Genomic DNA, 110,558 nt, shown 5'->3' with positions numbered 1-110,558 from the left:
TGGGCAGTAAACAAATGTGTTGAGCGCTGTAAGGAGAAATAAAAGAGAATGAGTTTGTGCTATTCTGAATGGATGGTGCTAGAATCTCTCTCTGAAGCGGTGCTAATTGAGTGAGTGATCATGCAAGTGGACAATGTCCTATGTAAATACCAGAAAGGTACAGTGTGGACCTAGGGGCCCACTCAGGTTTGGCATTTAAGAGGAGAACCATGGCTGGGAGGGGTGGGGGACAGGAGACAGTATAGTGCGTGAACAGAACTGATTCTCAAAATGGGATCCCCTGGCTCATCGACATCATATAGGAACTAGTTAAAATTAGTTATAAAGGCACAAACACGAAACAGATGAATCATAAAATTCTGCAGGCCATGGCAACAATCTCGCCCTCCAGATGTGATGTTCAACTTTGAGAACACCTAATATAGAGCCTTGTAGGTCATTGCAAAAACTTTGGATTTTATTATAGGGAGCTACTGGGGAATTTTTGAGCAGAGAAATGACAGTCTGATTTAGTATTAAAGGGTCACTCTGCACTAGATGCATTGTTGAAGATGGATTTTACAAAGTCAAGGGCAGCTACTGCAGGGCTCCAGTTGAGAAGTCACTGGCTTTATCCGGGTGATAAGGGTAAAGTCGATGCACAGTGGTTCCATTCTGAATATATGTTAAAGACAGCACAGGATTTGCTGACTAGCTCTGGAAGGTGAGTAAGAGGAGTAAAGGAAAACTGCAACGTTTTTGACCTGAGCAACTGTAAAAATGACGTACCTCAGGGAAGGTACAGATTTTTTTTTTTTTAAATAAGGGTGACTGAGCAGCACTCAGCTTGGTACCAGCCTGCTGCTGTCCAGCGCTGGGCACCCCTACCACTGGGGGACCATGGTCTCTACTGAGAAAGCTCTGTGGAGGTATGCTACTGCCAAGTCGTGCAGTGTACTACTTCATCCTGTACTACACCATTGGACGAGACCATACCATCCTTCCAGAAACTATGGGTCCCTGCTGGGCTGCACCTTTTCCCAAACCTTGGAAAAACCCAAAGGAACCAATCTGTGGGATCAGCCCCCAGACAGCTAAGCACTGTCCTCTCCCAAAGGCTCCCAAACTGCTTCCTCCCACCTTAAAAGGTACAGATTTGAAGAGTGGTTCTGGATATATTGAATGTGAGTGGCTATACTAGCCTGCTTGAGTGCCATAACGAAACACCACAGACTATATGACTCCAACAGTGAAACTTATTTTGTCACAATTCTGGAGGCTGGAAGTCCAAGGTTAGGATCCTGCTCTCTTCCTGGCTTGAAGATGGCCACCTTCTTGCTATGTCCTCACACAGGGACTGAGGGAAGGGAAAACTCTGGTGTCTTTTCTTCACATAAGGGCACCAGTTTTCTCAGATTAGGTCCTTAACCATATGACCTCATTTAACTTTTATCACCTCCTCACAGGCTCTGTCTTCAAATACAGTCACGTTGGGAGTTAAATCTTCAGTGTACAAATTCAGGGGACGATGCAATTCCTACAAGCAGCCTATTACATAAATAAACGAAATGTCAAGTTGACAGTTGGGTGGAAATCTGAAGTTCAGGGACCTAAAATATGTTTGAGAACTGCCATCACATATCTATGATATTGAAGCTATAGGACTGATTAAAGTTACCCAGGGAACAAATGTAGGTAAAGAAAACGTCTGGGAACATTTTACAGTGAAGAGGCTGGAAAATGGTGAATTCTTCAAAACTAGATGAATGAAGAACAGCCAGTGAGATAGGAAAATCAGGAATCCTGGAAATCCTTTTATTCATCTCATTTCAGGGTCAAGGAAGTGATCTGCTGTGTTAGATGCTGCTGATCAGCTGAGCAAATTGAAGACAGACTCAGCCACAAAATCTGCAATGTAGAAGATCAGTTCTCAGATAAATGACCTTCAGTAAATTGAAGCTTTGTTGTTCCCTGCTCTAAATGAATTTCACTTTTTAAGAAATGGAGGAAACACCACTAAAACTTTCTTTGGCAGGTTTACATTTTCCCTCTGATTAATCATTTCCATGTGAAAACAGGGAAAAGTATAGTGAAGGCTATTTAAATCATACCTAACACAACCCTAGCCATCTATATTTTGGCTTTTTTTCCCCAGGCTTTTTTTCCTGTGAGTAGGTGTTTTTTTAACATCAAGATGTTGCTTGGACATAGAATTTTTTTTATCTTTAAAAAAAAAAAATCTTAACATAAGCTTTCAGTTCAGTCACTCAGTCGTGTTTGACTCTTTGTGACCCCATGGACTGCAGCATACCAGGCCTCCCTGTCCATCACCAACTCCCAGAGTTTACTCAAACTCATGTCCATTGAGTCAGTGATGCCATCCAACCATCTCATCCTCTGTCGTCCCCTTCTCCTCCTGCCCTCAATCTTTCCCAGCATCAGGGTCTTTTCCAATGAGTCAGCTCTTCGCATGAGGTGGCCAAAGTACTGGGAGTTTAAGCTTCAACATCAGTCCTTCCGATGAACACCCAGGACTGATCTCCTTTAGGATTGACTAGTTTGATCTTGGAGAAGGAAATGGCAACCCATTCCAGTACTCTTGCCTGGAAAATCCCATGGATGGAGGAGCCTGGTAGGCTACAGTCCATGGGGTCGTGAAGAGTCGGACACGATTGAGCAACTTCACTTTCACTTTTCACTTTTATGCACTGGAGAAGGAAATGGCAACCCACTCCAGTATTCTTACCTAGAGAATCCCAGGGACAGAGGAGCCTGGTGGGCTGTGGTCTATGGGGTCACACAGAGTTGGACACGACTAAAGTGACTTAGCAGCAGCAGCAGCAGTTTGATCTACCTATAGTCCAAGGGACTCTCAGGAGTCTTCTCCAACACCACAGTTCAAAAGCATCAATTCTTCAGCGCTCAGCCTTCTTTATGGTCCAACTCTCACAACCATACATGACTACTAGAAAAACATTCAAAAATGAATGTTTAATGACTATTTAATGAAGTTTAAATAGTTAGGCCACCTGATGAGAAGAGCTGACTCATTGGAAAAGACCCTGATGCTGGGAAAGATTGAAGGCAGGAGCAGAAGGGAATGAAAGAGGATGAGATGGTTGGAAGGCATCACCGACTGGATGGACCTGAGTTTGAGCAAACTCTGGGAGATAGTGAAGGACAAGAAAGCCCAGCCTGCTGCAGTTCATCAGGTCACAAAGAGTTGGACATGACTTGGCAACTGAAAAACAACAGTCATAATTTATTTAGTCAAACCCTAATTTGGGGGTATTGGAATAGTTAGTTCCAGGTTCAGTTCAGTTCAGTTGCTCAGTCATGTCTGACTCTTTGTGACCCCAGGCCTCACTGTCCATCACCAACTCGCGGAGTTCACTCAAACTCATGTCCATCAAGTCGGTGATGCCATCCAGCCATCTCATCCTCTGTCATCCCCTTCTCCTCTTGCCCCTAATCCCTCCCAGAATCAGGGTCTTTTCCAATGAGTCAACTCTTCCCATCAGGTGGCCAAAGTATTGGAGTTTCAGCTTCAGCATCATTCCTTCCAAAGAACACCCAGGACTGATCTCCTTTAGAATATACTGGTTGGATCTCCTTGCAGTCCAAGGGACTCTCTTCTCCAACACCACAGTTCAAAAGCATCGATTCTTCGGCACTCAGCTTTCATCACAGTCCAACTCTCACATCCATATGTGACCATTGGAAAAACCATAGCCTTGACTAGAAGGACCTTTGTTAGCAAAGTAATTTATCTCTGCTTTTCAATATGCTATCTAGGTTGGTCATAACCTTCCTTCCAAGGAGTAAGCGTCTTTTAATTTCATGGCTGCAATCACCATCTGCAGTGATTTTGGAGCCCCAAAAAATCAAGTTTGACACTGTTTCCACTGTTTCCCCATCTATTTGCCATGAAGTGACGGGACCAGATGCCATGATCTTAGTTTTCTGAATGTTGAGCTTTAAGCCAACTTTTTCACTCTCCTCTTTCACTTTCAGCAAGAGGCTTTTTAGTTCTTCTTCACTTTCTGCCATAAGGGTGGTGTCATCTGCATATCTGAGGTTATTGATATTTGTTCTGGCAATCTTGTTTCCAGCTTGTGCTTCTTCCAGCCCAGCGTTTCTCATGATGTACTCTGCATATAAGTTAAATAAGCAGGGTGACAATATACAGCCTTGACATACTCCTTTTCCTATTTGGAAACAGTCTGTTGTTCCATGACCAGTTCTAACTTACCCTATTGTAAATCGCTCTATAGAGTATTGTCAGATATTAATCTTTAACTGCATCTTGAACTTAAGACAAATTTTGGTAAACAGAAATAATGGCTTGGGAGTTCCCTGGTGGTCCAGTGGTTACGACTCTGCACTTCCACTGTGGAGGGCCTGGGTTTGATCCTTGGTTGGGGAACCAAGATCCCCCAAGCCATGTGGAGCAGCCAAAGAAAAACAAAAAATGACCTTGAATATACAGCATTTATGCTCTAACTGCCAAACCCGGTTAATTTTCCTGAGGATGAGTTGGATGGCATCACCAACTGGATGGACATGAATGTGAGCAAGCTCTGGGAGCTGCTGATGGACAGGGAAGCCTGGTGTTTTGCAGTCTGTAGGGGCTGCAGAGTCAGACATGACTGAGCGACTGAACTGAATGAACGCAAGTTTAGTAACATGTACGGACTTAGAGTTGATGTTAGAATAAGACTTTGGGGGAAGTTGGGATGGGGTGAAAGTTGGGATGAGGTCAAAGTATTTGGTACCCGGGAAAAATATGAATTTTCAGGAGCCATAGGGCAGACTGCAGTATGTTTGTGTTTCCCACAAAAAGATATTTTGAAATCCTAACCTCCAGTACCTCAGAATGTGACCTTATTTGGAAATACAGTCTTTAGAGGTAATCAAGTTAAAACGAGGTCATTACAGTGGGCCCTGATACTGCATGACTGGTGTCCTTATTTAAAAAAAAGAAACAAGAGGGAGACCACCACATAGCCACATGCCAAGAATGCCTGGGGCCACCAGAAGCTCCAAACAGGCAAGGAAGGACTCCCCTGCAGGTTTAAGGGGGAGCACGGGCCTGATGATGCCTTGTGCGTGTTGCTGTGTGTGCTTATGCTCAGTCATGTCCCCACAGACTGTAGACTCCCCCATGGCCCCAGGCTCCTCTGTCCATGGGATTTTCCTGGCAAGAATAACGGAGTGGGTTGCCATTTCCTCCTTCAGGGGATCTTCTGGACCCAGGAATCAAACTCATGTCTTCTGCACTGAAGGTAGATTCTTTACACTGAGCCACCTGAGAAGCCCACCTTAACTTTGGCCTTATTGCCTCTACAGCAAAACAAGCCAGCCAGTTTGCAGTGCTTTGTTACAACAGCCCCCAGTACTGAACATGGAGAACTCAATTTGGGGCTTTTATAGATATATTCTAGCACATCTGCAATCATATTCCTACACACAAAACTGATGGGTCAGAGGATATACAAGACTCTAAGGCTTTTGACTTGGTGTTGCTAGGCTGCCCTGTATATGACAGTGGTAACTTAAATGATCTCCAGTACTGTGGGAGTGTCCACTCTCTACCCTCTGACAGTAGTCTTTTTGTTTTTAGTCACCGTTAATTTCTGATTTGGGTAATCAAAGTATCTAGAGAAATATGCCAGAGCACGTTGAGGAGAACATTACAGACTTGTATCTTGGGAAGATTTAGTTGCAATGTTTCTAGGCTGTCTCCTAGAGAGTGATCAAAGCAGGCAGAGGAGAGACAACAGTGTGTCCAAGAAGAGCTGTGGACAAAGCAATCACAGTGGAAATAAATATCAGCTTTATTAACACTCAAAGTGCCATTCATTTATATTCATTCCATAGTCCAGAAGGTTACTTAGAGTAAGCCTTTGCACCACAATCTTTCAAAAAATGAACATGTAAGAAAAAGCAATTTTCATTGTGCTAATTATTGCAGGCCTTCATGCACGATAAATCTAAACAAAGATGTGTGCCAACCATATACAAATTTCCATATAAACAAAGTCATTGATCACTAACAAAATATAAACATGGTTTCTTTCACATTAGATTAAAAAAAAAAGCTATTTACCAGCAAGAAAAAACAAGTACATAAAAACTGTAAAACTCAAAAATTTTATACATTTTTACAAGCACAATTTTGAATGAACACAAAGTCAAATGTGCATGAAATGTGGCACATACCACACTGTATCTGGCTTCTGATAGGTTTTTCTAATCATATCGGCTCCTTATAACATAAGCTTAGTGACATTCAACTTCAACAGTGGACTCTATTCCTAACATAAGTAATTTCACATGATACCGCATATTAAAAAACAAGGTTCTCCTTAAGTACAACAACATTGTCAGATTGGAAATTTAATTCCCAATTCGTTTTCTGCCAGTTACTTAAAATGCAAAATACGGTGTAAAGACACAATAATGTATGTTTGGACATTTCTAAACCAATTTATAGTTAATCACAGAGAATCACAATTTTTCAATATATTGTTTTATGAGTGAGGTCTGACCTTGCCCAGTAAGAAGAAAACTGAAAGTTGAAATCTTTGGGGTAGAATAAAGGAAATATTCAAAAACAGTAGGACAGGCGAACAGCAACTGGAGATATAAAAGCCTTGACATCTCTTCAAGATAATTTAGTTTCTCACATTTTTTCATAGCTCTGAGAATTCAAAGGTTGTTTTAGTGGACAGTGTTTTTGCTACTGCTTAAAACCTATTTTTTCCCCTTAATTTGCATTTCATAGAATTCTCAATGAGAATTCAATGTTCTCTGCAAGAGTATTTTAATTGATAGATATCTAAGTAAATCTGCAATCAACTGTGGAAATACAAATACATTTTGAATGGTAAAAACAAAATTAAGAAAATAGTTTTGATCAGCCAGCTGAAAATATATTCATATAGTAAATAATCTCTCAGAAAGCTTTATATATATTTAATTATTCTAACTAAACAGTACCCTTATAAAACAAGTTCATAAAAATGTAGAAATGAAAATAAGAAATTACTGGGATATATACACATACCTACAGACAGAAAAAGACATCTCCACACACACATCCCCCAATACACAGAGTTACAAGCATACTTTCAACTTAGTCATGGATTTTAGAATACATATAAAATCAGAAAGTGATGTTGAACTCCTGAGTTCTCAACAAAGATAGAACCATAGATAAGTATACTTTGTAAAAGCATGAAAGTCCATCTAAATCAGTAATAGCAATGCAGTTACTGATGGCTACATCTTGAAAGAAGTTTAAACACAGAGACACAGACAGTAGTTCAATGCACGCATTCACGATGCTCACACACCCATCAACAATTATTGGTCAGAGTAGTAAATCAGTGTACAAATAAACATTTCCAAAAATGTGCAAAAAAGTCAACCTTGATAGGAAAAGAACACCTCTGTACATAAACTGCCCAGGATTTAACTGAGATTAAAAACATTTACAGAGAGAAACTAACAGATTAAATATAGAGAATTTAATGGCTACATTTAAAAATGTACATTAGGTCAAAGGGTAAATTTACAAATTGATAATCAGAATTTGCAACAATTAAAAGTTTATTCTCATATTTATCCAAGTTTACTTTTATTTACAATGATATCTGAATAAAAAGAACCATGTGAAATGTAAGAGATGTCAGACATTAAAAGTATTTTTGGTATTAACTCTTTTATAATATTTCAGAATGCAGGGTAGCAAATTTTAAAACCAACAGCAATAGAAAAAATGTAAACCTTTTACTTACTAAGACTGTATTAAAAACAAGTGCTTGTTTTTAAAGAAGTATTCTTATCCTTAGACACTGCACTTTCACTTGAATGGGGTATATTCCAAGGGTTTGGCCTACTTTCTTTTGCCTGTAAACCTTTCCAGCGCAAATGTTTCCACTAGTTCTTTCTTATTCCAGGTGGAAAAAAAGTCTTTGGAAAAATGAGAACATGACAAATCTATTTTGAAGCCTGTGTCTAACAGAGTTAGATGTAATTTTGTTACTTATCTCTCCCCTCCAAGCAATGCTAATGCTAAATCACCAACAGTTAATTACACAAATAAGTGAAGACAAAAGTGCTTTTCAGTACAGTCACAAACTTTACTGTCCTCAACTGGCATTAAGGGACTCAGAAATCCTACTTGGGGACAAATTCTGCATGTATGCTGGAGAGCAGACTTGTCCTTGTCTTCCAAAATGTCTATGGCACAAAAAGTCCATAACCTACTTTTCTGCAAAACTTTCCTGGAATGCCCCTCAAGTCAAACACAAGTTCATAAATGTCAAGACATTAAGAAGAAAGTACGCCCCCAACCTGAGGCATGTGTGTCGATGTGTATGTATATGCATCTGTGGTCAAGTGACATTAATAAGATTGGCACGTGTACAAGCTCAAGTCTGTAATGTCTATATAGTTCCCTAATAGTTGAAGTAAATTCTGCATGTCTAAATGCAAACACCGAGCACCTGTCCTTTAACTTGAAGGATAGACTGAGATACAAATTCTACTAGTACCTGTTTTATCATTTTTACACTATTAGCTTACAATTGGGCAGAAGTAACAGTGCTAATCATTTTGGCTATGTGTGCAGAGAATATAAAAGCTTTGGTTTAAAGTGATTCTGATAATACAGATTGTAAATACAAACAAGAAGTCATTAGGCATAGGGAATAATAGTAATCACTGATTTAACGCCTTTTCTGTTAACAAAAATAGCATTACTGTCAATTAAAATGCACAATTTTGAAAAATATGAAGAATTACATGAGACTGTAATACAAAGCAAAGATAAAGTTTATTCTTTACTATAGCTATGACTCCTCCCTCAACTTTCTGAAACTAAACCATGTCCACTCTCACTACCATCGAGAGAAGGTTCTCTAAACTGCCCTAAGAGCGCACTACCCGCTACAGCTCTGAAAGGTGAACACAGAGTCAGTAGGCACGAAAGCTCCCACACCTATTATGGCATCCTGTCCAGGTCGCGGCAGAAGTCAAAGCAAAGCTAAAGGTGACTATCAAGTACGAACAGTAGCTTCACAGCACGCCTTCCCTAGCCAACCAAAAAGAGGTATAAAACAATTTCCTTTTGAACACTTGGTAAGCTAAGGATGCTTGTTTTGATAATGTCTGGCAGAATTTCTATTCCAAAGAGCTCATGAAGAACTATGCAAAACCAATTACTTTCTATTTAGGAATTATATATAAGCTATTATACACACATACAAATTCAATTTTAATCTACTTTTAGCAACCAAGAGCTTGGCAATTTACAATAAATACCTTTATTAAACAACTGTTTGTACTAGCTACTTTTGGAGAATGTGCTGGCATTCCAACATCAGTAGGTTATACATATTTAAATTGTTCTTCCAAGAACAGAGACTAATCTAATTGGACATTCACACCTTTCCTTCCTTCCCACCCCTGCCCCAACTCCACACACACACACACACACACACACACACTCTTCACAGAAAAGCTAGAGTTTTAGTCAAAATGCTAGCTTAAAAGTAAGGATTAGAATTTGCTATCCCTGGATTTCTTGCTCATTGCCCTAAGTCTCATTGCCTTAACATTTGTAAACCATTCAAATGATCTCTTTAGGACAAAAACCACCATTCCAGTTCTTCTTTGAAAATCGTTAACTGAAACATGATATGCAAAGAATTTGAACAGTGCCAATGTGATTGAAAAATCAACTAATCAACTTGGAAAATAATTTACTATGTCTCTTTAGAATTAAAATATCTTTCTATCCTTATCTTAGAAATTTGTGTCTAGTAAAACTGCAATGTGTCTATCACAAAACAATGTTAATGTTTCTCTTCTAACATATTTTAAAAAAAAGAGGTAGAAAAGGGTAGGAGGAAGCAGGCATTAAGAAAAGTTTAATGGCCAGTACACAGTCTAAGGCCAAAGGAACTCCTGAAGCCTACTGATTTTGGAGAAACTTTCATTGCGGTGGGTAATGTGAATTATTATTGATATAAAACAAAATTAAGGCATACAGAGAAAAAGGCACTACGAAAAATTAACAATTAAACTGCTTTTCATTAACATTTTAACCAATCTTAAGATTCAAATAAATATGAACATTACATGTGTAACAAAGGCCAAACTTCATGTAAAACAGTAAGATCTCAAGATTTTCCTGATCTTAGTATAAAAAACACTGTTGGCAGAATTCAGTTTCTATCAAATGTTTTGGGTATTTTAATAATTCAGACCAAAAGAAAATATTTTCTTTAAAAGAAAAAAGCAGGGGAAAAAAAAGTGCCATGTGATGGAATAAATGCCCCATCACTGGGACTGTCTGAACAGAGGCTGGGTTTTCAGAGTCCTGAGCGAGAGGGGGCCTGACCTGTGGCAGATCTCTCCAGCTGGGGCGCTTCTGCTGTCTGCTGTTCAGTTTATCACAGCCAATGGCCACCCAAAATCGCTTTCCCCTCACCTTATAAGTAATAACAGTTTAAAACATCATTGACGAACTTTTCAGAGTTAAGATATGTCAAAAAAAACAATTGTTTGCCCATTTTTTCCTCCTAGACTGTGACCTCCTTAAGGACAAGTTAACTTAATACCTGACATAGTAAGTCACAATATTGAATAAGTAAATGAAAAAGACTCACCATGTTAAAAAAAAATAGATAGATCCCTATACTTGGCTGACACTAGGTGATTTTATATTGAACTATTGGTCCCAAATGAAATCAATGACAAAGAACTCTGCTGTGGGCCAAGGAGTTTGCATCTGGCAAATGTATTTGCTTTTGCTCCCAAGCTTGGTTGTCCCTATAAACTGTTCAAATTGTATTTTCTCAGTAATTTCATGTACCTTATTATACTTCCATCTCAGAAATATTACACACCAGACCTGACATATACAAGAACTGAAGTAGCAGAGAAAGCTACTCTAAAGAAATAATTTCACCTTTTAAATGTAGCTTCTATTGGAAATAAGATAAAGACTCCTTCAAAGCCAATTCAATTTACTATGAAATAAGTTTTAATTTTTCTTTTCTAGTTCAGCCTATGCATTAACATTTCAATCCATATAAATTATGTAAGGTTGTCATGCCTTTGAAAATTTTCTAAGGCAGTAGTCTTCAACTGTTTCTCAGGTTAGAAACATGTTTTGTAAATGAGGAAAATTAAAGATCATCATATTGAAACTTTCAAAGTCTGTATATTTTAAAATACATTTTAAAGAATTATCATCAAAATTTCTATTAGTCATTATGATATTTTTCAACCCTTTTATTCAATATAATTTGAGTGCAATGTAAAAGATCTTGTATTTGGTCCAAGCCTAAGTCATGCCATCTTGAATCTCTCAAGGCCTAAGTAGAAAGGTATATCCTGAAAAGCACATAAAAGACTGCTAGTGAATCTTCTCCAGCACCAAAAAGTCTGCCACTATCAAAGCAGAACGCATTTTAAAGGCACAAAGTTAGCAGTCTGGTCATTTTCCAGCCTCAGCAAAGAAACATTACAGTATAGAAGAATCAGGCTGTGCATTTAAAAAACAAAACACATTTATAGTCATCCTAAAAAGTTCAAATTTCATTTGTTGATCCATATCATTATTAGAAAGAAAAAAAATGGAGTGTTACAGCCCCTGATAGATGTGTTTCCTTTCAAATTTTTCTTTTTTAAATTTAATTTTGATCTTCCATACCTCACCCCACTTTAAGCTTTTTTGTTCTAGTAGTTTTTATATATATTAACTTTTTTGTGGTTTTTGGTACCTTTAACAACTTGTATGAAATAAATTCACATCACATTTTTATATAGCTCTGTAAACTATTATCTATTCTTAAGTCTTTACATAGAGAACAATACTTTTCCATAGCTAATATTTTTCTTATAAAACAAAGGTCTTACGCAGCAGTGTTAACATAGTAGTTTCTTTTCAGGTGATTTTATTTTCTATAGCATTTTGGAAAGAGAGAGAGACTGAAAAAAGCAAACATTTTGCTTTGGGTTTCACAGTCTCCCAAGGTTTCTCTTTAAAGAGCACTTGTCTCATATTCTGCACTGCTGATTACCCTGACAGACCAAAATTGAGCCAAAAGAAAATCACAAGCACACAGCACAAGGGAAGGAAAAGCCCACTGGTCCAGATACCATGGTCTTGCTCAAGTAGAAGAGATGCCTTCACTCATAAAAGATGAAGAAATTATAATAGATCCACATCCTTGGGGACTATGTTTATAGCACAAGATTTGGCAGTTGATTTTCTGGGGGGTGGGAGGTAGGCTACTAATTCATATTCTTCCTTGCAAGCTGCTTCCTTTCATTATACGGGAATAGGAGAAGCTCTAACAGCTGTATTTGTGCTTTGACTTCTTCTCAGACTAGCTAGTGGAATTTCAAATATTCCTACAGGGAATGCCAGATAGGACCTTGATACAGTAAACCAACATCTACTTAACTTCAGAAACAAAGTATTTTAAAACGATTCCTAAACAAGCATACCTTTCAGCAGAAAATAAAATACCCAAGTCCCTTATGAATCCCATGAAAGGCATCACACTGAGGGCCTCCAGGAAGAATACTATTTTCTAGACCCTTAAAGTACTCAGCCCTTGCTCTAATATGCTGAAAACATTGCAAGTGGCCAAATCACTGTATCATTCACGTTTTTCAGTAGCACAGGTCCATCAGAGATAGTGGGAGTTTCCCAGCAGTCTCTTTCTGCTTAATGTCCTTGGCTCTTATACTAGAAATATCTGGCAGTTTTTAACCTTCGTTTAAAGTAGTTAATACTTTGTTTTAATATGCCTTTCTTTTCCCACAATTATGAATGAACTGACTTCCGAGGAAAGAATACATACATACAGATGGCTGAGTTCAACAGGCTCCATGTTTAAGTTAATTTTATTTCCAAAATGAAAGTTACTGATTTGGGTGCAATATGCAGCTGGTAAGAAAAGGATTGCTCCTTGCTGTTTGTACAGATCATTCACCCTTGACTTGAAGTAGTGATCTCTGCTCTTGTAAAACCCTCATTATGCACTATATCACTCTCTGAAATTTACTTTTTGCAAGGAACCTGCTTTGTACATAGCCATTTTTGGTTTATAACCAGGGCTAGTATTGATCTCAGGGATTCTCAACTTCAGCACTTTTAATATTTGAGGAGGATAACGCTTTGATGGGGAAGGGAGGTGCTGTTCTTGTGTATTCTAGTTTGTTTAGCAGCATCCATGACCTCTAACCACTAGATGCCTCTAGCATCCTCTTTTTTATGACAACCAAAAATGTCTCCAGGCATTGCCAAATGCCAGGTAAAACTATCCCCACCCCAGCCATGAAAACCACTGTTTTACATGGTAACTGTTTTCTGAGGTACTTTAGTCCTCTGTGATCCAAAGAACAAGGGTTTTCTCTCACAACATTAGCTTTTAAGACATGGATACTGCAGGTTAAACTCTCAGTTCCTCAAGATGTTTACCTGCGGGGAATCAGGAGCTGGAACTGGAAAGATACAGTATGCATGATTTCACTTCTCCTTCCCCTTGATTTTGGGGCTTCCCCCTCAGGTAAAGAACGCAGTTTAACATGCACTAAACCACACTAGGTTCTTTTCATTTCTGCTGACTGGCAAATGTGGCCTCTTCTACTCTCAGACATTTAATTAGAGCAGTCTTCTATCTTTTAATTTGAATTTGCTTATTGACTTCACATATCTGCTTTAAAATAAAACAGTATCTTTTTTTTTTTTTTAAAGCAGAAAGCTATCCCTCAAGGTTGATAGATTCCAGTAATATGGATCTATTATAGTGTATTTGCTTATTATACTGGTTAGGATTAACAAATAAACATTCCTCTAGAGATTCATATTTTCTATCAAGATTCCTACTGAGCAAAAAGCTTGGTAGACAGAGGTTAGGATCTAAAGAATACAGATACAAGAAGAAACCTATATTCTTTCAGTTGAGTACCTATCCTAAACTCAAGTTTAGGGCTCAACCCCACAAACGAGAATCTATTTTAAATACTATCACTAAAAACTACAAATTATACATCATTTTTTTCTTCTCGTTTTCCTTGTCTCCCCATCACTGCCAATCCGTCAGTGACACAGGGAAAGACTCTACAATCTTTAGGTATTCCAATGATTTTTTTGTACTAAAAAGAGTGACTATGTACTAAAGTGCTGTATGTCTCTGAACCACATCAGTACATTATAAAAATTAAAAAAAAAAAAAAAAGCTTCAAGTTCTTATAAGGGAAAAAAAAGATTAAATATAAAAAATTTAGGTTACTATTATTATTAGTAATCAAATTTAACCAAGAATCAAGAGAAACACTTTTCCCTCTTGTCTTTTTCCCTCCGCATCTCTCTGTTATAAACAAGGAAAAGTGCAGTCAGAGAGAGGGTGCGTGGACAGCAGGGAGCTGGGCAGGCACACAGAGGCCCCGGCCGCTAGTGGCAGTGCACAAACGTGTGCCTCAGCAGGTCGTCGGCGGGCGGCCTCAGTTTGGCCTCTACAAAAATCCGTTTGAGGAAGTCTCGAGTATAGTCGGAGACATGAGGTGGCAGCTTTGGGTTCGTTGGCTGAGTGGCGATTTTAAAGATGGCAGCCATCGCTTCAAACTCGGCCCAAGGAGGCTTTTCAGTTAGCATTTCTACCACAGTACAGCCCACGCTCCTAAGAGGGGAAAAAAAACACCTTACACAAACAACATCATCATGAAAGTCAGTTAACTAACTACCTACGAAATGAGAAATGTGTGAAGTTCATATACATTTAAACATGACTTGGTTTCAAGTGTAAAACTTCATTACAAGGCTGTCACCATCGACAGCTGGAACTGGGGTCACGGCCCTCGGCGCCCTCATGGAGCCGCTGGGCTCTGAGGCTGACATTCTACGTGCCTCTGAAGGGCTCCTGCTCTGGACTGTCCGTTTCCCCAGCAGCCCTGAGGGGTCTTGGAGCCCCTGTGAAGCGCCAAAAAGACGCAGGGGTGACTGAGGCCTCAGTTGGCCTGGCCAACCGCGTGATGGCCGGGACACCTGCTCCCAGCCACCAGGCCCCCTCCCAGCCCTGGAGGAGAATCCACGGAAGGTCAAATGAAGACAACCTGAGAGAAGAGCACTTCAGGGCAAGAATGATGTGGTTTAGATCGACTGACATGGAGACCTGACAGAAGGAGCTGAAGAAAACAGGGCTTTTAAATTTGAGGAGACATTTTTAAGTGAATTTATGTAATCTTAAAGAAACATCTTTTTCCAAACTTGGTATCAATCCCAAACCCAAACAATGAGAAAAAAATTGCTTTAAAGATAAATATGCCTGTAGTCACTACTGAACTCCCCCGTAGGGATCTGTCAGGGATATAGTGTAGTTATAGGAAAAGTATTTTATGTATGCAGTCTCGAAGAAAAATTTATGTTTTAAGTCTGCATTTCAATGAATTCTAACAGCTGTAGAAATAAATGGGAAACAAATATTCTTCTTGTTGCACCAAAAAGTTAAATTTGTGGTACATGAATTGTTTTATAATAACTATTACTAATAAAATGCCTTTTAGTGCATTATATCAACTCTTAGTTGAACCAACAGCCAACTTAAACATCTATGCAAATTTTAAAAAGTGATTTTCTTTCTGAAAGCTGGTACTGTCTTAGAAGAGCTTTCCAAATGTAAAGTAGTGAAAACTGTAGCATATAATACATTTGTATAACTTTCAATATTTGATGTTTGTTAAACTCCACTCTGGGCAATCAAACACGGATAAAAAATAATGAGAAATGAATTGGTGCTTTCCTCCTCCTTTTGCTAGGGTAAGAGAAAAGAAATTTACCATATTTCTTTTTTTAACTTTGTGTTTTTGAATTGCTTTTAAGGCATAATTTTTATTGCTTATTACTTTAGACTTGTACTTCTCAAACCTGACAACACTTCAGAAATCTTTGCCTGGGCCCCACTCTTGAGATACTCACATATAATAGTTCTGAGATGAGCTCTGGGTATAGTTAACTTTATTCCTCCTTCTTCCCTCCATTTCTCAAATGTGTGGATATGTTTGAGAACCACTAGACTAACAGGTTAAATTTTTCCTATTTAAAGGAGATCATCAATTTAAAGCAATACATTTAGTTTTGTTTCTATATGGCTCTGTTGATGGCTTTGTTACAACTAAATTACTGTGTTATTATCTTGTTAAAAAAATAAGCAGCTTATGTTTGACCTAAAAACAAAAACCCAAACCTGTACTTTAAACATAAACATCAATGAAAACAAACTACAATTTAAGCTCTCAAATTTGTTAGGCACAGAATATTATTCATAAGTTTTGCTCCATATAATTCTCTAGCCTGCCACTGAATATAAGTGTTTTTTTTGTCTTTATCTCACAAAGAATAGAAACATTAGAAATTCTTTGTCTTTAGGTGCCTAAAACGAATACCTATTAACAACTTTACTCAAAAGAGCTCATATAAGTAGCTGGGGCTGAGAAGCAGGCAGGAGAGACTCCCAAGCTGCACAATAGAAAGGGTTTAGAGAACTGCTGACCTCTCAGGGTGCCCAATCTCAGGCTCAGGAGCTGGCAGGCAGTGAGAACTTGGTTAAGGAGGAACCAGAGTGACCTTTATTGAACGGCAAGAGGAGGAACAGAGACTCCCCTCCCTCACTTCCTAGCTCTGCACTGGTCACAGAGAGAAACCTTCTCTTTGCCACTTCAACAAATACCAATAAACACCGAAGGGAAAAAACCACTTTTCTCAGTGGGAAGTAGGAAATGGCCGTTTTATGTTCTAACTTAAAATTATTAAGCAATTAAAGGTTAAATGACTTGTAAGACTAGCAATAAACATTAATTACTTTAGAAGTTCATCCGGGAAATAAAATGAAGACAGCTTTCTAATGCTGAAATTTTCTTAAGATGAAATTCTTCTCAAAGAATGAAAAAATGGTTCGAAAGCTTTATTTATTTGGTCAGTTATTAAGCCTCAAAGGGCATAATTAAAATGATATCAATCCTTGTAATCCTGACATTTTATTTCAAAAATACAAAAAAGAATTTAAGTTCATTTCAATAATTTCCATCCTGAGTGGAAATATGTTAATAAGGTATGTGTTTTCAGGCAAATCCCGCGTCAAAACCTACCAGATATCTGCTTTTCTGCCATAGCCTTCTCCACTAATCACTTCAGGGCTCATCCAATACGGTGTGCCTGTCACAGACTTCATTCCCGTCCCTGAAAGACAGATGGTTTGAAGCCGTTTGCTGGCCCCAAAATCTCCTAGTTTGACGTTGCCTGTTGAATCTCGCAGAATATTTGCGCCTAAAACAAGAAATATCCTCATTTCATTATTTTTATTGGTAATCTGGAATATAACGTAAAAGAAAATGGCAAAAAATTACTTAGACTCTTCAATCTGTCTCCAAAATCAGGCTGCTTTGCACCTCTGAATAGTACCTAGCATAATGCTAGGTGTAAGGTCAGTGTGTATTAAAGATTTCTTACATGGAACAATGAAAATTTAGTGTCACTGTGTGTGCTTCAAGACCTAAGAAAAGGTTCCCCCACTGAAAAGGGCTGGTGCAAGTGGGAGGTGAGGATGAAAAAGAAGTGAAAGGGGAAAAGGACTAAGAATGGGAAGTTCAAAAAAAAGGAACGGGAAGTTCAGGGAAGGATGATGAAAGCAATAGCAGGCTCTTGGCCCCAGCCTCTCTGTTATAAAGCAAGAAGCCCATGTCTACAAGATTACTTCCCTGTGAACCTAGCCTCTCCTCAGGAACCTCCAGAATCAAAATTTCTCCTCAACTTCTATATAGTACATTTTAAATCGAACCTAAGCAAGCTTCAAGGTTTCTGTTTTAAAATTTCATTTGCTTCTATAACAAACTTCTAACTCTATTTATTATAAACTGACCACGACTGCTTAGCTGAGAAAGTGTTTACAGAGTCCTCCAGTGTAAAGTTACTCTTTCCCCCTTTCCATACTCAGCTCTCTGGAAGAAGTTCACTACGTATAAGTGAGTGAGAAATTATGCTCTAGGCTTAGTAGTTACATATATTATTTGGAATTATTCTGCATGGGAGATTTGTCTCTTCTTTCCTATTTATTTGACCATCCATTTCTACCAATCTGAATATGTGGATATTTATTTTGTACTTTGGGTTATAAACAATGACTTTATTATTATTTTTGTTTTGTTTTTGCTCATGTTGTTTACAGCTTTGTCCATTGGGAGTCCTCTCTGTTGACGCCTGTGTCCCACTGCCATAATTCAGTCATCGTGTTCTCACTTGTTTGGATTTCTGGACTGTTTGTGTCAGCACTGCCTTACATTCTGGAACCAGAAGATGCCCCATGCTCACTCTGCACCTCCTGCACCGGCTCTACAGTCAGCCATGTCTCCAAGGGACACTAGTTCCTTCTAGTGGAGAATGGTATCAGAAACCAGCAATCTAGGAGCTAGGTTCATTTATTTTTATTCTCTATTTTCCCCTTTACCATTCTTTAAACTCAACCTTTTTTCTAGGATTATAAATCTAGTTTCTTCATATATAAATTATTTCTAAAAAACTACCATTTTTTAAGTAGTTACATATATTATTTGGAATTATTCTGCATAGGAGATTTGTCTCTTTTTTCCTACTTATTCAACCATCCATTTCTACCAGTATGAATACACGGATATTTATTTTGCACTTTGATTATAAACCGATGACTTTATTATTTTTTTTGCTCATGTTGTTCCAGCTAAGTTGCTGTTTTTAAACAAGTATTTTATCGACTTATCTAATTTTAGTTTCTAAACTTTACCTAAAATCTTCCTAACCTTCAGCATATTTTAGATTAAAAAAAAGATTCCTACCTTCTTTTTCTTTTTTAAAAACAGCCTCTTAGAAGGAATGTGAATAGTGGAGAAAAACGTATATTATAGACTGGAGAGAATGCAAATTGTCCATCCCTACCATGAACTTCTGGCCCTGTCTTCTGTTCTCCAGCAAATTTCCCAGTCTAGTCAATTAAGGCCTGTCTTGAGGGGAGAGTCAAGGATTCATTCTCTGCATGCATTAAGCCAAAGTATGCCTTGGTACCAATGATTCTCTAAAACAGCACTGCCTTTTTGACACCTCTTGCTGTCCAATACTTAAAGAAGGACTCTGTCAAAAAAACCCACACCACTGTGTCTAAAACATTTAAGCTGGGGAAGGACAACCAACAAGCCAGTTTTTAATGGTTACCACCTGGGCAGAAACAGTCCCAGGCAGGTAGACAAGGAGAGCTATCACTGGGGAGTCATCACCAATGCTGAATCAATGCTCATCCATACAAAGGGCTGAGGAGAAAATGTACATACCAGGTTCCCAATATAGTTACCTAACTTTTTAAAACCTTACTTTGGATACGTTAAAAGTAAACTGTTAAGGAGACTTTTCAAAGACACACAAAAGCAGACAGAACACTGCACGGCCCTCTCACCCAATCCCAGCAATCATCTGGGCAACCTCTTCGAACCACACTACTAGCCACTCCTTCCCCTCATATTATCTGAATTGAATTAAAGACATCATGATCAATAAACAGTTTAGTACACATCTTTAAAAGACAAGGACTCTTATCACACATAAGACCACAGATAATAATTCCTTGACATTATTAAATATATAGTCAGTGGGGTTTTAAGTTTTTTTTTTTTTTTTCAAAAAAAATCCAAATCCAAACAAGGACCTTATGTTGAGAATCACTGATACATCTTTTAGGTCTTTCCTAAAGTTCCTTCCAATCTTTTTTTTTCTTTGCAGTTTATGAAGAATCTAAGTTGTCTGCCTACAGCTTTCTTATGGTCTAGGTTCTGCCGAGCCCATCCTAAGGAGTCATTTAACATGCTGATCTGTTCTCTATAAATGTTCCATAATTTTCCAATTTGGTAGCTGAATCTAGAGGCTTGATCAGACTCAGGTTCAAAAAGAATTTGGGGGGTGGGTGGGTAGGAAACTGCTTTGTAGATATAGTCTACAAATAGGAAGTATGCAATGACAGACTGTCTCTGTGAGGTGATGTTAGCAACCATTAATGTTTAGTGCATATATCTATTAATCCCATTAGTAGTTGTAAAATGGTACTATTCTATCATTCCCTCTTTGTTAGCCAAAATATTTTTATAAAGGTCATCCTCTATTTAGTCCTCAGTAGAGAAGGCAATGGCACCCCACTCCAGTACTCTTCCCTGGAAAATCCCATGGACAGAGGAGCCTGGTAGGCTGCAGTCCATGGGGTCGCTAAGAGTTGTCAGGACTGAGTGACTTCACTTTCACTTTTAACCCACTCCAGTGTTCTTGCCTGGAGAACCCCAGGGACAGAGGAGCCTGGTGGGCTGCCGTCTACAGGGTCGCACAGAGTCAGACACAACTGAAACGTCTCAGCAGCAGCAGCAGCAGCATAGTTCATAAAAGAAAGGTCAAATAAAGAAACCCTATTACGAAATAATGAGCTGGTTCCCTACTTTTCATTATGAACTCATGAGTATAAACTTAAAAGTAAGCAACTAGCTTTCTTTTTCCCTTGCCATTTAAACACTGCTCCTTCTGGGACTTCCCTGGGGGTGCAGTGAGTAACAATTTTCCCGCCAATGTAGGGGACACGGGTTCGATCCCTGGCCTGGGAAGATTTCATATGTAGCAGAGCAACCAAGCCCCGTGCACAACTACTGAGCCCGCGTGCTGCAACTCCTGAAGCCTGAGTGCCTGGAGCTCGTTCCCCGCAACAGGAGAAGCCACAGCAGTGAGAAACCCTCAACACCACAGCAAAGAGTGGCCTCTACTCACTGCCAACTAGAGAAGGCCCACACAAAGCAACGGAGACCAAGAGCAGCCAAAAATAAATAAATAAATAAATAATAAAAGGTTTCTCTTTAATTAAAAAAAAAAGTTCATTATAAAAGTTTAGAAAATACATAAAAAGTAAAAAAATATGAAGGAAATAAACAATTACTACTCATCCTGCTACTTGAAAATAACCACCATTAATCATGTGAAAATTGTTCTACATCATACTTTAATTTTATAAACGAGATCATACTGCATATTCAATTTTATATCTTACATTTTTCTTATCAATATATTCACCCTATAATGTTTTTCTGTCTTTGTGTTTTTCTCTTTAAGTTTTTTTTTAAGTGGTCTCAAATTCTGTGACATTTTTGGTCAAGTTGTTTTCATTAAAAAGTACTGATTTTTAAAACTAATAAACTGCCACACACAAAACATATGATCCACAAAAACATTCTCCTTTCCTTCGGCAGGTTTTACAATGCACTGTTATCATTAACCAGTCTTTGACTATTACTTAAATGGCCAACTGAGACAAACAATTCTGAGACCTTTCTTCCACCACTGATTAAAACTGGGGTGGAAGGTACTGGGGATAATATTCATTTAGCCTTCTGAGCTTTCTGGGCAGACCTGGCAACCTTGCCAGCTCCAGCTGCCTTCTTGTCCACTGCTTTGATGACACCCACAGCGACCGTCTGTCTCATGTCATGCACAGCAGAACAGCCCCTTATAATGTTTTTAAATCAGCTTTCTTCCAACTTCCTCATGTTACTGGCAAGGTCAGAAGAGGATCCACTTGAGCAGGTAGCTCCCCTCGGTTCCTTTGCCTTATCTTATTATGAAGGTTAAAGAGAAACTGGCTTGAATAGAGATTATTACTAACAGAATAACTCACAAATCATTTCCCTACAAAGTTTAGGGCATATACTTAACTGAAGTATACTTGACCTACAACACTATGTTAGTTCCACAGCATACAACACTGTGATTCAATACTTCTATACATTATAAAATGGTCACCACCTTATGCAGTTCTTGGCTTTCAGGTTTTGAACTTGATATTTGAGGTCTGCCTAAGCAGGGAAAATTTTGAGGTGAACAACAGGCTCCTAATTCTTTCAGATCATGAGTCACATTGCCATCCTCTAAGAGTCACTAGGCAGGTCCATTCTGTACATGTGACCGAGCTCCAGCATGCTACAGCAGACTCTACTCCATGACCAACACTGGTTAGGAATATTCTCCTTAGTCTGACTATGGCCATATTTGGGGTGTGACACACCACAGGAAAGAAGTAACTTCCTGGTAGCTCGTAAGAGCCCCCAGAAAGACTGATGAAAAACTTTAACAACTTGCTTATCAAAGCTCAGTCTTAGGCTCTCTTATTCTCTTCAGTAATGAGGTCCATTTCCCACAGCTTTAAATACAATCTCAACATACATCATCATTGTAACTAACTTTGAGTGCTTTCTAGATACCAGGCATGATTTTAAGGATGCTATACACATTAACTCATTTAATCCTTATAAGAACTCTGTGATCTGTACACTATTATCACCCTCCTTAAAAATAAGGAGCTGAGGATTTCCCTGGTGGTACACTGGATAAAAATTCACCTGCCAACTGAGGGGACACGGGTTTAATCCCCAATCAGGGAAGATTCCACACGCCTCAGCAACTAAGCCCATGTGCCACAACTGCTGAGCCTGTGTACCTAGAACCCGTGCTCCAAAACAAGAGAAGCCACCACAATGAGAAGCCCATGCACCTCAACTAAGAGCAGCCCCTGCTTGCCACAACTAGAGAAAGTTCAAGTGCAGCAACGAAGATCCAGATCAGCCAAATTAACGTTTAAAAACTGAGGAGCCAAGGCATAGAAAGACTAAGTGTCTTGTCCAAGATTACACATGTGATGATGGATAAAGCCTGAATGCGAACTGGGTCAAATTTGAGCCCCCCTTTTTTTTCTTATTTTTAATTGGAGGATGTTTTATAATCTGTGTTGTCTCTGCCATACAACGTAAGTCAGCCATAACTATACATATACCCCTTCCCCGTTGAACGTGTCTCCCATACCCCTCTATGTCGTCACAGAGCTCCAGGCTGTGACCACTGTGTTACACTGCAGCTCCCCACCGGCTGTCTGTTTGACACCTGGTAATGTGTATGTTTCAATGCTCCTTTCTCAATTTGTCCCACTCTCTCCTTACCCCAAGACCCCCTATTCCTAACCACTATGTTCTAAGCCTGTGTGCTGTGTATGAAAATATGTCTCATTCTTATGTTCAATTGAACTTTACTGATTCTGTGAACCTCCACAGGACAGCTTCCCTTTTGGAAACCTGAACAACAGGACTAGCTGGAATTGTTTTCCTATGGCATTGTAGAGGCAGATGAATTAATTTAAATGTTAAATTTCTTAACCATAGCACATTTTCATTAAAAAAAATCAAAACAAAACAACTGAGTACTTAAAAAACACCTCACTACTTACCTTTTATATCTCTATGAACAATCATATTACTGTGCAAATAATGAACTCCCTCAAGAATCTGACGGGTGTATTTCCGGGTCACATTCTCAGTAAGAGCTCCATATGCTTTTAATTGGTCCTTAATGGAGCCCTAGGAAAAGAGAAAACAAAAGAAAACTAGAGTATGGTTGGAAAGGAAAAGCACTGGTAAATATTTTTAAGATCTGTGTACCTATATTTATCTATTATTCTTATTGACTGAATGAAGTGCTCTTTATTTTATTTACTTGAAGCTTAGTTGACATACAATGTCATGTTAGTTTCAGGTATGTAACATAATGACTCAACATTTAAATACATTACAAAATGATCACCACTGTGATCATTCCTGGTAACCATCTACCTCGGTACAAAGTCATTACAGTATTATTTGACTATATTCCTTATGCTGTATATTACATCCCATGACTTACTTATTTAAAACTAGATGTTTTAATTTAGAGAATTCTAATCAATGACTAGAAGGCTCTAATTGGAGAACACAGGAATTCTTAGAAAGGACATTATATGCCATTAATTTAATACAAAACTCTACTGTATTTCTGGACTAGAACTGTGAAAGAGTATATGGCATAGCTGAAGAAAGCCTTTAAATTATTTTTGACTGATATCCTTGTTTCTGTGACTGCACTGGTTCTATCTCCTGTTCTCTTGCTAATTACAATTTTTAAAATTCTCCAGTACCTTTGTCTTGCTTGTTTTTGCCCTGAATACATTTTTTTTATTTTCCTACTTGCTCTTCTATGTATGTCCTACTTTAAATTTATTTATTTTGTTCTTACTTTGTTTTTAAAACACTGTTTTATTGATATCTGAAAAATTACTTCTCAGGAGAAAGAATGGGTATGATTAGAAGATCAGAACACATATAAGATTTTAAAGTTTTTCTTTTATATACTCACCATTTTAGCTCAAAACATGAGAAAAGTATATTAAAAAGGGATTTCTAATTTTTTGAAGTCTTTTTAGGCAGGTGCTATTTCTGAGAACAGAGAATCAATCTGAGGTAAGACATGGGCATCTGAATTTTGAAAAAGCTTCTCTGATAATTCCAACGTGCAAATTTGACAATCACCACTTTAAAAGATAGAAATAAAATGCTTCCTGAGGGACAAAATCTTTTCCTTTAAAGAAAAAATATATCCAAATGTTCCTGTCTTTCTTTCAATTCTTGTAAACTGTATACTCTGTCATATAAAAATAGATCCTTGGATTTTGCAGACTTAGCCATATGCTGTTTCCACTATTCTGAGCAATCCCTGAAGGGACAGCAAGATGCAGTCCTGCTAACCCTGACTTGCAGACATGTATTGAAAGCCTTAGACAGTGACTCAAGCTAGGCAACCAGGCATACCTATAACTCAATGTGGCTTTTTGTTCAGTCAACTTACTATGTCTCTCTTGTAGTAATGCACAAAATAACAGAGCTAGAACTGAGCTTTCCAAATCATAAGCCCCCAGATACCTGTAGGCTGCAAATGACTGCCAGACTTTTGCATCCTCTGGGTCCTCAGGCAGCTAGGCCAGTGGCCCATGGTGCTAACAGCTCTCTCAATGTAGTGTGTATACTGCTATGTAACATGAAAATGTTACCTTCTTTGGTGTGAACAACTGGAGTGGGCTGGAAAGCACTGTGCCAGATAAACTGTGTGTGTAAGTAAGAGTAACAGAAGTCAACTGCTAATCCAGGCACTGGAGATAAAAGAAACTTACAGTTCTAATATGAAAATAGTTCTAGATTAACTAAAAAATGAAATGCTATTTTTGGGAAAATTGAAGAATGATGTTTCTGGCAAAGCTTGAATCTAGGGCATAAAGGGGCCCATTATACCAAATCTACTGATGGAAATTATACAGAATTCACAGACCTGGAGATTCAGCAAAGTCTAGGAACACTTATGTCCAGTCCATATATGCCATGGGTTTATCATACGAGAACTGTAATTAATCTAGTAACATGCTTTTCAAATTCAAGGACTGATAACCTATACTTTGAAAAGATAGCTATCTTTACAAAATCTAATCAGAAATATGATCTAATACCTTTTCCTGAATAGTCCTAGTTTAGTCTTAAGATTGCTAAATATATAAAGATGACTTACATCTCTATTTGTGACATAAATTGGTTCTAGCCAACAAACCAATTTAATTAACTTTATATTCAATAATCTCCATCTCTAGTCACATTTATTCATAGGTATTTAATTTACATCTTTACTGCACAAACAGTAATGGAAATCTGAATAAAAGAAAAATCAATCACAACACCAACATATTACATTTTCATTTTTTAGTTTCTTCTGTTATTTTTCAAATACAGATACTTTTAAAATACCATTACCAATATTAAAAAGCATTTTATATTCTTTTTCGTTCTCAAAGTACTTCCTACTTCCTCCAACTTTGTTACTTGGTTTTCACAATTTTAAATATATATTCTCTTGGACAATGTCATCATAATTTACTCCCACTGAGTGAACTGATATTTCCACTTTTGCCATTACAGACAGTACTAAAACAAAGGTACACAACTTTCGTCTTCTTTTGAATTATTTCTGTAGACCGAATTTTAAAGAACAATTTTTACACTGCCAAGATAAATCTTTGAAAATAAAACAGCAGCAATGATGAATAACAATGATGTCACTATAAACAATTATTCATGAAGATAAAAATCAAAGTTTACTGTTGCTCTTGTAAGACTGAGGATGGTTAAAACCATTACAATCAGTTCTCTATATTCTTGGACTCCACATCTCCAGATTCAACCAACTACTCATTGAAAATATTTGGAAAAAAAATTTCCAGAAAGTTCCATAAAGCAAAACTTGAATTTGCTGCACTGGCAACTATTTATGTAGCATTTTACAGTGTACTAGGTAGTATAAGTAATTTAGAGATGACAATGTATATGGAAGGATGTATGCAGGTTATACGCAAATACTATACCCTTAGATAAGGGACGTGAGCATATTTGGATTCTGATATCTGTGGGAGGGCCTGACTATCCCCCGGGGATACCAAGGGACAACTGTACTATCAGATACTGGTCCACGGTTTTGTTGATCCATAAGATTAAGCTGCAATATGTATATTTTATTTTACATACAATTCTAATAAGCTCTTTCCTTAAAGATCCACAAATCTTTTTCTAACACATATCACCTATTATGAGAATGAATGTATTTTTAAGTGAGTAAATATACCACCATGTTGAAAATCATTAGTATTAGAATGTACTCTACATATACTAAAAATAATGTAGAAGGAATGAAAGAGTTTTTTGCAAATCACATTTTCACCTCCTAATGAAATGAATGACTCAGGCAATTCTTATTAATCTGTGTTAAAAACATTTAGGTAGATGATTGAAAAGGAACTGGATATTCCCATGTGCCACTGCTACCGCTCAGATTACTTTCTGGTCTTCAGAAAAAAAAAACTTTACAATGGAGAAAACAGGATGTCAATCACCCTAATTAAGCCGTCAATCTTAACATCACTATCAGAACCACCAGAAACTGTGTGTCTTCTAATGGGATGCACAGCATCATCTGGGATGCATGCTGGTAAAAGCTGAATTTGAATATAATTTAGATTTTAGATCTAAGTTGGAGTTTATAGGAAATATGCAGACAAAGGAACAAACTAAATACTACCATGAGGATGTGATCAGAGAAGTCTATGAGATGAGACTGTCAACAGAACAACTAGCTTGGTCTCTTTGTCAAATCTATGTCACCTAAAAATTGTTTTATGTTAAAAGAGGGGTAAGAGACATAGTAGCAAAATGTAAGGTGTGGTCCTGGGCTGAATCCTGGTTTGGATAAACCACTTGTGTGTTATTTTTAGTGCACTTAGGGAAATCTGAGTATAGACTGCTCTGATGTTTATAACCTATTTTAGCATACTTTAGTATTTAAAAAAAAATACAAAGATAAGTGAAGAAGACAGAAAAATAAAATTATATTAAATTTAAACTCTTCCAAAATGTCCATAACATTTTATAATCAAAGTTGTTGTTTTTCTTTATCCTCAACTAAGACTTTAAATAGAGTATCTCTAATTTCAAAGGATGTACTAACTTACCCCTGGCATATATTCCATAAATATGGAAAGTGTTTTTTCTTGGGGATCCCTCAAACAGCCATAATACTGAACAATTCGCTCATGCAGCAAGTTTTTCAACAACTGAATTTCACACTCAAGTGCATTTACTTCCTGAAAGACAGAACTCATTGTTAAGTCTTTATAGCATTGCTAGTAAAAGCAAAAAAAATGCAAACATCATAGACCATCAAGGTGATTTCATTCTGAAATTTCCACTTCCCAAAGAATAAACATTTTAAAGTCTCTAGGCAATAATTCTGTAACAGTCCTTGATGGTATGCTAAACCAACACTAAATCAGATTAAGAATACAACTGAGTACTAAAACAGAAAATCCAGAGTACACAGCAAGTAAACATATCCATTATCTATTTTTTTCAAATAATTTGCATTGAGGAAAAACAAAAAATTCTATGGTGTGTTATCTTTATTTTAGTAAAAATGGTTCTTATAATGTGACAAAGTTGCTTGTTCAATGATTCTTACCTTGCTGGTCTCAGGACTATCTGGGTCAAACTGAACTTGTTTAACAGCCAATTCTCTTCCTGTATCAACATCGTAACAGAGGTAGACCCTGCCAAAGGCTCCCTGGCCAAGTAATTTGCCCAATCTCCAGTTGGTTGGAGCACGAGGTGCTAAAAAAGAACATTTTCTTAAAATGGGAGTAGCCCAATGGCACACAATGGTTAAGGACTATTGCATTGGTGATATCTTTAATTGAATATGCTTGGATATTAAGAGAAAATCATGTTCATCCAAATTCATAATGATCATCATCTTTGAAAACTGTAAGAATTCTAAATCCAAACATGGTTCAGATTCCTAGGACTAATTTTTTCCAATGAGGCTTTTTTTTACCTGATTATAAATATAATAGCATCTTTCACACAATTTAAAATGCCACTGATTATGTAAGATGTGCTATTTCTAATCTTTATTGCAGTAATATTTGTAATAAGTTTTTCCATCTGCCTACAGTGCAGAAAGCTGGAAGACCATCACTCTCATTCTAATAAGAGGAAATCTTTAAAGCAGCCAGTGGGAGAAAAAAAGCACATTACATACAAGGGAACAAAGGTAAGAAATACAGCAGACTTCTCAGCAAGGATATAAGCCAGAAGACAATGGAGAAACAGTTTTAAAGTGCTGAAAGAAAAAAATTAAAATGTCCAGAATTCTATACCCTGAAAAATATATGTATCTTTCAAAAATAAAGAAATAAAAGTTTTTCAAACAAAAGCTGAAAGAATTTGTTACCAGTAGACTCATATTAGAATAAAGGTTAAAAACAATTCTTCAGGCAAAAGGGATATGATACCTAACAGAATCCTGGATCAACATAAATAAAGATCTATAGAAATAAGCTGGAGGTATATATAAAAGACATTCATCTCTTATTTTAATTACTTTAAAATATAGTTGCCTAAGCCAAAAATAGCAGCAATGTAATGGAAGTTGCAGGTGTAAAAGTAAAATACGACAACACGAGCACAAAAGCAAGGAATTCAGAGTATACAAATATTGTTGCAAAAAATACCCTTGAGCATGAATCTTTTATATATTGCTTACAAGATAAAGGTCACATACTCCACAATCTGGCCTTAGTTACCATTCTAGTTCTATTTCTGCTGCTTCAAGTAAGATATCCTCCACCTCAGCCAAAAAAGAACTATTTCTCATTTTCAGAATATGTCATGTGTGCACAGTCACTCAGTCATGTCCAGCTCTTTGAGACCCCATGGACCGTAGCCCGCCGGGCTCCTCTGTCCATGGGGATTCTCCAGGCAAGAATACTCCAGTGGGTTGCCCTCCTCCAGGGGATCTTCCCAACCCAGGGATCGAACCCAGGTCTCCCACATTGCAGGTGGATTCTTTACCATCTGAGCCACCATGGAAGCCCAAGAATACTGAAGAAGGTAGCCTATCCCTTCTCCAGGGGATCTCCCTAACCCAGGAATTGAACCAGGGTCTCCTGCATTGCAGGAGGATTCTTTACCAGCTGAGCTACCAGGGAAGCCCAAAATATGTCATGGCCTCCTGTATATGTCACCTATTTAACTAGTGAATTCCTCCTCACATTAAAGGTCTTGATTAGACACTATACTATAATTATTTCTCCACACATCATTCTCCCCATTAGATTACATCTTGGAGGTCATATTTGAAATTTCTCAGAACTAAGCATTCAATAAGAATATGTGGAATGAACGAATGAGTAACTGGTAACAATTTTCCCAAAAAAAGCAAAAGATAGTAAATCATTTAAAGTAATTAGCAGTAATACCATGCTTTTACCCAACATTATAAACACATTAGAAATATCATTTTTACCTCTTTTGAAAACCTGCTTACACCCTGAGGACTGGCTTCGTTATATTTGCTCCTATTAATACTATAAAATTCTGCACAGGTTCTGCCACACATTTCACTATGCCAATTTCTATTACTCACAGCGGCTGGGTGGGCTAATGTCCATTACAGTCAAAGTAGGATTGTCTATGTCACTTCCCCTTCTTCTTATTCGACTCTCATCGTACTCCGGGGTAAAGATACTGCTTCCACTACTGGTGCTTAAGGAGTGGTCAGTAGGACTGAAACTCACAGGAGATCGGAAGCTGGTCCCCTGGGTCCTTCTAGCTCTTGGAAAAGTTTTACGACCTACAAAATGAAAACAGAATTACCTTGCAACTTGTAATAATATATCGTAATTCAAGTATTTAAAATTTGTAGCATAAGGAACAGAATTTGTTCTGTGACTAGGATAAGAAGCTAAAACAGCAATGATTATTTGATTTTACGTTTTAAACTTAAGAACAGTATTTTTAAGAGTTCAAGGAACTACCCCAGCTAACACTGAATCACGAAAAAAAAAAAAAAAGGTATAAGTAGAAATGAAAAATGGGGAAAAAAGAAACAGAGTCTGAATATAAGTTCAAATAACTTGTGTGCTCACACATTCATAAAAGCACAGACAGAACTCTCTCACTTTGTAGAAAAAGGAGAAAAATATTTTATTTTCATTTTCAGTAATGATTTAAAATATAAACAAAAAGTGTAAAGTTAATAGGAAGTACTTTTTCTCCTTAAAAGGACAATACCAAAAAAAAAAAAGAATACAGTATGCATTTCATCACTAAAGGAGTAATTTTAATTAGTACCATTTTTAACTACTTCTTTTTTTTCTAAGGAAAGACATGTCTCAGAGGTAAGCTGGCATAAAGCTAAAATGCTATTGTAGTTATGATCCAAAGTCTTTTTAAAAAGTTTTAAGTAGAAAACTAAGTCATACAGGAACAAACTTATTTTTGTCTGCGAGATTTTTAACAACTGTTGTTGACCTAATAAACTTACCATCATTATAGTCTTGATGGTGATAAGAAATATGATACCTTCTTGGATAAGTTCCTCCTTTTCCAAATTTTTCAAAGATAGGGTTATCATAGTCTATTAAGATACATAAGAAAGTTATATATTTAAAAAATCAAATATTTCTAATCATGAAAAACACATTTACACATTTTTGGATTTTTAAAAAAATTTCTCTCTCCCACCCAGCCAAAATATTATTCAATGACATAAATATTTAAACATTTAGAATGTGAACAGTCTAACCTGAAAATTCCTGATGATTATCTGGGTAGCTCTGTGCCCTAGGCATTCGTGATTTTGGATAGCTCTCTCTAAAAAGTAGAAAAAGTGTCATTATTTTAAGAGAAAGTATTTAAGATATTTTTAAAAAATCTTTATGCAATATCAGTATCTATATGTATGTGCAGATATATAGGTATTTGAAATATATACACACAAATATACATATTTTATATATATATAATACATACAAACACAGATACAGCACTCTCTCTGAAACATTAACTGAAAAAAGGAAACTTTTTTCAAACACTTATTTGATACATGCACACAAAAAGCCTGGTTTTTAAAACTGACCTACAGAGTACAGTGGTTAAGAAAGATACATTTTGGCATTATAGATACATGGAAAAACCTGTGTTTCAATCCTAGCTCTGCCACTTAAACTAGTTATTGCAACCCTGGCAAATCATCTTTCTGAAATGATTTCCACATTTATAACAAGGAGATAATACTAACTCAGCAATTTTATACTTGTCTATCTCAGGACACTGTCTTTCAAATACTAAGTACTCAATATGTAGCTTTCACATCACTATTCATTCCCCTGAATTCCTTAAATGTTTTAAGTATCTATCTTGAGACAGACATGGGCACAGACAATGGTTTCATATACATGAATAATAGAAAATTAAATGTATATTTCCATACAATAGTAGTTGCATTTTCAGAAGTTACTTTCAAAAGCAGTCTCAGAGGAGAGTAAATAGGTACTGACTTTGCACGCTACAAGTGAAAACAGTCCTGCTGAGACCAGGAGAGAGGGAGCACTTGTAACAAAAATTCACAGATGCAACTTGACCATGCTTATATTCCTGAACAAAAGTATATTCCTCACAAAAAGTACTTAAATTTTAACTGACAACCAAAACTGGGACATAATTACCAAGAATGTACAGTACTTATAATTTGGTACCAGAATAAAAATAATTCTGAACAACAGAAATTAAAGAATCTCCAAAATTAAACCTATTATGAAACATTTGACAGCAGTTTCACCAACACAGGTTTAAAAGTAAATTTACCAAGAAGGAAACAAAATATTATCATCAGAAATCATTTTAAGTAAAAAAGATACTGAGCCTGATGACTGGAAAAATCAATTTGCCATTAAGTATACATGAGTATGAACTACATTCCTCTGAATGTAGCACAGAAGAGTTGATGTGCTACTTCAGCGTGCTATTAATACATATGCATATTTACCCATGTATATTAAAAAACAAAAACTACAATCAACATTACCCATCCAGAGGGCTATCAAGTGATGGACAACTTCCTGAGCCAGAATTTTCAGGGCTGCTTAAAGATAATGGGTCCAGCATCTAGAAAAATAAAAAGTCCACCTTGATTCTACATGAATATAACCGAAGTTACTGTTTTTTAAAAATAACTTTGTTGGGCTATAATTCATGTATCATAAAATTCACCCATTTTAAAGCATATAGTGCAATTCAGTGCTTAATAGCAGAATGTATAACTTTCACCAAAATCGCAGAACACTTTCAGTACCCAAAAAATAAACTCCATATCCAATAGCAGCCACCCTATTTAAATGTTCTAAAAGTAGCTGTCCCCTGTAGGTGGACTAAAACTGCAAAATTTACTAATAGAAAAATAGGAATTTTCTATTATCTTCCGCTCTGGATTATCATCTAAATAATTAAAAGCTAAACACTTCACATAATTTTGTCTACTGAAAACTGAACAACAGCACCACCCAAACTGAAATAAATGACACCATGACTGCTACATTATTAGAAAATGTGAACTCCTGTAATAATACAAGCAGCCAATGTAATGATAAGAGAACAACAGCAACTCCATAAAAATACTTCACTACTACAAAACTTTAAAAAAACATTTTAAGGCCTTCCATGTGGTCCAGTGGTTAAGAATCCACCTGCTAATGCAGAAGACAGGAGTTCGATTCCTGGTCCAGGAAGATCCCATAGACCGCAGGGCAACTCAGCCCATGCGCTATAATTACTAAACCCGAAAGCTACTGAGCCTGCGAACCACAACTACTGAAGCAGGCGTGCTCTAGAGCCTGTGCTCTGCAACGGGAAGCCCACGCATCACAACAAAGCACAGCCACTGCTAGCAGCAACTAGAGAAAGTCTGTGGCAACTCAGACCCAGTGCAGCCAAAAACAAAGATACAAATTAAAAAGTAAATCTTTTTTAAAAAGATTAAAAAATTTTTTTTCAATGTTTTAGGAAGTAGACAAACCTCAACTTCACAAAGTTAAACATTTATTAAATTGAATGTTAATATCAGGATTATAAACAAATGCATTCATTCATTTATGAACATAAGAAAATCAGCCTTATACCACCTTTCTTTATATATGAATACAGACACATGTAAATTAGTGGGTATTTTCCTGTATTTCCCCTGTTTTGCTCACTTGAAAAGGAAGATATGGGACTGGACAAGAGGTAAAACAAATACCTTCCATCATATACCTGCCAAACCACACTATCCCCTGACAATATCCCTTTAAATGAAATGAAAAACAACATTCAAATTTTGCTTACTTGGTCCATGCTCTCTGGGATGAACTCTCCTTCACTGTTGATACTGGTAAATGACCCATTCCGGGCAACCTGGTGTAACTCATCTGGAATGTATCCAGGGGGAGGGGAGCTTCTATCTCTACTAGTGGGACCTCAAGAGAGAAAAATTATAGATTTTATAAATTCTATCAGGGGACCAATTCTTATTTTAATTAAATATACACTCAGAACTTAATGATTGATTTTAGCAACTGATCTCCAATTTTGATTAAAAGTTATCAGAGCACTCATGTCTGTAAAACTTCAAATGTTTTTTACTCTTTTCTAAACTCCCACCTTAATGTAATAGTCATTTATACTTGTTAGGTAGTATGTTCTTCTGCCTGCTGACAACTGCATTATGAGGTTGATAACACAATGAAAAACAAAAAGAAAAGAAAGTTGCTCAGTCGTATCTGAATCTTTGCAAGCCCATTATATAGTCTGCCAGGCTCCTCTGTATAAGGAATTCTCCAGGGAATGACATTGGAGTGAGCAGCCATTCCAGGGGATCTTATATTTTTAGATAAATGCCACTGCTTCTTCATTTCCAAAGGTCACTGGTACCCTGATATATGTTACCTTTTAATGTAATTTATGAAAGGCATCATGATCTATGTGATCATGTGAAAGTATGTGAACTTCACAGTCCAACCTCGGTTTAAATTCCAGTTCCAGTTATTTACCAGCTCTGTCTTTGGAAAAGCTATCTAATCTCCTTGAACCTGTTTCCTCATCTGTAAACATGGGACTAAAGCTTTCCTTTGCAAAGGTGCTGTGATGGCAAAACTATTCCTAATGAACATACGCCGTGCACATTTGTCTACAGGATGTTCTTTGCACTGCCTCTCTTTAATCTTTAGAAATCTAAAGTGAGATTTACTTCTTAGTCATTTAGCCAATATTAGAATGTTTCCAATTTGGAATGCTGGATTTTATCCTTGGATACTTAAAATTAGGCTTCTGGTGGCAAGCCACATTCCTGGAATTTAAATTTCTTCATAGTTTAGAGAATTAGAGACACTAAAATAGCTCATCTCATTGTGCTATGTTTATTAACACAGTTTCTGTGCTTTCTTCCTAATTTTTTGAAATTAAAAAAGAGATTTGAGGAAGTTATGTGAGCATTTGCATTCTGGTCAAATTTCAAGCAAAAAAGCCTCTTGCCTCATGTAAAGGGGTCACTAAACACATGTTGGCATTTGTTAGTGGAGAGAGAGGGAGAAAGAGAACAAAATGATTACCAAGAGATACACATAAAAAAAGATAATTTTCTACACTTGATTCTAAAATTATTAGGAAACCTCTGAGCCAGGAATTGATTTGGACTTTGCAACAACTATGATCACAATGTCCCTAATGTTTTTTTTCCTTCCATAAGCTCTTATTTACAAAAGAAGATAAATACACTCATTACTCAAAGCACAACAGGGAAGAAAAAAGGCTTTGAAAATTTCTTTATCTCCTTACTTGATAACCTATATTTTTGAAACTTTCTTAGTACTGGATATTTCAAAGGTCAAGACCTTCACACCAGCATATACTCCTGTCCCAAAGAAGTTCTTCTTCTATCTTTTGTGAAAATAATTAAAGGAAATAATTTTTAATAAACAAAGGGAAAAGATAATGGTCATATCTATCAAGCCCACTTCAAGCTTAAAGAGGTGCCAAGAAAAGACTAGTAATATTATACTTTACAATTTCCGTTTCTTTTTATATGGCACTGAAGTCAAATAAGAATATTTATTAGCAGAGTAAAAGTGAGGCATTCAGCACAGTTTTAAATGAAAATGAATTAAAACTGCCAATTTAACTAATGTATTTAGCTTGTTCTATCTAATACAACTAAGGTGAACCGGCATTTTTTTGCTTTAAAATGATAGGTACTATAATGATAAGAAAAGGGAATACAGAAAGAAATCGATGATTAATAACCGTCATGCTTTCTAGTTTGAAAAGCTAAATGTACTTTAAAGTGTTCTCTCAACTGTCTGCTGCAATAATCCCATGATTTAAAGATGAGGACAATGTTACTGGCTGCTGGTTAATTAGAGAGCTAGAATTTGAACTCAGATACTTGTAATATTCTTTTATCAAAAATTATATAAAAATAAATACAAATGAAGATAAGCAACTATTATTATTTTACTTGTATATTATCTCTGCTGCTCATATTTCTAACACTTTGGAAACCCAAAGTGAGATTTAACATAAAACAGACACTTGGAAGGATGCAGTCGTAAAATGGGCTTCTCTGATGGCTCAGATGGTAAGGAACCCGTCTGCAATGTAGGAGACTCAGGTGTGATCCCTGGGCCAGGAAGATTCCCTGGAGAAGGGAATGACTACCCATCCTAATACTCTTGCCTAGAGAATTCCGTGGACAGAGGAGCCTGGCAGGGTACAGTGCATGGGGCCATGAAGAGTCAAGACATGACTGAGCACGCATGCACGCACGCAGCAGCAAGTCATAAATAGTTTGGGGGGACAAGACAGAAGATGAGTAACAAATTCATAAATGTTTTGGTTTGTTCACACGCCAATTTAACCTTTTCTTTCATTACTAACAATCCTCTTCAATCACCAGTCTTAGATTCCCTTTCGCTTTCTCCCTGTTCATCTGTTTTTATCTCCTTCTACCTTCCTTCTTTAAATCCATCTCTCATGTTTTCATGCTACCTTTAATGCCCATATTCACTGCCCTATCTGTTAAAAACATTTAGACCAATGTTTTTTGAGCAATATAATGTTTTTATCATATAAAAATGTAGAATATCAATGTTTTATACAAACTCAAGAAGATTCACAGAACTGGCGAGTTCAGAGCACCTCTACCCAGCCTATGTTTCTCTAATAAGCCTCCTTTAAAAAAAAAATTGCACATAGGATCCATTTTTCTATCATAAGCTTAATTATAAGTGTATTTTTAATGACTACTAAAGTAATTATAAAGCATAATCTGCAAATTCTTAGCAATCTTTATTTTGACAGCATTCCTGGCAATAATTAAAACTTAGAGAAAGGCCTATGAACTTATTAGTCCATCCATTAACTTTAATATATTGGAATTACTTTTAATTTTTTCCCTTTATTTTTACAATTAAAACATTTTTTAGGTTTTAATTTTTTAAAAATCAAAATACCCCATGTATATAAAGAAAGGAAATATTTAAACTGGTGACTGCTAATCCTGTTAATACTTGAAGTAACTTTTCAAGGGACATCAGATACTAGCATGTAGTTAACTGCAATAAACTGCAAGGAGTAAAAAGATAAACTATTTATCAGGATTATGTACAGGTGTTGCCCTACATTAAAGAATGGAGATGAAGCTGAGAAATAACCCATTTCATGATTTAGACTCTAGCTTTCTTACCTACTACAGAAAGTCCTTTTTTCCTCTCTGCTCCAAATACTGTATTATCCAAATCTTCTAGTGATGGCAATGGCTCTAAATTAGTAGCCTAAAGAGAAAAAAGGAAGATGAATGTTATTCTTCTCCTTTAGGGTTTTAATCAGACTCCTTCCCCTATCAAATACAACCCAAGTATTCTCTGTCTGGGTCTTAGCAAATTTACTCTTTGAAATTTTAAATCTAATGTAATTCTTCCCAGGTTCTCAGCTGCTATTAACATCATATGTACAGTATATTATACTTATTTGTAATTTTGGCTATATAGTTTTGAGGAGCAAGGATACTGAACTATAGCAATTACAATGTTTAAGTTAAAATTTAATCATACTGAAAATATATCAATGATTATAGAATATAACTATGTTTCATACATTGTCTTCTTACAGGCATATATCCTATAATCCTCACTGAAAAAAATTCCCAGTTCATACCTGTGCACTTCCATTTATTACAAGTAATATTTTGAGGCTCTTCATATGAATACTACGATCCAGCAGTTCCACAGCCTTGTCCAAGTCATCTTGGGTGGTTAATGGAATTACCAACTAAACAAAAAGGAACATAAGGAATTGTGTAGCCATCTCATCAAGTCCTTCCAGGAGTATCTCCATTATTATGGAATTATCAACCTCAAAATACTTTGCTCCTTGTCAGTATAATGAAATTCTGAATGAATACATGTATCTAGGTTTTTTTCTTCTCATCCTACCATCACTGAAATCATAAAATGAATATGAATAAATTTTTTGCTTTCTTATACATTAAATTTTTCTAGAAAACATATTTAAAGATTAAAGATCAATTTTCTAGGATATTTCCACAATATCGTTAAACTTAAGTTATAGTCTCTTCACCTCAAAACAGCATTAAGGAACATAAACAAAAACTATATAAAAGTATTATCTTTCACCTGCACTGATGAAATTTTTATTTTTTAAAAATAATAACCAGAGAAATGCATTCTCACCAGTGTACTTACCAACATATAACACGCAACTAAGCACTGGTGGCAGATGCCGTGGCGGGGTGCCACCAGTACTGTGCCTGCAGTCTATAGCCCACCTTGCACTGCTGTCCCTGACCATGGCAACGTGGCCACCGCCATCTAAAGCAGTAAGCTGAACAGGTGAGCCACCCTCAGTAAGCCCTGGATGCTGCACTCTGCTTTCATCAGTCCTCTTACGGATCAGACGTTAAAAGCGACAGAAGCACCTGAACAGTCTGTGAGGGAAAAGCAAGCTTCACACTACTTAACAAAATACTTGTTTTAAATGTAAATCTACTGTCTCGCATACAGGGCTGTCGTTACCATCTTTCTAAATTCCATATATATGCGTTAGTATACTGTTTTGGTGTTTTTCTTTCTGGCTTACTTCACTCTGTATAATAGGCTCAGACAGCAAAACAGACACAGATGTATAGAACAGTCTTTTGGGGGAGGGGGGGATGATTTGGGAGAATAGCATTAAAACATGTATAATATCATGTAAGAAACGAATCACCAGCCCAGGTTCAATGCAAGATACAGGAAGCTTGGGGCTGGTGCACTGGGATGACCCAGAGGAATGGTATGGGGAGGGAGGTGGGAGGGGCCTCAGGATAGGGAACACGTGCACACCCGTGACGGATGCATGTTGATGTATGGCAAAACCAACACAAATAAAGATAAAAAAGTAACAAAAAAAATGTAAATTTACTAGCTAAAGACAACTCTGTCAATAATCTTCAAAGTACATTCCATTTCATTAAAAGGACAGAATGAAAACAAGCAAACGTACTCCACACTTGTGAGCCTGCACTAACACAAGCAGTATACAGGCCATGCGAACGTAAAGGGCCAGTGAACTAGGTAAGGGTGTTGTGCAGTATGAACACCCAGCAGACAAGGGTTTCCCCTAAACTAGCAGTGAAGGCAGAGCACAGCAGAAAGCAACTTCTTGGTAAATACTGTCTGTCTAATAAATATCATAGGGTAAAGCTTCATCTGTACTCAAACCCACTAGCCGATATGGTGTGAACTCGTTCTCTGTAGATTTCTTTTATGAAAACTACCCCTTGTTTAAGAAAGGCTGCCAGACACAAATACAAGGCAGACTAATGTGAATTACATCATACAATCTGCCTACCCTCTCTCAGTACTTGAAATTATATTCCCAATTTCTGTTCATAGCAAATTTTATACTGTTACAACTTATCTACTATTAGGCCCTTTTTTTTCCTGAGAATTTTTTCTTAAAACAAACAAACAAACAGAATAGTAACTGATATCAAAAAAACAAGTCTGATCTACTTAATTAAATTCCTTCCACTTTTCTATCAATCATGAACCCTTTGTTCCCATCTTTAATAGCTTTTAAACTAAATTTTAAATACTAGAAAACATTTTAAAGCAATGATAAGGATTGTTCTGCCAATTTTCACTTAAGGAGAAAACCTGAATATTTACTTTAACTACACATTATTTATAATTGTATTGTTTACTTCTTCAAGGAAAAGATACTAGTTTAAATCACAGTAACAGAATATTAACATAAATGATTCTACAGCTTGCTAGAGTGAAATCTGGACATTCTGGAGGAGCCTGGAGTGGCACCTTGGTCTATAGCTCTGATGTAATCTCTCATATGTGCTAAGGGCACCTGTTACAAATTTTAAAACAAGAACTAAAAGTCGAGAACAAGTTTCACCTTTTCTAAATTATACTAAATAAATTACCCAATATTTTCTTGTTTGGTGAATTCACTTCAGTCTCATTCATAAAATCTATTTCCCTCAAGCTTATTACAGGTACATCAGTTGTATGTTAATAAAAATAATTTCTGGAAAGGAAACAAAAAATTGAGTCCAAAAATCTCATTAAATAGAACCTAAATTTGAAATAAATGAATTATCTTTTAACTTTACATAGTGAAACATGAAAACAGTTCATAAAAAGGTTCACCGTCTACCTATCTAAAATGGAGAAAGTCTTAGAAAATCCACTTGGCCTGCACATCCCCGTCTATGCCCTGTGACAATACATACCTGCCTGACACTGTATAAGATAAAGATCCAATCCCAGCTTAAATTGTTTCAATTCTGGTAAACCAAAAAATTCTTTTAGAACAGAGGATTTTGTACTACACAGAAAAAAAAAAATATTTATAGAACCGGAATAAAAACAGTATCAGTGAGTTTTCTGCATGTCTACAGGTCCATAAAACTAACACCTCTTTTAAGTCTCTCCCTAGTACCCCCACTGTCCAAGAACACACACCAGGCTTGTCATTTTGTGAATCAGAACATAGCTAACTCAAAAATCACAGACTCTCACAGGAACTCAGAGCGGCAGGAAAACGTTAAGCAATGTAATGTTGTACCCTAATGCCTACCATACTTTTGCCAAGAGGACACCCAGATATAAACAGCAAAACCACTCTAAGAATCCTTCAGAAAGCATGAGAAAAAGAAGCTGATACGGAGAAATTTCCCAATTTTTGGAAAATGGGAGCAAGTTGCTAAAACCTAGTCAATCAGCTCTACGTCAATCCTCAAGAAAACCCTAGAAAATATTATATGCAGGCACCCCTGCTTTAGAGCACATCACCTATGCTCTTCACAGATTCTGTTTTTTCACAAAGTGAAGGTTTGTGGCAACCCTGCCTCAAGTCTATTGGCACCATTTTCCAACAGCATTTACTCCCCTGTGTCTCTATGTTACTTTCTGGTAATTCTTCCAAATATTTCAACTGTTTTCATTATTATTGTAACTGTTATGGTGATCTATGATCAGTGATCTTTGATGTTACTATTGCAAAAGGATTATAATTTGCTGAAGCTTACAATGATGGCTAGCATTTTTAACTATAAAGTATTTTTTAATATCACACACTTGAGAGACTATAACACATGCATAACTGTACTGGGAAAACAATTCATGTGACTGGTTCTATTACAACAGTCACTTTATTGTAGAGGTCTAGACTGAACCTGCAGTATCTACAAGGTATGTCTGTAAACAAACTGGGAGAACTCAGAAAAGGAAATGGCAATTTTAAGAGCTCAGACAGGAACAATATCAACAAATCATGCAAAACTAACCTAATTTTCTTGACAGACATACTAGGCTCACAGGTCAAGGAAATATTGTAGTCAATGTACCTTGGCATTTGAAAGTTTTCCATGACACAATTTTAGACCAAACAAAACCAAAACAAAGATATATCTGGGTTCCCCAGAATCGTACCATGAGATAAAGATTCAGGTATGTTTATAAAAGATACTAGGAAACACTGGCAGGGTAATCGGGAAGACAAGGAAGAGAGGAGGTCCATAAAGGGTGTACCACCCAGCAAGTTGGCACGGTGGGCAAGTGGGGCCCATCCATCCCCATCTCCCACCACATCTTTGAGCCTCGTATCACCAATCCCCATTCCCTCCCTTATGTACTCAGGTTACACCCTACAGTCGTATCTCTGAGAAGTCCTCAGAATCTCAGGGGCAGGCAGTTGGAAATCAGGCTAGCACAGACACAAATAAGTGTCAAGACAGGGCCAGGCAAGAAGAGGTGTTCATAGCTAACCAAAAACCCAAAAAGTATTTGAAAAATGATATTTTAAGGTATTACTATAGTATGGTACTCATCACTTTGTTCAGAAACACTGTTTGTTTGGATACGGATTTTTACTTATTCAAAATACTTTCCACTTTATGAGTGATATCTTTAGACAAGCCATATTTGCATGTTCTCTTGCTTTAAAATGACAATAATTCATTAGAAAATCTAATATTTCAAATATTTTTATTAGCACAATGCTTTAACATTTGCAAAGTACTTGCACGTTTTCTAATTTTTACTAAACTTCCCACTGTCACTCCATTACCACTGACATTTTTTTCTATTCCTGACACACAAGTCTTTTCCTTCCCAGGATCTCTGTATGCTCTGCTCTCAAGCTGCTCTCTACCATGAATGTTATTCCCCTCAAATTCTTTGTAGGGTTGGCTTTTCATACTTCAAATCTCAACAATCAAGTATTACGACCTCATTTAGCTCTTCCTTAGTATTAACTAAATAAGACATATACTGCCCTTGCCTTTATCCTTTATCATAATATTTTATGCATTTCCTTCAAAGAATTTACATATTTAAACAATTCAATTATTAACTGTCTACTTCTACTACAAGTCTATAAAATTCACTAGGGGCTGCAATTCATAAATCATAACCATCATGCCTTGCAAATTCAACAGATATTTCTGAGAGGGAAAAGAAAATAAATTAACCAATTAACTAAACTGTCCCTAGAAATTTTTAAATCTCAAGATCTTGATCTGAGATCATAGGATCTGAAAAAAATCTCAGAGATGTGCAATCCAAATTTTACAGAAGGCTCAAAAGGGATTCCCCAGAACACAGAGCTCCTTAGTGTCATAGTGAGCCCCTGAGATTACATACTGACTCCCAAACATAATCTAATCACATCCTTACCAGTATGAAAGCAATCCTTTAAGCTTTAACTAAACTGTCCAACTACCAAAGCCCTGTTGTCTCTGTAGAAAAGTATACAGTATGAAAAGGACAGAGTTCATCAATAAAGAACAAAGAACAAAAATAAAACATAAACAAGCAGCAAACTTCTAGGCGATACATGCATTTCCTCCTTTAACAGATTCTCAACTGTTGCACAGCAGCACCTTTCAGTACCTTCCACGATGAAAAAATGCATTTTAATGAGTTAAAATTTACTACTGATATCTTATTCCTCTAAAACAGCACATCTGTATCGATGCCCAAATAAAAGCACAATCATCCTAAAACAATCTCTTAAATAAACACACTATTTTTCCAAAAAAAGAACTTGAAAGTTAATGTGCACATGTTTACCTCATTATTGGTATAATGCAGATCCATAGACTGTCCAAAGGCAATTTTAGCTTTAGACCTCAGGTCTTCCAGTTTAACTGGTCTGGGGAACTGAAGGATTCTATGTAAACAGAATTTTAATATATTTTATTTTCTTATGCACAGTTAAATAACTTAATCGTAACAGTTATCTCCTGAATACAGAAATACAAAATCAAGTTAAAATACAAATATTCACTTTACTTACACATTACAATGGCTCATTTCTGATCAGGTGCACTAACATTTTAACACAAAGTTCAAGAACTCTGAAGTCTGTTCTAGCCTAATAAAAATTATAAAAAGGAAATACTCAAAATACTCTGCAGTTTATAATTTGCACTGTTATTTATAAGAATATTAAATAACAATGTAAAATGTTCATTTTGGAAAGTGATTAATAACTACATCATGGCCATACGATGAAACTGTTAAAAGAATAAAGTTGTTCTCTGGGAATCCAAGTTCTGATTTCTGAACTCTTATCAACTCAGTATTTCTGAGTGCATGTGCACGCACACACACACAAACACACACATACACACATATATATCACGTAAGCATACACATCCCAAATAAATATTTTTAAAGAATTAAAAATTTTTAATCCTAGAATTTTCTTCTTATTTCACAAAGGATTGACTTGTGTTGCCCCTAGGGACCATGCCTCTAAGCTTGGAGACTATCTACTAGACTTGTAAGTTTTGTAACAGGAGGGATCATGCATATTTCACTTTATTCCCTTTATAGCCCAGCATATAGAAAGTACTCAATAAACAGTGCTCAATGAACTATAACAAAATTGAGAATATATCCATAAAAGTTGTAAACAGGAAAAAGTAGACAGGACAATACTTGTATGATGTATCTGCATCCCCTACTCCCTTCTTTTCTTTAAGTTTACTTATTTGTTAAAGTCCTTATTGAATTTGTTACAATATTGCTTCTGTTTATGTTTTGGTTTTTTGGCCCTAAGGCATGTAGGATCTTAGCTCCCTGACCAGGATCAAATACACAGTCCCCGCATTCGAAGTGCAGTCTTAACCACTGGACTGCCAGGGAAGACTCTCCACCTCTTTTTTTTTTTTTAATCTCTGTGTAAAACATTTTTACATCTTCAGGTTATATGATCTGTGAGCTTTTTAAAATCCTTAAGACAGATAGATCTTTCATTAAATTAATGAGACACTAATAATAGAAATAAAATTCTATCTTCTTTAACATCTACGAGGTCTTGTCAGCAATTCTGTCGTCAACCACCCACCACTGCGACCATTTCCACCATTCCACTGAGATACAAACGTCCAGGTGAAGGGTAGTCGTCCACCTTTGCTAAATAATTTACAGTCACCAGTCCAACACTTTTCTCAATGTTACTAATACAGGTCAAATGATTCAAGTTTTTTCAGAATACTCAAAATTGTGAATTTAAGTCCATACACCTAAAATCTGTATAGTATCTGAAGAGATGATAGAATTATAAGGAGAAAAATATTTAATTTCCACTGAGTAAAAATGTTTTTAAATGGTAATATTTAAAGCTGCATTACACAATGACCTGACTTATTTCCTAATACTGCAAAGTAAAAACATGATTCACTTCTGATGCTTAGCCTGAAATTTGATAGACTCTATCTTAAGTACAAGTACACATTACAGTTACCAACAAGGACTATTCCATTCTCAATTTGTAAGCCATGAGAACCTACATTAAAATCTACAAAGAACCTCTACTATCTTAAGTAGGCCATGCATTTGATTAAATCAATGAACTGACATATAATGCTTCCTTCCTTACCTTTTTTCTCCTCTGTGTTCAAATTTGACTCGAACATCATTCTGTAATGAAATGATAAGTCATGTCAGAGATGAGATAAAATTCCCAGAATTTCTAAATCACTTTTCTTTTTAGTCACTCATTTAAGATAGAGCAGAGGGGGAAGGAGATTTCAATCAGTGTCAACTCCAATCACCTGACAGTTTCTACCAAAGAGCTGAGTTGAGAATTAGGTTGCTTAATCTGGGCTCAACAGGAAAGAGCACCAAGATCTATTAGTGATGGCATCCCCAGTATGAGACATTTACTAATTCTGTTAGAGAGCAATACAGAATACTACACTTCCACTATCTATGTTAGATGTTCCAAATAAATTTCATGTATGAGAACCAAAATTATCTTCATCTGTAAATACAGAGAATAGTCAGTTATTTAAGTAAAAGCCATTTGTGTGTGTTACATGCCTTAGGAATTGGATGAGATATCTACTCTAGAGAGAAGTTACCACAAATGAAACTATCATTAAAAAAAAAAACTGACACCCTTAGAGAAAAATGTATGACAAACAACAAAATACTTGATTCAAAAGTATAAAAGCTAATCACTTCAAACAAGTACTCTATACAATTAGGATATTCAAAGAAGATAATTCACAGAACAAATACATATTTACTAAAATATTACTGAGACAAATACCTGCTTTTTTGGTGATGAGGACTTTGTTTTTCTGGTTTCCTGTAAGGATAATGCTGGTCGACTGGCCTTATGAAGAACAGCCAAATCTTGCATGATTGAGTTCAAAGCTTGCTGATCATCTAGGTATTTTAAAAATAAAACACACACAGAACTGTGATTTCAATATGTATTTATCATAGACATCAATACAAAATTTATAATACAACTCAATGCATCTAGAACACTTTTAAGGCCTGCATTGGTTTTTTTGGTAAAAGAAAAGCTTAGTTATTTAAAAACTGAACATAAATAACATTAAAACTGTACTATATCAAGCGCCTGCCTCACACTAGGTGTTCACACAAGACATTTATAAGGCAAGTACAGTCCTGACTCTTCTCCTGATGTAACATCCTCGGATATGGGTCAAAACAACCCTGTTATAACAAATTCTTTTCTATGACTCCTAAACAAAACATCAACAAGACATCTAAAATCTTAATTAAAACAAGTGGGGAAAAAATAAATACCTTTCTCTAAATACTATCATTATTTAGCATGTATGTTTAAAATACAGAATTCCTTTCAGAGTTTTTCTCTTTCATCAGTACTTCAAGTCAGAAACAAAGAAAAGCTGTATCTGTAGATAAAGGGCTACTGATATTTGGATGTGGTTTTTTTTTTTTTTTAATATCTTTACCATAAGGTTCAACAAGACTACATTAACAGACTAATGACCTCAACCACTAACAACTTAACAGGTATCAATGCAAGAAAAATTCACTTCTTAGAAAAAAGTACTGAATCCATAAAACTGAAACAATCATGAACCATGAACTTTTAATCTTTTCCAAACATACCAAAGATTTCTTTCTAAGACTATATAAGCATGAGCATCCTAGTAATGATAACTGTATGATCTCTGGACAATTTAATTGATTTTTCACTAGTAAATCAATTCTACTAATGATAATCAACAATTGGTCAATAAAGGAACTGAGGGACTTTACAGCTTACATTTTACAATGTAACCATTTTTGGTAATAATAATTTATGTTCCACAGCAGTAGTAATTAAAACATGCTTTATCCTGTAAAGGGAGATCATTAAAAAGAATTTGGCAAGTTAATGGCTTTATCAGTCTTTTGAACACACAAATTGCTTATTTCTCTAACATTTAATTTTTTTACAACACTCAATATATTCTGTTCTATAGTGAAACTACTTACATACTAAAATTAAAATTATGGCTCCAAAGGTTTTGTTAACAAATTCCAGGTCCAGAGAAAATTTTAATCCTTCAAGAAGTATTGTTTGTGAAATAAAATTTCTACATAATATTAGCTTAGCCAAACAGTAACTGAGCCAAATGGGTCTATAACGTAATTACAACATGTGTGCTGTATATGGGTCCAAGCCAGACTATGTCATTTATTGATAAAATATAAATCCTTCCTTAGAAAATACTATGAACTGGAATGAAATTATCTCATATAACTTTCTTATGAAAAGTAAGACCCGTAATTCTACACTGGGGAGAGGAAAACTTTTAATACCTAAACGTATCTATGTCCTAATTATTTTCTTCTTTAAGCATGTGAATTTAGGCATTTTCAAAATATTTCATGTTCAACATTACATGTTTAATATTATAACACCAAAATAAATTCTTGGGAAGGCTTTGGCTTAAATCTCTTATCACGTTTACATATATTAACTCAGTACATGTAATATATACTCAGTATATTACATGTACTGAGTTTAAAGAAATGAATACCATTGCCATTGTACATGTAAAAAAGTAGAGAGGGCCACTGAATAAAAGTAACTTCTCAGGGAGATGACATACAACTGAAGGGTTACTTAACCGAGTTCCTTCTTTTTTCTGGTTTGAAGGAGAATCAGATGCTACATAAGTACCCAACAGGAAACTTGCTTTTGATAAGACATAAGCTAACAAATGCCCAAAGGATCAAGCAAAGTGGTGAACTTACACTACAAGCACTGTTCTAACAATTCTAGACCATTTCACTCTATTAAGAATCTCTATGGTGGTTACAGGTACCAGCAAGATTAGACAGGTTATAAACATCACAGGATCATGAGTTGCTCTATATGGCAGAGAGGCTGCTCAGAGGATCCCACAGTCTGACCAAGAGTCACACAGAAGCAGCAGTGGATTTCTGACACACATTAAGAGGACGTTTCATTGTTGAGCACAAACACAGAAAATGTTTGGGAGGTAATAATTTCAAATAAAAGATTTATCAGAAATGCTTAATTTATTAGCTTTTATGGTTCATTCATTATACTTAAAGTATTTATAGGAGAAAATCTTCAATTAAAATTCAAGTATCTGTGATGCATCCTTCTAAATAGTCACAGTTTCTTGAGACTACCTCTGTAAATGTTTTTAAGCAATGACTGTACTTTGCATACTATGCTGAGAGCAACAAAAATGAAAAGCTGGTACGAATTCAGTAAAAGTTCCAATTTGGAACTGGAGGTGAAGGTGACAAAAGTGGAGCATCTGGACCACCTGATGGCACTGCACTCCTGGTTACAAAAAGAGGAAACGGAAGAGAAATTTAAAAAGTAGGAAGGTAGGGGTTTTGCCTACACATTTACCACAACAGACACACTGATGTGTGCTAGCCCTTCCAGTGAAGAACATGGACAAATTTAAGCTCTTTGGCTCTAATGTCATGTATATACATATAAGACTGAATAATATCTTTGTTAAGCAAGGGATAGGAACACTGTGACAAAGACAAACATTGGCAAATACATGTCAGAATTAAGATATTGGTATAAGATACTGGTCTAAATTTAAAACCTCAGCTTCCAACTACACAGTCTATTTTTCCCCATTAGGATAGGATGGGCCATTTGCTCCATTTCTTTCTAGTTTTTCCCTGTCTAATCCCTGCCTCACATTGGAACCCTCAACTCCAAGGAGAAAAGGAGGGGGAAAAAAAGAAAGTACAGAAGAAAACAAAAAGATATATAAACTTAACCCCCACAATCCATTCCCATACTTTGGCCTTCCTTTCCATTAACATTATATGACACCACAGAAAACTCACAAGAGTTGTAAAACATATCCTCCTTGAGCACCAATGATTTACTCCTCTAATTCTGTTATAAAGTTTTATGATTCACTATTTTTATGCAGCTATTTTCTTTAGTCTATCTATACTACTATACTGCTGAGTAATTATATAATAATTCATTCCTCAGCCTTTACTCAATCTTTAAAAGTCAGGTTTCTTTACCAAAAACTTTATCTGGCCATCAGACTCTAAGAAAATCACAATCCAAAAAAATAAATAAATAAAAGAAAGAAAGAAAAAATCACAATCCATCTTAACAGTTTATTTTGAATGTCCACATCATGTCCTGCACAAATTGGTTATCCCAAAACTGTAAAAGTCAACACAGTAAGTGCTTTAATCGAAAATCTATTAAGTAAATAAATGTAAAACATTATATAAACCTACTAAATCATAAGATTTCTTCCTAAGAAGCTCATCATACACACAGAGAAAGCCCCCACCCCATATTATCCTTTAATTATAGATGAGAAATGCTTTTAGTTGGAACTCACCCATCATGGCAATCAGCTTGACTACTTGGAAATTAGGGAAACGGTTCTCCCATCAGCATTCTCTGTGGCCTAAGGAGGTAAAAAATGAACACGGTAATAGTAAGAAGGAAGAGAAGAGGGAGCCATAAAAAAAAAATCTACAAGTAACACTAATGAGAATGTACAATATTAATATTTTACACATTTTTATGGGGAAAGTGCCTTATTCTTCCCAGATATTCAATTATTGAGAATGAACTAAAAATCATTATGACTTTATATTAAATTTATTTCAATATTGTTCAGATTCCTGTCTATCTAAACTAAAGCAAAACAAAATGGAACAATTGTTGACAGTTAAAAAGCTTAAGAGATAATTGAATAAACTCAAGCTCCCACAAGGCAGAGGCACATAAAGATGAATGGAAAAGGTCATGTTTAGAGACAAAAAGGAGGATATCAATAAAGTAGTAAAAGCCTACAAAAATTCTCTCCTCCATAAAAGAAAAAATTATCAGAATCAACACAAAGGAATTAACCAAAAGTTTGCGGCCATCTGGGAAGAAATTCTGTAGTCTCAATAAAAACAGAAAGCCTTGTGGTGTTTTGGCCTTCCCTATTCTTATCTTTCCACCCTTTACTTCCAGCTCCAAATTAGCAATTTAAACCAACAAGCCCAGAGATTTCCCAGACAGTCCAGTGGTTAAGACTCTGTACTTGCAATGCAGGAGTGCAGGTTTGATCCCTGGTCAGGGAACTAAGGGGACTCCTAGGTGGCACAGTGGTAAAGAATCCGCTTGCCAAAGCAGGAGACATCAACAGATGCAGGTCTGATCCCTGCATTGGGAAGATCCCTTGGAATAGGAAATGGCAGCCCACTCCAGTATTCTTGTCTGGGAAATTCTATAAACAGAGAAGCCTGGCAGGCTACAGTCCGTGGGGTCACAAAGAGTTAGATACAACTGAGCACATACATACAACTGGGAACTAAGATTCCACATGCTAGAATGTGGCCCAAAAACAAAAAGCCCCAACAAGCCCAAAGTCCCCATGAAAATGAGCAGCCCGGCAGCCACTGAAGGCAGAATGAATTCCCCCAAAATTATTATATTTGACCTATCTAATGGTTTGCTGATAGACCCCCATTTGAAAGGCTGCCTTTATTTAACCTGACTTAAAGCTTTTCCAACGCGAAGAGCTTGGGGTATTTACTGAAAATCAATCAAGGACAACTGTTACGTATCTCAACTGTCAGAGGTTGGGGAAAAAATAGTTGGGGCAGGCAATACATTAAGAAAAAAATTTTCTAGAAAAGCTGAAGAATGAGATGTCAGTAGGGAACTCTGAAAATCTCCTACAGATTCCTAGAAATCTAGACGTTATGCAAACGCCCAAGGCTGTTGCACAGTCAAGAAAGGCCTTTCACCTCTGGCTAACTTTGAGGCTTTGTGCAGCATTAAGTGAAGCACGAGGCCGAACTGTAAATGCCGGACACACACACACACACACACACACACACACACCCCTTGAAAGACTGTGAGACTTAAAGGTTCCAAGTACTTAAGGAAATGTGTCTAATCACGAGCTGACAACTAAACTAGGAGCAGTCTTCAGGGACCACATACAACAGAATACAGACTTTAAAAAATGAGTTCTGAAATGTCATTAAACAAACAAACTATAACAACAAAAGAAATACAGGGGAGGGAGAAGAACCGGATTTCCAGAGGTGGTACATTAAAATATTTTAAATGTCCAGTTTTCAAGGAAAAAAAAAAAAACAAAGACATTGGTCCATACACAGAGAAAAAGCAATCAACAGAAACCGACCCTGAAGAAGCCCAAATGTCAGACTAACTAGATCTGTATCAAAATTCCAGATTCCCTTCAGCATGAACTACATTGTTTGTACAAGCAGTTTAGGCACAGTAAGCCATTCGTGTCAGTTAGGCAGGTGGGAACCCTCCTGAAATCCAAGTTTTCAGATGCCAGCAACGAGCAGGCCTCATAAGCAGTTATTTCAAGGATAAGGAGCAAGGTCTACTGTAACTCTTTTTTACACAAGCAGCAGGAGGAAATTAATAGACAAGTTTAAAGAAACCGCATAATCAATAATTATAAGCATGCTGTTCGGTGTGTATTATGTAGATGTAGTTTATATAACGACAACAGCACAAAAGACAGACAAGGGATGGAGTCAGAAGGAAAGTTTTGTATGCCACTATAATTAAGTGGTATTAACTCAAACTATATTGCTGTAGGTTGAGATGTTGATTTTAATCCCCAGGTCAACCACTGAAGTGCACATTTATTTAAATGGCAAAAGAAACAAGAGAATTAAAAAGCACACTAGAAAATATCTATTTAACAAAAAGAAGGCACTAATGAAGGAATGAGGAACAAAGAAAGATATAAAACACACAGAACACACCTGGCAAAAATGGCAGAAGTAATCTTCCCTTTTGCATAATTTTATATATATATATATATATATATATATATATATATATGTAAGCAGAACAAACAAAGGCAGAAATGAGCAGACTAGGTTAAAAAACTTGACAACTACATACTATCTACAGCAGACACATTTTAGATTCAAACACAAAATAGATTAAAAGACTAAAAAATACCATGCAAACAGTAGCCAAAAGGCTATACTATTAGCAGAAAAATGGAATATATTTCAAAATGGTTATTAATGGCAACGAAGGATATCTACAGTGAAAAAATGGCCAACTTATCAACAAGATACATAATTGTAAACATGTATGCATGTAACAACAGACTCTCAAAATACATGAAAAAAGATATGAAATAATTAAAGTAGGACAGTTGGAGATTTCAATGCCTCATTTTCAATAAAGGATAAACAAGTACACAGAAATATCAATGAGAAACTAAAGATTTAAGTAATGCTATAATATGCTATATAGATAAAATAATTCTATTTAGATATAGAGCATATCTATAGTACACTCAACCCCAAAAGAGCAAAATACACATTTTTCTCAAATGCATGTAGAACATTTTCCAGGACAGATCACATGTTAGGCAATAAAACTTATCTCAGTAAGTATAAATAGATTTAAGAAATATTCTTGGCATATACCCCAGAGAAAAGCATGGTCTGAAAGGATACATGCATCCCAATGTTCACTGCAGCACTGTTTACAATAGCCAAGACTCAGAAGCAACCTAAATGTCCACCAACAGTGGAATGGATACAGAAGATGTGGTTCATATATACAATGGAATATCACTCAATCATTGAAAAGAATGAAATAATGCCATTTGCAGAAACATGGATGGACCCACATATTGTCATAATGAGTGAAGTCAGACAGAGAAGGTGAAATATCATATGACATCCCTTATATGCAGAATCTAAAAAGAAACGATACAAATGAACTTATTTACAAAACAGAAATAGACTCACAGTCTTGGAGAACAAACTTATGGTTGCCAGAGGTGAAAAATTCGGGGAAGGAATAGTTAGGGAGTTTTGGATCGACATGTACACACTGCTGTATTTAAAATGGATAACCAACCAGGTCCAAATGTAGCACAAGGAAATCTGCCCCATGTTATGTGGCAGCCTGGATGGGAGAGGAGTTTGGGGGAGAATGGTACATGTATAGGTGAGTCCCTTTGCTGTCCACCTGAAACTTATAAAGTGTTAATCAGCTATAGTAGTGAGTGAATGTGTCAGTCGCTTGCTGCTAAGTCGCTTCAGTCATGTCCAACTCTATGCGACCCCATAGACAGCAGCCCACCAGGCCCCGCCGTCCCTGGGATTCTCCAGGCAAGAACGCTGGAGTGGGTTGCCATTTCCTCCTCCAACGCATGAAAGTGTAAAGTGAAAGTGAAGTCGCTCAGTCGTGTTTGACTCTTAGCAGCCCCATGGACTGCAGCCTACCAGGCTCCTCCGTCCATGGCAGGAGAAGCATTTTCATTTCCTCCGTCCATTTTCTAGGCAAGAGTACTGGAGTGGGTTGCCACTGCCTTCTCCGTCAGTCGCTTAGTCTTGTCCAACTCTTTGTGACCCTAAGGGCTATTGCCCACCAGTCTCCTCTGTTTATGGAATTCTCCAGCCAAGAATACTGCAGTGAGTAACCATTCCCTTCTCCAAGGGATCTTCCCAACCCACGGATCAACTCAGGTCTCCTGCATTGCAGGAAGATTCTTTACTGTCTGAGCCACCAGGGAGGCCCTCATTGGCTATGCTGCTGCTGCTGCTAAGTTGCTTCAGTCGGTCGGACCCAACTGAAGTCGGGTTCACTCTGTGCAACCCCATTGACGGCAGCCCACCAGGCTCCCCCATCCCTGGGATTCTCCAGGCAAGAACACTGGAGTGGGTTGCCATTTCCTTCTCCAATGCATGAAAGTGAAAAGGGAAAGTGAAGTCGCTCAGTCGTGTCTGACTCCTAGAGACCCCATGGACTGCAGCCTACCAGGCTCTTCCATCCATGGGATTTTCTAGGCAAGAGTACTTCAGTATAAAAGAAAAAGCTCAAAAGACAAAAAATAAGGAAATGAATGTGCAGGAATGACAACAACAAAAACTACAGGTAAATCATAATCATAAATATTTATAAAATATCTATTAAAACAAAATGTTATCAAGCCTTTCCTAACTGTAGAAATTTATAACTTTGAATATAGAACTTTAGACAACCATATGCATAAAAGGCAAACCATAAAGCCAAACAGATTTTTCCTCCTTTTGGTCAAGAGAATAAAAATATAATTGAATAGAAATAAAAGAAAAAAGATACACAATGTATGTTCCCTGACAACAATGAAATGAGAAACTGTTAACAGAAGGAAATCTGGGGGATTTACAAACATGAAAATTAAACACACTCCTAAAGAACTAATAAGACAAAAAAGAAGTAACATGCAAAATTAGAAAATGCTTTGAAATGAATGAAAATTTTAAAACATACTGAAAAGTATCAGCTGCATCTAAAGTATAATTTAGAGGTAAACTTGTAACTGCTGGGAATTTGCTGGTAGTCCAGTGGTTAGGACTCAACTCTCTCAATGTTGAGTTCAATCCCTGGTCAGCGAAGCAAGATCCCACAAGCCACACAGCATGCCCCTTCCCCAAAAAATCAGAGACAAATTTATAACTGTTAATGTTTATATTAAAAAATAAGAAAGATCTCAAATCAGTAACCTAAACTTCTACCTTAAAAGATGTAAGAGCATGTTAAGTCCAAAGCAAGTAGAAGGAAAGAAACAATAAGGATTAGAAATGGAAACAAACCAGAAAATAAACTCACAAATTTTTTAAATCAATGAAACAAAAAGTTGGTTACATGAAAAGATCAAAAAAACTGACAAATTTTTAGCAAGATTAACCAAGAAAAAGAAAGGAGGAGGATTCAAATATCTAAACTCAGGAATTAAAGGAGAATTACTACCAACCTTACAGAAACAAAAAGGAAAAGCGAACACTATGAATAATTGTACATCAGTGAATAAGACCACGTGGAGGAAATAAAGTGACTGAATCAGAAATTTTAAAGCTTTTCACAAATAAAAAGTCCTAACCCAGATAGATGGCTCAAGCATTTAAGGAAGAATTACCACCAATTATTAATATTTTATTACCCAGGATTACTCTGATAATCAAATCAAAGATATTTTGAGAAAACTACAGATTGATAACTTTGTGAATATAGAAAAATACTAACAAAACACTAACAAATCTAATCCAGAACATTAAAAAGAGGGATTCTACACCAGAAACATATAGGATATAACCCACAAAAGCAAGGTGGATTCAGCATACAACATCAATGTAATAAAATACAGATAAAAGAAAGATACATAATCACCTCAATAGACAAAGAAAATGCAAGTGCCAAAATCCAACTGCCTACTCAGAAGATAAGGAAGAGAAGGGAGCTTCCTGCAGCTGATCAGGGCAACCATGAAAAATCTGCAGCTAACATATTTTATGATAAAAAACTGGATATGTGCCTCCTAAGATCAGAGACAAGGATTCTAGTCTTGCCAGTCTTATTTAATATTGTACTAGAGTCCTAGTCAGAAAATGAGGCAAGAAAATGAAATATTTGATAAAAGGAATTCAGACTCAATAAGAAGCAAAACTATACCTATTTGCAGACGACAACCTTGTATACAGAAAATCTAAGTTCACAAAAACAGTATTAGGGTTAATGAAAGAGGTCAGCACAGTTGCAGGATACAAGATCAACATTTAAAATTACCAGTTGTAAACCTATGTCTGATTCAAGTTGAGGTCTGACAGAAAGCAACAAAATTCTGTAAAGCAATTATCCTTCAATAAAAAATAATTTTAAAAAATCAGTTGTATTTCTACACACAAGCCATGAATAATATAGAACTAAAATTTACAAATAAATTCCACTTATATTACCATCAAAATAATATAATTCTTAGGAATATATTTAACAACAACAAGTCTTGTACACTGAAAACTATAAAACGCTTCTGAAAAACATTACAACAGACCTAAGTATCTGGAAAGACATTCCATGTTCAAGGATTGGAAGAAATGTTTTTAAGATGGTAAAACTCTCAAAGTCACCTACAAATTCAATGTAATCTCTATCAAAATTCCAATGACCTTTCTTTACAGCAATGAAAAAAGTGATATTTAAATGCATATGGAACTAAAAGAGACCCTGAAGAGCCAAAACAATAGTGAAAAAGAAAAATAAAGTTGGAGGACTCACACGCTCTTGATTTTAAAAATTACTACAAAGTTATGGCAATCAAAGCAGTGGGAGTACAGAAATAAGGAGGGAGACTGGTGAAACAGAAGGGAGAGTTCAGAAATAAACTCCAACATCCATAGTTAAATGAGTGCCAAGAGAATGGGGAAATAATAATCATCAATAAATGGTACTGGACAACTAGATATCCACACGCCAAAACAAGAAGTTAGACTCCTACCTCACACATTATACAAAAATTAATTCAACATGGATCAAACACAAAATGGAAAAGCTAAATGTATAAAACTCTTAGAAGGGAACAGAGGTATAAACATCATTTTTTACCTACCACCCTGCAGAACTTACCTAAAGGGCACACATTTTTAATATACATTTTACGTATGCATTCACCCAAATAACCACAACAGATAAAAATATAGACATTCCCAGGACCCATGAAGACTCCCTTGTACCTGTCCCCTGTCAGCCACCATTACCCCATAAGGGAACCTTCATCTTGACATTTACTGCCATAGATTAGTTTTGCCTTTTAACATTTCATGCTAATTGAAACATACAAGACATATTCTTTGTATTTTTCTTTTTTATTTTTTGTTTTTGGTTGTGCTACACAATTTACAGGATTTTAGCTCACCGACCAGGGGCTGAACCCATGCCCTTGGCAGTGAAAGCCCGTGAAGCCCTAACCACTGGACCACCATGGAACTGCCTGTATCTATTTTCACTTGATATCTTATGTCTCTGGAATTCTTCAACATACTCTGTACAAGTATTTTATTCACTTTCATCACTGTGCAATATTCCATTATAAGCTTATACCTCGACTAATTCACCCATTCTACTACTGGTGGACATGAAGGCTGTCTCCAGTTACTGGCTATTACAAATAAAAGCTCTATGAACCTCTTGAACATGCCTTTCAGTAAACATACACACATATTTCTGTTGGATATATATCCAAGGAGGGAACTGCTAAATCTCCAAGACATGCATATAATTACCTTCAGCACTTATGGAGGAACATTTCTTCAAAGCGACTGTGTTAAACACAGATACTCTCATCAGTAATGGAAGAGAGTTCCAGTTCTTCCACATCCTCACCAACCCTAGCAGTCATTCTGGTGGCTGTGTAATGTATTTATCACTATAGTTTTAATTTACACTTATCTGGTGATTAATGATGTTGAAAACCATTTTCATTGGTTTACTGGCCATTCTGATATCCTCTTTTGTAAAGTGGCTATTTAACAAGCCTTTTGCACATTTAAAAATTTTAAATACAAGAACTCTGTTGGATATGTTCATTATGGTCTACGGTCTATGTCTTAGCTTTACACTTTGTTTATGGTATCTTCACTCTAACAAATCTAATGTAGTCAGTAAGTATACAGCGGAGAATTTGGGCAACTCCTTAATGAGGTGATTAAGATTAGCATCACATATAAAAGACAGATGGACATTCTGTGTCTCAAGGTTTAATACTCTGAGAAGGAAACAGCATAAACTAAGCAGCTTTCTGAGACTGTATAACCTAAATATAATTAAAGAAAATTCAGACAAAATGAGAAACATTGCATTTAAACAAAAACGGAGAAGGCATTCCTCAAAATGTCAATCAAATAAAAGTCAAAGAAAGGCTATGAAAATGTTGCAGATTCAAGGAGAGTAAAGAGACACAGCAACTTGATCATTCCTAAACCTAGACTGGATCCTGCACCAGAGAGAAACTGCTATATAGGCCATTATCAGGTCAAATGATGAAATTGGAATATGTATAGGAATTATTTCTTCAGAAAGTCTACATTCCAGTTACTACTGTCTCTGCTATCCTCCTATTTTTATGCTATGATAAAAATGTGCATGTGTGTTCTAGTGATTATTAACTGGCATAAAAGACATATTAGTAATGAGTTTTTAATCCACAAAACTGGTGGGAATTCAAATATATGGACTGCCTAAAACACCAGAGAAACACTCTGCTACTCTGCATGAACAAAATATAAAAGCCTATATTCTTTATTGTTTAATTAAAAAAAATTTTTTCTTATTGAAGTACAGTTGATTTACTACATTGTGTTAGTTTCTGGTGTACAGCAAAGTGATTCCGTTATACATTTATACACATATTCTTTTTCATATTCTTTCTCATTATGGTTTATTACAGGACACTGAATATAGTTCCCTATACTATAAATTCAGTTCAGTCGCGTTCAACTCTTTGTGACCCCATGAACCACAGCATGCCAGGCTTCCCTGTCCATCACCAACTCCCGGAGTTTACCCAAACTCATGTCCATCGAATCGGTGATGCCATCCAACCATCTCATCCTCTGTCGTCCCCTTCTCCTCCTGCCCCCAATCCCTCCCAGCATCAGGGTCTTTTCAAATGAGTCAGTTCTTCTCATCAGGTGGCCAAAGTATCGGAGTTTCAGTTTCAGCATCAGTCTTTCCAATGAATATACAGGACTAATTTCCTTCAGGATGGACTGATTAGATCTCCTTGTAGTCCAAGGGACTCTTCAACAGTCTTCTCCAACATCACAGTTCAAAAGCATCGATTCTTCAGCACTCAGCTTTCTTTATAGTCCAACTCTCACATCCATACATAACTACTGGAAAAACCATAGCTTTGACTAAACGGACCTTTGTTGGCAAAGTATGTCTCTGCTTTTTAATATGCTGTCTAGGTTGGTCATAGCTTTTCTTCCAAGGAGCGTCTTTTAATTTCATGGCTGCAGTCGTCATCTGCAGTGATTTTGGAGACCAAAAAAATAAAGTCTATCACTGTTTCCATTGTTTCCCCACCTATTTGCCATGAAGTGATGGGACCAGATGACAGGATCTTAGTTTTCTGAGTGTTGAACTTTAACCCAACTTTTTCACTTTCTTCCTTCACTTTATCAAGAGGCTCTTTAGTTCTTCTTTGCTTTCTGCCATAAGAGTGGTGTCATCTGTGTATCTGAGGTTATTGATATTTCTCCCAGCAATCCTGATTCCAGCTTGTGCTTCATCAGCCCAGCATTTTTCATGAAATACTCTGCATATAAGTTAAATAAGCAGGGTGACAATATACAGCCTTGACGTACTCCTTTTCCTGTTTGGAACCAGTCTGCTGTTCCATGTCCAACATGTCCTAACTGTTGCTTCTTGACCTGCATACAGATTTCTCAGGAGGAAGGGCAGGTGGTCTGGTATTCCTATCCCTTGAAGAATTTTCCGCAGTTTGTTGTGATCCACTGTCAAAGACTTTGGCGTAGTCAATAAAGCAAAAGTACATGTTTTTCTGGAACTCTCTTGCTTTTTCAATGATCCAGCAGATGTTGGCAATTTGATCTCTGGTTTCTATGCCTTTTCTAAATCCAGTTTGAACATCTGGAAGTTCACGGTTCACGTACTGCTGAAGCCTGGCTTGAAGAATTTTGAGCATTATTTTGCTAGTGTGTGACATGAGTGCAATTGTATGGTAGTGTGAACCTTCTCTGGCATTGCTTTTCTCTGGGATTGGAATGAAAACTGGCCTTTTCCAGTCCTGTGGCCACTGCTGAGTTTTCCAGATTTGCTGACATATTGAGTATAGCACTTTCACAGCATCTTTTAGGACTTTCACAAATCTTTTAGGAGTTGAAATAGCTCAACTGGAATTCCCTGTACTACTACACCTTGCTTTTTATCTATTTTTTACATTGCTGTTGCTGTTAAGTTGTGTCTGACTCTTTGCAACCCCATGGGCTGCAGCACATCAGGCTTACCTGTCCTTCACTATCTCCCAGAGGTTGCTCAAATTCATGTCCACCGAGATAATGATGTTATCCTCTGTCACCCTCCTCTTTTGTCTTCTATCTTTCCCAGCATCAGGGCCTTTTCCAATGAGTTGGCTCTTCACATCAGGTGGTCAAAGTACTGGCGCTACAACTTTAATTTTAAACACAGAAGCTTCTAACAGTTAATTCCAAATTCCTAATTTATCCCTCTCCCACCCTTTGGTAAACAAGCTTGCTTTCTATTTTTCTATATCTGTGAGTCTGTTTCTGTTTTGTAAGCAGATTCATCTGTGTCATATTTTAGATTACACATGTAAGTAATATCATACGATATTTTTGTTTCTGTATATGACTGACTTTACTTAGTATGATAATCTATAGGTCTATTCTTGTTGCTGCAAATGGCATTACTTTATTCTTTTTTTAAGGCTGAGTAATATGACCAACCTAGATAGCATATTAAAAAGCAGAGACATTACTTTGCCAACAAAGGTCCGTCTAGTCAAGGCTGTGGTTTTTCCAGTGGTCATGTATGGATGTGAGAGTTGGACTGTGAAGAAGGCTGAGCGCCGAAGAATTGATGCTTCTGAACTGTGGAGAAGTTGGAGAAGACTCTTGCAAGTCCCCTGGACTGCAAGGAGATCCAACCAGTCCATCCTAAAGGAGACCAGTTCTGGGTATTCATTGGATGGACTGATGCTGAGGCTGAAACTCCAATACTTTGGCCACTTCATGTGAAGAACTGACTCATTGGAAAAGGCCCTGATTTGGGGAGGGATTGGGGGCAGGAGGAGAAGGGGACGACAGAGGATGAGATGGCTGGATGGCATCACCGACTCAATGAACATGAGTTTGGGTGAACTCCGGGAGTTGGTGATGGACAGGGAGGCCTGGCGTGCTGCAATTCATGGGGTCACAGAGTCGGACACAACTGAGCGACTGAACTGAATTGAGTATTCGTGTGTGTATACATATATATACACATATATATCTCACATTTTCTTTATCCTTACATCTGTCAATGGACATTTAAGTTGCTTCCATGTCCTGGCTATTGTAAATGTGCTGCTATGAACACTGGGGTGCATCTATCTTTTCAAATTAAGAGTTTTCTCCCAATATATGCCCAGGAGTGGGACTGCTGGATCATATGGCAACTCTAGTTTTAGTTTTTTAAGGAAACTCCATACTGTTTTCCATAGTTGCTGTGCCAATTTACATTCCCTTTTCTCTACATTCTCTCCAGCATTTATTATCTGTAGACTTTTTAAAGGTGGACATTATGATTGGTGTGAGGTGGTACCTCATTGTTCTGATTTCCATCTCTCTAGTAACTGGCAATGTTGAACATGTCTTCATGCGTCTACTGGTCATCTGGATGTCTTCTTTGGAGAAATGTGTATTTAGGTCTTCTGCCCATTTTTTGATTGGGTTGTTTTTCTGTTATGGGGCTGTACAGCTGACTGCATATTTTGGGAATTAAGCCTTGGTTGGTCGCATCATTTGAAAATATTTTCTCCCAGTCCGTAGGTTGTCTTTCCATTTTGCTTTTTGTTTCTTTTGTTATGCAAAAGCTTTTAAGTTTGATTAGGTCCCATTTGCTTAATTTTGCTTTTACATCTATTGTCTTGGGAGACTGACCGAAGAAAACAATGGCACAATTTACATCAGAGAATGTTTTGCTTGTGTTCTCTTCTAGGAGTTTTGCAGTATCGTGTATCATATTTAAGTCTCTAAGCCGTTTTGAGTTTATTTTTGTCTATGGTGTGAAGGTGTGTTCTAACTTCACTCATGTACATGTGGCTGTCCAGTGTTCCCAACACCACACTTGCTGAAGAGACTAACTTTTTCCCACTGTATATTCTTGCCTCCTTTGTTAGATTAACTGACTGTAGGTACGTGGTTTATTTCTATAAAAGCCTATCTTCTTAAAGACAGTGTCAAGGCCAGTCATTCATTTTGAGGAGTCTGGTTATTTAATGCCACCAATAAGATTAACCAACTCCTGCGTCTACAATTTTGTTACATCTGTAAATCAACTGAATCTTTCACACAAGGTATGGCTGAAGTACCTTAAAGATAAGGAAGCTGAGGAGTTCACATGTTTACAAAGCAGATGGCACTTACTATTTTTGAACTTGCTTGCTAATAAATGATGGCAAAATTAAAGTCTACTGCATTTGGAAGGATTTGGTCTAAGGTTTACTTTCACTATAAGCCAATAGATTATATGAAAGCAGCTGATATTCACTTAACTTCACTGACTGCTATATATTTATTTACCTAAAATAACACAATAAATTGTGCATAACCAATTAGACTTTGTTCAATTCACAACAGCCAACTTAGGGCCTCCTGACTCACTTTTGCTACATTTAAGGGTCTTTCCCCCCAAGTCTTTAAGTGGCTGCTAAGGTCTACTGACCATCTAATAGAAAACATTTCCCTCACTCACCCAATTATTTATTTTTTTACATCATCCTATTTTTGCTTCTTGATAAAACACATCATCACATAAAAATTCTTTTAGTCAATTTACTTATTTATTGCACCTCCATCCCCACTGGCACACGGTAGCCTTAAGAACAGAGACTCTGTTGGTATCATTGATCACTGCACCTCTGATGCACAGAATACTGCATGGCTCATAGAAGGTGCTGGGTATTTCAGAATAAAAGAGAACATTTTAAAAAGTGGGAGGTGAAGAATAAGAGAAGACAGGAGTTATCTTGCAAAGATCAAAAAACTAACTCTAAAAGAATGGGTTTGCGGGAGTGGGGAGGTCTACACAAATGCTCAGATACTAAGAAAATGAGTAAGACATTAGCAGGACAGTTTTGTACTCCACACTCAAAAAGCCCATGGACCAATAAAGAAAAGAGAAAAAGACACTGCTGTAGTATTATGGATTTTAACAGAGAGATGTCATTAAAATACAGGTTAAGAAACAGCCCACTGTGTGACAGTATCTGCCCTACTGTCCTCCAACCATTAATAACTTAGAGTAAGTGCATTTCCCCCATCCCCAAGTAAAGTATGAATTGAGATCAAACCAAATGTTATGTATCTCTGTCTTCACGTAAAAATGACAGTCAAAAGTGGTACTCAATCTAAATACATCAAACCATTCTAACAAGATTTTAATGACTTTCACATTTATAAGAAATGAATAATGATTAGCAGACTGTATCCTGATATGAATAAATTGTAAGTTAAAAGAGATCTATGATCAGGAATAAGAAAAGGGTGCCTACTCATGCCACTATTATTCAGCACAGTTTTGGAAGTCCTAGCTAAGGCAATCAGAGAAGAAAAAGAAATAAAAGGAAGCCAGATTGGAAAGGAGGTAAAACTCTTGTTTGCAAACAACACAATACTATACACAGAAAACCCTAAAGATACTATCAGAAAATTAGTAGAGCTAATTGGTGAATTTAGTAAAGTTGCAGGATACAAAAATCAATACACAGAAATCACTTGCATTCCTATACATGAACAATGAGATATCAGAAAGAGAAATTAAGGAATCAAGCCCATTATGCCACTGCAACATAAAGTATAAAATGCCTAGGAATAAACCTACCCAAGGAGACAAAGAGCTGCACACAGAAAACTGTAAGACGCTGATGAAGGGAATCAAGGTCACAGAAACAGATGGAGAGCGTCCATGTTCCTGGGGTGGGAGAATCAAAGCTGTGAAAATGACTACACTACCAAATGCACTCCACAGATGCAATGCAGTCCTCATCAAATAACCAATGGCATTTTCCACAGAACTAGAGCAAAAAATTCCATAATTCGTATGGAAACACAAAAGACCCCAAACAGCCAAAGAAATCTTGAGAAAGAAGAATGGATCTGGACGTTTCCTGACTTCAGACTGTACTACAAAGCTACAGCAGTCAAAACTATATGGTACCAGCACAAAAAAAGACATATAGACCAATGGAACAAGACAGAAAGCCCAGACATAAACCCACACACCTATGGGCACCTTATCTTTGACAAAGGAGGAAAGAATATACACTGGAAAAAGACAGCCTCTTCAATAAGTGGTGCTGGGAAAACCGGAAAGCTACATGTAAAAGAATGAAATTAGAACACTTCCTTACACCGTATACAAAGATAAATTCAAAGTGGATTAAAGACCTAAATTTAAGACCAGAAAGTATAAAACTCTTACAGGGAAACATAGGCACAGCAAGATCCTCTATGACCCACCTCCTAGAGTAATGAAATAAAAACAAAAATAAACAAGTGGGGCCTAATTAAACTTAAAAGCTTTTTCACAGCAAAGGAAACTAAAAACAAGGTGAAAAGACAACCCTCAGAATGGGAGAAAACAATAGCAAATCAAACAACTGACAAAGGATTATTTCCAAAATATTCAAGCAGCTCATACAAGTCAAAACCAGAAAAACAAACAATCCAATCAAAAAGTGGGCAAAAGACCTAAACAGACATTTCTCCAACGAAAACATGCAGATGGCTAATAAACACATGAAAAGATGCCCAACATTGCTTATTATTAGACAAATGCAATAATGAAAACTACAATGAGATATCACCTCACACTGGTCAGAATGGCCATCATCAAAAAATTTACAAACAATAAATGCTGGAGAACATGTGAAGAAAGGGGAACCGTCTTCCACTCTTGGAAGGAATGTAAATCAATACAGCCACTATGGACAACTATGGACAGTCCTTAAAAAACCAGGAATGAAACTACCATATGACCCCAAAATCCCACTATTGGGCATATACCCTGAGAAAACCGTAACTGAAAAAGATACATTTACCCCAGTGTTCACTGCAGTACTATCTACAGTAGCTAGGACGTAGAAGCAACCTAGATGTCCATCAACAGATGAATGGATTAAGAAGCTGTGGTACATATACACAATGGAATATTACTCAGCCATAAAAAAGGAATGCACTTGAGTTAGTTCTACTGAGGTGGATGAACCTGGAGACTATTATCCAGAATGAAGTATGTCAGAAGAGAAAAACAAGTATCATATATTAATCCACATATATGGAATCTAGAAAGATGGTACTAATGATTCTATCTGTTTGGCAGCAGAGGAGATGCAGACATAAAGAACAGACTTATGGACATGGGGTGAGGGTTGGGAAGGAGAGGGTGGGATGAATGGAGACAGCAGTATGGAAACACACACTACCATATGTAAAAGCAGTGCTAAAAGAAAAATGTATAGCAATTATGAAGTGAAAGCAGTGGTAAGAGAGAAATTTATATCTGTAAATGTACATGTTAAAAAAGAAGATTTCAAATCAGCAACCTAACTTTACATCTTAAGGAACCAGAAAAGGAACAAACTAAACCCAAAGCTAGCAGAAGAAAAGAAATAATAAAGATTAGAGCAGAGAGAAGCAAAATAAAGAGATAAATAATAAAAGAAAAATCAATAAAACCAAGAGTTGATTCTTCAAAAAGATCAACAAAATGGGCAAAATTTTAGCTAGACTAAGAAGAGAGAAAAGAGTCAAACTAAGATCAAAAATGAAAGAGGAAACATTACAGAAGTAAAAATAATCAGAGAATTCCTTAGCAGTCCAGTGGTTAGGACACCACACTTCCTCTGCAGGAGGTACACAGGTTCAATCTCTGGTTGGGAAACCAAGATCCCATATGCCACGTGGCACAGCTAAACAAACAAACAAACAACAACAAAAAACCCAAATGAATAAACAGAAACCTCCTAAAAAGAAAAGTCTAGGTCCAGACGGTTTCACTGGTAATATTCTACATTAGAAGAAATTCTTCCAAAAAACTGAAGAGGAAGGAAAATCTACTAACTCATTGGATGAGGCCAACATTAGCCTGATACCAAAGCCAGACAAAGTCATTACAGGAAAACTACAGACCAATTATCTCTTATGAATACTGATGCAAAAATCTTTAACAAAATACTAGGAAACAAAACTAAGCAGCATATCAAAAGGATTATGCATCACAATCAAATGGGATTGTTTATTAAAAGATAAGGATGATTCAACACATGAAAAAAATCAACGTAATAAATCACATTAAGGGAAGAAAGGGGAAAAAACAGTCCTCTCCATTAAAGCATAAAAACCATTTAACAAAATTTAATATTCTTTCATGATGAAACACTCAGGAAACTAGCAACAGAAGGAAATTCCCTGAGCATAATGAAGGTCATATAAGAAGAGCCTATACCTGACATCTGGAGAAGGCAATGGCACCCCACTCCAGTACTCGTGCCTGGAAAATCCCATGGATGGAGTAGCCTGGAAGGCTGCAGTCCATGGGGTCACTGAGGGTCAGACACGACTGAGCGACTTCACTTTCACTTTTCACTTTCATGCATTGGAAAAGGAAATGGCAACCCACTCCAGTGTTCTTGCCTGGAGAATCCCAGGGACGGCAGAGCCTGGTGGGCTGCTGTCTATGGGGTCGCACAAAGTTGGACACGACTGAAGCGACTTAGCAGCAGCAGCAGCAGCAGCATACCTGACATCACACTCAGGGCAAACCACTGAAGGCTTCCCCCTACGCCTTTCCTGTCCAGACCAGGGACAAGACTCTGACGTCCACTTGGCCACTCTTACTCAGCACAGTGTTGGGAGTTCTAGTAGGAGCAACAGGAATGGAAACAAACAGACTTCCAAATCAGCATCAAAGAAGCAAAATTATCTCTATCTGAAGGTGACATAATCTCAAATACAGAAATGCCTAAAGACATGGTGCTGAAGCTAACACAGTCAACAACACTGTGCGTACTGTTACAAATCAACACACAAAAACCAATTAAATTTCTACACACTATGAACAATCAGAAAATCAAACTACAAAAATACCATTTACAATAGCATCAAAAAGAATAAAGTACTTATGAATTAACCAAGGTACTAAAAGACTTATACAATGAAAACTACAGAATGCTGCTGAAATAAATTAAAACGATACAAATAAATGAAACTTATCCCATGTCCATTAATTAGAAGACTTAAAATACTAAGATGTCAATACTACACAAAATGATCAATAGATTTGATGTAAACCCTATCAAAATCCCAATGACATTTTTTGCAGAAACAGAAAAATCCATCCAAAAGTTCATACGAAATCTCAAGGGATCCCAAATAATCAAAACACTCCTGAAAAGAAACAAAACTAGAGGACTCACACTTTCTGATTTTAAAACTCACTACAAAGTTACAGTAACCATAACAACACAGCACTGGCATAAAGACCAATGGAGCAGAGCCCAGGATTATACCCTTGCATATTTGGTCAAATAATTTTTGACAAGAGTGCCAAGACTATTTAAGAGGGAAAGCATAGTGTTTTAATAATATGGTGATGGGAAAACTGGATATCCACATGCAAAAAAAAAGTAGCTGGTATTTTACACCAGATACAAAAATTACCTTAAAATGGATCATAAACCTAAATGTAAAAGCTAAAACTACAGAACTCTTCAAAGTATAGAGGGAAACCATTTTTGCAACAATCTCTTGAATGTGACATCAAAAGCTTAGTCAACAAGAGAAAAAAATAGGTAAACTGGAGTTAATCAAAATTTAAAACACCTCATGGATAAACCCAGAGGACATTATGTTAAGTGAAATAATTCAGGTATAGAAAGGCAAATAATGCATGATTCCACTTACATGAGGTATCTAAAATAGTCAAATTTATAGAAACAGAGAATAAAACTGTGGCTGTTGGGTTGGGGGGGTTGTCAGGTAGCAAAAATGGGGCATTTTTATTCAATGTATGTAAAATTTCGTTTATGCTGATGATTTAAGTTCTAGAGATCCTCTGTAAAACATATTGCCTAAAGTTATTAATATGGTATTGGGCACTTCAAATTTTGTTAAGAAGGTAGATGTCATGGGAAGTATTCTTGTTGTTATTCAGTTGGTAAGTCATATCCAACTCTTTGTGACCCCATAAACTGCAGCACACCAGGCTTCCCTGTCCTTCAGCTATCTTCTGGAGCTTGCTCAAACTCATGTCCATTGAGTCAGCGATGCGATCTAACCATCTCATCCTCTGCCGCCCCCTTCTCTCTTGGGCTCAATATTTTCCAGCATCAGGGTCTTTTCCGATGAGTTAGATCTTCTCATCAGGTGGCCAAAGTATTGGAGCTTCAGCTTCAGCAGCAGTCCTTTCAATGAATATTTAAGACTGACTTCCTTTAAGAATTGACTGGTTTGATCTTTCAAGAGTCTTCTTCAGCACCACAGTTCGAAAGCATCAATTCTTTGGCACTCAGCCTTCTTTTTGGTCTAACTCACATCCACACATGACTACTGGAAAAACCATTGCTTTGACTATATGGACTTTTGTCAGCAAAGTGATGTCTCTGCTTTTTAATATGCTGCATAGTTTTGTCATAGCTTTTCTTTCAAGGAGAAAGCATCTTTTAATTTCATGGCTGCAGTTACCATCTGCAGTGATTTTGGACTCCAAGAAAATAAAACAAAATCTGTCACTGTTTCCACTTTTCCCCTATCTGTTTGCCATGAAGTAATGAGACCAGATGTCATGATTTCTGTCTTTTGAATGCTGAATTCTAAGCCAGTTTTTTCACTCTCCTCTTTCACCCCCATCAAGAGGCTCTTTAGCTCCTCTTTGTTTTCTGCCATAAGAGTGATATCATCTGCATATCTGAGGTTGTTGATATTTCTCCCTGCAATCTTGATTCCAGTCTGTGATTCATCCAGCCCAGTATTTTGCATGATGTACTCTGCATTTAAGTTAAATAAGCAGGATGACAATATATAGCCTTGACTTACTCCTTTCCCACCACCAAAAAAAGAAAGCAGGGAAAGGGACACAAGGAATTTGGGGAGGCACTGCGCGTTTCTATTACTCCAATTGTGGCGACAGCATCACGAGTGTTCATTTATGTCCAAACTCAAAACCTCTATACATTAAAAATGTGCAGTTATTTTATCAGTTACACCTCAATAAAACTTTAAAAATTTTAAACTTCTGTGCATCAAAGGACACAATCAGCAGGGTGAAAAGATAATCCATGGAATGGGAGAAAATATTGCAAATCATTTATCTGATAAGAGGTTAATGTCCAAATTTATCAGTTACTCTTACAATTCAACAAAAAAACAAGACTAAAAAATGGACAAAGGACTCATTCTCCAAAGAATATCACTAATCATTAGGGAAACAAACACAAATCAAAACAATGAAGTATCATCTCACACCCATACAATGGCTACAGTTAAGAAAAATGAAAATAAATGTTGGCAAAATGTGGAAAATTTGGAACTCCTGTATACTGTTGGTAGGAATGTGCAGTCACTATGGAAAAGAGTATGGTGGGTCCTCAGAAATTAAAAACTAAGTTACCATTCTGTGCTGTGCTTAGTCGCTCAGTCGTGTCTGACTATTTGCAACCCCACGGACTGTAGCCCACCAGGCTCCTCTGTCCGTGGGGATTCTCCAGGCAAGAATACTCGAGTGGGTTGCCATGCCCTCCTCCAGGGGATCTTCCCAACTCAGGGATCAAACACAGGTTTCCCACAGTGCAGGCAGATTCTTTACCATCTGAGCCACCAGGGAAGCCCCAGAATACCGGAGTGGGTAGCCTATCCCTTCTCCAGCAGATATTCCCGACCCAGGAATCTAACTGGAGTCTCCTGCATTGCAGATGGATTCTTTACCAACTGAGCTATCAGGGAAGCATATATATAATGGAGAATTAGTCAGCCTTAAAAAGGAATTAGATCTTTACATACGCTACAACAGGGATAAATTTTAAGGACATTTTACTAAATGAAATAAGCCAGTCAACAAAAATATAGTGTATGATTCTACTTATTTAAGTCAAATTCACACAGACAGAAAGTAGAAAGAAAGTTGTCAGGAGCTAGGGTCAGAGGAAAAGGAGGAGTCTTGTCTAATGAATCTAGAGTTTCAGTTCTGCAAGATCAAAGAGTTCTAGAAATGGATGGTGGTGACAGTGAAATATACTAGCAATGTTACATAAGAATGCTAGTATATTTAATGTCACTGTGCTATACAGTTTAAAAAAATAGTGAGGATGGTAAATTTAAGTTATTTGTATTTTACCACAATTTTAAACAACCTGCTCCAGTATTCTTGCCTGGGAAATCCCATGGACTAAGGAGCCTGGCAGGCTACACAGTTCATGGGGTTGCAAGAGTCAGGCATGACTTAGCAACTAAACCACCACCACAATTTATAAAAATACCAAGAAAACCCCCCCAAAACCTTATTTCTTGCAAAATGCCGACAAGACTCAACTCTAAAACCTAATGATCCTACACTGTCCTTTCCTTCAAATGCAATCATTTACTTTTTCAATGTAGGAATTTACTGTGTATTTCCAATGATCTACTAACACTGTAAATTTCTCCATTTCAAACACTTTTTGAGGACTACTATTCACTAGTTTCTTAAAAAACAAACAAAAAACATTTTATTAAGTGTCTACTCACTATGCGCCACATATACTGCTGTACTCTTGGGGCTTACACTTTAATGAGGAAGACAAACATGTGACTACAAAGTGCCAATGAAGAAAATGAACTCAGTGAATGAGAAAACATGTAAAACCTCTAAAACTGAGAAGGTATTAATCTTAAGAAGACTCAGTGGGAAAACTCTCAAGGCCGAAAAAAAGCACACGCAAATGCCCAAAAAGCTCAGCATGTCCCAGGAACTACAGCAAGAACTGTGTGATCAGCGTTTTACAAAGCAAAGAGGGAGTGACAATAAATAAACTGAAAATGTAAGCCAGAACTACAACCAAGGAAGGTCATAAAGGAATCTAGATATCCTATGTAATACAACAGTAGGTCGATAATGGTTTTAAGCAAAGATACGACATAATTTGATTTGAGGGTTTTTTTCTGTTTGGTTGGTTGGGTTTTGTTTCTGTTTTTTCATCTGTTCTTAAATGTCACATTGGCTGCTCAGTAAATAGCCAAAATGTGTATCAGGCATAGACAGGATACATTATAAATTCAAACACTGAATGTTAGTTTGTTCATTTGCTTTACTACATATACATGTTATAAAACATGGGTATTAATTCCTATTGAGCAAAAAATGCTTAAAGTTAAAAACATATGTTGAGCAAAAAAGCAAACAAAAAAGAATCCTTAGTGTGTTTTCATCTGTAAAAGAGGGGAGGAGTAACTTTACGGAGCAGAAATACAATAAATACTGCCTCCGCTCAGTGACCAATACCAACACTACAGTGCTGAATTCATGTTTATGCTGTGGTTCAGTCACCAAGCTGTGCCTGACTCTTCACAACCCCGTGGAGCACACCACGCTTCCCTGTCCCTCATCATCTCCTGGAGTTTGCCCAAGTTCGTGTCCATTTATTCGGTCATGTCATACTCAGCCTTTAATACGATGTTATAAAATGTGATGAAAATAGCACTTTATCTTTGTGATCTTCCTCCAAGAACTCAAAAACTAAGTAACATAAGAAAACATTAATCAAAATGAAATATGAGAGACAGTCAATGAAACACCTGATCAATATTCTTCAAAACTGTCAAGGTCATTAAAAACAAGGAATGTTTGAGAAACTGCCACAATCCAGAGGAATTAAAGCATTACAAAAACCAAATGCAATGTTGTATCCTCGATGAGATCCTGCAATGGAGAAAGGACAATGAAATCTTAATGAAGTATGAGATTAATAATGATGTATCAATAATGCTTGGAGAAGGAAATGGCAACCCACTCCAGTGTTCTTGCCTGGGAAATCCCATGGAAAGAGGAGCCTGGCAGGCTACAGACCATGGAGTTGCAAAGAATCAGATGCAACTTAGCAAGTAAACAACAAAAACAATCAATATTGCTCCCTTACTTGGGACAGATGTATACATAAGATGCTAACACTAGGGAAACTGGATACAAAGTACAAGAACCCTCTTAACTATTTTAAAACTCTCCTGTAAATCTAGAACATTTGCAAACTCAAAAAATTATTTAAAGAGTGAACTGTAAAAGGAACAGAAGCAGCAAAAACTGGTTATAAGATTACTCAGGTCCAGAAGGAGATGATGATACATTAAAATGTTGAGAATAAAATAGCAGCAGGGAAGATGGAGAAAAAAAGATGGATTCAAGGCATATTTTGAAGACAGAATAAAAAGAACTTGGGGGGCTTCTCTGGTGGCTCAGTGATAAAGAATCCACCATCCAATGGAGGAGACAGGGGTTCGATCCCTGGTCCAGGCAGATTCCCCATCCTGTGGAACAACCAAGCCCACGCGCCGTGACTACTGAGCCTGCGCTCCAGAGCCCACGTTCCACAACTAGTGAAGTCCACACACCCTAGAGCCTGTGCTCTGCCTGCACACTGCAATGAAGAGTAGCCCCTGGTCACCACAGCCATAGAGAAAAGTCCCGTACAGCAACAAGACCCCCACAGCCAAAAATAAATGAATAAATAAAATTATTAAAAAAAAAAAAAAGAATTTGGGACTTCCAGTTAATGCAGAACACTGAAGTCAGCAAATCCTCTTCTCCAAAAATAAGAATAAAACTGGACAAATTGCCAAAAACTATTTCAGGGATTTGGAAATTACCAAAAGATAAAACAACAAATTGAGAAGTATTTATTCATGGAAAACTACCAGACCCTCAGGTAAAGCAGTGGGAGTCAGTAGATTCCCAACACTAACCTAGTCTACATAAGAACTTTCAACAGTTTTGAAATTCAGCAACTCTTGCTAGAGGGGTTGACGTGATTTGGAGTGAAAGATGAAAAGTCACGCTAAATACCAACACCAACAATAAAAGGAAAAAACACAGTAAAAATGAATGGGGAAAACCAGTAACTCTATTAGGAGGAGGAAGAAAAATGTCTCAGGTGAAGGCAAAGGCAGACTGGCCAAAAATTTAATGGGAAGATCTTGAAATCAGAGAGCCACAGAAGTGCTCGATGGACTCTACACATCTCCGGCTGAGGAGGAAACTATGAGCACGCAGAGACATGAATGCATAGACCCAAGACATGAATATGCCCAAAAGGGCCAGGTACAAAATAAAAACTAAGGTCCACTTGGCTATTGCCTTAAATTTGTGCTCGCCAATTCATACACACCCACCAGAAGATGGCTGAAGTCATCTTTAGGTTTGAGGTATTTGAATGCAACCTCTGCCCAATCACTGCCTGACCACCAAGTTACACAATTACAGGGTAACCCCTAGGAAGTCTGGCTTAAAAGATACAGACAGAAAAACAAACAAAAAATAACTAAACAAATATAATAACAGCCCAACAAGCATGGCCAATGATGTATTCCACAGATTAGGTTAAATTTAAAGTTGGTTTTAAGAAGACACAGATGTATAGAACAATCTTTTGGACTCTGTAGGAGAAGGTGAGGGTGGGATGATTTGAGAGAACAGCATTAAAACATGTATATTCTCATTTGTGTTTACATTCTCTCAATCATACATTTTGGTTAGTAAACAGATCACACAATAAAACATGTATATTAGAATATGTGAAACAGAGCGCCAGTCCAGGTTCAATGCATGAGACAGGGTGCTCAAGGCTGGTGCACTGGGATGACCCCGAGGGATGGGATGGGGAGGGAGGTGGGAGGGGGGTTCAGGATGGGGAACACATGTACATCCATGGCTGATTCATGTCAGTGTATGGCAAAAACCACTACAATACTGTAAAGTTATTAGCCTCCAATTAAAATAAATAAATTAAAAAAAAATAAAGTTGTTTTTTTTTTTTTTTTTAAAAGCCCAATCCAAAATTCCTACATTATCTGTCTAGTTTTCAAAAAAAAAAAAAGTAAGGCAAGCAAACAAAGAGTAAAGTGGGACCCACACTTAAGATTTTTTTTAAAAAGCTGTCAGTAGAGACAAACTCTGGGTAGGTCAAGATGTTGGAATTTGTGCTTAGTCGCTCAGTCATGTCCAACTCTTTGCAACCCCATGGACTATCGCCTGCCAGGTTCCTCTGTCCATGGGGATTCTCCAGGCAAAAATACTGAGGTGGGTTGCCATGCCCTCCTCCAGGGGATCTTCCCAACCCAGGGATCAAACCCAGGTCTCCCACACTGCAGGTGGATTCTTTACCATCTGAGCCACCTGAGAAGCCTAAAGACTTCAAAGTAGCTATCATAAATACATTTAAAAGAATTAAAGGAAAATCTGGTGAAAATTATTCCACAAATAGGAAATATCAATAAATAGAAACTATAAAAAAAATGCAAATTCTAGAGTTGAAAAATACCATATCCAAAGCTAAAGTATATCAGATGGACTCACTAGTAAATCTGAGATGGCAGAAGAAAAAATTAAACTCCACAAAAAGATCAACAGTAGTCAACAATCTGAAGAACAGAGAGAAAAAAGACTGAAGGAAAATCAACGAAGTCTCAGAAACCTATGAGACACTTAGAAGACCAACACTTAATGTGTGTCCTACAAGGAAAAAAGAAAAATGTAGACAGAAAAAAATATCTGAAGAAAACAATGGCTGAAAAGTAGCCGAATTTCATGAAAAACAGGAATCTAAAGATCCAAGAAGCTCAATAAACCTGAAACACAATAAATATCAAGAGATCTCTACCTAAATCTTTTTAAATACCATTTGAAAAATTAAAAAAAAAAAAAAAGAGAGAGAACCACACCTAGATACACATCATGGTTAAACTATAGAAAGCCAAAGATAAATAAAATCTTAAAAGCAGAAAAATAACTCATTTTGCTACAGGGAAAAAATACAATTAACTACTGACTTCTAGCATAAATAACTGAGTCAGAAGAAGGTGCAATGAAATGTGCAATGAGAGAAACAAAACAAAAATATCAAGCAAGAATCATATATTCAACAAGACTATCCTTCAAAACAGAAAACGAAATAAATATATTCCTAGATAAACAGAAACTGAGAGAATTCTTTGCAAAAACCGCCTTATAAGAAATACTAAGGGGAGTTCTTCAGACTGAGAAGTGACATTAGAGGAGGAAACTCAAATCCAGCAGACAAACTGAAGAACATTCAAATCAAAAGAATTAAATTTAAGAGTAAGTTCAAAGATTAGTATTTTTCCTCCTCTTGAGCTCCTTAAAAAAATTTGACTGTATACAGCTAGTTCACACATACACACACACATATCATTCCACCCATTAATGGCTAATGGCAGATTACACATTCTTCTCAAGCATCTACGGAACATTAACCCAGGTAGACCTGGGCTATATCCTGAGCCACAAAATAAATTATAACACACTTAAAAGACTTAAAATCATATAAACTATGTTTTCTGATCATAATGGAAGCAATGCAGTAAGTAATAACAGAAAGACAACAGGAAAAATCTCCAAACGTTTGGAAGTGAAACAACATACGTAAAGAATAATCTGCAGCTAAACGAGAAAGTCTCAACAAATTTTTAAGTATACAGAACTAAATAAAAACATAACATGTTACATCATATAAAATGCAGGTAAGGAAGTGATAAGAGGAAGATTTACAGGACCACTCTGTGTTGCCATTACACCCACCTCCCACCATGCAACAGTTGCCCCATCTAATGTCCTTTGGGCTCTTGAAAACATGGAAAGGGGTAAGGTTAAGAATGAACTCTGTGGTGTGGAACTGGAACTGAAGGTATCATCATGAAACCACAGTTTTGAAATATGTAAAGAAACAGATGTACACAAACATACACATTTGTACCCATATGTGTTTTACAGCTTTGGCTATGGAGACCTGGAAGCAGTGACATCCTACTCACAATGAGTACATCTGCTAGATACCAGTTTCTAAATATCAATCTCCACTAAGAGGAATGAGGACTCCTTGAAAATACGGGTTATTTCCATGTAACTGCAAGGTAACCCGAGAACATCTTACTGTACCAGAATATAAGTACACAAAGAATCACGGGACATGTCAAAAGGACACAAAAACCACTCTAAATGGGCTCCCACTGGCCAAATATGGGACAATTTGGGTTTCAAAACAAATAATGATAAACTACAACCCATTGAATGACAACAAAAAAAGGGAACCCACAAGTCTACAGATATACAATTAAAAAATGAATCAGTAAATGGGAGAAGAGAAAGAAGCTTTATCTTTTTTTGACATTCAAGGCATAGGTATTTGAGTGTTAATTAATAAATTATAATTAATGAAGTTATAAAATAATTAGTTGGCAATCATCAATAATAGTAATTCAGCCAAAAAAATCAGTAACTGCTAAAACTAGCAGGTGAAGTGATAAGGAATGAAATACTCAGTCTCAAAATACTTTTCCTCCTAATATTTATTAATTATAAAGGAAAAAAGTATTTTTTAGTGTAGAAATCTGGCAGAATGCTTAAGTGATCAAGATCACCAGTGATGGGCAAATTAAAATCACTTGCACCTGACAGGATGTACTGAGAAGACTATCACATCACTTCTGTAATGTTTCTGCCAAAAATATATAACCTAAGTTGAATTACAGGGGAAGCATAAGACAAACCTTAACTGAGGAATATTTTAAGAGTCAACTATTCTATAAATTTCAAAACTGTCAAGATCATGAACGTCAGGCAAACATGAAAGAACTGTCCCAAGACGGAGAGACAGTCCATGTTCCTGGGCAGGAAGAATCAATACTGTGAAAATGACTACACTGCCAAACACAATCTACAGATTCAGTGCAATCCCTATCAAATTAACAATGGCATTTTTCACAGAGCTAGAACAAAAAATTTCACAATTCATATAGAAACACAAAAGACCCCGAATAGCCAAAGCAGTCCTGAGAAAGAAGAATGGACCTGGAGGAATCAACCTTCCTGACTTCAGACTATACTACAAGGCCACAGTCATCAAGACAGTATGGTACTGGCACAAAAACAGAAATATAGATCAATGGAACAAAATAAAAAGCCCAGAAATAAACCCATGCACCCATGGGTACCTTATTTTTGACAAAGGAGGCAAGAATTTACAATGGGGCAAAGACAGCCTCTTCAATAAATGCTGCTGGGAAAACTGGAAAGCTACACGTAAAAGAATGAAATTAGAACACTTCCTAAGAACATACACAAAGATAAACTCAAAATGAATTAAAGACCAGAAACTATAAATGTAAGACCAGAAACTATAAAACTCTTAGAGGAAAACATAGGCAGAACATTCGATGACATAAATCAAAGCAAGATCCTCTATGACCGACCTCCGAGACTTAACAGAAATAAAAACAAAAGCAAGCAAGTGGGACCTGATTAAACTTACAAGCTTTTACACAGCAAAGGAAACTATTAGCAAGCTGAAAAGACAACCCTCAGAATGGGAGAAGATAATAGCAAATGAAACAACTGACAAAGGATTAATTTCCAAAATATACAAGCAGCTCATACAACTCAATGCCAGAAAAACAAATAACCCAATCAGAAAATGGGAAAAAGACTGAAACAGACATTTCTCCAAAGAAGACATACAGATGGCTAGCAAACACATGAAAAGATGCTCAACATCGCTCATTATTAGAGAAATGCAAATCAAAACTACGATGAGATATCACCTCATACCAGTCAGAATGGCCATCGCCCAAAAGTCCACAAACAATAAATGCTGGACAGGGAGTGGAGAAAAGGGAATGCTCTTGCACTGTGGGTGGGAGTGTAAACTGATACAGCCATATGGAAGATGGTATGGAGATTCCTTAACAAACTAAAAATAAAACCACCATATGACCCAGCAATCCCACTCCTAGGCATATACCCTGAGGAAACCAAAATTGAAAAAGACACAAATATCCCATTGTTCACTGCAGCACTATTTACAATAGCTAGAACATGGAAGCAACCTAGATGTCCATTGATAGATGAATGGATAAAGAAGTTGTGGTACCTATACACAATGGAATATTACTCAGCCATAAATATAGGAACACCTTTGAGTCAGTTCTGATGAAGTGGATGAACCCAGAACCTATTATATAGAATGAAGTGAGTCAGAAAAAGTAAGATAGATGTCATATTCTAACGCATATATTGGAGAAGGTGATGGCACCCCACTCCAGTACTCTTGCCTGGAAAATCCCATGGACAGAGGAGCCTGGTAGGCTGCAGTCCATGGGGTCACAAAAAGTCGGACATGACTGGGCGACTTCACTTTCACTTTTCACTTTCATGCATTGGAGAAGGAAATGGCAACCCACTCCAGTGTTCTTGCCTGGAGAATCCCAGGGACGGGGGAGCCTGGTGGGCTGCTGTCTATGCGGTCGCACAGAGTCGGACATGACTGAAGCGACTTAGCAGCAGCAACACATATATACGAAATCTAGAAAAATGGTACTGAAGAATTTATCTGCAGGGCAGCAATGGAGAAAAAGACATAAAGAACAGACCAGACTTACGGACATGGGGAGAGGGGAGGAGAGGGTGAGATGTATGGAAAGAGGAACGTGCAAACTTACATTACCATATGTAAAATAGCCAATGGGAATGTGCTAAACGGCTCAGGAAACTCAAACAGGGGCTCTGTATCAATCTAGAGGGGAGGGATGGGGCGGGGGATGGGAGGGAAGTTCAAAAGGGAGGGGATATATGTATACCTATGGCTGATTCATGTTGAGGTTTGACAGAAAACAACAAAATTCTGTAAAGCAATTATCCTTCAATTAAAAATAAATTGGAAAAAAAAAAAAAAAAACATGAAAGAACAGTTCCAGAACGAAAAACACTAAAGAGACACTAAAAACAAAATACGGCCCTAGACTGAATTATTTTGCTAAAATGGACATTACTGAAACCACTGACAAAACCTGAATGGGTTCTGTGGATTAGATGATACCAATTCCATTAATGCTAACTTCATGATTTGATGGTTTCTTTCCAGATATGTGAGAAAATTTCCTTGCTGACAGCAATTACAAACTAAAGTGCTCTGGGGTAATGGGGCCTCATACTGGCAATTTACTCTCAAATGAAAAGAAAAGAAATTCCTCAACTTCTGAAAATTTCTAAAGAAAAAATGTTTAACAAAGTTTGGAAAATAAACATTAGTATTCCTCCCCAGTCTTTACTATCACACACACACACAAAAATTCTCTACTTTTCTAGTTGTTCAAGACAAAAATTTTGGGACAGCCTTAATTCCTCTTATTCCTTCTTTCTACATTCACGCCTGGATCAGCAAATCCTGTTAGCTTTTCTTTAAATACACATTTCCACTACTACCACTCCACTCAGAGGCATGATACTATCTCTTGCCTGGGGTTATTATCTCCAATACCTTCCCATCTAATCAGCCTGTTTTCACTCCAAACCTTCAAAGAGTGATGAAAGTTAAATTTTTTTTAAGTTGGTGGATAAATAAACTGATATATTTGAGCAGTAGAACACTCAGTGCTGAAAGGAAATGAGCTCTCAAGCCATGAAAAAGACCTTAAAGGAAACTTAAATGCACATTACGAAGTGAAAGAAGCCAATGTGAAAGAGTTATATATTGTATGCCTCCAACCATGCTGCTGCTGCTGAGTCACTTCAGTCATGTCCGACTCTGTGCGACCATAGACGGCAGCCCACCAGGCTCCCCCATCCCTGGGATTCTCCAGGCAAGAATTCTGGAGTGGGTTGCCACTTCCTTCTCTAATGCATGAAAGTGAAAAGTGAAAGTGAAGTCGCCCAGTCATGTCCGACTTGTAGCGACCCCATGGACTGCAGCCTACCAGGCTCCTCTGTCCATGGGATTTTCCAGGCAGGAGTACTGGAGTGGGGTGCCATTGCCTTCTCCACCAACCGTACTACATTCTGGATAAGGCAAAACTAAGGAGACAAGCAAAAGGTCTCTGGCTGGCATGGCAGCCAGGGAGGGAGGGATGAGTAAGAGGACCACAGATTTTTGGGGCAGTGAGACTATTTCCCATGATACTGTAAGAATGGTAGATACATGTCATTAAACATTTGTCAGAACTCATACAATAAATAACACAAAAGTGTACCCTAATGTAAACTATGAACTTCAGTTAATAAGAATATATCAATACAGGCTCATGAAAGGTAACAAATGTATCACACTAATGCAAAATGTTAATAATAGGAAAAACTTGGAGCAAGGGAGAGGGTAAATGGGAACTCAACGCTCAATTTTTCTGTAAATCTAAAACTGCTCAAAAAAAAAAAAAAACCTTAAAATTCCTTCCTTTTCACCTTCGGAAAAGAGGGGAGGGGGAAAAAAATACAATGAGATTCCAAAAGAATGGTCATATGAAGTGTTGGCAAGGATGCTGTGCAATGAAAATGTTCACAGTGCTGGTAAGAACGTCAAATGTCCAATGGTATAACCACTTTATGAAACAGTTTGGCAAAATCTTATGACCCACCCATTCCACTCCTAGATATTTACTCGAGAAAAATGAAAGTGTAAGTCCACACAAACTGTTCACTGTCATTCAGCTGCTAAGCTGTGTCTGATTCTTTGCGACCCCATGGACTGTCCACACAAATACTTGTATACAAATGTTTGTAGCATTACTGTGTGATAGCCCCAAACTGGAGACTCAAATGCCCATTACCAGCTGAACAGCTAGTTTATGATAACAAAAAGCAGATCACTGGTTGCCTAGGGACAATAAAAAGAGGCAAGACAGTGATGGGAGTACAGAAGGGCATGAAGAAGCTCCTGGGGGCGGTGGGTATGGTCACTGTCTTGATGAGGTTGTGGTTTCACGTGCATGTACACATATCTGATTTTGCCAAATCACATACCTTAAATGTGTAGTCTGTCGATTATCTCAATCTAGCTACAAATTTTATTCTATAATGCTGCTAGCACTGCATCTATGACTACTGACCTTAAGCCAATTTATAAGTTACACGAGTCTCATTACCTTACGGACACCCCTTGCTTTTGATTTACAAAAATATTACACAGAGCAGTAGCCCCTTTATTTGCCAGACTACAAATGAATTCTGACTTTAAAAAATAAAATCTGTCATCATGTGTCAGACACATCCCAATTTCAGGTATTCAAAAATTCTAAAGACAATTTCAAGGGAGTATTTGCCTAGTAACACTGGTCACTTCCAGTTAGGAAGAACTGGGTAGCTGGGGAGGCAGACCTACATTGTTTATCTATTCATAGTTTCTGAACTTTGTACCAGATTATCTACTCAAAACCATATAGAATTCAAATTTAAAGAGAACTGTAGGGACTGCAAGGGGTGTGGGTCTGATCCCTGGTCAGGGAACTAAGATCCCACATGCCACATGGCATAGACAAAAAAAAAGAGTGTGCGCTTTAAAAGTGTTCCTAAAACATTTTAAGTAATTTTATAAAAGTAATAACAAAAAATACATAGCCTCCTAGAATGATTATATAGTTATAATCATCACCAGATCACCATGGAGATTAAACAAGTTAATGTTTGTAAAGTGCCTAGAATGGGCCTAGCATATTGGTAATAATTATGCAAATGTTTGTTAAAAGTAAGTTGATATCTACTGAGTTTTTTTTTTCCTCTTCCTTAGTTCTTAAATCAAATTGAGAATATTGGTTTTTTTTTTTAACTTTTTAAAAACTTTTTATTTGTATTGGAGTATAGCCAATTAACAATGCTGTGATAGTTTCAGGCGGACACCTAAGGGCCTCAGCCATACATATACATGTAGGGGAATTTAAATGTCTACACATCTTAATTATTTTCTACATTTTATTAAATGGATCTTAACGGAGAATGAGGTAACTCTTCAGTCAACACTTGTAAGAAATTTAGGCTTTTGTTCAAACTCTTAAATTACTGCAGGCTGATGAAGAAGTAATTGTCATTCCCTGATACTTCTATCAAGTACCAGAGAGAAAAAAATATCATTAGTTTACCAAAAATACCTCTCAAAATTCATTGATAATAATGATAATGATGGCTCTCAGTGCCCAATTCCTCATCTATAAAATGGGAACAGTAACTGTACCTATTTTATGTAAATATTTTAAGGCATAAATGAAATATTACTTATTAAGCACTTTGAAAAATAAAGCACAGTGAACACTCAAAAAATAGTAAGAGCTAAGTTTACTTATAATAAGTTCAGCTTTGGAACTCAAGACAGTCTTATTTGCAATCCACTCTGACATGCTACATTATACTGCCTCTCATTTGCTCACCCAACACTTAGCCCATGCCTAATGTGTACCAATATGCTCCACCGGCTAATCTCCTGGATTCAAAAAAATAACAAAATACCAAGTTCTAAAATATTAATGTCTCTTTAAAATTCTAAAATCTACCCAAACCTTAAAAAGTACGCAAACAAGTATACCCTATACTGGTAGAGTAAAATGATGGCCAGGGTTATAGTCAAAATAGGATTATGTTCAGCATACTCATTTTGCTGGCAGCAGTCAAACACTTTCTATTGCTTGTCATATGAAACAAAGCTGCCAAGAAATATGAAATACAGCACTTCTCAGTCAGAACTCTTGAAGTCAGTATATATTGCCAGGAACCTCAAACTCTAACATAAAACCCTACAGCCAGGTTTCCCTGGTGGCTCTGTGGTGAAGAATCGCCTGACAGTACCAGAGACAAGGGTTCGATCCCTGATCTGGGAGAATTTCACACACTGTGGAGCAACTAAGACTGTGCTCTGAGCCCAGGAGCCACAGCTACTGAAGCCCACATGCCCTAGAGCATGTTGTTACGCAACAAAAGCAACTGCAACTGAGCTCGCACACCGAAACTAGAACGTACACCCCTCACCACAACTAGAGTAAAGCCCTTGCAGCAAAAGACTCAACAAAACCAAAAACAAACAAACCAAAACACAAAACCCAAGGCTACCCAGTTTTCATCAAATCAATTCCCAAAGTCCCTTTCAAGTTTTGTAGAAAGGTTATGTGTACCAAGGCTTCCCTGGTGGCTCAGACGGTAAAGCATCTGCCCGCAGTGCGGGAGACCCGAGTTTGATCCCTGGATTGGGAAGATCCCCTGGAGAAGGAAACGGCAACCCACTTTATTCCATGGACTGAGAAGCCTGACAGGCTACAGTCCATGGGGGCGCAAAGAGTTGGACATGACTGAGAGACTAAACTGAACTGAGCCACCTGGGTGAAAATTGAAAGTCACTCAGTTGTGTTCACCTCTTTGTGACCTCATGGACTCTCCATGGAACTCTCCAGACCAGAATACTGAAGTGGGTAGTCATTCCCTTCTCCAGGGGATCTTCCCAACCCAGCAATCAAACCCAGGTCTCCTGCATTGCAGGTGGATTCTTTACCAGCTGAGCCACCTAGGAAGCCCTAACAAATTATGAGGCAAGGTATGTCTGTCTCCCTCCCACATTAGAATGGAGCTCTATAATTATAGAAACAATGACCGATTCATTTATCTTCAGTGCTAACACACAGAAGAAAGTCAAACATTTTACTAATAATTGTGCCCACCAACAATTAAAACTCAACAACAAATTTATTAAAGGCTTATTTCACTGATTCCTAAGACATTCCTAAGATTTTCAATAAGCGTTAAATGAATTTAAAAATTAAAGAAGAAAAAATAAAAACCAATGTGAATATTTCCATTAAAAAGTCAATTATATACTCTAACAACACAATAAAAAATTATTATTAATAAAACATCCAGGGACTTCCCTGGTGGTCCAGTAGTTAAGAATCTGCCTTGCCATGCAAGGGATGTGGGTTCAATCCCTGGTTGGGGAACTAAGATGCCACATGCTGTGGAGCAACTAAGCCCGTGCACTTTGGAGCCCACATGATGCAACTAAAACTTGATGCAGTCAAATAAATAAGTATATACTAAAAAAAAAAAAAAAAAAATTCTGAATCAAAAATAAATAAAACAAAAATACTCAAAAAAAAACCCATATTCATACAGTCTTTTAGATCTGCTTATACAGTAGAAAACAGGATGGAATAATACCTTCAAAATGCTGAGGGAAAAATAACTGCCAGTCTAGACTTTCATTCACAACTAAAATAGCTTCAAGAACACGAGCTAAAGATTTCCAACAAAAACTGTAATTTGTCACCAAGAGACCCTTAGTCTAGGAACTTCAACAGGATATAATTCATGGCCACTCTAGCCTTCGAGATGGCCCATACTCCATGTAGAGTGTGTTTTTCTATAAATAAAATACTCTTCTTACCTATCACTCCGTCTCTCATTGACTGCTTTCTGTGACGAGACATCAAGAATCTGAGCTTCATTAAGGCAAAACCTGGTGTGTGATCTCAGTTAAAAGACATAGGTCTTGGAACTCTGCTCAACTATGTGGCAGCCTGGATGGGAGGGGATGTGGGGGGAAATGGACACATGTATATGAATGACTAAGTCTCTTCACTGTTCACCTGAAACTACCACAACATTGTTTGCTAGTCAGTTATATCCCAATACAAAATAAAAAGTTTAAAAACAAACAAACAAAAGACCGTGGGTTTTGGACTTCCCTGGTGGTCCAGTGGTTCAGAATTCACTAGCCAGTGCAGGGTATGGGTTCCATCCCTGTGCTATGCTTAGTCTCTCAGTCATGTCCAACTCTGCAATCCCATGGACTCTGGCCCAGCAGGCTCTTCTGTCCATGGGGATTCTCCAGGCAAGAATACTGAAGTGGGTTGCCATGCCCTCCTTGGCTTTGATCCCTGGTCCCAGGCTCAATAGTTTTGGCACATGGACTTGGTTACTCTTGAGGCACATGGAATTTTCCCAGGTTCGGTCCCTGGTCCAGGAAAATTCCACAAGCCTCAGAGTAACTTAAGTCCATGTGCCATAACTCCTGAGCCTGCATGCCACAACTACTAAAGCCCTTGCACTGAGAGCCTGTGCTCCTCAAGAAGAGAAGCCACTGCAGTGAGAAGCCTGGGCACCACAACTAGAGGGAAGCCCCCACTCACCACTAGAGAAAACCAGGCAACAAAGCCCCCTGGGCAACCGAATACAATCAATAAATATTTTTAAGAAGGCCAAGATAAAGGATATACTTCATGAAGAAGGAAAGCGATTCCAGTAGAACAAAAGCTAGCAAGAAATTGATGAAAAGGTGAAGAAAAGAAACTTAACTTGCATATTGATTGTATTAAAATAAAACGCTTCATTCGAAGAACTTGAAAATAACAAGGTAGATTATACTGAACTGACCAATTAATCAATTAATATACTGAATTAAGTGATTCACTCTAGTGGCCTTCTTTTGGAAGCTTATCCCTTCTACAAACACAACCTCCAACCACCCATTTGATTACTAAATGTCACCAAATTAGCTCAGTGTGGTCCCTCACCAAAACAGATGGTCCAGAGGTGCGCAACTGGCCCAAATAGGAGTAAACATGGACAATCTTTAGAAACTACAAGTATAAAAGTTGCTTCAGTCATGTCTGACTCTTTGCAACCCCATGGACTGTAGCCCATCAGTTCAGTTCAGTCGCTCAGTCACTTCCAATTCTTTGCAACCCCATGGACTGCACCACGCCAGGCCTCGCTGTCCATCACCAACTCCCAGACTTTACTGAAACTCATGTCCATCGAGTTGGTGATGCCATCCAACCATCTCAACCTCTGTTGTCCCCTTCTCTTCCCACCTTCAATCTTTCCCAGCATCAGGGTCTTTTCAAATGAGTCAGCTCTTCACATCAGGTGGCCAAAGGATTGGAGTTTCAGCTTCAACATCAGTCCTTCCAATGAACACCCAGGACTGATCTCCTGCAGGATGGACTGGCTGGATCTCCTTGCAGTCCAAGGGACTCTCAAGAGTCTTCTCCAACACCACAGTACAAAAGCATCAATTCTTCGGTGCTCAGCTTTCTTTCTAGTCCAACTCTTACATCCATACATGACCACTGGAAAAACCATAGCATTGACTAGACGGACCTTTGTTGGCAAAGTAATGTCTCTGCTTTTTAATACGCTGTCTAGGTTGATCATAGCTTTTCTTCCAAGGAGTAAGCGTAAGTAATTTTAAAATTTTCATGGCTGCAAGTCACCATCTGCAGTGATTGTGGAGCCCCCAAAATAAAGTCGGCCACTGTTTCCACATCTATTTGCCATGAAGTGATGGGACTGGATGCCATGATCTTAGTTTTCTGAATGTTGAGCTTTAAGTCAACTTTTTCACTCTCCTCTTTCACTTTCATCAAGAGGCTCTTTAGTTCTTCTTCACTTTCTGCCATAAGGCTGGTGTCATCTGCATATCTGAGGTTACTGACATTTCTCCCGGCAATCTTGATTCCACCTTGTGCTTCTTCCAGCCCAGCACTTCTCAAGATGTACTCTGCATACAAGTTAAATAAGCAGGGTGACAATATACAGCCTTGATGTACTCCTTTTTCTATTTGGAACCAGTCTGTTGTTCCATGTCCAGTTCTAACGGCTGCTTCCTGATCTGCATACAGATTTCTCAAGAGGCAGGTCAGGCGGTCTGGTTATTCCCATCTCTTTAAGAATTTTCCACAGTTTGTTGTGATCCACACAGTCAAAGACTTTGGCATAGTCAATAAAGCAGAAATAGATGTTTTTTCGGAACTCTTGCTTTTTCAACGATCCAGCAGATATTGGCAATTTGACCTCTGGTTCCTCTGCTTTTTCTAAAAACAGCTTGAACATCTGGAAGTTCACAGTTCATGTATTGCTGAAGCCTGGCTTGGAGAATTTTGAGCATTACTTTACTAGCATGTGAGATGAGTGCAACTGTGCGGTAGTTTGAGCATTCTTTGGCATTGCCTTTCTTTGGGATTGGAATGAAAACTGACCTTTTCCAGTCCTGTGGCCACTGCTGAGTTTTCCAAATTTGCTGGCGTATTGAGTGCAGCACTTTCACAGCATCATCTTTGAGGATTTGAAATAGCTCAACTGGAATTCCATCACCTTCACTAGCTTTGTTCCTAGTGATGCTTCCTAAGGCCCACTTGACTTCACACTCCAGGATGTCTGGCTCTAGTGAGTAATCACACCATCATGATTATCTGGGTCGTGAAGATCTTTTTTGTATAGTTCTTCTGTTTGTTACCTCTTCATAATATCTTCTGCTTCTGTTAGGTCCATACTATTTCTGTCCTTTATCGAGCCCATCTTTGCATGAAATGTTCCCTTGGTATCTCTAATTTTGTTGAAGAGATCTCTAGTCTTTCCCATTCTGTTGTTTTCCTCTATTTCTTTGCACTGATCACTGAGAAAGGCTTTCTTATCTCTCCTTGCTATTCTTTGGATATATCTTTCCATATCTATATATCTATTCTTTGGGTATATCTTTCCTTTTCTCCTTTGCTTTTCATTTCTCTTCTTTTCAAAGCTATTTGTAAGGCCTCCTCAGGCAGCCATTTTGCCTTTTTGCATTTCTTTTTCTTGGGGATGGTCTTGATCCCTGTCTCCTGTACAATGTCACGAACCTCCATCCACAGTTCATCAGGCACTCTGTCTATCAGATCTAGTCCCTTAAATCTATTTCTCACTTTCACTGTACAATCGTAAGGGATTTGATTTAGGTTATACCTGAATGGTCTAGTGGTTTTCCCTACTTTCTTCAACTTAAGTCTGAACTTGGCAATGAGGAGTTCATGATCTGAGCCACACGGTCAGCTCCCAGTCTTGTTTTTGCTGACTATATAGAGCTTCTCCACCTTTGGCTGCAAAGAATATAATCAATCGGTGTTGATTTTGGTGTTGACCATCTGGTGATGTCCATGTGCAGAGTCTTCTCTTGTGTTCTTTGAAGAGGGTGTTTGCTCCATGGAATTCTCCAGGCAAGAATACTGGAGTGGGTTGCCATTTCCTTCTCCAGGGGATCTTTCCAACCCAGGGATCAAACCCAGCTCTCCTGTTTTATCTTCTTTTAGTTTTGTTTTCTTTTGGTCTTTACTCTACTGGGGTCTTTGGGAACTGTGAGTATGTCTAACAGCATCTACCACACCTCATCATTTTAGCTTAGGCTAGATTTGAAAAGCCAAAATAGTAAAACATTTAAGGAGCCCTGAGACTCACGAATAAATTAGAGCTGCTGTTTCTTTTAAGCTTTGCTTTTTTCTTCTTTATTATTTATTTTTTAAAAATGTAATCTCTCCTTTTATCAACCTTCATCATTTCATACTGTAAGCAAGTGGAATCACTAAAGGTAAATGACCTTATGAATCTACTGAGTGTGAAGAGAAAACGCCATGGTATAGATTATGGATGAGGAGGGAGACACCTAAGTCTAGGGGTTTACAGTTGGTAAAAACTCAGGCTTTGTTGTACAGTAAGTATCATTATGTGCTACACAATTACTGGGTACTGGTTGTTTGCAGTGATACAAGCATAAGCAATCCTTCAAAATCAAAATCAAGAAACTACAAACAGGCTATCAAAAGCACAGAGTAGGAGCCAGTAGGTACCAACTCGTCTTATGAAGTGCTACATGCCATGATGATGCCTCCTCCTATTTCTGCTATCTGAAATGTGTCCTCCTTTCCTTCTTGTCTAAACAAGGACCCAGTTTCAGCCTTCTCTACTCCCTTCATCTGTCCATCTTTCTAAATGATAAAGAAGTGAAAAATAACCTCTGAGGACTGACAGTGTACTAGGAATTTTACACTACCACTTTTAATCTTAACTACACCCTGGAGAAGGAAATGGCAACCTACTCCAGTATTCCTGCCTGGAAACTCCCATGGACAGAGGAGCCTAGCGGGCTATAGTCCACAGGGTCACAAAGAGTCGGGACTTAAATGGACAATGGAGCATGAGCGTGCCAGGACGACAGCATTCGTCGTTTCTCCACTCATCATGGCAGGGTCATTTGTCTCATAGGATATTATCTGATTTAACACCTTCCCAACCTTGCTCTAGGCTGGCATGTGTCCTCCGCAGCTTGATTATTGCATTTTCAATTACAGGAACTATGTCTTCTACTTCATTCTTATCTCCATTCATCTTCTCTACTTCTCCCCTCTCTTTCAAAATACACCCTTCCTATTTCTCAATCCATCCTCTTTACTACCACAATTACTACTACTAATAAAAGCTATTATTTACGTTATTTTACACTGTGCTGACAGTCTGCTAAATACAAAACATTTTATTTAATGCTCACAATAATCCCTCCTGTAGGTATTATCTTCCCATCTTACAGAGGAAGAAAAAAGCTTGGAGATTTTAAAGCACTTGCTCTCTCACAGAAGATGTAACGTCACTGTGGACTGCCACAGCGATCACAGCCCTCACTGTGATTTCCCACCCACCCTCCACTCTCACCCTCTGTGACAGTTTGTACCATTTCAACTTTTAAGTTCAAACTACATTTCCAGAATCCTTTTCCCACCAGGTTCCTGGTTAGAAATGGTCAAAGACAGAAGTTACTCTCTGAAGATTATGGTTAGATGGATGTAGAGCTGACAGAGTATTTCACTGTGTCTCTGCTCTCCACTGTATTGCATGTAGCTCTTTCTTATTGTCAACCCTGCCAACCAAACTGCAACCTCAGGCCCACCATCAAAAGCCTGACTGAAGACCACAGAAGAGGTAGCTATGTAGAGACAACAGCGTTCTATACTTTCCACCAGCTCTACTGTGTGGGCCCACACTTCAGTAGCTGGGCATAACTAGCTTCTCAAATTGCCCTGCAAACTCTGACTTGCCCACTGCACCACTGCTTCAGGAAGGCTGATTAGTGATTTCTCTGATCTGCCAATTCCCTCTTACAGACTTTGGTTTCCAAGCTTCTCCCACAACTCCGTAAGGTCTTCTGTCTTTCATAAATTCCTTAATTCCATGATACTACAGCAGTTCGTTCTTCCTCTGTGACTGAACCCTAACTCATGCAACTACTCAAGCCCCCCTCCACCTACTGATCAAGATCTCTGCAACTTTCCCTTTAGAGACCTTCCTGCATAACCAAATTTAAGCCACTTAGTCTTTTATAATCTCCAATCAAGCCTTCTTTTATCAGTTCTGAGCTGCCAATCTTTGAAAACAGGATGAAGCGCCCTCATTCTATGAAGCCATATCATCCAAACTTGATCCTCCCATTTGCAAAAGAGCAAGATTTATATGAGAGAAAAAACTAGAGTGGGTATCAGATTAACGAAAGTGTTAGTCGCTCAGTCGTGTCCAACTCTTTGTGACCCCACAGACTGCAGGGATTGAACCCAGGTCTCCAGCACTGCAGGCAGTTTAACATCTGAGCATAAGGGAAGCTCTAGTTTAACAAATGCCAATACCAATTTATTACCTAAAAACAAAATAAGCTAACAACACTTAATGTACTTCTATGCTTTGGTTAGAGATGCGAAGATGAAAGAAATGAAGAATAAAGAAGCAGAAAGATTCTGAGAAAAAATTTGCTGGGACTTCCCTGTGGTCCAATGGTTAAGACTCCACATTCCCAATGCAAGGGGCACAGGTTCAGTTCCTTGTTAGGGAACTAAGATCCCACACAGCCTCGCAAAAATAAATATATATATTAAATTTTTTTTTGCCGATGTATGGTTTGCCCCAAATGATTTTTTTCCATTGGGAAGTAAGAATTTTTTTTTAATGTAATCATTTGGGGTTTATCCAGTACACCAATAAAATTATTTTAAAATTTCTAGTGGGCATAGACTGCAGGTAAAATTTTTCCAATACTTCTTTTTTTTTTCTTTTCCAAAAAGATCTTCCCTCACTTTTGGCTAAAGTATTTCAAAAAATGTATTTCACTAGTCTTGGGTGCCCATTCACGAGAATAATTTAGTTCTTTTCTAGAATTCAATGGTTATTATCCTGGATTTTCATCACTAAAATATCATCAGGTGATTCTGATTTTAATCGTATCAGTCCTGAAGTTATTCATCTACTCTTTCAACAAGTATTTACTGCGAACCTACTATAGATTATCACAGTTCAACACAAGCTACCTGGCTATAAAACATCTTTAAGTAAAAGATGTCATTCTGACAAATTAATCACATTTAAACAGAGCTATTTATCTTCCAAATGCTGCCCTGTAACAAATCTTCCCTGGACAGTTGTCATCTTAACAATCTCCCAAGCAAGAAAACTTGAATCTCTCTTGACTCTATTATTTTCTATGATGCTGTGGATCTCACAGAATCATAGATTAGATAGGTCCTTAAGAAATCAACTAGGTGGGGTAGGGGGCGATTCCCTGGTGGCTCAGTGTTTAAGAATCCACCTGGTGATGCAAGGGACGTCAATTCAATACCTGGCTGGGGAAGATCGTGTGCTGCAGAGCGACTAAGCCTGTGCACACAACTACTGAGCCTGAGTTGGAGCCCGGGAGCTGCAACTACCGAGCCCACGAACCTCGAGGCTGTGCTCCACAACAAGAGTAACCACTGCAAGCAGCAGCCCAGGCACTGCAAGAAAAAGTAGTCCCCATGCAGCAAAAAAGACCCACCATAGCCAAAAAATAAATAAATCTTTTTAAAAAAAGAAATCAACTAGAGCAACTTTTTCAAATTCAGAAATGTTGAACTAGGGACTTCCTTCGTGGTCCAGTGGTTAAGAATCCACCTTGCAATGCAGGGGGTGCAGAGCGGATTCCTAGTTTGGGGGCTAAGATCCCACATGGTGTGGAGCAACTAAGCCAAAGCACAACAAGTACTGAGCCCGTGGACCACAACTTAAGAGTCCGTGTGCTACAAAGAAAGATCTCACATGACACAGCGAAGACCTGCACATACCTGCTATGTGCTAAGATAATGTTTTTTAAAAAATTACTGAAGTCACTTTGTCACAGTCAACTTCTAATTAATGGCAGATTTAAGACTGAAATCAGGCTTTCCATCTTCTATCAGTGTTCAACAAACAGTATGAAATACAGTTTGCAGTCTGTGTATTCACTTCAGGAACATTCTAGGCAAGAAACTCTTCAGGTACATCCCTGAGTAAACCTTCTAACCTTAAGGCAGTATGCAACAGTCCATAACTATGGGACAAAACTTTGAGATGCTGATTAATACACATTACATGATCTCAGAACACAAAATTAATCTACTCTTTCTCAAATCATGGGGAAAGATTTATAATGAAGGTATATGGTGGTTTGGGGGTGAAGTCAACTGAATGCAGTCAGGTACTGCTAACAGACTGGATGGTTAATGATACACCATCTCTCACAGTAAATCTTTATCAACATCAAGGCTGAGCTAGCTACCTTCTACTTGTTTCATTTCCTTGTAATATCTAAACAAACAAGAAAGTTTGTAAATGTTCTTTGACATACTGTTTTTATATATTATGTCATATCATATAATAACTATTACTAATTTTACAAAGCAGTCAACAGGTCTAAAAATGCCTAAACTGATTTTAAAATGCATTAAAGCATCATATAAATCATGATATTAATCTCTCCGCAAAATTTAGTTGGAGAACATTGGTCTCATTCCTTTCATATTAAAACAAAAGAACAAAGTATTTTGAGTTAAAGCTCCATAAATATCATTAAAATGTAGCTAAGTCAGTCAAATTTAGGGTAATGACAAACTTATCAAACAATAATGATGATAATGAAACATCTTCAAGTCACAAATCTAAAATACAATATGAGTTGGGAGCATATAACTATTACTAAATAGCACAGAAAGAATTGAAATTTTATTTCGGCTTAGACTGCAGAACTGTTCTCTGAAAAGACTTTCAGAAATAATAAGTGTTATCTCACATTCTCCCACTGATTCCTATTAATAATTTTCAGAAACTTTTCTACTACCTTGCCTCTGTGGTAGAGCTTTCCACAAATGCTTGATTTTCTCTGAGGGTACAGAAACATTTTATTGAACTTCCCCACCCTGTTCCACTAATGTAGCTGCCATCTTTTAAGAATCTGAGAACACTGAAGGAGGCCTCTTGTCAATTACCTATCCATGTAATAAACGTTTGGCAACAGGTATTGTGCTAGGCGTTGGGGCACCACAATCAACACAGCACTGCCTCTGTGCTTGAAGAGCTAATTTCTCCGCGGAGGACACAGAGACAACCGCGGGTGCCGTGCAGTCAGAGGGTGGAAGAGGCGAGGGTGGCAGAGGCGAACACAGGGCGCTCAATGGGAAGCCTGCCTGAGGCAGTGGCGCTGAGCAGGCACAATCTGGGAATTATTGAAAGAATGCTGATAAAATTGTATCTTAAACTACTCTTTTAATTTGTCACTATTAATTTATTAAAGTCCATACTAAATGACTAACTGTATAAATGGGGGGAAATTACCCTAGAAAAAACTTCCAAAGTTTATAAACTACAGAATGCTTTTTAAATTTATAGCACTATGAATCTCAAGCATAACATTCTTGAGCACTTACAAGAAAGGTGGTGGGCTAGTTATGGGAAGAACACCAAAGAAGAATCTATTCCTATCCTCCTGACATGTTTACGAATATGTTTACTAACAATCACTATGACATGAGAATACAGAGTGAAGTTAAAAAGTTTATAATCCTTGAACTTCATAGAACAGTTGAATTAGGCCTAGGGTTTAGACCTTCTGATTCTCAATCCAGTTCTCCTTTGCATGACACCAGAAAACAGTTTTCTCAAAATATTCTTTAGTAAAGTAGCTCTCCTTTATATATTTCAGCTATTCCTGAGCAACAAATATTGGCTAAGACTTAAAAGAAACATATTATTTGAGGGAATTCCCTGATAGCCCAGTGATAGGGACTCCTCGACTTTACTGCCAAGGACTGAGGTTCAGTGATGACTAATATCTCACGAGCCACACAAGCCTCACAGTACAGCCAAAACACACACACACACACACACACACACACACACACACACTCCTTGAGAGAGTACAGGAAAAGACAGGAACTGAATTGTCCTCTGTTCTCTCAAGTCAGGTCTCTTTTTATTCATAACTGGCGATAACCTTGAATTCATTATTAAAAATACTTAAAAATCCCCCAAATCAAAACCTGATTAATACAGCTGCAAAATCAGAACCTGATTAATACAGCTACACAGAATATTTTTACAATTCCTGCGGTTCTGTTGCTGTCTACAGACCAACAAAAGATTGTTAGCATTGAAATTCAGAAGTCAGCTTGCCAACAGATGCAGCAATCAATATTACTATCTACTGAAAACTTAAAGATTACTGGAGAACACATGCCAGTTGCAGTGGGGAAAATATACCTCACCTAAAGAGGAGAGCTGAAGCTGAAACTCCAGTACTTTGGCCAGCTGATGCAAAGAACTGACTCGCTAAAAAAGACCCTGATGCTGGGAAAGACCGAAGGCAGGAGAAGGGGATGACAGAGGATGAGATGGTTGGATGGCATCATCAACTCGATGGATAGGAGTTTGAGTAAACTCCAGGAGTTCGTGATGGACAGAGAAGCTTGGCATGCTGCAGTCCACGGGGTCAAAAAGAGTCGGACACGACTGAACTGACTGAAAGAGGAGAGTGAAAGAGCGGGTTTAAAACTCAACATTCAAAAAACTAAGATCATGGTATCTGGTCCCATCACTTCATAGCAAACAGATGGGAAAAAAGTGGAAACGGAGGCAGATTTTATTTTCTTGGGCTCCAAAATCACTGCAGAGGGTGACTGCAGCCACAAAATTAAGAGATGCTTGCTCCTTGGAAGGAAAGCTATGACAAACCTAGACAACATATTAAAAAGCAGAGACATCACTTTGCTGACAAAGGTCCATCTAGTCAAGGCTGTGGTCTTTCCCGTAATCATGTAGGGATGTGAGAGTTGAACCATAAAGAAGGCTCAGCGCCTAAGAACTGATGCTTTCAAACTGTGGTTCTGCAGAGGACTCTTGAGAGTCCCTTGGACAGCAAGGAGATCAAACCAGTAAATCCTAAAGGAAATCAGCCCTGAATATTCATTGAAAGGACTGATGCTGAAGCTGAAACTCCAATACTTTAGCCACCTAATGGGAAGAGCTGACTCACTGGAAAAGACCCTGATGCTGGGAAAGACTGAGGGCAGCAGGAGAAGGGGGTAACAGAGGATGAGATGGTTGGATGGCATCACTGACTCAACGGACGTGAGTTTGAGCAAACTTAGGGAGATAGTGAAAGACAGGGAAGCCTGGAGTGTTGCAGTCCATGGAGTCGCAAAAACATGACTTAGCAACTGAACAACAACAACCCCCATAACCAAGTGATCAAACTCAGGATCACAAATAGGACTTAACAATATATGACCCCAATGGGGAGCAATATAAAGTACACAGAAACATTCAGTAGTTATTCTTGCCCAAAATATTTAACCTGAAACTAATGATTCTTTAAATCTAGCTTACAGTTAGCTAACGCAGGAGGCAAAGAGGAACATGCTAAATGACACCATGGGGGTGGGGGGGGGGAATCAGACAAATCCAGAATGTGACTGGTTTTATAAGATAACTGGCTTGATCTCTTTTATTAAAAAAAAATCCATTTTATAAAATAGAGAGATGATGGGACTTCCAAGGCATCCAGTGGTTAAAACTGTGCTTCCACAGCAGGGGCCATAGGTTCAATCCCTGGTTGGGAAACTAAGATCCCACATACTGTGTGGCATGGCCAAAAGATAAAAAAATAAATAAAATGGAGAGGTGATATTGTTTTAGACTGGAAGAGATCAAAGAGACTTCCAAATGTAGTGAATAAACCTTGATAGGATCCTGGTTTGGTGGGAGTAAGTATAAAAAGCCAAAAAAGATCTTTCCAGCACAAATGGGGAGATTTAAACATGGATGGATACTAGATTACATTAAGAAATTAACAATAAGAAACTATTAATCAGAAACTTAACAATAATATTTTGGCTGTGTAAGAAAATGTCCTTATCTTTGAAAATGCAATTTGGCATATTTAGGGGTAAAGTGTCATAGTGTCCACAGTTTAGTTTTCAAATAGTATAGCTAAAAATTCTTCCCACGTGGCTCAGTAGTAAAGAAGCTGCCTGCCAATGCGAGAGACACACAGGAGATAGTGATTCAATCCCTGGGTTGGGAAGATCCCCTGAAGGAGGAAATGGCAATCAATTTCAATATTCTTGCCTGGAAAATCCCATGGACAGAGCCCAGCGGACTACAGTCCATGGGGTGACAAAGACTGGGACCTGACTGAGTGACTGAGCACACAGGTACGCATGGCCAAAAATAATGTACACATTATGGCAAGATGCCAATAAGTCAATCTATAGGATTACTATATGGGTGTTTGATATTACCAAATTCCTGTGTACTTAAAACTGTTTCATAATAAAAAGCTGGGGCTGGGTTGAGGGGCAGGTGGGAGGGAGCTTAGCTCCAATTCTACAAGGAAAAATAAAATCAATCTGATACTAAAGCTGTGGGACTTGTCTAGAACCAAACACAATTCCATTTTAATACAGCATCTATTAAATATAGTTTACCCCTGTGGTAGCAATAAGGTAAACAAGGGAAGAAAGTTCCAATTAAAACACTTAAAAGACTGAGCCTACAATTAATCATAAAATTATTTGCAATAAATCTTTAATAGTTATTTCTTTCAAGAGAGATTCATGGAGAGCATGACTAGATAACCATTCTATAATGATACTACATTCAACAAGACTCAACATATGTTTATATTTTAAACAAACAACAAATTAATCTGTGAACCATCCACTTCTTAACTCTATAATTCAACTTTTTCTCTACAGACATTACAAAGACATTCAACTACAAATTTTCTTAAACCTGATAATACATTTAAAAAATTATAAAATACTACAATTTGGGGCATCAATAGATTTCTTAAACATTTACAACTAAACATGAAACTTAAGTTACTCAAGAGAATTTTATCAACACTTTCTTCTGCAAAGAGAAATGTAAAGGCTCTAACTTTAATCATAATCCAAGAAACAGAGTATAGGTCAATGCTAAAAGGAGAATTTCAGTTAGTTTTATAAATACTCATTAGTTTTCTACATAAATACGAAAGAAAACAATCACATCATTAAAAGATAACTTTGTACAACTCTACACATTAAATTCTGGCACTCCACTCAGAGCTATTGCACAAGTTAATGCACAAATTACTAAGCATGTTGTCATTGCCACATAATCCAGAGACAAATTTTGCAATAAGGAAATCTCAAGCAAATAACCCAACTGTGAGTTCCCTGTATGCATCAAGAATAAATTGCACAAATTGTAACTTTTCAAGAAATACGGAGTTTAACTAAATCCATTTCTTCTTTTTGATAAGAGGGGAAATATTTTCTGTTCGGTCAGTTCCACCGCAAAAAAAGAAAAAGGTAAAGGTGCCTGGAGTCACCTTTTAAAAGTAATTTTTGGGGGGAAAGAATCAAGAAAATCATTTGGCTAGGCTGCAGGCAAAACACACTGAACAACCTACAATACGGGCATGTAAGCGCGATCTACTTTTGTAAATATTTAGATTTTACTCCCAAGAAAAAACTTTTCATGTTTTCTCATTTTCCTCACATATTTATTTTCGCAAGATCTGAACTAGAGAAATACACTTCTACAGAAAGGGCATCATATTCGAACCAAGGCTTTCCCAGATTACCAAGCTGCGTGACCTTGGGCAAGTTCCTCAATCTGAGCCTCGATGTTTTCAACCGTAAAATGAAGACAGTATCACCTCACTGGGCTTCGAAGGTGAGGTGAGCGATGCACGGTAAGTACCGGGGGCGTAACAAGTGCTCGCTAAACGGTCCATAAAGAGAAAAGGGCATCAACCCTAACACTAGTGCACGACGATACAGCGGGGCAAAGACAAGCACTTTCTCGCTTCCTGCATGTAACATTTCTGCGTCTCCCAAGGACCAGGCGCAATCTTCCTTCCAAAACCCGGCGGAGTACGCGTCTTGACAGCTCCACCGCCCAGCGGTCTACTTCGCTCGGACCTGGACTTCGGGACTGGATGCAAGGGACCCAAGGTCCGCCCACCCCAAGCGAGGCAACCACCTAGCGAAATCTCCGCCCCAGGGGCTGCGCCCAGGCCGGTAACGGCCCCCTCCTCACGTCCGGCCCCCTCCCCGCTCCCCCACCCCTACCGCCACACATTTGTGCGGGCGCGCGCGCGCGCGCTCACACACACACAGACACACACACACACACACACACACAGACACACACACACGCACTTACCCGCCGCTCCGCGGGGACGTAGGGAGCCGCAGACCCACCCCTCCGCACCCGCGCGGCCTGTCACCGCGCCCCCCGGTCGAGGGAGGCTGCGGGCCCCCGGGGACCGGAGGGGCGCACGAGGAGTCGGGCGCGGGCCGGGGGCCAGGCCCGGCCTTCCTTCACATGGAGCCTGCGCCGGGCGCAGCGTGGACCGTGGCGGCCGGCCGGGGCCTCTCGGCGCCCCTCGTTCCTTCTCGCCGCCGCGGCCCCGAGGCCCGCGGGAAGCTGGGCAGAAAAGGAGGAAGCCGCGGGCCGGGTGCCGCCGAGGCTGGAGAAGGGGCGGGAGCGACGACTCCGCGGCTGGGAGCGCCGGGCCTCCCGGTAGTCGTCGTCGTCGCCGCTGCCGCTGCCGCTGCGGGCCGCAGGACCCCCGAACACCGCACCCAGCGACCGCACCACCCTCGTCGGGAGCCGCTGCTGAGGGCAGCCCGGCCGCCACTACACACGGACCCGTGACGTCGGGCGTAGCGCGGTGCACGTCACGGCCGGCTCTCTCGTGCGCACGCAGCCCTCCGCCTGTCGGGAGCGGAACCCGCCGGGGGCGCGCGCTCACCCAGAGCGCCGCGCGGAGGCCGAGGGGGAGCGAGTCCGCGCCTGCGCAGTGGCTGGCTGCGCCCACGCACGCCCGGTTGCACACGCCGGCTCAGTAGTGCGGAGATTCCTGGCCTGCCAGGGCTGTTGCGCCACTTTGCCGATGGCTCGTGGCAGCCGGCTCCGGGCCTGTGTTCTCACGCACACACATGCACCTCAGTTCCCTTACGGGAGTCCTTGGCGCCGAGACGCCAAAACAAACCTCGAAAATGGTCTCCCGCGTGGGCTTCTGGCAGAGCGAGAGCAGCAGAGCAAGAAGAGGCTGCGACCCACTTCGAGTCCATAGCAAGTCGTTTGCAGGCGAAAAGATTTCGTTTTGGGATCTGGTTTCAGCATTTTTTCCTAAAAAACTTAAGAAATTTTTGTCGACCTGTCACCTGACCGTAAACCACTACCCTGGAGATCGGCCTTCTAAGTTTTACAGTTCACGGTTTACTTGTTGTATGTATGCGAGGTCGGCCCAGCAATTACTTTTTAATTGTTAACAAATGTGGAAATCTCGGCGCAGGAAGATGAGTTGACACTCCACCCCCAGGACTTGTGACAGAGTCTAAAACCCAGTCGCTTTCACTGAGTCTTTTCTTCACTCCCCGTCGCCCCGCAGTACTAAATACAAATTCCTCGCTTTAGCGTTGGAGGCCTCTGTCATGTGACTGACCTGCATTCTGCATTGTCTTTAGCCCAAACTACTATGACTGGTGGCTCAGAGGTTAAAGCGTCTGCCTGGAATTCAGGAGACCCGGGTTCGATCCCTGGGTCGGGAAGATCCCCTGGAGAGGGAAATGGCAACCCACTCCAGTATTCTTGCCATGGAGAATCCCAGGGAAGGAGGAGCCTGGTAGGCTACAGTCCACGGGGTCGCAAAGAGTCGGACACGACTGAGTGACTTCACTTTCACTTTCACTATGATCCAGAGAGTATCTGTCCTGCCCCATCTCTTGTTTCCTCAAATACCCCTTACAACTTCCTGCGCCATTTCTTCCCTCTTGAGTATCTGCGTGCTTTCTTGGTAGGTTATGGATCCCACCTGTTTCCTGCCTTTTCCAGACATCATATCCACTCAAACAGTTGAAATAGGAGAGATGGGCATGGTGCCCACCCAGAGGTAAGCAGCTACCCAACTTGCTGCCCTGAAGAGCAGGGGAGATCGCACCTGTGGGGCAGGGACTGAGGGAAAGGGTGTTATGTAATAAAATATCTAGGTCCCCTTCGTGAAATTTTTATTGCAGGCACACTAGCGGTGTTGTCAAAGGAGCAAGAACAGAGATGTTCATTGGCAAGTTTTTGTAATGGTGAAGCCTGGAAATCTAAATGACTCCGACTGAGGGGATAAATAATGGTTCATTTGCTCTGCAGAGAATTAGGCGGCCACCACAAAGAAAGGCTAATGCTGGAGGACCTCAAAAATACAAAGCCTAATAGAAAAGCAGTTTGCTGCCACTAATTTAAAAAGTAGAGTACTTTTAAGCAGAAAACGGGTCTTTAAGATGGCTTTTGGTTCTAACATCTAAGCCTGGTATACCACAGAAAAATAAAGGATCTCAATATACTTGGGCAGGATTTAAATCTTAAACTTTTATATTATTTTCCATGGTTCCTAGCAAGGCAATGGCACCCAACTCCAGTACTCTTGCCTGGAAAATCCCATGGACGGAGGAGCCTGGTAGGCTGCAGTCCGTGGGGTCGCTAAGAGTCGGATAAGAGTCGGATACGACTGAGCGACTTCACTTTCACTTTTCACTTTCATGCATTGGAGAAGGAAATGGCAACCGACTCCAGTGTTCTTGCCTGGAGAATCTCAGGGACGGGGGAGCCTGATAGGCTGCCGTCCATGGGGTCGCACAGAGTCGGACACGACTGAAGCCACTTAGCAGCAGCAGCAGCAGCAGCCTGACCATATAGTACTCAATAAATTCTTGTTTACAAAATAATCTCAAGATGGAGATGGATTTTTCTTCATACCTCTACTCACTTTTTCTCTCCCTACCCTAACTGGGACCTCATCCATCATTTTCCACCACACGTGTATATTAATAACAGCCTCTTTTTTTCTTTTTCTCCAGTCTCTTTTTACATTGGTGAGATACTTGCTTAGACCGTAAATCTCTGGCATGCTGGCTTATTTGGGGATATATGATTACAAATTCGTGAGCTTGGAATATTTTTTTTTTCAGCTGCAAGGAACAAAACAGCTTAAACAGTAATGTTTATTTTCTCACATAACAAAAATGCAAAATTGGGCTAGAGCTGTGAATTGTCATCTCTACAGTCAGAATATGACTACCTCAGCTTCAGACATTATGACCTCTCATTCAGGAAAGGGGAGAAAGTCTTTGTCTTCTCACTCTCTAATAAACCTTTAATTTTAGAATAGTCTTAGATTTACAGAGAAGTTGAGAAGATAGTACAGAGAGTTCCTATATACCCCACAGCCAGTTTCCTCTTTAATTCATATCTTACATGAAAATGGTAATTTGTCACAATCAGGGAACCAATATTGATACAATATCATTAACTGAAGTCCATACTCGACTCAGATTTCCTTAGTTTTCACCTAATGTCCTTTTCTTGTTTCAGAATCCCATCCAGGATACCGCATTACACTTAGTCACCATGCCTCCTAGGCTCCTCTTGGCCATGACTTCTTTGTTTTTGATGACCTTGACAGTTCTGAGGAGTGCTTGTCAGGTGCTTTGAGGACTATCCCTTTGCTGTAGTGTGTCTGCTGTTTTTCTGGTGATTTGACCAGGGTTGTGGGTTTGGGGGATGCAGATCACTGAGGTAACATGTCATTCTCACCACAGCCTTATCAAGGACATTCCTGACCACATGGTTTATGGCTGTTGAGCTTGACCTTGATTGCCTGTTTGTGGTTTTATTTGTCAGGTTTCTTCACCTTCTTTCCATGCAGTACTCTCTGCAAAGAAATCACCCTTCTCACACCTGGAGAGTGGGGAGTTAGGCTCCATTCCATGGAGTACAAAGTATCGACATGAATTCCATGGAATTCTTCTGCATGGGAGATGTGTCCCTTCTCCCTCAGTTACTTACTTATGGAATCATTTATTTATGTTACTATGGACTCATGGGTTTTATGTTATCTCTGGTTTAAAGAACCTCTTGTTGAAAGTGAAAGAGGAGAATGAAAAAGTGGGCTTAAAACTCAACATTCAGAAAACTAAGATCATGGCATCCAGTCCCATCACTTCATGGCAAATACATGGGGAAACAATGGAAACAGTGACAGACTTTATTTTCTGGGGCTCTAAAATCACTGCAGACGGTGACTGCAGCCATGAAACTAAAAGATGCTTACTCCTTGGAAGAAAAACTGTGACCAACCTAGACAGCATATTAAAAAGCAGAGACATTACTTTGCCAACAAAGGTCCATCTAGTCAAAGCTATGATTTTTCCAGTAGTCATGTATGGATGTAAAAATTGGACTATAAAGAAAGCTGAGTGGAGAAGAATTGATGCTTTTGCACTGTGGTGTTGGAGAAGACTCTTGAGAGTCCCTTGAACTGCAAGGAGATCCAACCAGTCCATCCTAAAGGAAATCAGTCCTGAATATTCACTGGAAGGACTGATGCTGAAGCTGAAACTTCAGTACTTTGGCCACCTGATTCAAAGAACTGACTCACTGGAAAAGACCTGATGCTGGGAAAGATTGAAGGTGGGAGGAGAAGGGGACGACAGAGGATGAGATGGTTGGATGGCGTCACCGACTCAATGAACATGAGGTTGAGTGAACTCCAGGAGTTGGTGATAGACAGGGAAACCTGGCGTGCTGCAGTCCATGGGGTCGCAAAGAGTCAGACACGACTGAGCGATTAAACTGAACCGATAATCCAATACCACATTATTTATTTTGTTCAAGTTACTCCAAGTTTGGGCATTAGGAACTCTTTCCATTGACTTTTGTCGCCCTTTGACATATCCCCATCATTGTGGGGTGTTTTCTTGTGTTGGTTTGTTTTGGGATGTTGAGTGTTTTTGTTTTGTTTTTACTTTTAGAGAACTCCCCTACTTTCTGGCCTTACCAGAGGTGCCAATTCATCTTGACTGTTTCCTGCCCCAGTCCTAGAGTCAGCCATTTCTCCAAGGAGCCCTGTTTCCTTTTATTGGGGAATGACATTAGAAACAAAGATCTGATGCTGAGTATATTTGGGATTCTCTTTTGAGGATGTCCTCACATCAGCTCTCCTGAGAAGGCTGCCTCTTTTGTTTTTGCAGCAGGATCTTCTAATGGTGGCCCCAAAGTCATCAGATTTTACCTGAGTACATAGTATCCCCGCCCCATAGTAAAGAGTCAATTTCCCAATCTCATTTGCAACTCATCATAGCTGGGTGACTAAGTACTGTCTAAAAGGAAATAAATGAAAATGTCTAGTCCAAGTACCTGCTTTCAGAGATCTTTCCTTAACAGACCACTGCTCTTGCCCCTCTGTCTTCATCCCTTCCTCCATCCTGGAATACCTCCTGGCCTTCTTGGAGAGTGAAAAACAGGAATGGTGGAGCTGGAAGCAGAGCCCTCTTCCCAGGGCTCTATACTTTCACAAGAGAGAAGAGTAAATACTTGTCGCCAGTAGATGAACCTACCCTACTCCTAAAAGCATCTCATTGGTAGGAGCTGGGCCTTGTGTCTGTGCCTGCAAAGGACTCAGCTTTACCACAAAGGGTTCAGCCCACAGGAGGCCCGCCCTGGGACTGGGAACACTGCCAGGCCATGTCTGGACAGAAACCTGGGTGAGGTTGCAAGGGAGTCGAGGAATGGATGGCTGTTGTGTAGTAGCCAATGGGGTGTACCTGAGAAGTGCTTGGAGAGTCAGGATGTGGAGAGCCAGAGCAGGACCCCTTAAGCTTATCTTATACTGTGTAAATGCTCTGTGGGAGATCTGTTATCCTTGTCATCCTCAGGGCAGCTGCGGTTGAAACTCAACTTTGCTGTTTTAAAAAGCAAAACATTAACAAGGTAAATCTTCTGATAAAAAGTGCACAGTGCTTCCACGATCAAAGAAAACTCATTTCTGGGATTTCTGCTGTTTAGAATAGCCCTTTACGTTTTCTGAGTTTGGTGAAAGGGCATATGAAGGATTTCTAACAGAGGGGTTATCTTGAATTTTCTGTGATCCTGATCATCTCCAATTCTTTCATTTATCTGTTGCTAATACGTACATTTCTTTAAAATTGTAGTATATTTCCTGTAACTAATAGAAAATGTTGAAAACACAAGGGAGAAAAGCCTCTAATTCATTGTGTAGCTCTGTTTCCATCCCATCTTTTCTCTATGTGTGGAGCTTTGTTGTAGGGGTGTTTTTTTTTTACTTTTAGATACATTTTTAGATAGTTTTTAAGTAATTTCACATGTAATTTTATGTCCTACTTTTTTCACTTACACAGCATAAGTAGTCTGACTTTATCTTCCCTTATACTTGCAAGCAAATTTGAACAGCTGGCATATATACTTAAAGTTTTACCTTTATTCTAACCTTTTTAATGAAAAATGTTCATAAAATGGATATATGTAGAGCCAGTGACAGCTTCTTGTGTACCATGGGACACATTAGAGATTTTTTTTTTGCGCTTAGTGTCTGAGCCATGAGAGCAACCAGAGGAGATCCCAATGCTCAGCTAGATCTGAGAAGTGAAGCTCATACACATAACGACTGTCCCTTTTATATTCTGTTAGCCCTTGCCCAGCATGATCGAATTTTGCTTACAAGGTCAAAAGAATATTATGGATTACCATTGGGGGAGAATATCCTGTTTTGGAAAAGAACCCAGAGGTACTTAAATCCTATGTTTTATATGAGTTGGTGCATTCTAAGACTATCTAGTTAAAAGATATGCTTTTTTTTTTTTTTGGCTGTACCTTGTGGCATGTGGGATCTAGTTCCCTGACCAGGGATCAAACCCAAGCCCCCTGCATTAGGAGCTCAGAATCTTAACCACAGGACCACCAGGGCAGTCTTATTAAGATATGCTCTTTTTTCTTTACTGTATTTTTATTTATTTTTGGCTGTATCGGGTCTTAGTTGCAGCAGTTGTGCACTCTGGCTTCTCTAGTTGCAGCTCGTGGGCTTAATTGCCCCAAGGCGTGTGGGGTCCTAAGTCCCCATCCAGGGATTGAACCTGAGAACACCGAGGAGGAGAAGAGGACAACAGAGGAAGAGACGGTTGGGTGACATCACCAACTCGATGGACATGAGTTTGAGCAAGCTCCGGGAGTTGGTGATGGACAGGGAAGCCTGGCGTGCAGCAGTCCATGGGGTCGCAAAGAGTCAGACATGACTGAGCTGAACTGAACGCTGTATTGGAAGGCAGATGGTTAACCACAGGACCACCAGGGAAGTCCCCCAAGATACGCTTTGAAAACATCAAGTTGTGTGGTCTTACCTGGTGTAGTGCAGTGGTTAAGATTCTGTGCTTCTAAGGCAGGGGACCCAGATTTGATCCCTGGTCAGGGAACTAGATCCTGCATGCTGCAACCAGGAGTTCGCATGCCACAACGAAGATTGAAGATGCTGGGACCCAGCACAGTCAAATAAATATTAAACAACAACAACAACACTGTGAACAATAATAATCATTTTTTAAGAAGGTGGCTGTTTGTTTGGGGCCTCCTGGTGGCCTCCACCACTGCAGCAGCCCCCAACCGAACCACTGCCCGTGGGCTCCTCCTCCCTTCTGACTTGTCAACAAAACAAGGATTGGCTGCTTCTTCCCTTCCTCTGTTTTTATTAACACTGGCTTCTTATTTCTTTTCCGTTCCACTTTTTTCTTCTCTATCTACCTCTACCTCACTCTCCTTTATCAAATTTTATTAGTTATTTTTCATAAACATCCTATGAAGTAGGTTGCAGAATTAATACCTCATTCACCTATGAGGAAAAACTGTCAGAGAAAGGTTGGGCTGCACCAGGCCCCTGGGACATCTAATGGAGCAGCCCTGAACTAGAGTCTGCCTGTCCAGCCCTCTCTGCTCCTGATGTCTCACTTGGCTCCTTGATGCCGGCTCTCTCCATTTGCCTAATGCCCTGTGCACCTCCCAGCACCAGGGCTCTGCTCTCCAGGTTCAGCCTCACCATTCCTGAAACCATGGTCCTTCTGTCCAAGCCTTCCCAGCCCCATCTCAGATCTGCTTTGCAGGACCCTAGGCCCCAATGGTATACCATCAAGTGGGTTGACACTAGCAGAGGTGAGTGAAGAGTTAGCCATATCCCTCCTTAAGGTTCACCATATCCCTCAACCCAGTGTGACATAGCTCCTTCCACAAGCGATTTCTGCAAGGCAAGTCACAAGGGTTGGTGTCCTTTCTTCAACTGGTTCTACACTATAGACCAGCCTGGCTGAAGCTGAGCAGAGAGAGCTCAGTGTCCCACTTGAGCCTTCAGGCCCTCCAGACTGCTCAGACCCGTCTCAGAGAGTGGGGCTCCCTGTGCCCTCAAATGGTAGTCATTCTGCAATGGCCAGGCCTGGTAGCTCGGGCCAGCCTGAACCATACAGAACACTGGAGTTGGCAGACACTGGTGTCTGCCTTCTCGGCCACTTCACTCAGCATCCTCATCTGAAGACGGGAAGGCATCCTGGCCCAGGGTTGTGGTGGACACAGTGGGTTAATGCATGTGAAAGCCACTGGGCAACAGCACTTGTCCCCACCCGCTGCCCGCAAGAAGCCCAGCATGCCCCTCCCTGGAGACTACAGAGCCAGCCGGCCCTTCGGAATGGAGAGCACCCAACAGAACCGGAAGGTGTAGTTATGGCCTCACGTTGTGAGTCACCACCTCTCGTTCCTGGAGTTCACACCAATGCTCAGGCCCTGATGAGCCAACTGGCCAGTCAGCCTGCAGCACAGAACAGGGTCTGTGCCAGGAGAAATCTGTGCTGTTTTCTACACCGTGGGATACACAGCTGACTATCTGGAGCCCCTGAGACCATCCTTCCCCCACTCTCCCTAACCCTCTTCCACCATCCCTGAGAGCCAAGCTCTCATGTCCTCTGCCCTGGAAGTAATTCACACCAAAGCAGGAAATGTTGCAAGATGTTACCCCCAGAGGCTTATAAAGTTATAGAGACATTTTTGAGCAGAGAAACCGTACTGTGATTGGTCTGGCTTGGGTTTCCATGGCCACTGAACCAGGCTTTTACTATAAATTCCCGTACAGGCTGATGGCTGATTTTGCTGAGCATTCACTTGCCAGTCCAGTCTCAGTGCCCTGCCTTTCACCTAACTCTACTGCCATAAGATCCGGTAGCCTGAGGGGGGCCTGTGAGTCAGACATCCCAGTGATGATGCGTATATTCAGTGCCCTGGTAGGGTTTCTGAATGCCGTTCTCCATGGACAGGACCAGGACTGGTGCAGACGTGCGAGGCCCTGGACCATCTTACATCAGAGAGTAAGGAAGTGCCCAGAAGACCATAAAGGCATGTCAGGAGTCAGCGTAAAGGAACTGCTGCTGGCCAAATATGGGACATGTTGAACATTAAAACAGTGAATTCTATCCCATATTATAAAATAACCCATGAGTCATACTGACACATAAAGGGAAAACCTCCATAGCAGAAGAATTCAGCTAATAAGTAAAAGGAATGGTGGAGTTAGGTAATTCATGTTGCATATTCAAACAGGTGGGTGAAAGCGTGATGAGAAATAGAATACTTACTTTCAAAGTTTCTCTTCTCAAATTATTGATTACAAAGGGGAAATAGTAACTTTACGATGGAGAAACCTGGCAAACACTGTCTTCAGCACACAAATACCCTGCAGCTCTGCCACTTTGGCTTCCAGAAGTCAGCACTGCAGTGGCCACGAGGGGTGCCCTTTGTCCCTGTGTACATGCTGTGCTCAGCAACTTGTGCTCAGTGTCAAGCTATGCACTTGAGTGCAGATGAATTCAGGCCACGTACACATTGCTACACTGATTACTGACCAAGGAAGTACTTTCAACTCAATAAATACCTGTTTCCTATGGATGGCCACTTGGCATACAGGTCAGACTTGACTTTGAATTTCTGCCAAACTGTGAGCTCAGGCAGGCTGCTTAACCTCTCTGAGCTTCAATCTTTCATCTGCATAAAGGAGATGATAATAATAATAACACCTATTGAATGAATCCAGAGAAGGCAATGGCACCCCACTCCAGTACTCTTGCCTGGAAAATCCCATGGATGGAGGAGCCTGGTAGGCTGCAGTCCTTGGGGTCGCTAAGAGTCGGACACGACTGAGCGACTTCACTTTCTCTTTTCAGTTTCATGCATTGGAGAAGGAAATGGCAACCCACTCCAGTGTTCTTGCCTGGAGAATCCCAGGGACAGGGAGGCCTGATGGGCTGCAGTCTATGGGGTTACACAGAGTCGGACACGACTGAAGTGACTTAGCATAGCATAGCATAGCATTGAATGAATCAGCAATTCCATTCCTAGAATTTTCTCACGAGAAATGAAAACATAGGTCCACACAAAGACTTGCACACGTATGTTCACAGCTGCTTTTTTTATGATAGCCCCAAACTGGAAACAACCCAAATATTCGTCAACTGGTTAGCAAAGAAAGAAAAAAACCAGGGCTCACTTGAATGACTTTCAAAAGCATTATGCTAAGTTAAACTAGACAAAAGACTACAGTGCATGATTCCATTTATATGAAATTCTAGAAAAGGCAATGGCACCCCACTCCAGTACTCTTGCCTGGAAATCCCATGGACGGAGGAGCCTGGTAGGCTGCAGTCCATGGGGTCGATAAGAGTCGGATGCGACTGAGCGACTTCACTTTCACTTTTCACTTTCATGCATTGGAGAAGGAGGTGGCAACCCACTCCAGTGTTCTTGCCTGGAGAATCCCAGGGACGGGGGAGCCTGGTGGGCTGCCATCTCTGGGGTCACACAGAGTCGGACACAACTGAAGCGACTTAGCAGCAGCAGCAGAAAAGGTAAAGCTATAGTGATCAGTGGTTGCCAGGAGCCAAAAGTGGAGCCTTGTCTGCAGAAGGATAATAGGAATGTTCTGTTTAATATGTCATGAACATTGCAGTGTGGTGGTGGTGAAAAGCTTGTATACTTTTGTCAAAATTCATCAAATTATATACATAAAATTGCTGGATTTTGTTGTAAATTAAGCCTAATAAAACTCATTTTTAAATACCTACTTTACAATGTCACTGTGAGGGTTAATGGAATGATACATATGCAGCCCCCAGTTCAGTGCCTGAGTAGGACAGCAGATCTAAAATAAGAGCTGTTAACCACGCACACAGTCTTTGACCATGCAGGCAAAATGTGTGGGCAAGAGGCTACCCAGGGGAGCCACCCTCTCAAGACGTTTTCAGCTGAACTGAGTGGTGGAGTAAGGAGAGCGCAGGGTGGCAGATTCTAAAGGAGGGACTGTGGAGCTTCCGAGCCCCACACAGGACGGTGTCACCGCCCTCGGGGCATCAGAAGCTTCTCGTGCCTGGGAAATGGGCACGCACTCTCATCGCGGAGCCACCCTGCTATCCTCCAGTTCAGACTCAGGAAGTCCTGCCTGGGCACCACCTCCGCGGGCCGAAATGGTGAAAGTTCACGCCGCCTGCCGCCGCCCACGCCTTCGGCTGCCCCTCCCTGCACCCTGCCCTGTGCAGCGTCGTCCCATTCCTCGCTAGGGCAGAGCCCCACACCCACACAAGGGAATACACATTCACTCCAGTCTGGAAGCCTTTAGCCCGAGGGTCAAACCTTCGCTCCAGGGCCCCGGCTGGCGGGGAGGAGCAAAGGAAAGACAGCAGCGCCAAAGACAGCCTCACGCTTACAGCGAGGGATCGCAGTGTGTTTATGTGTGTTGTGTCTTGTTGCTTGGCAACCAGGTCTGGGCCGCAAGCGGGCTGGGGAGGAGGGGGGTCTCCTCGCGGGAATGGGTTGTGGTGACTCATTCCTGCGCACTGTGGCCCCTGGGACGAGGTTACCAGGTACACGCGGTTTCAGGCTGGGTACAGCCGGCCAGGCTTCCTCTTGTGGAACCGAGCCCGGAGCAGCAGGAGCTCCTGGTAGGAACACCAGGTACAGAGAGTCAGACCACTGCTGGAGTCCTGGTTTTGCCAGCTGTGTAGGCTTGGGCTACACAGTCCCTTAACCTTAACCTCTCTGACCTCAGCCTCCTCATCATGACAGGAAGCCTATGAGATCACATTAAGAGTGACTCCTTACTGGGGGCTTACAACAGACTTTAAACATATTACCTCATTCACACTTATCTCCCTGTTGAATTTGACAATGAGGAAATTGTAGTCCAGGGCAAAATAAACTAACTTTCCTAAAATCACCTAAATTGGAGGTGGTAGAAACAGGATTCCAACTTGGTTCTCTGTGGTGCAGCACCCTGTCTTTTCATTGTGACATTCCACTTCAAGTGCCCCGGGGGTTCAGGGACTGAGCTCCTGGGCTCAGCCTGCAGCAGTTCTCCAGGGCGGTCCCACAGCTGGAGGGCTGGAGAATTCTGTCTGACATCAGGGGCAGGTCTGACTCTTGCAGATGGTCCCTGCACTTGGCTGGGAGAGGCTGTGACTGCCTTCATGCCTCAGCCTGTCTCCTCTCACTGGAAACACCAGTTTCCCTTTTCTGTTCTTGCCTCACCTCCATAGGCTATCTTCCAAGTGCTGTATGATGTCAGACTTTGACCAGTCTCCTTACAGCTGCAGGAATCTCTTGAGTCAGTGTAAAGGATACAGATCTGGCCACATCATTCTGTAACAGACCAGGGTTGTTGGCCTCCTTAGTCAATAGGAATTGATAAGAGGCCAGACAAGAAATTCAGGAAGGCTTTATTGGGGCCCTACTGCAGCAAGAGGGAGCAAGAACAAGTAATGGGTTCCCTTGCTCTCTTGCAAGTGAGCTGGTTCCTTATATGAGGTGAGGGTCAGCCCAGAGGGGTGGCTTTCGTGGTTTGCCCACCGCCTTTGGTGGTGTTGAGTGCAGGGAACATGCGCTGTACGCTGCTTTTGCTCTGGACCCCTGCTTTTGCTCCCAGCTCTTCAGAAGTGGCAGTTGGGGTTTTTGGTCTTTTTGTTTCTTATTGTCCATAATTTGTCCCAACTGCACATGTATATCAGAGAAGGCAATGGCACCCCACTCCAGTACTTTGCCTGGAAAATCCCATGGATGGAGGAGCCTGGTGGGCTGCAGTCCATGGGTCACTGGGAGTCAGACACAACTGAGTGACTTCACTTTCACTTTTCACTTTCATGCATTGGAGAAGGAAATAGCAACCCGCTCCAGTGTTCTTGCCTGGAGAGTCCCAGGGACGGGGGAGCCTGGTGGCTGCTGTCTATGGGGTCGCACAGAGTCGGACACGACTGAAGTGACTTAGCAGCAGCAGCAGCAGCAGCACATGT

The 110,558-nt window shown here is 38.8% G+C and overlaps 1 protein-coding gene across 1 annotated transcript; it reads right to left on the bottom strand.

Moving 5' to 3' along the window:
• Positions 1-5,792: 5,792 nt before the first annotated feature.
• MAP3K2 (mitogen-activated protein kinase kinase kinase 2) lies at positions 5,793-98,520 on the bottom strand. Its single transcript, XM_027554943.1, has 17 exons — positions 97,564-98,520; positions 49,040-49,108; positions 45,454-45,572; positions 44,779-44,819; positions 42,963-43,062; positions 37,528-37,641; positions 37,058-37,145; positions 33,664-33,794; positions 32,369-32,448; positions 31,088-31,155; positions 30,827-30,919; positions 29,927-30,133; positions 27,962-28,110; positions 27,456-27,587; positions 23,328-23,457; positions 17,152-17,329; positions 5,793-14,687 (listed from the first exon to the last, which is right to left on the bottom strand). Exons 2-17 carry the CDS (start codon positions 49,044-49,046, stop codon positions 14,462-14,464), a joined length of 1,863 nt encoding a protein of 620 aa, XP_027410744.1. The 5' UTR covers positions 49,047-49,108; positions 97,564-98,520; the 3' UTR covers positions 5,793-14,461.
• Positions 98,521-110,558: the final 12,038 nt, after the last annotated feature.

Source organism: Bos indicus x Bos taurus, chromosome 2 (assembly GCF_003369695.1).
Source record: "Bos indicus x Bos taurus breed Angus x Brahman F1 hybrid chromosome 2, Bos_hybrid_MaternalHap_v2.0, whole genome shotgun sequence".
NCBI lineage: Eukaryota > Metazoa > Chordata > Mammalia > Artiodactyla > Bovidae > Bos > Bos indicus x Bos taurus.
The sequence above is the reverse complement of the archived record's forward strand: the minus strand, read 5'-3'. Positions and strand labels throughout refer to the sequence as shown.

What these genes read in the sequence shown, in the direction of transcription:
- MAP3K2 (XM_027554943.1), bottom strand. An exon ending in TGCATTATACCAATAATGAG is followed by an intron (nt 37,642 to 42,962) that starts GTAAACATGTGC and finishes CTTTTTGTTTAG; the next exon opens with TTGGTAATTCCATTAACCAC. An exon ending in TGTTCATAGAGATATAAAAG is followed by an intron (nt 17,330 to 23,327) that starts GTAAGTAGTGAG and finishes TTCTTGTTTTAG; the next exon opens with GCGCAAATATTCTGCGAGAT.